At 45.9% G+C, this 142,575-nt stretch overlaps 3 protein-coding genes and 1 long non-coding RNA gene across 25 annotated transcripts; 2 read left to right on the top strand and 2 right to left on the bottom strand.

The window, feature by feature from the left end:
* Positions 1-14,861: 14,861 nt before the first annotated feature.
* Positions 14,862-40,036, bottom strand: LOC123576959. Of its 2 annotated transcripts, none has more exons than XR_006701651.1 (3): positions 23,665-40,036; positions 22,646-22,747; positions 14,862-15,039 (listed from the first exon to the last, which is right to left on the bottom strand). It is a non-coding gene; the product is annotated as an uncharacterized LOC123576959 (long non-coding RNA). The 2 variants fall into 2 exon arrangements; XR_006701652.1 differs by having other exon boundaries at positions 23,669-40,036.
* A 21,382-nt stretch (positions 40,037-61,418) lies between these two features.
* On the bottom strand, positions 61,419-95,750 carry HIF1AN (hypoxia inducible factor 1 subunit alpha inhibitor). 2 transcript variants are annotated; one of them, XM_045438593.1, is made up of 9 exons: positions 95,523-95,748; positions 90,947-91,179; positions 90,414-90,664; positions 86,803-86,951; positions 84,252-84,397; positions 83,294-83,400; positions 82,810-82,873; positions 82,466-82,576; positions 61,419-81,657 (listed from the first exon to the last, which is right to left on the bottom strand). In XM_045438593.1, the coding sequence occupies exons 2-9, from the start codon at positions 91,121-91,123 to the stop codon at positions 81,613-81,615; spliced, it is 1,050 nt and encodes a 349-aa protein (XP_045294549.1). In that variant the 5' UTR covers positions 91,124-91,179; positions 95,523-95,748; the 3' UTR covers positions 61,419-81,612. The 2 variants fall into 2 exon arrangements, with proteins under 2 accessions (XP_045294549.1, XP_045294550.1); XM_045438594.1 differs by lacking the exons at positions 61,419-81,657; positions 82,466-82,576; positions 82,810-82,873 and adding an exon at positions 82,899-83,180 and having other exon boundaries at positions 95,523-95,750.
* Positions 95,751-95,819: 69 nt separating this feature from the next.
* Positions 95,820-100,999, top strand: NDUFB8 (NADH:ubiquinone oxidoreductase subunit B8). Its single transcript, XM_045438595.1, has 5 exons — positions 95,820-95,953; positions 96,209-96,335; positions 97,837-97,936; positions 98,375-98,530; positions 100,817-100,999. The coding sequence occupies exons 1-5, from the start codon at positions 95,869-95,871 to the stop codon at positions 100,907-100,909; spliced, it is 561 nt and encodes a 186-aa protein (XP_045294551.1). The 5' UTR covers positions 95,820-95,868; the 3' UTR covers positions 100,910-100,999.
* A 2,700-nt stretch (positions 101,000-103,699) lies between these two features.
* SEC31B (SEC31 homolog B, COPII coat complex component) lies at positions 103,700-140,892 on the top strand. Of its 20 annotated transcripts, XM_045438584.1 has the most exons (28): positions 104,161-104,177; positions 106,564-106,650; positions 113,377-113,527; positions 113,984-114,027; positions 114,163-114,358; positions 114,572-114,667; positions 115,173-115,181; positions 115,601-115,744; positions 116,062-116,204; positions 117,275-117,374; positions 117,479-117,640; positions 118,148-118,282; positions 125,931-126,161; positions 128,083-128,157; positions 128,420-128,515; positions 128,872-128,971; positions 129,500-129,678; positions 129,942-130,068; positions 130,688-130,833; positions 131,539-131,712; positions 132,215-132,376; positions 136,864-137,032; positions 137,497-137,811; positions 138,072-138,130; positions 138,429-138,575; positions 138,868-138,987; positions 139,443-139,514; positions 139,738-140,892. In XM_045438584.1, the coding sequence occupies exons 5-28, from the start codon at positions 114,245-114,247 to the stop codon at positions 139,915-139,917; spliced, it is 3,255 nt and encodes a 1,084-aa protein (XP_045294540.1). In that variant the 5' UTR covers positions 104,161-104,177; positions 106,564-106,650; positions 113,377-113,527; positions 113,984-114,027; positions 114,163-114,244; the 3' UTR covers positions 139,918-140,892. The 20 variants fall into 20 exon arrangements, 19 of the variants coding, with proteins under 19 accessions (XP_045294544.1, XP_045294536.1, XP_045294530.1 ...); XM_045438574.1 differs by lacking the exons at positions 113,377-113,527; positions 113,984-114,027 and adding an exon at positions 107,003-107,126 and having other exon boundaries at positions 103,722-104,177; positions 115,604-115,744; XM_045438577.1 differs by lacking the exons at positions 113,377-113,527; positions 113,984-114,027 and adding an exon at positions 107,003-107,126 and having other exon boundaries at positions 103,722-104,177; positions 118,193-118,282.
* The last annotated feature ends 1,683 nt before the right edge of the window (positions 140,893-142,575 follow it).

Raw genomic sequence — 142,575 nt, 5'->3', positions numbered from 1 at the left:
TGAAGAACAAAAAAGGCAATCATATTGCCTAGTGCCACAACAGGTCACCTTGCCATGGGGGCTGGGGGTTGAGACATTGACCTCTGAGAGGATCAAGCTGTATCAGGAGCCTTGGTCCGATGAGTGGCCAGCACTTTTTGGTCACTCCCATTTCACAGAAGGAGACATTGAGGACAAGTGGTCAGCAAGGTCGTGCTGTGTGTGGATAGGGGAGAGGGAACACTAGAGCTGGAGAGGGGATATCAGGGGGAAGGTGGAGGTTTTTGACCTGTCCACCCTTTTCCATCCATGATGTGGCACCCGGGCCACAGCTGCCTTCCTCTCCCCCAGTCCCAAGTCTCAGCCCACCCCCATCCTCCTCCCTCTCTTAGCTCCTCCCCACTTTCTCCCTTGCATGCTCTCTCTCTCTTCTCTCTTCTCTCTCTCTCTCTCCAACGGGCACATGTCAGAGAACATTATGTGCACCGAGGATTTGCATAATTCAAGAAGCATCAAATTAAATTTGCATAATTCCTTTGATTACACTTGTTATTAAATGTAAGTGACATTGATTTACAAAATGGCCCAATATAAGGTTAATAGCAAATGTCACCTTCCAACAGGGTGAGTGTGTGTGAGGGTGTGTGTGAGTGTGTGTGTGGCGGGGCAGGGGGATTGCAGGATGGACATGAGTCCTAACGTTTCTTTCCTGCCGGGCTCAGCCCCGCCCTGCCTCCTCCTCCCTATCCCTCCCCTCAGCTGCCCCAGGCCCCCAGGCTCCCCTCCCCAGGTTCTGCGTCCTGACAGGGGAACTGGCCTCTGAGTCCCTCTCTCCTTCCCCTTTCTTCCAGGGCAGGATCCAGTGAAGTTAGATTGGGGGGCAGAAGCTGAAAGTCACAGGGGAGAGGGTCAAAGTTGCGGGCTTAATGGTTAGGGTGGTTAGGGATCAGAAGCTACGAAGTGTGGAATTTGCCCCCAGAGACATTTATGTCATAGGGCCAGTCACTACATGGGTATGGGGTAGCTTCCGATCTGAGTGGGACTGGGGTTGAGGACCCAGAACAGGATGGGAAGAGGGCCTCCTCTGACAACTGAAGGGCAGAGACAGAAGTACACATGGCAGGATGCAGGTGCTCCCATCCACACACACACATCTGTGTGTGCACATCCACACCCACACCCACATGACACAGATGTACTGCCTGTGGGTACCGGTGTGGGCATGCACATAGTCATGGGCATATACAGCCACATATGAACATGGAGGGACACCAGGAACCACATATGCTTATGCATTGTTACACGTTTGGCTACATAGATGACCAGTCACCAAAGCACAGGAAGGTGGCAACTCCCAAAGACACGGGAACATACCTACACCATACCTACTTTCCAGTCATGAGAAAGAGAATCATAAGGAAGAGAAGGAGAATCATAAGGAAAGGTCCTTCCAAGATCCCTGCAGAGCTTCTCTGGAGCTGTCCTCCCCCAGATCTCCTTGCTGAAGGGTCCCTTCCCTCATCCTTAATCTGCCACAGAATGGGTGTGTGTGTGTGTGTGTGTGTGTGTGTGAGAGAGAGAGAGAGAGAGGGGCGGGGGCAGCCTCAACATTCATCCTCTCCCTGGGTGAGAATATCGACAAGGCAGTAACTAATCATTAAACCCACTGGCCCCTTTAAACAAGAAAGGAGAATTATGGGCAGAACCGTGGGGGACAGAGACCCCCCATGGGCCCTCTGAAGGGGGAACCGGGCCCAGGACTGAGCTCTGAACACACCCGAGAGCTAAATCCAACCATTACTGCCTCAAGCAGAAACAAACTGGAAGCTCAAACCTGGGGGTGGGATGTACTCACAAAACCACAAGAACACACAACTGAATACAGGCATCCCCTTCACACAGGGACACGCGCATGCACAAGGACCCACCAATGCATGCACCTGTGGACACCACAAGTACACGCAGAATAGCACAGAACACAGACACAGGTTACCTCCATCACAGACTCATACGTTCCTGCAGTGTGATAATCATCATGGTCAAGAGTGAGAGTCCCGGGGTCACACAGATTTGGGCTCAAGTCCTGCTCCTACCATTTCCTAGTGGAAATGGATAATAACAGTTCCTACCTGTGAGGTATTATGAGTATCAAATGAGGTAAATGCCATGCAGAGTGCCTGGCACACAGTAGGTGCTTCACTGATCTTTGTTCGCGGTCCTTGTTATTCCCAACCACAAGTATTTACTGAGCCCCTGTGTATGTGCCAGACATGAATTCAGGCCTTAGCGATACTGTGATAAATGAGACCGGGAGTAGTAGGACTCCATATGGACTAAGGGACTGAGGACAAGGCCCCGGTCCCCACCCCCCACCGAAGGGCAGGTGCCACAGAAACCTCAACCAACAAGCCGCCTCAGGGATCTGAGGGCTGGGCTGGGCTGGGCGTTGTTTTCTCATCTGCCTGGGCCGTCCTTGTCCTCAACCCTCACAGAAGATTCTCCTGGCAAGGATTACTCTCCCTTTTCCCGGGGCCATCTCTCTTCTACCCCGTATCGAGTCATCTCCCCACTTGTGAACCCTGACGTGCCAACCTCTCCCCCAGCTTTTTGGCTTTGTTGTTGTTATTGTTGCTGTTCTTTGTTTGTTTAAAGATTTTATTTTTAAGTAATCTCTACACCCAACGTGGGGCTCGAACTCACAACTCTGAGCTAAAAAGTTGCCTGCTCCGCCTCCTGAGCCAGCCAGGCGCCCCGTTTTTGTTTTTATTCTGTCTCTTGGAGCCGGACCAGGTCCACACAGCTGTGAGGAGTGCAAGAGCATATGCACACACGCACACACGCACACACGTACACACGTGCACCGACTCCTTCCCTTCTTAGGTTCTTTGCCCCCGAGTAGGCTCCCCTCACCTCCTGCCCTAACCAGGTGGGGACACTGCTGCTAGTCTCTTAATTAGCAAATCCACAGGCTCCTCTCAGTATTTCTTCTCTGCGACCTCTGCGTTTGGCAGAAGTTCCACCCCTCCTCCTTGAAACAGTCTCCTTTCTTGATTTCCATGACATTGCACCTTCCCACTGCCCCTCCTCCATCCCTGAACTTCCTTTGCTGGCCTCCTACCAGCTCCTCTGCCTTCTCGCATCCCCTAAGTGTGACAGGGCCCCACGGATTCAGCCCTCCCACCCCTTCTCTCCCCTCTCTGCATTTTCATAGGCTCTATCAATTGCAACTTGACCCGTAATCGGTCTGGAAATAGATGCCCAATTTCTAACCCCCAAATTCCACCTACCGAATGACCAGCTTGAATTTCCACCTGCCTGCGTCAACTGGTATGTCGAATTCACCACGTGCAAAACTGAACACATCCATTTCTTTCACAAGCATTCTGCAAGCACTGAGTATGCCCAGACTCTGTGCCAGGCACTGAGGACACGAAGTGGAGGACACATTTCCTGCCCTCCAAGAGTTTACAGTTTACTGGACCACCCACCCCCCCGCCCCCGGCTCATGCCTTCATCCTTCCACTGGTAGAGCCTTTTCTCTCCACTTCCTCATCCCTCCCCACCCCAGCAATGTCAGGTCCTAGAAAATCTTCATCCCCCATTGTCACTGGCCCAAATCAGATCGCCTTATTTCCTGTTTCCCGAGCAGTCTCCTCGCCACCTGTCTAGGATGTAGTTTGTGCTGGTCACCTCTATAAAAGCAGCCTATCCAAAGCACAGCTCTGACTGTGTCTGTTATGGGTTGATCGCTGTCCCTCCCCTCCAAGAAAAAAATGTGTCCAAATAAATCCTAACCCCTTGTACATGTGAATGTGATCTTATTGGGACGTAACGCCATCTGGCCCATCTCTGACCGCCCCACACAGCTTAGCACACTGCCTGGCATACAGCTGGCCTGCCAGAAATATATTTCACATTGATGTGCTGTGTGCCATTTCCTTTCTTCAAGAAAATCAGCATTATACCTGTCAAGGGCATGGGTTTTTGGAGTCAAACAGACTTGGCTTTGGATCTGGGTTCTAGGCTAACCAGTCTGTGTCCCAAGTCTCAATTTACTCACCTGAAAAATGGGATGATAACAATTCTTACCTCACAGACTTGTGAAGATGAGAAGGACCCACCTACTGTAGTAGACATCCAGTACCAATGGCCAAGCTCCACTGAGCATGGTGGTTCTCTTCTTCTGGAAACCAACGTGTAGTCTCAGGGTCTTCTGACCCTATCCTATCCCTGGCCAGCGTCACCTGGTCCTAGACTATACACTTGACCTGTGGGGACCAATCAGGTCCCTCTTTGGGATCCTTCGCCCTGGAAGAGAGGAGAGCTGATCCTCCCCTTGTGGTGGGAGCTGCAGGTGAGAGTTCAGACACAGAGCATCCTGGTGTCCATCCAGGTCCCCTTCTGAGGGTTCCTGAGGTTCTGTACCAACTCCGCCCTTCCGGCTCTTTGATTATTTGAACCTTGCTTTTATTACCTGGGGTGTCCACATCACTTCCCGTACATTCCCCTCTTCGCCTACACTGGTTCAAACTGGGTTTCTATCACCTGCAGCCCAGCAGGTCCTGACTGACACAGCACATGAAGGGTCTGACACAGAGTAAGAACACAATCATTGCTAGTTCCCTCCTCCAGGGAACAGACTAGTGTAATTCCGAGTCCCAGAGAGCGTGTCCCAGAAAGGAACGGAACCTTCGTTCAATTTTCAGATTTTCACATCTGGGAGATGAGGGGGCAGCCTGGCTGGGGCCCCATGCTGAAAACGCTTCAGCCCTCAGCTGAGTGTGGAATTCTAAAAATTTCATTCCTACCTCCTGATTACGAGCACAAATAATTCATGAGCAAAAAACAAACAAGCTGAATGAAAACTTAAAGACAGGGAGACACAAAACTAAGGAGGGAGCTTGGCGTTCATAAAGACAGAAGATTTTTAAAATTCTCGAGAGACGGTAAAGTTGGGTAGCAGCAGAACCACTCCAGATGATTTACAGCCGGGGATCGCGGGCAGGCAGGCCTGTGTGCGCATCATCTTGTCCCTGCCGCCCTCCACGCCCTCCACGGGGCTCTGCTCCAAGGGGGACCCCGCTTGAGGAGAATGTGACCGGGCCACAGACTCACCCGGATTTACACCAGAAAGTGGCCTTTGCCTGAAGGCACGTATTCCAAATAATTGCTTCTGAAGAAGGAAGTCAGCGGGGTTGCAGGCTACAGGGGAGTTTCACCTTTTACTCCGCACACTTCTGTATTGTTTACTCTTTCAATTTGGGCCCGGATTAACGGTTTACTTCACAAGTATTTAGGAAAGGGGGAACCTGGTTGCCGTGAGTGCTGTGCGCTCCTGGCTCCCCGTCCTCCTGCAGAGTCCTCCGTGGGGCTCTTGCTGAACCGAGAGTTTCCCTCCTTCTCCTTTTCCTGCCGCAGCCCCGTGGGCTCATCTTCCTTGGGCACAAACTACCCAGGCCCCGACATTTAGCTGAGAGGCTGCCTGCCGCTGCCGAGGCCCCAGGACCGAGGGGGGCGGGGCGGCTCCGTCTGCTTCCCATATGGGGACTTTGTCTGTCCCTGCCTGAGGGCCGCCCCCCTCCTGCCTCACATTGTCCCCTTGCTGTCGCCTGCTGGCCCAAGCCCTGGCCTGCCTCTTCCCTTTTCATTAGCCTCCTAGTGGCAGCCCCGGGCAGGACACAGGGGGCTGGGAGGGGGGCTGGGTTTGGCTTGTTCTTCTCCAGCCTTGGAGCCCCTGGCCAGCTCACCCTGGACTCTTCCCAGCGCAGAGTCTCAGCCTCGAGTGCGCACATGGGGGTCGTGGAAGGAGCGCCAGGCCGCCAGGCCTCCTAATGTGCTGGTGACTCTGCTGGCGGCCCTGGCTCGGGCCCCGGAAGAGAAGCGGGGAGAAGGCCACAGCTGCCCCCCCATCTCCCTTGCAAAACACCCCCTCACTTTATGATTCCTGGCCCAATGGGAGTGAGGCTGGGAGCCCCCGCAGCCATTCAGGTCTGGAGCTGTCACACTGGGGGCAAATCTAGGGAGTGAGGTAAGGGGAGGGAATACTTCAGCAATGCTCTGACTCTGTGGGAGAAGGGTCACTGGGGTTTGTCTATAGCGGATAAATTCTCACAAAGCCTCTTTCTAGGTATTCAAGACAGATCACATAACTGGGTGTAGCATCTAGGAGAGACCAAAAGACACACACCCAATGGCTTCAGCCTTAGCCCCCAGCACCCTCAACCTGAAACCCTCACTCCAACAAGCCACACTCCACCCCTTCTCTCCCCAGATGGTGTTCGTCCAGACCTCTTCAGAGTTTTCTCCTCTATCCATCATTTGAGGCCCAGGTTGAGGTTCTTTTCTTCCAGAAGCTTCCCCTGGCCCTCCTCACCTCCTTTCCCGCACCCCCCCCCATGTGATTCAGTTGTCGAAGGGGGTCTGAGAATTTGCATGGCCAAGAAGCTCCCGGATGATGCTGATGCTGTAGGTACAGGAGAACAGCTGACTTGAATCATTCCCTAGGCATGGGACTCTTACGGGGGGAGATGGGAAGGGTGAAGAGGGTTGAGAAGCCCGATACAAAGGCAGAGAAAGCCTCTTCGGTAAACACACTCACACACACACTCACGGCGTGTTGCTTAGTACAAAGATCACGGAACTTAAAGCCGAGAGACTTGGATTACCCACCACCTGCCCGTTCGCAGGCTGCCAGGCTTTGTATAAACCTCTTGTAGCCTCAGTTTCCTCCTCTGTAAATAAGGATGATAATAATCTTGACTGCGAGTTTATTGGGTGGATCTAATAAGATTATTATGCCTGTGAAAGCGCTTTGTAAACTCTAGGAGCTAGGCAGGTATTAGCTTGCGAGGTTGTGAGATTTATTGTGTTTATCAGACCCGCAGTGTTTACTATGTGTCACACAGTGTTTTAAGTGCTTTATAAATATTAACTCATTTGTCCGTCACCATAATCCTATCAAGGAGGAACTTATTATTAGGATGATGATTCTCAGCTTATAAATGTGAAAACCGAGGTTGAGTAACTTGCTCCAAATCACGCAGCCAGCAAACGGCCGAGCTTGGGTTCGAACTGTGGCTCCTGAGTGTACTGCTCACTCCCACTCTGTGCCACCTCTGCGTGTCGGCCTATATTTCTGTCAGTGTGTGCGCCTTTGCCTGCGTGTGTGTTATCTGAGTTTGCAAGAGGTGCTGCTTCCCATGAGTGGTTACGTGTGTGCGCCAAGTGTGTGCAACGTGATGATAAGAGTGACAGTGATGAGTTATTGCGCATTTACTCCTCTCTGCTGGGCACTGTGCTGACCAAAGCTATCGCCGAGTTCCTACCGCCCCACATGGTAGACCCTACTATTACTCCCATCTTTTGTTGAGGCATGCTGAGTGAGGTCAACTAACTTATCCAAGGTCACACGCCTCAAGACGAGCGGGGCAGGTAGATTTAAATGGACGCCTTCAGAGCCTTTACTCTTAACTCCTATGCTGCACTGAATGTGTCTCTATGATTGGTGTGGGGATGTGTATGTCAGGGTGTGTTTGCATGTACGTGTCTGTCTTTCTGTCCATCATTTGTCTGCCTCTTCTGCTGCCAATCCATCCATCCATCCACCCATCCATCCCTACTTATCTGTTATTGCCACCTGGGGTTATTGCCCAGGATGGAATTTTCTGGAAACCAATGTATGGAGGCCTAGAGGAGAGGTAAGAGAGAAAGCTGTGGTCTCTTTCAGCTGGCTCAAAAAATACCCAGGTTCCTGTCATGCGTTCCCTTGACTCTAGAGTCCCTCTAAGGGACAAAGCCCTGCCGAGGTTTGCAGGGGGAGAGGTCTTACCTAAAAGGGTGGGTGCACCCCTTTTCTCATCGCCATCACCCCAGGCCAGTGGGCAGGCATTAGGCGGGCACAGAGGGGCCCTTATCACACTCTCCGAAGGCAAATAGGGACTGACCGTACATCTGTCTGTGTCAGTGCTCATTCAAGGGACCAGAATCTGTGCATTGGGTCCAAACTAGTTTGTCTCTTCAAGGGCGATTTGCTTCATGTTTCTCCTTAACATTTACTAACTTGGGGGAGGAGGTGCTAAATCTGGTTTTAAACAGAGAGAAAGCTGAAAGGCAGAACTGAGGTAATGCTTCCAGGAAAGTGGGATTGGTGGACAAAAGAATAGAAAGATTTGGGAGACGAGAAGGGAATAGACCAGTGTGACCAATAAGTTTTCTTGGTGGGGTGGGGACCACATTACCTGGATGTGATGGGGTAAGTATTATTTTCTATTTTGAAGAAAAATGTGTGAGGTTTATACTGTCTCAGAACAAATAGGCCTGTGACTGATGGATAGTTTACCATTCATGTGGCTGGTTTCATGTACTTTTGACAGCTCAATCAGGATTCCAACGGTTACAAAAAATGATTTTCTTCTAAGAAGTCGTAGGAGGGGAGCACGTACCCCTCGCCCCCGCCCTGTGCCCGCTCAGCGCCATAGTGCGGAATGAGGAGAGATGTGGATGTATAGAGGAGCATGGGCATGGGCAGAGGCCCCCAGAGTCTTCCTGGGTTGGGCACGTGGTGTCTCACTTCTTGGGGCTACCTTGAGACTCCGGTCGAACTGACGCCTGGAGGGCCATTCAGGAAGGTCCGTGAGCCTTCACTGTCTCCAGGACTGAGATTGGGAAGGGGCCGTGGAACGTGGAGGAAGAGAGAAGCCCTTCAGAAGCCCAGGAGAGTCAGACCCAGATAAAGACGGGCCTTGAGGCCACGGGGAAGATTTGTGGCTCCTCCAACCTGAATGCAGCCTGTGACCAAACCACTGTCTCAGCTGTCTCACTCCCTGGGCAAGAAGGGGACCATGAGGACAAGGAGAAGAGCTGTGGTGGTTCTCCTGGCCTCCAAGTGGTGGTGGCAAATGTGGCAGTGGCCAAAGCAGGAAGGTGGAAGGTAGAAGGCAGTATTTGGCCACGTGCATGTGCCCAGGGCCATTTTGGGTTTGGGTTCACCCACTTTACACATATTTCAAAATTGAGCAGTCCAGACTGGCACCAGAGATCAGTTAGAGGCAGAGGAGGTGGCGAAGCTGAAAGCACAGAAAAACTCTAGCCGGGCGACAGGTCTGAGAGCCACCCAGAGCCAGCATCACTCATTTACCTGCCGCAGACCCGCCACCAGAGATGACTCCAAGCCTCTGGCCTACAGCTTGGAGGGGATTAGTGGGAGCTTCAAGGTGACTTCCAAGGAGGCAGTCTCCAGGCGTACCCGGTTCTGCCCCAAGCACACATGGGTCCCCCCGAAGAGCAAGGCTGTTCCTGAAATTTTTTTTTTTTCAACATCACTCATAACGCAAGCAGGCTCTGGAGTCTGGCTACTTGGGTTCAAATCCCTTCTTCTCCATTTACCAGCTATGTGACCTTGGGCAAGCCACTTAACTTCTCGGGGTCCAGCTTCATCATTTGCAAATGGGTGTATATTAGAATAATCTCAAAGGCTGGCTGAGAGGATTCAATTCACTCACTAAGTGATCATGTTACTGCACCTCTCTCTTTCTCATACTTACCTTGCCATTAATATCAACGATGTGTGAGGGATAACTTAACATAACTCTACTTTAAAATGTATACCAAGCACTGTAGTAGGTGTTGAGGATCCAGTAGAGGGTGACGAGTATGCTATTAGCTAGCATTTACCAAGCGCCTACCCTATGCCAAAGTTCTAAATACGCGACATATGTTACTTCACTCACAAATGTTATTGTCTTCATGAAGCTAACAATTAAAAAAATTGTCTTAATTTTATTTATTTATTTATTTATTTATTTTGAGGGAGAGGGTGCGTGTGCATGCACATGTACACATGAGCAGAGGAGGGGCAGAGAGAGAGAAAGGGGGGGGGGAGAGAGAATCCTAAGCAGTCTCCACGTAGTCAGCACAGAGCCTGATGCAAGGCTCGATCTCACAGACCAAATTGTGAGGTCATGACCTGAGCCAAAATCAAGAGTTGGACGCTTAACCGACTGAGCCACACAAGCGCCCCACGATTGAAACGTTTTTGAACTTTAAAAAAAAAAAATGTATTAAAGTAATCACGACACCCAACATGGGGCTCAAACTCACAACCCCAAGATCAAGAGTTTCGTGCTCTTCCAACTGAGCCAGCTAGGTGCCCCCATGAAGCTACCAATTTCCGTAATGATAAAATTGTATATTAACAACTTTACATGTGATACATAATGTCACCCTCACAAGAACCCCATGAGGGAGATGTTGCTCTAGTTCCACGGATGAGGAGATCAAGATTGAGAAAGGTCTAGCGGATTGGAAACAACGGGACTTCGATTCAAATCCTGCTCTATGGCTCAAAGCCCATGGAGTCCCTACCACGCCATGCCACTACCTCTGCATTGCCAAATATTCCCAAATGCATTGTCGTGCCTGTAGAAATGCAGGTCTTCTGTCCAGAGTATGTGCTCCCGTGTGGCTGGATGTCCGGGCCTGGAGGCAGTTCTACGGATGCTTATGATAATAAGTAGAGGGGGTCTGTGTAACTCTATTTCTGCTTCTTCTACCCGAAGGAAGACCATTTATGTGACATTGAGGATTGTGCAGTTAAGCGCAGCCGTGGTCTGATGATGGCTCAGTGAAACCATGCGTGTGGGTATGGCGGTACATCTGCTCAGCTGATTGTGGGTCCGTGTGGTTTGGTTTGTATCGGTTTGAGGGGCTCTTCTGATTCCCTCCTAAGAGGAAGGGAAAGAGATGCTAGGAGCCGGGAGCTGGTAGCCTGGCCCCGTCCGGTTGGGGGCATCTACTGTGCCTGGGCCTTGCCTGCCGGCTCGGGTGCCTGGTGCTGGGTTTCAGGCCAAAAGATGGAGAAGCTCATTTCCCCTTAAACACCGCAGATTAAAGGCCCGCAGTGGGCACGGGCGGGAGGGCGCCGTGTCGCTCACGTTACAAATCAATTCATTACCGGCACTCGCAGTCGCCTCCGATCTTCAAGGATCGGGGGTTTGATGAAGAGGGTTCATTTCAAGAAATAAACCTTTTAAATTAACCACGAGATGAGGGAAATTTCTTTATTTAAAAAATGCTCAGGCCCTGCTGGCTTTGTTTTCTCTCTCTTATTAGCGCCGTTATTAATAATCCCACCCTTTCTCTCCAGGGGATGGTCCACCCTGCCTGCGGAGGCAGAGTGAGCCAGTCAGACGTGGGGACAGGCCCCCAGCCCTGGGCTCCTCCGGCCAAGCCTGTCTGCTCCATCAGGCCTCCAAGGTCCAACAATGGACCCCACCCAGGCTCCTACACCCCAGATAGATTCTCAGGCAGATGGCCATGAACCTGCTGTGTGACCTTGGGCATGTCACCCGACCTCTTTTTTCTCAACAGCAAAACGAACATAGAATCACCACTTTCTACAACTGCACCTTAAAGTCAGGAGTTCAGGCCTCGCATGTTGTCAGTGAGAAATCGGACCCCGAGAGGCAAAATGAGTCATCCAAAGGCACACAAGATCTTCACAGCAGAGGTGGTTTTGACATCAGCCTAACTCTTGGTCTAGTTTTCTACCTGGAAACATGCGTTGGGATCTGGGATCTAAAAATCACAAAGCCCCTTGGTACACATGATCTCCCTGGATGTGTACTAGTAATTTGTCAGCTGTATCTCGCCATCCCTGTTTTACAGATGAGGAGGTTGAGGGGCTCTGGGAATGTCCCAACCAGAGTTTCAACGGGAAACATAAGAAGTATACTCTGTTGGTTCATCTGAGGAGAGTTTAATAAAACAACTATTTACAAAAGTAGGGGCGAGGATTAGAAAAAGTGGAAGTAGTGATGCAGTGTCACAGGGCCGGTAACAGCGGGAAGCCATGACCAACCCGGGTGACCAGAACCAGGAGGGAGGGCTGCAGGGAGAGGCAGCAGCAGCCAGCACAGAAGGGATTCGAGGAGTAAACTCCAACTCCCTCTCATCTCTCGCTGGCGCCCCCTTTTGGTCAAACCCAAGGGAGCCTGCAGATGCAGATTGCAGGCCAGCCTCCCAAGCCCACAACAGAGTGGAGAAGGGTGGACACCCAGCATGGGGGCGGGAGAGGGGACTCGCCAGTAAATGGCAGAGGAGATGACCTCAGGTCTTCTTAGTCCAAAGCCACAGTCTTTTCCGCCACCCTGCTCTGCCCCAGCGATACCCGGCCCCTGTCTCAAAGTTGTTTGGCACAACCCAAAGGAAATGCTGGGCCTGGCGGTATAGCCAAGCATGAGGAATGGCTGTCCCTTCCTGTGGCCACTCTAGGAAGAACCAAATACTGGCATCATGTGATGGCAGGTGATACCGTCTTGTCTCCCGTGGAGCTTGTTTGCATCGGAACAAGGGCCTTCCGGAAACCAAAGGCTTTCACCTAGCAGGGAAGCCCATGGGAAGATCTTGGGCTCCCTTCCACGGAACCACACTGCAAAGGTCTGCCCTAAGAGTCTGCGCACCACAGAGCTTGCACAGGGGTCAGTAGAGTAGATGCCATACACGCACATGTACACACACGAACACACACTGGCCAAGAGAAAATTGGGGCCCATGTATGACATCACCCACCACTTCTTTTGGGGCTTACTCCCCACTGATGTAGGATGTGTTAGGGCATCCCAGGGAAACCCAGATTAGAGCCCCCGCTTTCCTTGCCACTTCGGAAAAATGAAAGCGAGGCTGACTGATTAAGGTTGTAGGGAAAATCGAGACAATGGGACCTGGAGGGATGTAGAGCTCAGAGCTCTGGAGCACTGAGTGACTGGAGGACACCAGGGAATCTGGGAGGAGGGAGAGGGGGCTGGATAAGGTGGGGCACAACCACACTGTTTAACCCCTACTTTCCAGGTCCCATCCAACTGGTATTTACAGAGCCATTTCTACGGTGGGGCTCTGTCTTTCTCCTTAGAATGGGGGCTTCCCAAGGCCAAGATCATGTTTTTCATGACTAGGCATGTTCGGGGGTGGGGCTTAACTCATCCTCTGTGTGGCCTCCTAAATGCAGCCCAGAGCTCCAATCTTAGGTGGGAGTTTCAGCTCAGCAAGACCTCCCCATCGAGAAATACAAACCCAGGCACACTCACCCTTTCCCAGCCCCCTGCCACCTGCACCCCTGCGGACTGGGAGAAGGAAGGAGAGGAGGAGAAAAAGGCCTTCCCAGTCTAGGCGTTAGACCTGCCCAGGTGTGTGGGGGGGACCAGCTCACCATCTCATTAATGTGGAATTGTTTTTAGGTTAATAATCTTGCGTTAATTTTCCCTTAAAATATTGTCTTTGACCGTTAAATGCTCACACTGTTATAAAAAGAACGTAATAAATGATCTTGAAGCAAATTCTCCTGCCAAATGTCATAATTTATTTGCATAATTAGCTCTTAATTTTAATTCAATATGCAAATCCATGCTTCCTTTCCATTGCAGCCGCCTGTTTCCCAGCCGGGCGGCCATGAATTTACTGTGTAGCTCTCTCCACGGCTGTCAGAGGCGGGGGTGGGGAGGCAGGCGCCTTCTGGGGCTGGTGCCTGCGGGAGGGGTTCAGACACACAGACTCAGATGGACAGGCCCATGGGCCCCTGCCACATAGGTGCAAATGCCCACAGATGGACCTGTGTGGACGCCAGCATACCAACATGTGGATGGACATGTGTACAGATGCACTGACACATTAACACATATCACAGGCAGAGCCCCAGAGGTGAAGGCATACGAGCCCAGACTCGTAGGCTGACACATTAAGAAATCCACGGGCGCCCACTGAGACACATTACACAGGTAGAAACACTGCCATGCAAGAACACATGAACACAGACTCCCATGAAGTCCCCTGGCTTCGTGGGCCCAGACGCATGCGCTGACATTCAGAGACTTGGGCGCAACCTGATATATACCTGCAAATGCAAACACCCCGAGACCCGGTGCGCCAGCGAGCAGAAGTTCATGGGCACAGACAACGCTCACAATCGAGAGACCCACGGGCCTACACGCAGATGTGCAGAGGCATGCTTGGTGAGGCCCACACAGTTGTGAGACCACAAATCTTGATGTGCACACGCATAACAAGTCGCACTCTCAGAGACAGAAATTTGAAAACCCCACAGAAAAGCTGAGATGTGATGTGGACACCCCTGCACATATAGGATTTGGCCTTCGAGTCTCCATGGCAAGATTTTTGAGACACTGTAGGGCTCGTGGAAAGAGCACCGAGCTTAGGGTCAAGAGACCACATTCTAGTACCAGTGCCACCTCCCAGTTGCTGGGAGACCCTAAGCAAGTCATGTTACTTTTTAAAAATAACAGCTTTATCAAGATATAATTCGCATATCATGCAATTCATCTCTCTAAAGCGTTCAAGTCAATGGCTTTTAGTAGATCTACAGGGTCGTGCAACCATCACCGTAAGCCATTTAAGATTTTTTGGAAAATGTTTCTTTATTTTTGAGACAGAGACAGAGAGAGAGAGAGTGGAGGGGCAAAGAGAGAGGGAGACAGGATCTGAAGCAGCAGAGCCCAACGTGGGGCTGAAACCCACAAAACCACGAGATTGTGACCCGAGCCGAAGTGAGACGCTTAATCAAATCAGCACCCCTCACTGTGAGACATTTTAGGACATTTGAACCATCTCCCCCCAACCCCATACCCATTGGCAGTCTCTCCTCTTCCCCCAATACTCCCCACCCCCAGATCTAAGCAACTCTTAATCTATTTTCTTTTTCTGTATATTTGCTGACTCTGGACACGTTGTGTAAAGGAACTAAAAGAATGCATGGTGTTTGGTTTTTTTTGGTGATTGGCTTCTTTTACTTAACATAGAGTCTTCAATATTCACCCATGTTGTAACATGAATCAGTACTTCGTTACTTTTCATGACCAAATAATATCCCATTGTATGGATATACTACATTTTATTTACGTATTCACCAGTTGATGGACATTTGGGTTCTTTCCACTTTTGAGCCATTATGAAAAATACTGCCCCAACCATTGTTGTACAAGTTTTTGTGTAGACCCACGTTTTCATTTCTCTTGAGGAGAACTTCATCTTCCCAGAGTTTGGCTCTCCCACCTATAAAATGAGAGGGAATTCATTCCATTAGAATCGCAAGGCTGTCCAGGTGTACTTGTTTATGATTAATACGGAGTTCTCCAGCTGAGCCTATGGTTCTCCTCATGTAACCAGACCCACACACACTCACACACACAATTACCAACACAGCCATCAGACACATAACATAGCCACAGAGGCACAGGTGCACCCAAGGCAGCCTAGACCCCCTCAGGGACTTGGTCCTGGGTTTGGGGCCTAGAGAAAAAAACAGAAATGCAGTCAGAGAGATTGTGATAGCCACAGGGAACATTGTCCTGACTCAGGGAGGGTCCTTTCATGGTGAAGGGGGTAAAGTATGGCACTGGGGAGGAAGGGGTTTAGCCAACATGATGGGCCAAAAGGCAGGGTGAAAGGGTGAGGTTAGCGATGGGTGACTGAGTGAGGATCCACTCTGAAGACCAGGACACTTGGGTGCCACTTCCCCAGCTGTTTCTGCCTTCTCCTTTCCCCACCCATGTTACCCTTTGTCTCCTTGTTCCTTCTCCCAGAGGTAACATGACTCTTCCCCCCTCCCCAACAAGCTAAGGAGACAAAGGGGATCCTTTTCCAGCATAATTAAGCTTCAAAGTCAGCAGCTCCTCCCAGGAAACTGATCAGGTTTGCCCTGAGAGAGCCCTTTAGTGCGGGAGGGATGGTGAAGGGAGGGGAGACAGGGACAGACAGACAAGACCAGGAGACAGGAAAGTGAACTCGGACACCACTGAGCTGACACTGATTCTTATGACCTTGCACTGTCTGTCAGGAAAGTTTGATCTTTAATTCTCCTTCTTAGGAGAGGGATTTATGGAGTTGTGACCCGATTAGCTACAGACCCCAAAACACTGTCTCCCCACAATCACAGAAGTCCTGGGTATGGATGAGTGAAAATGTCTGAGTGTGCGTGTATCCATGTGTGGATGCCCACCGATATTATGGATGTGTGTTTATGGAGCTGTTGTGTATCAGTGTGTAAGTGTGTGAGCGCCTGTCTGTCCCCAACCCTCTCGGCCCCCACCCCCACCCATGCCCCCTGCAGAAGGCTCACTGTGCGGCCTCAGCGGAGTTTCTAACCTGGAGTGATCGCTTTCCTGATTTGCCACTTTAGTACTCTTGTTAATGAATTTTTAATCTTCTTAATGACATTAAACACGGAAAGTAATTAAGGAAAACAAGTTTGAAACTGCTGACTTCAACCCTTTATTCACAACTATTTAATGTAGAATTAATTTGATTTTGTCCATTATTCAAATGAACGCGCTACCTTCTCCTCGGCCCCAGGCCTGTCCCCTTGCCCCCTCCCCACATGCCCAGGGACCCCCTCTCCTGCCGCCACCCAGTTATCACTGACCCTCCCTAGTGGGTGATGGTTTCCGTGTGACATGTCTGTGCTTGGGGCCTGGGTGTGAGGCCTGAGCCCAACTCCTGGAGGGTAAGGATCAAAGAACGGCCTTTCTGGGTTGGGAGACAGCACAAGGAAGGTGGGGGTGGGGCTGAAGATCTGAGGCTGGAATGATGCAGACTCTTCCATCTCAGATTTCCCACCTAGACGCTCATCATCAGCCCTAGGTCCCAGCTATGCACTCAAATACTTGGTTGTTGGGGACATTCAGATCACAGGGATTTGGTATTAGACTATTTAAATCTACAGACCTCAAGATAGTCAGGTATCTGGAGGCTCAAACACTGAGGTCCCATGAAGTCCAATTTCAGACCATTTTTCAAAATTTCACTTTTATAATTTCGGAGAAAGAAGCTTCTCTCCCTAAACCCTGAGCCTTGGGCCACTATCTGGGTAAGACTAAAATGGGCAGGTCATAGCTGTTTGAAACTGGTCCTGGGTGGAGAAACCAGGCCCCAAGCAGTCAGCCAGTCCAAGCCTAAGTGGGTTTTGGCCTCCACCTTCTGGAAGGGGTCTTTTCTTTCTTTCTTTTATTTTTTTAAAATGTTTATTTATTTTTTGAGAAGTGGGGGGAGGGGCAGAGAAAGAGGGAGACACAGAATCCAAAGCAGGCTCCAGGTTCCAAGCTGTCAGCACAGAGCCCGATGCGGGGCTTGAACTCACGAACTGTGAGATCATGACCTGAGCCGAAGTCAGCCAACTGAGCCACCCAGGCGCCCCCTGGAAGGGATCTTTAAGGGGACTCTGACCCTTGGATGAGAGGAAAGACAGGGTCCATGTGAGCCCTGGGGGCACTCAGGTCCTGGGCTTCAATGTCCTCACAGCTGGGGGTAGCTGGGCTAAGGCTATAGTAGGTCACCCCCAGCCTCCTGACTCCTGCCCCCAAAAGGCCACCTCCTTTACCCTTGGGTCCCAGATATTGTTTTGTGTGTGTGTCATACCTGTATAGTGGTGAGAAAGAAAGGTTTGGGGTGGACATGACCCTAGGAGGCAGCTGAGGGAGGGGGAAATCTCAGCATGTGCCCTCAGGCAGATATGCCATAAATCCTGGCTCTGGACCTCCTCTGGACTTTGGATAAGCTCTGACCTCTCCTCTCCTCCTCTCTGAAGCAGGGAGACCGACTCTTACCGCAAGTTGTTACAAAGATTAAGTGAGATGTCATGGTGACCTTACCATTAGCTCCTGGCAGTTCCAAAAACATGCCAGAGAAGGAAAACTGAGGGGTTCAGGGGCTAGGGACCAAAAGAGGGTCTTAGGAAGCCATGGATTTGCCCAGATATACTGAGGGTAGAGAGGGGAGCTAGCATCTGGGAGCTTCCTCCCTTTTATCCCTTCAACAACACTGGAATTTTTCCTTGGCTTCATTCCCCTGAGTTATATATCACCAAGAGGGGTTTTCTCTCTTCCCCCCTCTCCCTTACCCCTTCCTCTTGCCTCTTCTCTCCAAACAAGCCTCCCCCAAGCCACTCCACTCATCTCAGCTCCTGGGAGCAACCAGTCCTCCCACCCCCACCCACCCCCCCGCCCCCCATCACTGCACTGAGCCATGACTGGGCCTGAGCTGAGGCGGGAGTCTCGCGCCCCTTCCTCCCATTCCAGGGACTTTATGGGCTGAGACGCTGCCGGCTTGCTCACTTCTCCCTCTCTCCTGCGTCTCTCTCCATCATTCTCCATGTTTCTTTCCCCCTCTTTCTTTCCTCCCTTGCCGTGGCCGGCCTTTCTCTCATCTGTCTATCTCTCCCTATCTCTGTGTGTTCCCACCTCTCTCAGTTCTCTTTCTTCAGAGACCAGGGATTCTAGAACATTTCCAGCTACAACTGTCCAGGGCACACTCTCAAGAAAGGAAAGCTGACAGCGGGTACTGGGAGGACCCCACCTCGAGTGTGCCCCACTTCCCCTTCTTGCTGACATCCTACGAAGGACCAGGAGGAAGAGGACCCGGTCAATGTAGCACACTCACACCACCCTCCCACACCTCCTCCCCACCCCGACCCTCTCACACTCAAAACCCTCTCACAAAGACCCACACACTCTCTCACACCCACCCGACAAACTTGCACCTCACTCACACACAGACACAAGTGTGAGCAGGCACAGATACACACGGACGCAGATGCACACTCGCACACAGAGCCCCCCCCCCCCCACAGATGCGTATGCGCACACACACATACACACGCAGAGATCCCACAGGCGCCCAAAAGCACAGGGCAATGATTAATGTCCCCTCAGAAAAAGAAATTATATCGAATAAATTAAACTACTGTGGCAGCAAATTGAAAAATAAGGATGTAAATGAGGTTTGAATACTTAATATCGAAGACAGGGGGGGGGAACAAAAAGGGATCGCTGGGTCCCCTGAGAGGGGAGAGGATGTTCCCTCCTGCTCCCCGGTTCAAATCTGGCTCCTGTCCAGAGACCTCAGAGCTGGGGGCTGGGGTAGTATGGGGCTTCAGTCAGCACTGGGGACCCTCTCTTTGGTGGCCATGGCAGAGAGTCCCAGAGCCCCTAGAAAGACTCAGAGAGGGAGGATGAGGAAGAGGTGGTAGCATGTCGTATCTCACCCCTGACAGACCCCAACACACAAGTGGGTACTTGCTTCCAGACCCAACACATGCTCCTTTGAAGGCCCACCCTGGCTTACTTGAGCTCACGACTCATCTCCCCCCAGAACCCCACACACCTCAAGACACCCAAACACATTTGATCACATATGCTTGCTCAGCCCTCAACTCAACGTCAAAGCTGCACGCATTCTCTGAACTCGCCTGCCTCGTCGCCACCCCCAATATGTCCTAAACCCGCTTCACACCCTGACTACACCACAGGCATTCTTCCCCCCCAAAAGCCCAGTGCCCACTGGGCACAGTCCTACCCACACCAAACACCCCAAACACACATCTGCACATACATGGGTTCACACACACAAACATAAACTCTTTCCTTGGAGCACATCGTGACATACTCCTGTCTCACACACACACACACACACACACACACACACCTCTCTCTCTCTCTCTCTCTCTCACACACACACACACACACACCTCTCTCTCTCTCTCACACACACACACACACACATACACACACACGGATGGTAATACCATCCCTGAGCCCCAACCCCTCAGGAATTGTGGGAAGGAGAGAGGCAGGGTTGGAAGAGCCTTCTCTTTCTCCCTAGGCTTTAAGGGAGTCCTCCGTATACACACACACACACACACACACACACACACACACACCCCGGAGCACTTCCAGCCAGCCTCCATCTTTCCATTTCTCTCTGCCTCCCTCTCTGGCGCTGTCTCAGTTTCCCTCACTTTGCCTGTCAAGTGCTTTTTCCCTGTCGCCTTTGTCTCGGACACCCCAATATGTCCTGCCCCCCTCCTCCCCGTCGGTCGCCAGGCCCTGAGCCGCCACCCGCACCCCCACCCTGCGGCACCCCCGCCCCTCCCCCTCCTCCGCGGCCCTCGCTGTCGTCTCTGTTCATATATATTTAGTATTTATTTACAAGGCTGGGTTTTTTCCCTGGGCGGGAAGCCAGCCGTGCACAGAAATCCTTAAGATGCTATAAAGCTGGTGAGGTATAAAATGGAAAGTGGTTAGTGCGCTGTTTGGAGATATCTCACCGGCGGCCGGGGGCCCGCGCCGCCCAGCCGCCCGCTGTAAATCTCCCGGAGTTTAGCGCGCTTGTTTGTATCAGGCCGCGAGGGGAGGGACCGGCCGCCAGGGCGGGGGGCCGGCGGGAGGGGGCGCCCCCCAGCGCCGGGGACCCCTCGGGAGAGGGCGCTCCCTCTTGCAATGGAGGTGGGTGAAGGGGGGCTGGGAAGCCGCCTTTTGGGAAACAGAGGCTCCTCGGCTGTGCCTCTTCTGAACTGCGCCTAATCTCCCAGGGGGACGGAGAGAAAACGTGGGGCCCAGAGCTCCCCCCACCCCGCCCCAACCCCCGCGCGCGCGGGACGGAGACCCCACAATACCCCCCACCACTTGTGAGCCTCCTCCCCAGGAGCTTCACTTCCCCGCCCCTTCGCCGAGGGCCTGTGGTCTGTGGTGTGGGGAGGGAGCAGATGACACCCCCCTCCCCGCCCCCCCCCCCCCCCCCGCCCCTTCCCAGGCAGAGTTTGGGGCAGGGGACCAAGTTCCTCCCTGCAGAGCTAGGGCCTCTCACACTTTATTTCACTCCCCTGAGCAGCAGTTGCCTCTCCCTTGCAGGGTCCTGATAGCTCCTACCCCAAGGGCTGAAGGGAAGATGAAATGAGTCAATGCAGCTGAAGGATTTAGCACCGTGCCTGGTACATAGTAGATGCTCAGTGAATGCCGACTGTGTGATTTGTGCCAATCTGCCCAGTACTTTGTTCATCCGTGTGTTTAGCTAGTTGCTCATTTACTCATTTATTTTGTCAACTATTCACAGCACCCATCCACCCATCCATTCAGCAGCTTCAAGCTGTGTGGTTCTGGCCTCTGTGGTGGAGAATTCTGCAGAAGGCAACAGACCTCCCAGGGAAGCTCCAGTTGGGATGGGGCACTAAGATCTACACCAAGAGGGTAAAAGAGCCACTTCTGGATTAAGTAGCATTTCAGGGCAGCTTGGAGGAAAGGGCTCACCCCACCCATCATGACATCCCTGTCCGCAGTCCCTGGTGGAGCCCTTTGACTTCCTGTGGCCTGAAAGTCCCAGGAGGAGTGAAGGAGCAACTAGACTGTGAACCTCCAGAGGGCAGGCCTCATCCCCCACCCGTCCCGCCCCCAACCCCAGCAGAGCCTGGAGCCAGCTCTCAAGAGCTGTCAGTAAGTGCCCTTTGATTGATGAGTTGGGAAGGCTGAACTCTGCCACACTCCTCTCTCTCTTTAGAGCGGTGACACACCTGTCATATAACCTGCACACGCATGTCCCAGCTCACCTGGACACATGTCAGGAGGGCCAGGAGTAATGACAGGGAAATTTTAGGTGGTCACTGCCCAGAAATGGAGGCTCAGAAGAGCCAAGTCTGTGTCACACAGTCATGTCCAAGCCAGTCTTTCTGTATTGGTTCATTCATTCCATCATTCATTCACTCATTCATTTATTTATTCAACAGGCGTTTACTGAGCCTCCTGGGCCAGGGGCTGAGGACGATTCAAATGAACGTTACTTAGCCCTGGCTCTCAAGAGGTTTACAGTCCAGGACAGCTGTAGGGCAAACATTCTAGTAATGGCTATTGGGAAAATAAGAGCCAAGAAAGCTGTAGAGGACTAGAAATTTCACAGGGAAGAGAAACCACTGCTGCTGGTGGTGGTGAACAACAACAACAACAACAACAACAAAACCAGCAGGCACCTTGCTAAGCAATTTATAGGGAGTATTCAGAAGATGGCTTTACTTGAATCAGGTCTTGCAGAAAATTAGGATATTGATGGGCAGAGATAAGCTGGGTGTTGGGCAGTGATACCATCCCAGAAGGACAGCATCGCAGGCAGAAGAGGAGAATGGACCAGCCCACAGAGGTGGGAAGTTGCTGGGTGGGGAGTGTGCAAGGGAACCACTCAGAGTCCAATTTGGCTGGCAAGTATGAGCATGAAGGAGAGTAATGGGAAGTCTTGGAGAGAGGGGGAGGAAGGGGCCAGGTCACAAGGGGCCATGAATATAGGAGTCAGGAGTTTGTACTTTATTTAGTATGCAGTGGGGAACCATTGAAGGTTTTTGAGCAGGAGAGTGGCACGATCAGAGCTGTGCTTTAGGAAAATGAATCTGGCAGCAGTGTGTAGAACAATCGGAGACATGGAACTCAGAGGCAGAGAGCCCCGCTGGGAGAAAGAAGCCACACTTGGAGACTTGGTGCATGGCTTGCACTCAACAGGGTTTGTTGGTTGAAGTGAAGAGGCTTGGGAGAGCTGTGATAAGGACCTTCCTGGAGACAGTGGTGATGGCGAGGCAAAGATGGGTACCAAAGAAATAAGGAAGCATCTCTGAATTTGTACCCTAATTGAAAGTAGAGATGAGGACAGCAGAGGACTAGGGGCTCCAAGGCTTCTATGAGGGTAAGTGGGTGGGCAACAGGGCTACCAACAAAGTGGGAGTCACATGCTGTTGCTGGCTTTAGGAGAGGCATGCAGGCTGCTTTTTGAGTATGAGCCTTGCGCTGCCTGGGTTGTGGGCTCGGATCTCAAGAGAAGCTTGGGGGTTAGAGATCAGTGCTCCCATTACCTGCTCAGGGGTGACAGCTGCAAGTTCCCAAGTGACTGAGATCTCCCGAGAGACTGGAGAGAACAGTGGAGAGCTTTGCACTGTGGCTACATTTGGGAGAGACTGTAGGGGAAGAAAGAGACAGAGAAGGAGGGTTAGAGACGCGGGGGGAGAATGCAGTGGACAAGGCAGCCAGGAGATGGGTAGTTCTCCTCGAGTGACTGGTATTCCAAGGCTTCCCAGGGGATGGGGCCTGAGAATCAGAATTGGGGCCTGGTGGTCAAGAGGTTGGACGGGAGGCCGGGAGCAACCTTGTCGGGGGAGAAGTGAGGCTGGAGGGTGCTCCTGGGAGCAAGGGCTACTCCGGGGCACAGCATGCTGGGTAGTCTATCACCTGCCCACTGCTCACACCAAGCCCCCAGATTTGAGGTTTCACCAGAGGCCCTCTTGTCCCTCTCCTGGATGGAGCAAAGGTGGGAGTCAATGGGCAGGAAAGTGGGAGCCACTGGGACCGAATGCCCCCTGACTTGGGATTCCTGAGACCCTTAGATCTCAGCATACTCAGGGGTTTCTAAGGTTCATGCTGTTTACTTGGCTACAAACCACACAGCCATGCTCTTCTTTTTGATGTAGGTAACACCCTCGTCGGGTCATCCCCTGGACAGGGTTGACCACCCTCTTCCTTGGCACTAGAGCGCACTCTGTTCCACAGCTGGCTACCTCTATCTTGGGCCATACCCCAGCACCTGGGCCAGCGATGCCCAGGTCCCCCAGCATCCCCGGAACCGTGGGGTTTAGGAAGTAGAGGGGACAGGACCCAGAACCTCATTCCCATTTAGGAGGAGCAAAGCATGGGAGGTGGTGTGGGCCCCCACCCTCCCGGAGGGGACCCGCAGTCCTAAATGCCCCCGCGCCTTCTCCATATTGTGGGAAAAGCTGCTGCATCCATCACTGTCAGGCACCGAGTTTGAATAAATTTGAATGCACTGAGCCGTGGGCTGCAGTTTCTATAATATCACTTTCCAGTTTGAATATTTCACTTACTTTTTTTTTTTTGAATTTCTTTTTATCCAACAGTTTCTCCTCCTTTTCATCTCCCCCCACTGCAGCCGAGCTCTGGATGTAGAGAGAGGACAGTGCCTTGAGGGTGTCTGAGATGGGAAGAGACTAGGCCTTTAGTAGCTTTGGCATCTCTGTCCTCCCGCCCGCCACCCTCACCCAACACATGTGCTCCCTGGGCCAGGAGCTCCATCTCCCCACTATTTGTATAGATGGAGAAACAGTAGTTGTAGCATGAGCCACCCTTGAACTCCCACCCTTCTCTATGGGCAGACCAAGTGTGCCAGCGTTCTGCTTCTTCCCTATAGGGACCGTAACCCCTCACCTACTGACCCTCCATCATATGCGGGTGTGTGTGTGTGTGTGTGCGCGCGCGCGCGTGCGCGCACGCACACACACACACACACACACACACTCCCTCAGATATATTAACTTGTACCTAAACGCTAATGGCAGCTTGCAATTTCCCACTAGGAAGCTTGCTCCTAAGTCCCTCCGGCCACCGTCGTGCCTTCCCCTATAAATGAGGACCCCTGGCTATGGATTCCTTCTCCATCTCCCTGTATCTCTTCACTCTCCATCCATCAGTGTGGTGTCAGTACAGCCATGCCTCCGGATAGGGGCTGCTGGGAGGGAGAAAGGAATAGAGTCCTGGCAATGTATTCCAGAGAACCGTCTCCCAACAAGCCCCATGATTTCCTGGACTATGGTTAGTGCCATCCCCACTCCTTGCCCACAGCTCAGGGACCAGGAAGAACTGAGGTGCAAGGAGGGAAAGAGACCATCCTCAAATAAAATGAGTCAGGATTGCATTCAAGCTTGGGTCCAGATAGGGATGGGGAAGTGAGCAGATTGAGAAGGGTACTCTGGGGACCCTCTGAGTCTGTATTTTTCTATGGCAGCATCTGGTCACACTGCCCCTTGGACCATACATAAGGTACCCTGGCTACATAGATAATCTCAAGAGGGCAGTGACCATCCAGGAGGCCCAGTGATACTGACATCAATGAGGACATTCTGCTTTATGGGGCACACTAAGTGGCTAGAGGGCCACTGAGTGCCCCAACCATCTAAAAAGGACCCACATTGGCCATCTCCCATGGAAACATTATTCATAGAGCACATGCTCCTCTTTCCTGCCAGAAATGGCACTTCATTTGGCTACTAATAGTCCCCCAACTATGCCTACATCTGTCACATAGTAGGTATGTATTGGGGGTTATGTATGAGGGGAAGCAGGAAGCAGAAAGCTTCCGTGAATCTCTGACTTCTGGAGGCAATACACAGCTCCCCACTCTGTGCCTGGTCCTGTGTGCTTATAGTTAGTGGAAAAGGCAGGATACAGGGAAGAAATGGTCAGACTTTGGGAGCACAAGATGTGATTGGGGAGGTGAAATTATCATTCAGAGTAATATTTATTTCTACTTTACATTTTGCTATGCTCAAAAAGGGTTTGAGCAGATTTAGGACACACACACACACACACACACACACACACACACACACACACACACCAAAACAGTTTAGAAAAAGAGAGAGGACAACTGGAAATCATCTGAAGGCAGGAGAAAGATAAATGGAGCGGGGTCTTGTGGGAGGAGTGTCGGCAGTCAGCGCGGCCATCGCCAGATGGGGGCCTGTGTTGTAACTGTCCACCTCTCGAGCTCACCTGTGTGGGTTCAGGTAGTCAGGGAAGGCTTTCTGGAGGAGGTGGAACCAGTCTAGGGACTCGACAGATGGCAGAACAAGCCGGATTGGTGGTCCAGCGGCAGGACTGGAGGGAGGAAAGTCGGAGACCAGGAGCTGAATGTGTGGCAAGTGTTGGTCAGGGAGGGGTTGGCAATGGGAGCAGTGAGTTTGAGGGACAGTGAGCAGGTGGCAGAGATACAATATGTCCAGGGGACAGTAAAGAGAGGAGAGTCGCTGTGAGCCATTGATAGGAGGTGGGGTGGCCAGTGTACTGAGAGCATTTAGGAGGTGCCCCAGACTAGCTTGGCCTCACCTCAATATTTCCTAATTCTAATACAGGCCTCTCAGGCCCCTCTTCCTGCAGCCCCTCTCTCCACCCCCATGAGCTGAAACTCAGCACCCAGCAAAGACAGCCCTCACCAATGGAGGGTTGGCTATACCAAACAGCCCCCCCTCCCCAGAAGGAGGCACAGATCCCTACGAGGGCAGGGCGGAAGCCTGAGCCTCCCCTCCCCCAGTGTGCCTGGGCTGGCCCCGTGGCGGGAGGGGTGCGGTGTGAAGGGAGAGGCTCTCCTGCCGCACCATGACAGATGATTGACTCGAAACAATATCTAAGGCGATCAGGATAAAGTGCTGGCCATTTCAAGGCTCAGCAGAATTCAGATTCTAATTAGACTTCTCACCACATTCCAAATAAAAATGGTTCCCCTGGTATCCTCTTTGCCTATCAGGTGTCTCTCCCTGATCGCTGGAACAAAACGCATAAAGAAAGTGATTAAAGCCATAACAAAGGCATAAAATTGGAATTATCGCTGCCACCACATCTGGGAGCATGGAGTGTCACCACACCGCCCCCTCCTCCCCAAACCTGCACACACACAGAGATGCTGTCCCACCCCGGCTCCTGGCTGGGCACCCTGCAATGATAGCCATCAGATAGGTGAGGAGCTGGGGGGAGGAGTGTTCAGGGGAAGGGGTGGAACTGGGAGGCGGGGGGGGGGGGGTCCAAGGAGCCAGAGACTGGAGATTAGGAGGGAGTAAAGTGGGCAAATGAAGGGCTCCAGGCCTGGGGAGCAAGGAGTGAGTGGTCCAAGGAGTGAGGGATGGGCAGACAATGGTCACTGTTTCAAGTGTCTAAATATTTGCCAGTAGAGAGGGCCCTTGGGGCTCTTGCCTTGATGACCTCACCACCCCCAGGACATATACGCTCATGTGCACACATTGTAATCAGGGCTCACAATGTGCTATCAATTGTTTCATGCCTTGCACGTGTTGTCCATCTCTGTTGGGAGATACCTCAAGTCCCCCAGCTGACCCACTGCCCAAGCCACTGGACCCAGTGCTGGTTTCCAGTTCTCTTTCCCCACCTGCGTCCAACAGAGGGCACCCACCTATAGAGACTACTAAGTCCCCATTGGTCCCTAGCATGTGTGCGCACAACCAGCATGCAATCCAGAGACCCCAGTCCCCTGCACTGCACATTTGCACACATGCACACATGCACACGTGTACCATGACTATAACAATACCCTCACACAGTACACCACATTCTGGGAATTTAGCAAAGGCCCCCATCTCTTTGGGGCCCTGGCCTCCCTAGCTCTTCTGCCTCCCCTCCTGCAGCCCCTGTCTGCCCCTCACAGCTAGCCTGGTACCTGGTATGGGGCAGCCTTGTTCCCTGCGTGGGGTGGGTAGGCAGGCGGGAGGTCCAGAGGAGGGTGAGGGAGTGGGAGCGGGGCTCTGAGCGGGGACGATATAAAATTAAAAGGTAAAAAGCAGGAACGCAAATGGAGGGTGCTTTCAGCTTTCACATTATTAATGACTCTTCAAAAAATCGGCGAGTTTTCCAATCTTCTCTGAGAAGCGCTTGAAGGAGCTCACAGATGAAACTGACCTTCAAAATGTTCTTTGGTCTTTAGTTAAGAAATTCGCTCGCCATTATGGCATCATTAGGGAAACAAGGATAAAATTACTCCATGGTTAATGACCTATAGTATCTCCCCACCAAAATTTGTTTCAGATCTAATAAAACTGTGCTTAACACACTCGGATGAGTTATGAGGACTGTTCTGCAGGGTATTAAAATGTGGAAAATAGATTTTCCGAAGCTGGGGGGACTGGACTTTTTGAATCAGATAGCAGAATGGAATTTTCTGGGCAATAAATTCTTCCATGTCTCAATTTCATCTCGCGCTCTCTCTCTCCTGCCTGCCTCTGCCCCTCTCTCTCTCCCTCACTCTCTCTCTCCCCCACTCTCTCTCTGTCTCCCTCTCTCTGTCTTTCATCTTTTCCTAAAATACTGAAGCAACACAGAAACCTTTCCAATTTGAAGCCTACATAAACTTTGAAAAAAGCAGAGTGACAAAGGCCGTCTGTGTGTGGTCGTGGGAGCCTGCGTATGCATGCACACGTATCTTTGTGGCTCCTGCGTGCCGCACAAGAGTGGAAGCAACTCTCTCCATCACTTCACCCAGTGGCTCTCTATACACCCAAGGTGGGACTGACACCCCCCATTTCTCTATTGCCAGCCAAGCTGCCAGATCTCGCCCTCTGCACCGAAATCACAGGGCACGCCCAAGCTAATAACCCTTCCTAGTATCTCCCCCATCCGCCCCCGCCCAGGGCCACCATACACACCAATGCCAGGAGTCAGCCTATGAGAACACACCTGCCCTGTCTACCCCAAACTTCTCGTGGATGGGAGGGGGGCCACACTGGCCTTGCAGAGCTGCCCTGTTTTGCACACGTGCGTGCACATCAGCACATGCTAGCCTTCTTGGTGAGGCACACCCAGATGCCCCAGCCAGCCAGGCTGGAGGCTGAGACCGGAGCCCCGGCCCAAGCACTGGCCGAAGGTTTTCGGGGGCTGGAGACTGCCGCGGAGAGAGGTGGCTGGCGAGGTAATGGCATTTTGCTCTCTTTAAACTTTAATCTTTCCTATTAATTCCCTGCAACTGGAGAATGTGTGAGAGTTAATGTTCCGTGAACGTGTTTCGCACTCGGCAGTCTCTTCGAGCTAATTACCTTCAGGTGCTAAATGGAGGGAAATTGCAATCCATTTGGATGTGAAAAAATTTCGCCTTCCCGTCCCCTGTGAGACATCCTTTTTCCTGAGTGCTGCAGAAAGAATGCTCTCTGGGTGGGAGTTTTTTTCCTAATGTTTTTTTTCTTCGGCCCCTTCCCCCGCCCCCTTTCTCCAAGAGTCTGGATTTTGCAGGACGGTGGTGGTTGGAGACTGGAGGAGACCTGGGCCTTGGCACAAGGTCCAAGTCTGGGGTGGAGGCCAGGTGGGGAGGGACTTACAAGCAGGGGAGATGCCCAGCCTGAGAATCCAGCCCTTGCCCCTTAGAGGCCTTGGAGTGGAAGTGTATTTACACGCTTAATAACACGCTTATTACCAGTGTTTCTCAGCTGCTAGGTTTTGAATACAGATATAATAGAATTTTACAAGCCACATAAAAGCTGTCCTTCTCCTGGACCCTGAACTGGGGTGTCTGGCAGGGCGGAGGACAGGGAATGGCAAATGGAGATGAGGAAGGGGCTTGAGGAAGGAGAGAATGGAAATGGATCAGAGAACTGGACAGAGAGGAGAATGGTGTGGGAGGGAGATGGGCAGGGGGGTTGAGGGGGAGATGGGTAGGAGCTCTGTCTCCATCCCAGAGAACTGGCACCAAGGAGAAAGGCATGAAGGCCAGGAAGGTCAGCTCCCGAAGCCTCTTAGGTCTTGGCACAGCACACTCACCTTAGTGACACGCCCATCCCTCCAGCCCCATCCTTGACCTCTGATCTCAGACCTCAACCTCATCCAAGCCTCACAAAAAGAGACATCTAATTTTACCTCCTCCCTCTGCCTTGGATCCAACCTACTAGTCTTTACAAATCCCATTTCTTAACCTAGGTTGGGGCAGGGAGCTGTCCAGGTGTAATATGTTGCTTCCACCCAACAGGGAACAGTCTGGTTTAAGACACACAAGACAGAGCCCCTCACCCCCTAAGTAAATAGCACTCCATTTGAAAGAGGGTTTGGCCCCCCATGATGGCCTGGGGTTTTACCCTCCACTTGGAATTCTTTCTCTGGTCTCAACCTGTGTACTACTTGTGAGGGAACAACCATTCTAACACTGAAGAGCCTTCTTTGGGAGAATATACTGGGAAAATATTGGAGTGGCTTGGGTTTACTTATTTGTTAAAAGTTTATTCCGAAGGGTTTCAAATATAAATATACATAGATACATAGATAGATAGGTAGATAGATAGATTTAAATGTTTATTCATTTATTTAGAGAGAAAGCATGGTGCACGGGCGGGGGAGGGGCAGAGAGAGAGAGAGAGAGAGAGAGAATCCCTCTGCTATCAGCGCAGAGCCTGATGTGGAGTTCAAACTCAGGAACCATGAGATCATGACCTGAGGCAAAATCAAGAGTGAGATGCTCACCCAGTTGAGCCACCCAGACGTCCCTTAAAAGATCTTTCTACCTATCAACTAGTTTCAATAATTATCAACATAGGGCCAATCTTATTTCTTCTATCTGCCAGGACTATTTGGACACAGACATCAAATCACCTCACCCGTCGATGATTTAACATGCATTTCTAAAAGTTAAGGACACTTTTAGCATTACCTCAATAGCATTATCTCACTTAAATAAAAATTAACTATAATTCCTTACTCTCATCAAATATCTATTAAGTTCTATACGCTACACTTTCTTTTTAAATTTTTGAAAATTTCTTTTAAAAAATTTATTAATGTTTATTTTGTTTTTGAAAGAGGTGGGGGAGGGGCAGAGAGAGAGGACAGACAGAATCCCAAGCAGCCTCTGCACTATCAGCACAGAGCCTGTCACGGGTGAGATCATGACCTAAGCAGAGATCAAGAGCTTGATACTCAACCATCTGAGCCACGCAGGCACTCCTAGGCTATACTTTCTTTCCTCTTCTTGCAACTTATTTATTGAAGAAACTGTGGACCATTTGTCCTATGGAATTTCCTTCATTCTGGATTTTGCTGATAGCACCCCTGTGGTATCATTTAACATGTTTCTCTGTCCCTTTAAAATGGTAGATTCCAGAGTTGCTTGGCTTCAGATTTGATTTTTTGGCTAGAATATTTTACAGTTGGTGTGAACTTCCTATTGCATCACGTCAGGACCACATAATTCCTCGTCGTTTTTCTTTTTAAATATCAAGATTAATCAGTGGGCTCAGTTGCTGTCAGCTGGATCTATCCATTATAAAGTTCACGTTCAGCTTTTTTCCCTCCATCAGCTTTTCACTTAATGGTTTTAACAGCCATTTACTATCATTGACTAGATCCATTCTTTCATTAGGTGTTGTTGTATTTGTTTTGAAACTGCTTCTATTCTTCCAGCTTTTTATTTTGACAAATTTAAAACTGTACAGCAAAGTTCACTGTTGCAATGAATGCTCATATACTCTGATACAGATGAACAATTTGTAACTATTTCCACATTTGGTTTAACTCTCCCTTTCTTGTTCTAAAACACTTGTGTGTTAGTTGCTGACATAAATGACACTTCATCCCTAAATACTTCAGATATCTTTTAAGAACAAGGACATTCGTCTGTACTGCACAGTGTAATGATCATTTTCAGGAAATTTAACATTTGCCTGATAGATGAGTTCATATTCAAAACCCTTCTATTCTCCCAGTAATGTTCTTTATAACTCCCCCTCCCTCATCCCAATGTAAGATCTTTCATTGTATTTATTTTGTCTTTTTAATCTCCTTTATTCTGGAATAGTTCTCCAAGGTTTTTTTGTTTTTGTTTTTGTTTTTTGTCTTTTATGAGTTTTGAAAAGTCCAGGCAGCAGATTGTCTCTCAATTTGGATTTATCTAATGGTTTCCTCATGGTTAAATTCAGGCTAAACATTTTGGGCAGGAATACCATGTAGGTGATGTTTCCTTCTCAGTGCATCATATCAACAGGCATATGATATCAGTTTCTCTCATTATTTGTGATGATACGTTTGATCATTTTTAAGGTAGCATCATTCAAGATTCTCCATTGTAAAGGTGTCCTTTGCCCTCTCTGAGTAATACATTATGATGTGGGTAGGGGCAGGATTTGAGACTGTGAATATCCTGTCCTCTAAATATTTTTGATCCAGGGATTTTAGCATCCATTGATTATCTGGCTCGAATCAATTAATTATACCTATAGTAGTTATAAGATGGTGAATTTTCTTTTTTAAAAATTTTTTAAATAATTTTTTTAAAGTTTATTTATTGAGAGAGAGAGAGACAGAGACAGAGCGCAAGCAGGCTCTACACTGTCTATGCAGAGCCCTACGAGGGGACTGAACACATGAACCGCGAGATCATGACCTGAGCCAAAGTTAAGAGTCAGATGCTTAACTGACTAAGCCACCCAGGCTCCCCTGGGTTCTAAGTTGACAGTTATTTTCCTTCAGAATTTTGAGGCTATAATTTTTTATCTTCTGGTTTCCATTGCTCCTAATAAGAAGCCTGTTGCCTGATTGTCATTATGCTGCTAGCTTGTAAGATTTTTCTCTTAGATGCTCTGCAGAGTCACTAACGGTTTTAGGTGTAAATCTCTTTTTATTTATTCTGCTTGGGAATCCAGTTGTGTTCCTTCTTACTGAGAACTTTTTTTTTGCATTCAATACCCGTCAATTTGCCACCAATGAATCTTTATATTTCTTCTCTCTCTTTTCTCTCTGTTCTCTTCTTCTGGAATTTCTAATATCTCTATTGTACCTTCTCATTTTATTTCTCATGTCTTAACTTCTTCATATTTTCCATGACCGTAACTCTGTGAGAGGCATTTTGGGTACTTTCCAATTCGCTTTCCAATTTACTAATTCCTTCTTCAGCAGTGTTATCAACTGCTTAACCACTCCATTGAGTTGTTTTTATTTCAATATTTTATTTCTAGAAATTATTTTTTAATGTTTATTTATTTTGAGAGAGAGAGAGTGCAAGCAGGGGAGGAGCAGAGAGAGAGGGAGGAGAGAGAAACCAAAGCAGGCTCTGTGCTGTGAGCATGGAGCCCTATGTGGGGCTCAATCTAATGACCATGAAATCATGACCAAAGCCAAAACCAAGAGTTGGAGGCTTAACTGACTGAAGCACCAAGGCACCCCTGCTATGAGCATTTAAAGTATACAGCCAGTCTGTTCAGCTTTTCCCATTGTTCATCTGAATTTTGTTATTCGTGGATAACATATTCTTCAATCACCTTCAAGGATTAGTCATCATCTATAAGACCTATGTTGCTCAAAATGCAGGTTGCAATCCATTAGTGGGTCATGAAATAAATTTAATGAAATAAAATAGAAAATAAAATACCAAGGTACATCACATATGTAAGTATAGGTACTGCTTACTGAAATTTTGTTTCAGACGGATGTGTGTACGTGTATATGCTGGGTCATCATGCAAAATATATTTCAGCCCGTGATTCAGGGTAGACATGTTTGAAGGTCACTGATTTAGACCTTTCTCTGAGACCCTACTCAACCTACTACCCACTTTTGGTAGGCCCACCTTCAAGAGCAAAGATTAATTGCAAGAAGATAAGCCTTAGGAAAACTCAAGGCCTATCTTCTCCATATAAAGTACTTAGAGTACAACATCATACCCTAGGGAGGAGGGCAGATCTCACAAGTTTCTATACTGCCCTGAATTAGAAGCCCCACAAATGGTCAAGGATACCCAGTGAATCACAGATATTCCCTGTGCTCCAGGACTCTGTACTTCAGCCTAATATCAACTCTCTGGGAAGGCCTTTCAGCTGATGTTTAGCAGGACTTTGAGACTCTTAAGTGCTGTTTCTCCAGGGTCTTGACCCCTAGACAGCTGCTTGAATGTGGCTCTCAAGGCCACCATAAAATAGCCACCTGGGAGAACACCTAGGCAATTACTCCCCTGCACTTAGCTCCCAGGGGAATTATCATCTGCGGAAGTCCCCTACACAGTATAGAAAGTAGAAGTGCCAGCTGTAAAGTCTTTACTTTGAGCATCAGCATTGTTATTGAGAAAGGCCCCAGCACTTCTTCCTCCGCTGTACCATCCTGAATGTCTGAAAATCACACAAGGATTCAACCCATTTCATTTACAATGAACCCTGGTATGAAGGGATTTTAGCCTCATTTAGCTTCCACATTCAGTATATCCCAAGGTTCCAAAATAAAAGAAAGAGTCATCTCTAAAAAATCAAACTGATATCCATTGAGCTCCTACTAAGTGTCAGACATTTACACCTTTTGAATGATCTCATTTAATCTTTATAGTAACTCTATGAGGTTACCCAAATAACTTTAGGGTCAGAGAGGTTAAGTAACTTGCTAGTGGTCACCTAGCTAGTAAATGGTTGCTGCAGTGGAATTTGAACTTCAGTTTGGCAGGCTCTTGACCACTATTCCCACTCTACAGCCCTTCAGTAAAAGGCCTCTCTGCCAACAAGGACATAGATTCTAAGGCAAACTCATGCAGAGCCAGTACTTTCTCTGCATGACTGGCCTAAGAAGTAAAGTGACCAGGATGTGGATGCCTTCTCCCTGGCTAGCTCCCTGGACAAGTTGCTTACATCTCTGAGCCTCAGATTCCATCCACGCTAATACGTGGACTATCTCTGTCAGGAGGCTGCTACAAGGAAGACATAAAATAATGACATGAAAGCATTTTGTAAAGCATAATATTCTATGCCAACGAAATACTCTAAAAAGCCATACAATTAATTAGCTGAAAGTGTCTGCATTTTCCCTGTTGGATTGGGAGCCCTTTCATTGGCTCCCATTGCTCTTAGAATAAAACCCAAAATGCTTACTTGACCAGCGAGGCCTGTACAATATAGCCCTTTGTTTCCTCCCCCTTTCTCAAGTGTTCCAAATTTACTGACTTCTCTGTTCCTATCTCAGGGCCTTTGAACATGCTATTTTCTCTGCCTGATATATTTCTCACCTTTACCCACAACCTCTACTCCCCACCCCCACTTTGCCTAACTAACTGTTCATCCTGTTAAATGGCAGATAAATTTCCTTGGGGCAGCCTTACATGACTAGGCAAGGTCGTTCTATTACACACTCTCATTGCATACCCTGTGCCTTTCTTCCACAGCACTTTGGAACACATTTACTTTACGTGCATAGTGAGGGTGGCCATTAGTGATTGAATATGTGTCTTTCCCATTGGAAGGGAAGCTTGATGAGAGCAAAGACCATATACATTTCACAAGTCCTGTATCCCCAGCACCTGGAAGAGCACTACACTTGGCACAAAGTAAAGCCTCCACAGATATTTGAACACATTTTAAATATCAATAAATGCGAGCAGAGACTGCTTTACTCATTTTATCACTGATTAGATGTCCACAGAAATCTGTTATGCTTCAACTCCTTTAGACTGGCGTTTCTGAACATGGGGTTGTCCATAGGATAGAAATAGGTGTTATACAACAGAAAGGATTTTAGGGTCAAATAATTTGAGAAACAGGTTAAACAGGTTAAAAGGATTTTAACTTTTTTTTCCTAACTATAAGACTTCTTAGATCCATGCTTGGGTCCTTGAGAGATGCCAGTGCAAAGCAGAGCCCTCAGCCCAACCATGATCCACACACGGTATGAAGGAGAAATAAACCTTCCTTGCCTTAAACCACTGGATGGGGGTTGTTACAGCCACAAACTTAGTCTACCTTGACTAAGAATACATTGTCCATATATAGTATTTTTGATATTGGAAAATCTATAGATAGGAGGCCAGAAGGTTTCTGGGAACCTAGATGGGTCCACTGAGGAGGTGGGTGACCAGGTGACCTCATTTACTAGAGTCATTCTGCCCCATACATGACCAGGGAGACAAAACTATCATCATACAGCAGATGAAAGTTGATTGGTAGTAGGTCAGGCTTTCAAACCAGAAGGCATTTAATCATTGATTGATTAATAAGCTAAATAAACAACATTCATTGGGCACCTACCACATGACAAATACTGTTAAGTGCTAGTACACACCAGTGAACAAGATATAGGTTCTCAGGGCTCAGAGCCCAGGGTGGAAGACATACAAATAAACAGTCAATTCCAGTATGGTGTTTTAAGAGCTAAAAAGGCACCCAACACAGAGAGAAGGCTCCCAAAGCAGATGTGGGATTGGAGGAGCTTCTTGGAGGAGATGACATCTAAGCTATGATCCAGAGGATAATTTTAAAAGTAGCCACATAAGAAAGGATAGAAGAGCATTCCAAGCAGAGAGAACAAGTTGCTGGAGGTGAAGAATCTGCTCCAGGTTATGGAAGGGACCCAGCAGGAGACAGTGAAGCACCAGGGAGCATAGTGCCTTCTCTAAGGTACGAGGTAGAGGAGAGACCAGACCCAGATATCAGCTGGGAACCTGAGTGAGGAAGAAAAGTAGCGTAAATCTCAGCCAGTAGGTATGATTCAGGTAACAGGATTTAACAGGGCAGGGGCAAATGGGGCCGAGAATGGGAGCAGGGCCTCTTCTTCTAAGGATAAGAGTCACCCAGGAAGCAGGAGAATTGGGGATGGATAGGAGCAAGGAGGGAGGAGGGACTGAAATCCAACATAGGGGGAGCCAGACCTTGACTGTTTTCCTTACCAGGAGACCAGGACCCCTGCAGTTAGGCAGCTCTGAGGCACAGAGGTGTACAGCTGGTCAGAGGACAGATGATCAGAGAGGGTGGCTAAGAAGGAGGTTTGGGGAAGACCTGAGGCCCCCCAGCTCCCGCCATGGTGCTGCCTGAGTCCATCATGCTCCACTCAGGACTGAGGTGAGAAATTGAAATGGGGAGGTATTTGGCCCATGAGCCTTGGCAGCCAAGCTGGTCTGTGGTTCAGCTGCTAGTATGTTTGGGGTCATGAGTTCAGGCACTGAGAGTGTAGCTTTGTTGTTTTCCTTTCATTTTATAATTAAGTTTAAAGATTCCAGCCAGATTCAACTGAAAGAAAAGGAGCCAGGATTGAATTAAAGGGAGGTCAATGTTAATGGTGTTCAGAAGTCTGGAACAGATACAGGAAACAGGACCTACATGTTCCAGTACCAGGTCTAGGTTTCCCCCATCACTCTCTGTGGGCCTCCTCCCCACTACCAACCCCTCTAAGAACATCCAACCCTCTCCTTAGGAACCTCTCTCACCTCAGAAAATGCCAAGAATGAGCCATTTCCTCTTCAAGGGACATTTTCTCAACTGTAGGAAAATGTCTCCCAACTCTCAGCCTTTCCCTGTCCCCTGCATACTTGCCTGCATTCCTTTGTTCATCCACAAGACAAATACTAGAAATAACATAGTACAGTGTATAAAGGCATGGATTTTGGAATTGGACAGAAACGCAGCTCTACTACCTAATTGCTATGAGAACTTGGAAGAACTTCATTGAGCTTCAGTTTCCTTATCTATAAAATGGGGATGATAATACTTTCTTCAGGTAATGATTAATTGAGATATGTATAGAAGCATTTAGTGCGATGCCTGGCACTTATTACGCACTCAGTAAGTGTTAGTTATTATTACTGATACTATTAAAATAGAACTTTAAACAACCTGTACTTACCTGGCTCACTGGCTTAAGTGACACCATCAATTCTTTTGTAAAACATACTGACTTATACTCATGGCTCATCAAACCTTCATGGCTAGGATGCAGTGCACTTGCGATCCCCCATTTGGTTGAATTGCATGCTTACCAAGAGTCATTTGTTTTTAACTCAGCCTGTTTATGCCAGCTGTGCATATTATTCTTATTATATAATTTAACTAAATGTTACATAAACCAATAAAATATGAGTACTAAACTAATGTTGCTGTTTAGAAAGATTCTGTAACAGCAAGTTGCTTAAAAATTTTATCAAATTATGTATTAGTGAGACAACTGAAAAAGAAGGGGAAAATCATTAAAAAATCTAGCATTCTGCATTCAGATAGCTTCTCAAATACTTTCCGGTTTCCAACCCATGTTAAAGAAATCAAAACTGAAAAAGGCAATCAGTGCATTCTGGGTGCTCATGCAAGAGAGATGCTGGTGATATGCCAATCAGTACACCCCCACACAAAAGAAGGTCTTGGCCCTACAGCTAAAAATTAGAGTAGATAGTCTTTTATTTGTTTTAATCTAAAAACAAAACATTTAGGGTATGGAGAGGCAAGTTGAGAGGTGATCTCAGCCCTCAAGAAATATACAGTATAGAGAGGGAAGACAGAAAAGTAAGTTGTTGATCACAGTAGATTATAATGAAGGTTAATGGAGCAGAGGGAGGGGATACCTAACTTGGACAACAGTGCAGAGGCTACCTGGAGGAGGTGGCTCTTGAGCTTGCTCTGTCCTTCCTCACATCTGTCCCTCAACTCCTTTCAAATCTTTCTGCAACATAAAAAGTTGGGACTTGCCCTCCAGCTTTGCCTGATGGCTCCCTTATTCAGGTCCCAGTATTGACAGAATCACAAAGAATGTTAGAGGGGACATGGCTACCCTCCCTGACAATAAGAACCCCAAGGATCTTAGGGATTTGTCATACGTGCATTTATTAAGACCTTCTGTGTTCTGTATATATTTTCAGCTATGCTCCATCTCCCAGGGTGAGGTCTATAAAGAGCTTGTACAAAACTCTTTTAAAAAAGTAACGTTTTTATTTTAAGATAATTCACATGCAATTGTAGGAAATAATAGAATACTCTTTACCCAGTTCTGACCAATGATAATATCTTACAAAACTATAGCACAGTATCACAACCAGGATATTGGCATTGATATAGGGAAGCTATAAGACATTTCTATCACCACAGGGATCTTTCATGTTGCCCTTTTATGGCCATACCCATTTCCCTCCAGCCCCTCACTCCTTCCTTAACCCCTGGCAACCACCAATCTTTTCTCCAATTAAATGATCTCATTATTTCAAGAATATATAAATGGAATCATAGAGTATATATGGGGATTTGGGGATTGGCTTTTTTTTTTTTTTTTTTAACTCAACATAATTCTCTGGAGAGTTATCCAGGTTGTGGTGTATATCAGTAGCTCACTCCTTTTTATTGCTAAGTATTATTCTATAGTGTGTATGTACCACAATTATTTCCCCATTGAAGAGCATTCTCCCATTGAAGGGCATCTGGGTTTGTTTCCAGTTTGGGGTTATTGTGAATAGAGCTGCTATGAACAATGGTGTACAGGTATTGTGTGGATATAAGTTATCATTTCTCTGGGATATATGCCTACATGTACAATTGCGGCAGGTCATATGAAAAGTGTATATTTAGTTTTTTTAAGTAACTGCCAAACTATTTTCTAGAGTGACTATACCATTTTACATTTCCACCAGCTATGTATCATTTCTCTGCACTTTGCCAGCATTTGGTATTGCTTTTTTTTTAAAAGCCATTTTGAGACATATATAATGATCTCTCATTTTGGTTTTGTTTTTGCATTACTTTTTTTTTTTCAAGTAGGCGTCATGCCCAGTGTGGAGCTCAACACAGAGCCTAATGCAGGCCTTGAACTCATGATTGTGAGATCAAGACCTGAGCTGAGATCAAGAGTTGGACACTTCACCAACTGAGCCACCCAGGTGCCCCTGGTTTTGCATTACTTTGAATATATTTTCATGTGATTATTTGCCATATGTATATCTTCTTCAGTGAAATGTCTCTCTTCATGTTTTTAGCCCCATTGTCTAATTGAATTGCTTGTTTGTTTTTACTGTTGAGTTTTAAGAGTTCCTTATATGTTCTATAAACTAATCATTTGTTGGGTATGTGGTTTGCAAATATTTTACCCCAGTTTGTAGTTTGTCTTTTCATCTTCTTAACAGAGTCTTTCACAGAGCTAAAATCTTAAATTTTTATAGAGTCCAATTTATCAATTTTTCCTTGTATGGATCATACTTTTGGTGTCAAGTCTAAGAACTCTTTGCTTAGTCCTAGATCCTGACAATTTCCTCCTATGTTCTTTTCTAAATGTTTTATAATTTTATATTTTACACTTGAGTCTATAATTCATTTTGAATTAATCTTTGTATAAGGTGTGAGACTTAGTTCAAGGTTCTTTTTTTGTTTTTGTTTTTATTCTTTAACGTATGGATACCCACTTGCTCTACCATCATTTGTTGAAAAGACTATCTTTCCAGTGTGCCTGGGTGGTTCAGTCGGTTAAACATCTGACTCTTGATTTCAGCTCAGGTCATGATCTCATGGTTATGAGATCTAGTCCCATGTCAGGCTCTGCACTGAGCCTGGGGCCTGCTTAGGATTCTCTCTCTCCCTCTCTCTCTGCGCACCCCCCCCCCACTCTTTCTCTCTCTCAAAATAAACATTTTTTAGAAAGAATATCTTTCCTTCATTGAATTGTTTTTGCACCATAAGTTGGGCATATTTGTGTGGTCTACTTCTGGATTCTTTATTCTGTTCCATTGATCTATGTGTCCATACCTCTATCAATACCATATAGTTTTGGTTATTCTTTTAATATAATTTATTGTCAAGTTAGCTAACACACCGTGTGCTCTTGGCTTAAGGAGTAGATTCCCATGATTCATCGCTTACATACAACACCTAGTGCTCATCCTAAGTGCTCTCCTCAATGCCCACCACACATTTTCCCCTACCCCCTATCCCAACCCCCCCAGTAACCCTCAGTTTGTTCTCTGTATTTAAGAGTCTCTTATGGTTTGCCTCCCTCTCTGTTTGAAACTATTTTTCCCTTTCCCTTCCTCCGTGGTCTTCTGTTAAGTGTGGAGGTTCCTCAAAAAATTAAAAATAGAATTACCCTACAACCCAGCAATAGCACTACTAGGAATTTATCCAAAGGATACAGGATGCTGATTTATAGGGGCACATGTACCCCAATGTTTATAGCAACACTGTCAACAATAGCCAAATTATGGAAAAAGCCAAAATGTCCATCTACTGATGAGTGGATAAAGAAGATGTGGTTCATATATACAATGGACTACTACTTGGCAATGAGAAGGAATGAAATATTGCCATTTGCAACAAGATGGATGGAATTGGAGGGTATTATGCTAAGTAAAGTAAGTCAGTCAGAGAAAGACAGATTTCATATGTTTTCATTCATATGTGGAAGTTGACAAACTTAATAGTTTTGGTTATTGTAGCTACATAATAAAACTTGAAATTCCACAGATGCACTCCTCCCACTTTATTCTTCTTTTTCAAAATGTTTTAGCTATTTTAGCTCCTCTGCCTATTCATACAACTTTAGAATAATCTTGCCTATACTTACCAAAACCAAAACCAAAACCAAAAACCACCATCTTGCCGGGATTTTCATAAGAATTGTGTTAAACCTATATATCAATTTGAGAACTGACATCTTTAGTCTTCCAACTTGTGAATATGGTTTGTCTCTCCATTAAAAAATATTTTTAAATTTCTTTCATCAGCACTTTGTAGTTTCAGGATACCATTCCTGCCCACATTTTGTTAGATTTATACCTGAGTATTTCATTTTATTTTTGAGCAATTATAAATGGTATTTTAGGGGCACCTGCGTGGCTCAGTCAGTTGAGCATCTGACTCTTGATTTTGGCTTAGGTCATGATCCTAGGATCATGGAATCATGCTCCCATCGGGCTCCATGCTGAGCGTGGGACCTGCTGAAGGTTCTCTCTCTCACTCTCCCTCCCCCCGCCCCCCTCTCTCTCTCTCTCAGCACCTAGGTGGCTCAGTCAGTTAAGTGTCTAACTTTGGCTCAGGTCATGATCTCGCAGTTTGAGCTCCACATCAGGCTCTGTGTTGACAGCTCAGAGCTGGAGCCTGTTTCAGTTTCTGTGTGTGTCTCTCTCTGTGGCCCTCCCCTGCTTGTGATCTTTCTCTCAAAAATAAATAAAAAAACATTAAAAATTTTTTATTTTAAATAAAAAAAGATACTCTCTCTCCCTCTGCCCCTCTCCCCCGCTCTAAGTACTAAATAAGTAAATGAATAAATTTTTATTTTTAATTTCAGTGTCCATATATGCATTGCTAGTATATAGAAATACAATTGATTTTTGTAGAATTTATCTTGTATTCTTCAACTTTGGTAAACTCATGCATTAGTACTAAAAGGTTTTTGTTTTTTGTTTTTTTGTGAGGTCGTTTGCTTTTTTTGTTTTTTAACATTTCTTTGGATTTCCTAAGTAGACAGCAATGTCTTCCTTTCTGATATGTATAGCTCTTATTTCCTTTTCTTGCCTTATTGCCGTAGCTAGAACTTCACGCACTACACTGAATTGGTGGCGAGAGTGAACATCTTTGTCTTGTTCCTGGTCTTAGGGTAAAACATTCAGTCTTTCACCACTTATTGTAATTTTACCTCTAGAATTTTTAAGAATGCTCTTTATCAAATTGAGAAAGTTCCCCTCTATTCCTATTTTTCAGAGTTGTTTTTTTTTTTTTTTTTGGTTCCCCTCCCTCTCTCCTCCTATTTTTCAGAGTTTTTATCATGAATGGGTGTTGAATTTTGTCAAATATTTTTTCTGCATCAACCAATATGTTCATGTAATTGTCCTTTAGCCTGTGCATAGAGTAGAATGCATTGATTAGTTTTTAATTAATTGAACCAGACTTTCATGACTAGAATAAACACCAGTTGGTCATAGTGTATAATTCTTTTCACATATTGCTGGGTTTAGTTTGCTAGTATTTTCTTAAGGATTTTTGCATCTATATTCATGAGGAATATTGGTGTGTAGTTTTCTCTTTTTGGTACTGTCTTTGTCTAGTGATATCCAAGTAATATTAGCTTCATAAAATTAATTGGGAAGTGTTACTTCCTTTCCCATTTGCTGGAAGAGAATGTGTAGCTCTGCTCTTTTTTCTTTAAATATTTGGTAGAATTCTCTAGTAAAACTGTCTGGGCCTGGATATATCCTTTATAGGAATTTAAAAATGATTAATTCCACTTCCTTGTTAGAAAATTATTAAAATGACCAATTTCATATTGTGTGAGTTGTGGTAGTTTGTGTTTTTCAGTGTGTTTAAGGTTGTTCATACTATTCACTTATCCAGTTGATGTTTGCAGGGCCTGTAGTGATATTGCCTGTTTCACTCCTGAAATTGGTAATTTGTATCTTCTTTTTCCTTTGTTGGTCTTGCTAAAGGCTTATCAATTGTATTGATACTTTCAAAGAACCAAATCTTTGTTTCATGGATTTTCTCTATTTTTGTTTAAAAATTATTGATTTCTTCTTTTCTCTTTATTATTTTCTTCTTCTGCATGCTTTGTGTTTATTTTGCTTTTCTTTTTCTAAATACCTGATGTAGGAGTTTGTAATGTCAAGACTTTTCCTATTTTCTGATGCAAGACTTTAGTGGATACATTTTCCTGTCAGCACTGCTTTAACTGTGGCCCACAAACTTTAATATGTTGTATTTTCATTCAGTTCAATTTATTTTTAAAAATTTCCCTTGAGACTCCCTTTGACTCATGGATTATTTACAAGTGTGTTGTTTTGCTTCCGAGTGCCTGAAGAGTTTATTGTTATTTTTATGTTACAAATTCTTTTAAAAAATTGTAGTCAATGAATGTACCATGTATTATTTCAGTTCTTTTAAATTTGTTGAGGTTTGTCTTATGGCTCAGGACATGGTCTATCTTGGTGTATGTCCCATGTACACTTGAAAATAATATGCATTCTGCTGTTGTTGGAGTGTTATGTACATGTCAATCAGATCCTGTTGGTTGATGGTGGTATTTAGTTCTATCTAGTTATCCTATCAGTTATTGAGAGGGGTGTTGAAATCTTCAACTATAATTGTGTATTTGTCTGTTTCTCCTTTCAGTTCTATCAGGTTTTGATTTACATATTTTGCAGTTCTGTTGCTTGGTGCTACAGTGCTACACAAGTAGAACTGTATATCTTCTTGATGAGTTGATCTTTTAATCATTATATCATATCCCTCTCTGTCTCTAGTAATTTTATTTACTCTGAAGTCTGCTTTATCTGCTACTAATATGGCATATGGACTGATACACATATGGAATTCTTCTGTTTTAATGTTTTCATGATATATCTTTTTCCATCTTTTGCTTTCTCCACCCCTCCACACATTCTCACTTGCTCTCTCTTTCTCTATATGTATTTGTGTGTGTGTGTGTGTATATATATGTATATACACACACACATATACATATATACATATGTATATACATATACATATACACACATAGGTATTTAGGTCATGATTTTTAATCATTCTGCCAATGTGTCTTCTAATTTGTGTATTTATACCATTTATAGTTAATGTAATTATTGATCTATTAGAGTCTGATCTCTTATTTTTTGTTTTCTATTTGTTCTGTTTTTCATTTCCATTTTCTTTTCCCTGCCTTTTTGTGGTTACTGGAACACTTTTTAGAATTCTGCTTTAAATTTGTTTTAATGTTTATTTATTTATTTTTGAGAGATAGAGAAACACAAGTGAGGGAAAGGGCAGAGATAGAGGGAAACACAGAATCCAAAGCAGGGTCTGAGAGCTCAGAGCCTGACATGGGTCTTGAACCCACAAACTATGAGATCATGACCTGAGCCAAAGTCAGATGCCCAACTGACTGAGCCACCCATGCACCCTTTGGATTCTGCTTTTAGACTTTTGATCTTGGGGTCATGAGTTCAAGTCCCACACTAAATGTAGAGCTTTAAAAAGAAAGGAATTGTTTTTATTTCTCTATAGTGTTTTTGAGTGTAACTCTTTTTTTAAATGGCATCTTTAGGTATTACATTAAATATGCAAAACTATCACAGTCTACAAGTGTCATCATTTTACTAGTTTCAGTGAAGTGTAGACCTTTTATCTCATTTTACATCCCTTTATCTTCGCCCATTTATAATATAATCATGTAAAACTTTCCGTTCTATGCATATGTAATTTTTGTTTCAACAGTCAAACATAAGTTACAAAACTCAAGAAGAGAAGGAAAATCTACTGTGTTTATGTATATTTTTGCTTGACATGTTTTTTATTCCTTTCTGGTGTTTCAAGGTTTCTTCTTTTATCAATTCCTTTGTGTTTAGAGAATTTTCTTTAGCCATTCTTTTAGGGTAAGTCTGCTAGTAACACATTCTCTTAGTTTTCCTTTATCTGCTGATGTCTTGCTTTTCCTTTCATTTCTGAAGGATATTTCCACTGGATACTCTGGATTCAGAGTTCTTTTCTTTTAGCACTTGAAAAAGTTGTGCCACTTCTTTCTTGTCTTCGTGGTTTCTGATGAAAAACCCACTGCATTTGAATTGGGTTCTTCTTCAGGTAAGGTGTCATTTCTCTCATTACTTTCAAGAGTTTTCTTTGTCTTCAGTGTTTAGAATTTTGACTATAATGTGTCTTGGTGTGAGCTTTTTTAGGTTTATCCTGTTTGGAATTCACTCAACTACTTGAATCTGTATGTTTACATCTTTTGCCAAATTCTGGAGAGTTTCTGCCATCTTTGAATGCTTGTTCAGTCCTACTCTCTACTCTCCTTCTGAGACTCCGATGACAAAAATGTTAGATCTTTTGTTATAGTCCTACAGTTTATTTATTTATTTATTTTTTCTCTTTGTTGTTCAGATTGGGTAACTTCTACTGTTTTATCTTCCTCTGTTTTTCTCTATTCTGCTTTCAAGCCCATTCATTGAGGTCTTTAGTTCTGTTACGATATTTTAGAATTCTAAAATTTCTTTTGGTTCTTTATATTTCTATTTCTTTGATAAAACTTTCTATTTCTGCTAAGACTTTCTATATCTTTGCTAAGACTTTTTGTTTTTTCATTTGTGTCAAGTGTGTTCATAATTGTTCATTAAAGCATTTTTTGTGATGTTGTTTTAAAATCTTGTTCTGATAGGGGCGCCTGGGTGGCGCAGTCGGTTGAGCGTCCGACTTCAGCCAGGTCACGATCTCGCGGTCCGTGAGTTCGAGCCCCGCGTCAGGCTCTGGGCTGATGGCTCAGAGCCTGGAGCCTGTTTCCGATTCTGTGTCTCCCTCTCTCTCTGCCCCTCCCCCGTTCATGCTCTGTCTCTCTCTGTCCCAAAAATAAATAAACGTTGAAAAAAAAAATTTTAAAAAATCTTGTTCTGATAATTCTAACATTTGTGACAACTCAGTGTTGGCATCTATTAATTTCTTTTTTTTTTTTTTTTTCATTCAGTTTGAGATCTTCCTTGTTCTTGGTATAAGTGATTTTTTTATTGAAACTGGGAATTTGGGGTATTATAAGACTCTTGATTTTATTTAAACCTCTGTTTTAGCTGGCTTCCACTGGCACTCCTCTAGCAGAGGTATAGGGAGAACATTTCATTGTTAGTGCAAGGTTGGGTAGAAATCCAGGTTCCCCACTTGGCCTTTCTCCTTATTACTGCTGGGTGGAGGTAAAATCTCCACCTCTCCACTAGGCCTTCTCTGATACCTCCCTGGCTGAGAGGGGTTAGGAGTGCTTTGTTACTGCTATCTACATAGCTTTCATTGACACCATGGAAGGAATGAAAGTCCTTAAACTGTACTAGGCCTCCTCCAACACCACTCCAAAGTAAAGGAGGGTCACCTCATAACTGCTGGGTGGCGGTTGAAGTCCAGGATCCTCATGTGGTCTCCACTGACACGTGGGGTGGGGTGGGGAGCTTGTTATCTCTGGCAAGTACAAGTGTTCACACTCTCTACTTGGCCTTCTCTGACACCATCCTGCCAGTGGTTGGAATGCCTCATTACAGCCTACTTAGAAGTCTAGGCTCAGCACTCATCTTTGCTGGCATGGGTGAGAGTGGGGCCACAGATTTTTTTCTGTGGAATTTGGCTGAAGTAGATCAGTTATTGTCTAAAAGCTGTCTCACTTAGTTGCCCTTTTCCTGATTGTTTGACTAGAGAGAGCAGCTTTCATTAGGATTTTTTTGGTATGTGTGTGCTTATTGGTGTTTCTGGGTTGCCAGCTTCCTCAGCTCCACGTCTAAGATAGATGAGGTGGGACAAAAAGAAAACTCAGAGAACTTAATATGTTGCTCCTTGGATTCCAAGGTCCCTAGCTGATCTGCCTTCTTCTCTCTACCTTTCAGACTCTTATGTTTGCTTTATGTATAACACCCAAGAATTTTAGTTGTGCTTATTGGAAAGAATAAAGGAAAGTATGTCTATTCCACCTATTCTATGCTATTTTTCTAGGATAGAACTTCTTTGATGATTTTGAAACCAACCCACTTGCTGGGTCTTCAGGACCCAGGTACTGTGTAGGCACTTCAGGGGGAGCGTAATATATAGATTATAGCTCCTGTATACCAGGACCTCACCATTTGGTGAGACAGACAGCCACGTCTCATATAGTCTGGCTCATTGTTAACAGCCTGGCTTAGAATCAGGACTGAGTCCCAATTCCAGCTCTGCTACATCCAAGCTCTGTGACCCTGGGTAAGTGAATTAACCTCTCTGATATGGTCTTTTCACTTGTAAAACAGGGGAAAGGGGTGCCTGAGGGGCTCAGTCAGTTGAGTGTCCAACTCTTGATATCAACTCAGGTCTTGTTCTCAGTGTTATGAGTTCAAGCCCCACATTAGGGTTCAAGCCACATTAGGCTTTTTTTTTAAAAAAAAAAAAGAAAGAAAGAAAAAAGAAAACAAAAACAGAGGAAATACTAGCACCAATATCATAGGCTGTTGATGGATTAAATTAAATAAAATAGTGCATGTATATCATTTTGCAGGATGTCATCACATAGCAAATGCTTAGTAAATATTAGTTGTTGCTGCTGCTCTTGTTGTTGTTACAAGGCAGTCTGGGCTAGGTATAATAATTTGTTATTATAGCCTAGTCCTTAGCCTTAGTCCTTTCCAGACAGAGCAGGTCTTTTGGCTTACTCTGTGCCCACTGCCTCTTTCTTCTTATCAACTGTGGGAATCTTTTTAACTTCATGTGGTCTCTTTGAAAGTGTTGAGATGGATGTTGCACATGATGAGGGGGGAGCAGATGTTTACTATTTGTTTTCACTCATTCATTCCCTTATTTATTCATGAATTCCTGCAGCAAATCTTTGTTGAACAATAACCCTGTGGTTGGCAACATGAAGGAACTTACAATCCAGCACGAGAGGCATCTAAGTAATGATAATTTGGGGCAGACTCTATGTGCCAAGAAAGATATGATCAGAATACTCTGAGAGCTCGGAAGACAGAGAAATCATATTTGGATAGAAGAACAGGGAGGAATTCATAAGAAAAGTGCATCTGAACTTGACTCCAATAGGTAAACATGGAGGAAGTGCATGAGATGAGCACAGGAAAAGAGAAAAGAAGGTACAAGTTGTCCTTAGAAAACAGAAAATAGTATGGTTTGGCTAGAACATAATGTATTTGTGTGTGGGGGGGGGGCGGTGGATAGAGTCAGAGGTGGCTAATTATTTGGAGAGCTTTGAATATCGGGTGTATCAGTCAGGGTTAGGGTTGACTGCAAGCACCCAAATTACATTAGCTTAAACACATAAAGGTTTATTTTTCTCTAACTAAAATAACTTCAGAGTTTGGTGATCTGGGGTTGGTTTGGCAGCTCTACTGTCATCAGAGACCCAGGCTCCTTATATCCTACTAAGTGCTTCCATCTTTCAAGTTGTGTCATGGTCCAAGATTGCTGCTGGAGCTCCTGCATTCCAGACATGGAGAGAAAGGAAGGGAAGAGAGGCAATCTACCCAGCTATCTGCCTTCTTTATGGAATCTTTATGGAACCTTCAGGAAGTGGCACCCAACAACCTGTATTAATATCTTATTGGCCTGAACTTAGTCACATGGCCATTTATCTGTGAGAGAAAAACATACCATTTATCTGCTGAGAAAAATAAACTGAAACCTCTGGGCAGATTGCTCCCCTGGATAAGATATAAGTTCTATTACTAAAGATGAAAGTATACAAAGTAGACAACTGGAAGTCTCTTACTAAACCCTTACATCAGAGTAAAGAGTTTAGATGTAATTAATCTGGCAGTGAGAGCCCCGTGGGGGATTGTTTAACAGGAGACTGGCACAATCCAAGCTGCTGACCAGAAAGATTAGCCTGGAACTGTGAAGACTATATTGTAGTAGAAAGAAACTAGAAGCAGAGAGATTAGTAAGTAGGTGATTTCACTGGTCAAGCAGGAAAGGGATGAAGATATGAGATGGAAAGTGAAGGGGACAGAGGGGAGACATATTTCAGGAGTATATTATTAGAGTGGCGGCTGATTGGATGTGATTCTGTGGATTGATTTTGCAATGGGAAACTCAGTCACTTGACCAATAGACATGGAATTGGATGATGGGGCCATTTTTGGAAAGAGGAAAATCTGAGGAAGAGTTTATTTGGGTCCAGGTGATGATTTTAGTTTGAAACAAGAGATTTAGGCAGAACACTTATGCCAGTGGTTCTCAAAATGTGTGCCCCAAACAGCATAGGCATCACCTGGGAACTTATTAGAAATGCAAATTCTGGGACCACATGCCAGACCTACAGAATTACAAACCGTAGGGTTGGGGCCTAACTATCTGTTAGTACAGTAACACATACGGTATTTTTATATACTAGCAATAAACTATAGGAAATAACATTTTAAAACATGCCATTTACAACAACATCAAAAAATATTAAACACTTGTTGAGATTAATTTGACCAAAGATATGCAAGACTCATACTCTGAAAACTAAACAACACTGCTGAGAGAAATTAAAGAAAACCCAAGTAAACAAAGAAATATTATGCCCATGCATTGGAAAATGCAATATTGTTAAGATGTCAATACTCCCCAAATTGATCTATAGATTAAATGCAATCTCAAAATCCCAGCAGGCTGTTTATTTTTAGACACTGACAAATGAATTCTAAAATGCATATGGAAATACAATAGAATAGCCAAAACAATTTTGAAAAAGAACAAAGTTGAAAGGCTTACACTACCTGATTTTAAGACTTATAAAGATGCAGCAATATAGCATGGTGCTGGTATAAATATAGACAACAGTTCAGTGGAGCAGAATACAGAGTCCAGAAATAAACCCATGCATAAATGATCAATTGATTTTTGAAAAAAGTACCATGGCAATTCAATGGGGAAAGGAGAATCTTTTCAACGAATGATGCTGGAATATTTGAATGGCCATATGCAAGAAGAAAAAAAAAAGAACCTCAATTCTTACCTCACACCATATACAAAACTTAACTTGAAAAGGATCATAGACCTAATACGAGAGCTAAAACCATAAAACTTCTATAAGAACACACAGAGAAAATCTTAGTGACCTTGGGTTTGGCAAAGATTTCTAAATATGACCGTAAAAGTGCAAAGTATTTAAAAAAAAAAAAAAAATCAAGGGGCGCCTGGCTGGCTGAGTCTGAAGAGTATGCAACTCTTGATCTCAGGGTCATTAAGTTCAAGTCCCACGTTGAGTGTAGAGATTACTTTAAGTAAGTAAGTAAGTAAATAAATAAATAAATAAGTAAAATAACAAATTTGACTTCATCAAGTTAAAAATGTTTGCCTTCAAAAGATATTGTTTAACAAATGAAAAAGTAAGTCATATACTGGGAGAAATTATTTGCAAAGCAAATATCCAACAAAGCACATCTGTCCTAGAATAAATAAAGAACACTTACAGCTCAATAGTAAAAAGACAACCATCTCATCTTCAAAATAAGCAAAAGATTTGAACAAACACTAAACCCGAGAAGATATTTGGATAGCAAATAAGCACCCTGAAAAGCTGCTCAACATCATGTTACTAAGGAAATACAAATTAAAACCACTACATTACATACCCTCGACATACCCACATACCCACTGGAATGGCTAAGATTTTTTTTAATAAGATTTTTTAAATGTTTATTTATTTTTGAGAGAGAGAGAGAGAGAGAGAGAGAGAGAGAGTGTGAGTGGGGGAGGGGCAGAGAGAGAGGGAGACAGAATCTGAAGCAGGCTCCAGGCTCTGAGCTGTCAGCACCGAGCACAATGTGGGGCTTGAACTCACGAACCGGGAGATCATGACCTGAGCTGAAGTTGGATGCTTAATGGACTGAGCCACCCAGATGCCCCTGGAATGGCTAAGATTAAAAAGGCTGGGGGGAGACTGATCATACCAGATACTGGCAAAGATATAGAGCAATTGGAATTCTCATACACTGCTGGTGGCTGTGTATAATAGTACAACCAATCTGAAAAACTATCTGGCAGTTCCTTAAAAAGTTAAATATACATTTACCATATGACCTAGCCATTCTACTTTCAAGAGAAATAAGAGCACAAAGATTTTTATGCAAATGTTCTTGGTACCTTTATTTGTAATAGCCCCAAACTGGAAACTCAAATGTCCATTAACTAGTGAATGGAGAAACAAACTATTGTATATTTATATGATGGACTACTACTCAGTAATAAAAAGGAATGAGCTATTGATACATGCAACAACATGGATGAATCTCAAAATAATTATGCTAAGTGAAACAAGCCAGAAACAATAGAGTACATTTTTGTGATTCCATTTACATAAAATTCTAGGAAATGCAAACTAATCTGTAGTGACACAAACAAGTTAAAGTTTACCTGGGGGTGGGAGAGGAGGTTGAGGGGAGGGAAAGAGGGATTATGAAAGAAACAAGGAGACTTTGGGGGGTAGGATATGTTCATTATCTTGACTGCGGTGGTTTCATGATTGTATTCATGTCAAAACTTATCAAATTATTCACTTTAAATATGTGCAGTGTATTATATGTCAATTATACCTTGTATAATGCTGTAAAAAATATTCTTTGGCTCCACCCCAAGCCTACTGAATCTGAAACTATGCAAGTGGGGCCCAGCAACCCATTTTTAAACAAATACTCCAGGTGATTCCGATGCACAACAAAATCTGAGACCACTGATTTAGGTGACAAACTCCCAGCAGGTGGTTGAAATAAGGCTTTGGACTGCTGTACAGATTTCAGAGTGACCTGCTTAGAGGTCAGAGCTGAAGTTATAACATGAGGGGGTTTAGAGAAGAAAGAAACAGAAAGCAAGAGGTGAGACTAGAGAATACCTACCCCCAGGAGACAGAGGAAAAAGAGGAGCAGGTGACAGAAGCAAGGAAAAAGGGATCTGAGGTTCAGGGGAGGAACATAACAGATGCCAAGGAAGACATTTTAAGATATGAGGTGATCAACAATGCTGATACTAATGTGGCATTTCCATAAATGGTGTCCAGTTTCCAAATCCTTGTCATGCATGTTAGTGTGTTAACCGTGCCAGGGCTGGGCAGAGACATTGATGATGTTATACCTGGTCAGCAGCACTGTCTACGGGAGAGAGCCCAGGATTTGGACCTGGACAAACCTGGACAGAATCTAGCTCCTTTGCCTACTCGTGTGTACATTTGGTCAAATTTCTTGAACTGCATTTCCATTTTCCTATTTTCAAAATGGGATAATTCTACCCACTAAGAAGGTAGAATATTTGTGGTATTTTGACTTACAAAGTTGTGTGTTTCTTTATACTTTTCACCTTCACCTCATAACTCCTCACCTTACAGACAAAGAAACTGAGGTCCAGAGTGGGTACATGATGTACTCCAGGTCACAGGGCTGGTAAATATTCCATTCTGGAAGCACATTCTTGACTTGTAACCCACGGACCACTGGCCAGGTGTGTAGATGGGCCTCAGGAGCCTGTGAAACTGCCGAAATCATGTGCAGACTGGATAGGAGTTCCTGACATGTATTTTTCCTGGAGCAAGTGTTCATTATTTACGTTGGCATCTCTATGGGGTCCAGGATCAAAAATGGTTAAGAACTTCTGCTCAAAGGTCAGTTGTATTTAGGGACACCTGGCTGACTCAGTCAGTAGTGCATGTGACTCTTGATCTTGGAGTGATGAGTTCAAGCCCCACACTGGGAGTAGAGTTCACTTAGATTTTAAAAAGTCAGTTGTATTTATTTTTCCCTAAGTGCCTTGATTCACACCCCATAGTTCTCAGCCATCCCTTCTCCCACCACATATCTTCTTCCAGAACATAGTTTCGCTACTTCCTTGCTAACTGACCAGTCTGCAAACCAGGAAACTTGCATGGTCTCATCTCAGATCGTTTATTCATAAGCACTTGCTGATCACCTGCAGATCCAATTGGCACCATCTCTGGTTCCGGGAAGGACCCAAACATGGATGAGGATCCCAGCACGAAGGAGCTTACAATCTGGTAGGGGAGGCAGGCAGGGATAGGGAGAACTACGATACCTACAGACAGTCTGTGATGAGAAACATGAGAGAAGGGGCACAAGCAAAGGTCTGGAAAGATTGCATTTGGACTGGCTCGGCCCTGACCCCTGGCAATCTCTCTATCTACATGTTTGTCCATTCAGAGTTGTACAACCCTCAGCTTCATCTTTATGCTTCAAGCCGTCACAACTTGCCTTCCACCCACCACTTTGATGAAATGCTGTCCTCAAGTTCAACAACCAGAAACCCCTTGTCCTCTTCAATAGACTCTGCCACTTTTATCTTTGTTGCTGTCTCTGTGACACTGAGCTGTGTTGGCTGAGGCCCTTTTGGGTCTCCTTCCTCCTGGGCTTTCATGACAGCAGCATCTCCTTGTCCTCGCCCCACCCTGTTTCTCTGGGATCTCCTTTATCTTCCATCTCACACTCGTCAGTTCCACCTGCAGCCAACTCTTCCCTTTATTTACTCACTAGGTGGCTTAATCCAGGCCCATGGGTCCACTGACCTTTACACAAACGATCCCCACACATTTTTTCCCATCCAGCCTTTCTCAGAGCTCAGTTCTGAATAACTGACTAGCACTTCCAGCTGGATTCCTCAAGAATCTTAATTTCAACACCTCCCCCACACCAAATCCGTTTGTGTGCTCCCAGAAGTAGTCACCCAAACCAGAAGCCTGGGAGTCACTGTGAATGCCATCTTTTTCACCACCTCTTTCATCCACACCATCACTAAATCCTGTGAATTTGGCCTCTTAAAAGCTTTTATATATTTATATTTTTTAATTTAATTTTGTTTTTTAGAAAGAGAGAGAATGCAAGCAGGGGAGAGGAGCAGACAGGGAGGGAGAGGGAGAAGAGACAGTGAAAGAGAGAGAGAGAGAGAGAGAGAGAGAGAGAGAGAGAGAGAGAATGAATGAATCGCAAGCAGGCTCCACACTCCGTGCAGAGCCCATACGGGGCTTGATCCCACGATCCTGGGATCATGACCGGAGCCAAAATCAAGAGTCTGATGTTCAATCAACTGAGCTACCCAGGCGCCCCGCCTCTTAAAAACTTTTAAACTGGCCTCTTCTTTCCCACCTCTGCTGCATCTGTCTTAGCTATGCCCTCACCATAGGTTTCTTGAATACCTGCAGAAGCTGTCATAATGCAGCTTCCACTGGTCTCCACCCAGCCCAGGCTGGCCTGTAGTTCATCTTCCCCGAGGCTTGCCACATGCCAGCCTCACCCCCACCGTCTCACATCATCCTTACAACTCTAACCAGCAGGCACAATTATTATCCCCATCTTACAGACAAGGGACTTGAGGCACAGAGAAGTTAAGTCACTTGTTAGTAACACAGCTAGTAAAGGACAGTGCCAAGATTATTCTAAAATGCAAACAAATCTTAATTAGAATCACACATTGCCCTAAAATCCTTAAGGGTTCCCCATCCTCTTAATACAAAAACTCAAATTCTTTAGCATAGCAATGCAGACCTTCAGATCTGAGCTCTGCCTACTTCTACATCAGCATTGCCTTTGGGTTTTAGCAATACTATTCTATATACCAGAAACTCCCCTTTTCCCTACACACCCCTTCCTAGTGTTTTCCCCCTACTTATTCTCCTAAAGGCTCGTGTATTGTCTCATACAGGAAGGCTTTCTTGAGTGCCTCACCCTTCCCAGTTGGGTAGGCACCCATGATGGACAGTGTCATGCACCATCCAGATCCCCTTCAATGAGGAACTTACCCTAGTTGCTGGGAGTGCTATCAGACAGTCCCGTTAGCTCCTGCTGGAGAATGGCCTCAGCTGAAGACAGCTGCCTAGCCCAAGGTCATGACTGCTTCTTAGGGCTACCCACCCTCTGACTATCAATGTGGGGGCATAAGAGCTGAGCCCTCTGGCCTCAAGTTTGGAAAAAGTTGAAGGGCCATTCCAGTTTGAGTGCCACAAAAGGTCAGCTCTGTCTAATCCTGATTCCTTCCTCTTCTCCCACGGGTTTCGATCCCTAGAGCTTCCTGACAGCACCTTGCACATTAATCTTGATTTCAGAATCTGCTTCTTGGAGAAGCTTTTAGTGCTTATGACTCAACTAGGCTCTGAGCTCCCTGAGGATTCAGTGATCTGAGGCTGGGGCACTACAGGAGAAAGGCAGCAGTCCCCATGAACCTCAGCCCCAGTGGTGCAGCTCTTTGCGGGGCAGTAAGTGACAAACCCTCTGTCTCCATTGATCCACCTGGTCATGGCTTCTTAACCAGATAATTCATTTCCAGGTAGCCCTGGACTTCCTGGCCCCAGGTGGGCCATTAATTTGGTGACTCCTGCTGTCCTCCAGCACTCCCCTGACCACTGCCCCCCAGAAACCCCCAAACCATACTGTGAAGCCCGAGCATTGATTTCAGAAGGCACAAAGCGGGGATATACGGCAACAAGGGTATAGTACTCTGTCATATACTGTGACCACTATGAAAATGGATTACTTGTACTTAAATTGCTCCCAGCCAAGATAATGTAGACCCTCACAGCACCAGCACTCTCAGACCTCACATCCTTGAGTACAAACTTCAATTCCTAGTCTGATCCTCAAAGCAAAGAAACAGCATGGTGTTTTGGGAAAGGCACAGCTTTGGAGTCAAGTAAATCTGAATTCAACTCCTGAATCTTCTCTGTGTTGGTGGTGAGACCTTGGGCAAGTCACATCAGCTACCTAAAGCTTCATTTTCCTGTCCATGGAACAGATGCAGTGATGACCCCTTCTAAAAAGGATTTGTTTTGTTTTGTTTTGTTTTTTAATTGAGATGCCACATATAAGACCCTCTGCACACAGGGGCCACTCAGTACCCAACAGTTCTCTTCCTCTAAACTTGATAATCCGGAATCCTCAGAGCCAAAGCATAACAGAATAATAACTATTACATCTATAGTACTGACTATATGCTAGGCACTATTCTAAGCACCCTACTATACCAACTCAATTCTTTCAACAATTCTGTGAGGTGGGTACCATTATTAACCTCATTTTGCAGATGAGGAAATGAGACAGAGAAGATAAGTAATTTGCCTGAGATCATACAGCTAGGAAGAGGTGGAGCCAGAATTAGAACCCAGGTAGCCTGGCTCCAGATCTGTGCCCTGGGGGTGGGAGGAGCATACTCAGCACATAGTAAGTCCTCAAGGAAGCTTGTTGATGTTAAGGAAGAAGTAGGGAGGTAGGACAGCAAGGGGGAGGAAGAAAGAATCACTGTCTGGGCAAAGTAATGAGGAAGGGTGAGGAAACAGGTAACCCAAAGGATATACCAGGGCCTGCTTGGACAGAGTGGAACCGAGAATATGAAAGGTCTTGGGGATGACCTGTTCATAAGCCTGGAGGAGCCTGGGCTCTGACCAGAGCCCAGGTAGAAAGCACAAGATAGGACAGTGGAACTTCTTGGTGTTTGTGTCAACATTTGTAGTTGGAGGTCAGTGTGTACATAAACAAGGGCATATTTGGTGCAAGTGGGTCTGAGTTGGGAAGGGGAAACCAGGGAAGGTTTCCTGGAACAGATAACATCTAAGTACAGCTTTAAAAGTAGTGGAATGCAGGGACACCTGGGTAGCCCAATCAGTTAAGCGTCTGACTTAGGCTCGGGTCATAATGTCACTACATCGGGCTCTGTGCTGACAGAGCCCCTCTCTCTCTGCCCCTCCCCTCTTCTCTCTCTCAAAATAAATAAATAAATGAACTTAAAAAAAAAAAAAAAAGAAGTGGAATGTGGTTTGTAGAGAAGCAGGAAACTGCAGGCCTGTCAAGGAAGGTGACCCATCTTAAAAGACCTGTAGGGGTGGGAGTGGAGTTGCAAGGGGTAAGTTGGGGCCTATAGTGGAGAACTCTGAATGCCATGCTGAGTCATCTTCAACAATGGGCATTTGCTCAGAGTAATGCTTCCGAAAGAATAACTAGGCAGCAGGAGATGAAGGGCAACAATGAGGGGGGAGGCTCTAACAGTCAGGAGGAATACCCCAAGGGCCACCAACTGCCTGCATCTGTGTGAAGTCATCTCTACCACTCCCCTGGTCCCCTGACGGACTAGTTATCCCTTCTTTTCTTTCTTCCTTTCTCCCTCCCTCCCTCTCCTCCCTTCCTTCCATCCACCCCCCCCCCCCCCATCTACAGCTGTTCATTCAGTCATTCATTTGATAAATAAATTGCTATTGAGCACTTACTGTATGCTTAGCTCTGTGCTAGTCTGGGGATATTAAAGGCGGCTAAGATGTGATTCCTATCCTCAAGGAACTTGTGACCTGCAACTTACCATGAAGAGTGATAAGGAAACCAATTTCACCATACAGTGGGTGAGGGCTGATATGGTATTCTATACACATGGCCATGGGAACACCCAATCAGAGTGGGTCAGGGAAGACTTTCTGGAGGTGTCTGTGGTCTGTTTGTCTACATAATGTCTCTGCCAGTCCTCCCATTTATCCCACCATGCTCCAGTCCATATTTCATTTGTCTAATTCACCTCTGTCCATTTGTCTATTTACTTCATACCCACCTACAAACCATCTTGCCTATCTCTGTGTCAGTTTGAAGAATCTGTTTATTGTCTAACTGTTGGTCTCTTGGTCATCTAGCTGTATGTCTTTCTATTGGTTAGTCTCTCCACTTAGGTATCTCTTCAATTCTCCAGTATTTGTCTCATTTGTCAGTTGATTTGTGTAGCAATTAAGATGCATTTGGCTGCAAGTAACAGATGGCCCTACCAAAAGCGGCTTAAATGATAAGAAAAATATTATCTCGCATAACAAGAAGTTTGGGCGCAGGGAGGTTCCTAAATTAATGTAACTCAGTGGTATCACTGAACACCCAGATTCTTTTCACATCTCTGCCATCCTTGTCATGTCAGCTTTTGATTCTGGAGGAACCTCAAGGTTTTAAAAAAGGCTGCAGCTGCTCAGCACGTTGCATTTTAATACAGTGAATTCCAAGATCCAAGAGGAGAAAAGAGGACATTTCTCTTCCCTGGACCCTTTTATAAGTGAGATAAAATTTCTCCAAAGTCTCCTTAAGAGACCTCTTCCCACATTTCAGTGTTTCAGAATTATAACATGTCATTCCTAAATCAATCCCCAGCAAGTTGAAAGGAATTACCATGATTTTCCTGGACTGAGATTCACCTCTGGGACAAGGGAGGGGTTCAACCCCTCCCCTGCAAAGCACTTGGTCTCTAAACACCAAACAAAAGCATGGGTTCTATTAGCAAGGAAGGAAGATGGGATATGGGGCATGGCTACAGGCCCATTCTGTATTCTGAGCTATACATCCATCTTCTCTGTGCAATCAGCTGTCCATCTATCTGTCTATTGATTGGTCTGCCTGTCTGTTGGTCTGTCAGTCACTCCTAGAGATCGTCTGCCTGCCTGACTATTCACGTCAGTCTGTGTGCCTACCTGTACATCTATTTATCCGTGTCTCTATTTGTCTTTTGGTCTGTCTGTAAATAAATCTATTAATCAGTTTGTGAGTTCAGTCAGTATGTCTATCTGTCTCTGTTCATCCATCCATCTTGAGTTTCTGCCCACTATTGCCGTTCTATCCCTCACCTGTCCCATATTTAACAAACGGATAGCTCGTTTCCTTTTTTCACCATGGAATGGTCTGAAACTCTTGAAATCGTCATTCAGAACAAAGCACACACCTCAGGACCACAGTTTTTCACCCTACCACCCCATGGTGCACAATATCCCCTCTTCCCAGGTCCTTCCCAGAGGCTGGATTGTTCATGACGTCTACCACTGGTAGTCAGGCCCTCCCTAAGCTATCTGAGCTCCCAGAGTGATTCTGTTCATTCATCATTCTTGAATGAATATATACTGGGTACTTACTACATGCCGAGCCCTTTCTTAGGTGATGGGCATACAAGGGGGATACATAGTTCCTGCCCCTACTGGGCTTACAGTCTATGCATAGACATGTCCACACAGCCTCACTTACATAGGCTTATATACCACAATAGATGCTCCCATGTGTGTGTACACATAGTTCTCAAATATACATTTACAGACATACACAGCCACATTCCGGCTCTGTCAGCCTCTGCAAACATTTGTTGAGCCTAATACATGTATGGCACTTAAATTGGTACTGTTGAAAAGCATATCTTTCTTTCAAAGGCACACACGTACACACACTTACAGAGTTTACCGCCTTGGGACCCCAATAGCAGGGCACAGGAAAGTGACACAGGTTCTTATTTCCAATCCCTCACCTAGTCTGGACTCCCGGCATGACCTTGAGTCATCACTTCTTGACCATATGGTGTCCCTGTGCACAAAAGGGGCGATGCCTGGCCCAGAGACGACCAAACCCCTCTCGTTCTCTGAACTGCTCTACTCATGCTCCTCTGTGGCATAAAAGTTGCTTCCAGTCTCTCACTGGAAATACGTCTCTGTCCTTCCCCCTCTTTCAGTCTGTCTGGCTCTCTGTCTCCAGAGGGTCACCCTGACAGTGCTCCTGCTTTTGTGTTTCCCTTTAGAGTGCGACAGTGTCTGGGGATGGGTCTCTGTCTTTGTGTGATGTTTGTGTACTAGGGTGTTCAAGTTCATGTCTGAGTATACATTTGAACTGCTGTGTATTCCTATGTGTGTCTGCTGTGGGTCTCTGTGTGTTTTTATCCAAGTGTGTATGTGTGTACACACTCACATACATACACACACAGGCGCGCACTTGGCTCCCCTAATATGCTGAACGGGCCATTACGCCTCTTGCATGTGGGGCTGGGGGTGGATCGGGAGGGGGGACAGAGGGAGGCAGCAGGATTCTGTAAGAACATTAAATCCCAAATAAAGTAGAAAATATTTTTTAAAATTACCGACTTCCCGTTTTCTCCGAAATGGAGTGAAACGAGGCTGGTCCCGAGGCGGGGGCTCCGCGGGGCCAGCCACTGGAAAGGGGCAGCGCTTTATTTTTTATTTTTGTAATAAGAGGAACTGAATTAGAAAAAACGGGGAAGGAAGAGCAGAGTCAGATTGTTAAAGGATTCAATGAGCTGTGGCCAATGTATTCGAAAGGTGCTTAAGGCAGCAGAGCCGCTCACCAAACACACACTCGCATGCACGCACACACACACACACACACACACCAAGGCACCACATACCGCCATCACACTCACACGACCAAGACAAAGGCACATTCAACCACATTCACATTGGGACACACACTCAGAGACGCACACAGGGTGCACAGACCCACTAAACCCACCCCACATATCCCCCCCACATAGCCAGCACACTCTCCAAGACACAAACATCTATCTCAGGTGCCAGGGCAACTCAGATACACCTCGAGACACAAAATCAGACACACACAACGATACAGACGCCCACAGACAAACACATGCATTCATGGTCACACAAAGACACTGACCACTCTTGGATCCACACAGATATTTTCACACATTTTGCTTATAAGGACCAAACATGCATCTAACACCTGTGTATTCACTCTTGCAACAAACTCATCATAAACAGAGTTCACGCTTACTCCTCTCACCCAGACACCCACTATAACTGATACACACAGACATCCAGGCCCCTAGACACACCCACACCATCACACACAGTCACCCAACACGCCCCACATGCAATTATTAACAATGATACCACACGTTTATAAAGAGATTTACAGTTGGCCATTTATTTCAGTCCATTTAAGCCCAACAATCATCCTGTGGAACAGGTACCCTCATCCCTACTTCAGAGATGAAGGGACGAAGCTCAGGGAGGATAAATGACCTATCCAAAGCCACACACCAGCAACAGGCCACACCAGGAAGCAAGCCTCCTGTTTTAAGATTTCAATTCCCATAAGCAGAGCGCTGAACACACACACACACACACACACACACACACACACACACACACACACAGAGTCCTGCTCACATACTCTCATGACCTCAGCCTTCCTCTCATCTGTTTAGGCAGGTTCGCATGCTTACTCTGACAGTACAGTCACCTACGTGCGGGCGCACAGTCTCAGTCACCCCTTTCATTCCCTCTCTGTTTTCTGCTTCTCTATTTGCTTCCTAGTCCTGCCTCCCTGGATAGTTGGAGGTCAGGCACACTGAGGGGACAGAGGAGGCATGGGACTCTTGCTCTCAGCTACACCTAGAACCGCATTCCTCCCACCCCACCTCCTGGCTGCCCCAGCCCCTCCTCCAGGGCCTGGGAAAGGTGAGCTCCAGCTTCCCTCGCCCCACTCCTCCCACACGTTCTAACTGAGGGGACATTAAAAAGTGCTGACAGGGCAGGGGAGAGGCCACCTGCCTGCCCGCCAGTCGGACCACTTTCATCTCAGCCGCCTCCTGCCAAAACCACCCGCCCTGGCCTGCCCTCTCCCAAGTCCTGCTTTATTAATCTGGCCCTGTCTGGCCAGCCAGGCCTGCCCAGGCGCCCTCCTCTCCCCTCTGCCTCCAGCTGCAGCCAGCGGGGGAGGCTCCACTCCCTGCACCAATCATCCCAGAGGCTGTGGAGAGCGCCTCCAACAGTCTCAGGAAGCTTGTTCTCCGCTAGATTTACTGCAGGAGACAAGGTCTCCCAAGCTGCACTCCCAGACACACAGACACACCACAGTCCTACATTCACATCACACAGCCACACACAGAACCATCCACAACGTCAGCCACACCTGCTGTTATTACATCAAGTTAGACAAAACACCCAAAATGATAGGCACACATAATGACACCTAGAGGAGCCTTACATGGTTACCCACGGTGGCCGACATTTTGAGCATATGGCCAACACATTTACACACAGCCCTCATGCGTAATGACACAATGCACCAACATCACACGCAAAGACACACTATCACACATCATGTTGGTTGCCCATAGTGACAAGTGAACAGTACCTGCCTCATAGCAGCACTTAATAACTTCATATTTATTGAATGAATAAATGATACAGTAGCAACACACTCACACACCAAATGCACATGTACACCTTACAAGCTGAAAGGCATATGCCACAAAAAGTGGAAACTAGACCTGCTGAGAACACCCCAAGCGGCATGTGACTGAAGTCAGAAAAACAGACAGGAGATGCAATGAAAGGAAGTCAGTTGAGACAGGGTTGGGGACAGGGCATTCAGTTACCTTTTACAACTGGAGACATCTTTTCGAAACAATCTAATCCTTGAATAAAGCCCCAGCACTCTTTAACAGCCCTTGTTGGTATACGGAGCCGGCCGCCTGTCTGCCCACATTCCCGCCTCCCACACTACGCTCTAGCCTCGCTTGTTCCCCCACCAACTTCGCTCCCTCCGGCCACAGGGCTTTGCATATGCTGCTCCCTCCACCTGGAACACTTCGGTTCTCTATTCTCCCAGTTTACTTTTAGCTCTGGCCTCCAGGTTACTTTCCAACTAGGTTAAATCTCACATGCTACTACAGACTGAATGTCTGTGTCCCCCCCAAATTCATATGTTGAAACCTAATCCCCAATGTCGTAGTATTTGGAGGTGGGGCCTTTGAGAAGTGATTAGGTCATGAAGGTAGAGCCCTCATGAATGGGATTAGTGTCCCTATAAAAGGGACTCGAGAGCTCCTCTCTCCTTTCACCAAGTGAGGACACAGTGAGAATGATCATCCCATGATCCAGGAATTGCGTCCTCACTACACATCAAGTCTGCTAGTACCTTGATCTTAGATTTCCCAGCCTCCGGAACCGAGAGAAATAAATTTCTGTTGTTTATGAGCCACCCAGTCTATGGTATATTTGTTCGAGCAGCTCAAATGGACTGGTAACCACTTACAAGTCCTCCTTTTCACACTGTTGATCTTCTTCGTGGTACTTGCCACAGATGTAGTTTTTCTACCCCTGGCACTAGACCGAAAGCCCTATGAGGGCAGACAGTGACTGCTTTTGCTTCCATTCACTACCAGGACTGGTATCTAATAGTCCAGAGGGCCTGTGTACTCAGTGCACAGTTGGTGCTCAATAAACATCTGCTAAGTAAATGAATGATCAACACAGAACATAAAAGAACACTAGAGAGACAGCTCAGCTAGAAGTTAACAAGTCCTAGAATGCTAGAACTGGGAGGGATCTGAGAAAATCCTGAGTTTTTGTTCTTGTTGTGTGACCTTGGGCAAGTCCCTTCATCTCTTTGGGCCGTTTTTTCACCTATAAATTAAGGCATCAGACTTTCAAAATGTGTTCTGTGGGACTCTAGGGGTTCTCAGGAGCATCCAAAGCTGCTGTGGGCAAAGGCTGGGGCAACGGTGAGCAAGTTTGCTGATAAAAGCCACTTCTACTTTTAGCTGTGTGTATGTTTTTTCAGAATTGAAGAATCTGAAGTTTAAAATATTCTTTGAGGGGCGCCTGGGTGGCTCAGTCGGTTGAGTGTCTCACTTGGTTTCGACTCAGGTCATGATCTCACAGTCCGTGAGTTCGAGCCCTGTGTTGGGCTCTGCACTGACAGTGTGAAGTCTGACTGGAATTCTCTCTCTCCCTCTCTCTCTGCCTCTCCTCCATTTACTCTGTCAATATAAACAAATAAGCTTTAAAAAATATATTCTTTAAAATTTCTGTACTAGGTGATCTCTAGCTCCATTCTAGAATATCACAATGCAACAGAAGCAAAATGGTTCCAAAACAGTAAGATACCAGAGCACATGCTGCAAAGTTACCTAAGTGGAACCCCACCTGCAGAATCAACAGAGGAAAAGACCAATAAGAATTGAATGAGCCCAATTGGAGGAGGAATCCTAGAGAAGAGAGTTTTCAACATTTTGTGCTGATTTCTAACTCTGGTGACAGACACCAGAGAGCTGATGAGGGAGGGATCAGGGCACCACTTCCCAGAAGGACAGGTGATCAACTTGACCAGTCAATAAAGGGCAAGTCTGGCCTGAATGGGAGTAGCAGAAGATTATGGGGGAAGGGGGAGCAGAGTGCAGGGTGGTCTACAAGCTTCCTGAAAAGCCCACACGCGTTGGGGTTTTCCAAATAGGAAAAAACTCTATGGTCAGGTCACCTAATGGGAGCAAACTGTATCCTGGGGAAGGGAAGACTGAAGGCGCAGGAAATCACTGAGCCTGGAGGGCTGGGTAGGAAAGTCAGATGAATCAGAATAGTTACGGGACATGGGCTCCCTGTTTTCTTCTGTGTTTCTTGAGAAAGAACAGAGGAAATAGCCTAAACTGGGGGTTGGGGAGTATGCAGAGAAAGGCCAGAGGATTGAGTCTGGAAAAATCCATTACTTTGTACCTAAGTTGAGGATAGTTACTTGGGAACCCCTTAGGTCATAGAGGAACCTCCTTTCTGGTTTCTTCCCCTCCATCAGCCTCACCACTGCGTCTCTCAAATACACCCTCTTAACCTGCCTTCAGAACCCCAGTTCTGCCCCTCTCTTCTTGAACTCCAAAACCTCCAACTCACCAGCCACCTTCACCTACCACCCCCTTTCCTCAGTGGCTCCATTGCCTGACTCTGCCCTCCACCCTGCTGCTGTCTTGAAGTCACTTGCTCTGAAAGCAGTCAGACCCTGGGCCTTTTCTCTGTGGAGCCTGGCACTAGTGAGGCCTCCAGGAAGCTCTTGGCCTCCTAGTGTCCTGGCGTCTCTCCCAGCAGTTCTTCCTCCCTTATGTGCAGAAAGGGCCAGGCCATCTGAAGATTGTAGCACTTCACATCCTCTCCCATGACCAATGTATCCGCAAGTAGGACTTCAAATTCAACCAGCAACCCCACAGGAACGGCCCTCAATAGACGTGGATTACTGACTCCCAAATCTGTACTTCAGTCCTGACTTCGAACAGTGTCTCTGGCTCCTCACATCTCTCTCCTGACTTATCATCACCTTAAATCCACCATAATCACCATGTCCCAAACACCAGATGTGGGTCCCAAACCAGCCCACCTCTCCCAGAATTCCCTCCCAGATCAGTGCCTGCCAGATCCAGCCCCAGCCACTCTCCATTTATGCATCTTCATGCTGGGAGTTTCCTTAGTGTTTCCACTTACTCCAACCCCAAACTCCGTCCAGCTCATGGCTGTTTCTTGCCAATGTTTGGCCTCAATCCCCTAACGAGTCTCCAGACTCTCCCTAACCTCTTCCCTGGCTGCACGAGTATCTTCCTAAATATAACCTGCCTCTCACCCAGAACCCCACAGCTCTCCACCTCTCCGGCTCGGTGTCCAGATCTCTTAGCCTGGCTGTAAGGGGTTTGGCCCCAGCCTACCTTTGCAGACCTCTCCACCTTCCCCTCTGGGGAGCCTTGCTTCCGCCAGGGTCTGATCCTTCCCAGGCCCCTACATATCTCTAAGTTCATTCCAAACGTCCGGCACTTGCTCAAGCTGCTCCAATCTCTGGCACTGCTACTCTTCTGAGTTAAACCTCAAAGCATCCTTCCCAGATGGGTTTCTCCTGAATGTTCTCAAGTGGGGTGTGACTGCCCACTGTTAACACTCCTGGGTCCTGCTTACCAAAACACCAAAACCCAATAGCTCCTCCAGGCCACTCTGATAACAAAAATGTCCCTGGTTGAGAACCACTGGCTGGATCCTATTCTTTTAGCTTCCCCCCACTACCTGACCCTCTCCAAATGACCTGTGCCCCAAGACCTTCCTTCACTTTCCTCAAAGTCTTCAGTTTCTGTTGAGAAGCAGTAAGGGACAAAGACAATAATAAAATAATACCAATTAATGGCATCCCCTTAAGTAGCACTCTCTATGAGGAAAGTGAGGAGAGAAATCAAGTAACTTATCCAAGGTCACCTACCTGGTAAGCAGCTAATAAAAAGGCATAGCAGAAAATAGACACTCGAGTCAGAAAAAAATCTTTCAAATACTAATTCTGCCACCAACCGGCTATGTGACCTTGGCCAAGCTACTTTCCCTCTCTGAACTTCATTTGTGAAGTGGTAATAATAATAGCACCTAATTCATGGGTGGGGGGGTGGGGGGTGGGGTGTGTGCTTGTGAGGATTATATTCACTTATATAGAACAGTGTTTAGTACAAAGCAATGCTCCCTTTATGCATCTCCTTACATTTTTCTCTCCACTCAGAATCCATCTCAGACACTTACAAGGAGTAACAGTAACTCCTCACATTTGAATCCAGGCCCTTGACCCCCACATTGTATGGCTGCCGCTGTTCCATCAAGCCCCCGTAGGTCAGGATCTGACAGCTGTCCCTCTGTTCCCCTAGCAAGGTCCCTCACTGCCCTCACGGTGTCCTGGCCTCTAGGGTCCTGACACAGTTGTAATATGGTTACACTGTGACTGGCTTGCTCCCTCCTGCTCCCAAAGGCACAGCCTCAGACCCTGTCCAAGACAAACCCCAGCCCAGCTCCACTGTGTCCTGGCACCAATGGGCAGTATGTTAGACGTTAGACTACTCCTTTGATTCCACCATTGCCTTCTTCTATGTTCCTCCAGCCCAGCCCCACCCCAGGAACCTTTACTTGAATAAGCTGACCTCAATCATGACTATTTTTAGATCAAAGCCTGGGTCCAAGTGGAGTTCCTCACCTCACCCCTTCCCATCTGAGGCTTTGACCTTTTAGGCTGTTTCCATGTCTTTCCTTTCCCTTCTATAACTGGTTCTTCCTGGTGTCGTCTTTCTAGTGACGCCAGCCTCTTCCTCTCCAATGGCTTCTTCTCCTCTGTCCACAAATCTGTTTCTCTACCTCTAACAAAGCTTCACTGTAGCTTTTCAAAGGATAGCCTATATAATCTACCTTGCTGCCCGTATCTCTTCTCCACCAACTCACTTTGGCCCCTACCATTCTGCTGACTTCTTAATCACCGACTCTAATGACCTTCCTTACCCCCACCTCCTATTCCAAACTCTTCAGAGTTCAAGCCTGTGATCACCCCATGTCTGCCTCTACTCTCTTGGTTAAATTTTTGATGCCCTGGGAAGTGCTTCTTTGGCATGTTCACACCTGTCCCTGTAGCCCTCTTCTATCTCCTTGGGTACTCTCATTTGATTCTTTAGACTCGATCCTCAGTGTCCCTACAATGAGCCCAATCCAGTTCCTTTCCTCTGGCCTCCAGCCTCATACCTCCTGCTGCACCCAGACCTTCCTGCCCTTCTCACTCTGCCCAGCAGTGATCAGTAACCTCTAACCATGTGGCCTCTTTATTGTCCCCCAAACCTTAGATGGATCTAGGCCTCTGTAGCTTTGCTCCTCTGTGGCAGAACATGTCCCACCCTCTAATCCAGTATTTTTTTTTCATAAAATTATAGAAGAAAAATAACTAAAAATAAATCCTACCCATTTTAAAGTGCGGCCTAGCCACCCTGCTCTAGGGAACCTTCTTTTGTAGGTGTTCATCCCCCTCTGACCTAGGTGTTTACTGGCAGAACCCACAACCCTACTCTACTGAGTCTCCCTTTTCACTGTGAGTCTCATCTCCCACGTCAGCTTCTGGGGTCCCCAGCAGCTTAGAAAGCAGAGTATCCGCAACAGGTGTCTATCCCTCAGGACCAAGCTGAGGGAGACTGCATCAGATGGTATCTAAGTTCTCTTCCAGCTCCAGTGTTCAAGGATTTGAATTTGAGGATTCTTTCTAGAATGTTCCTCTGGGAAGGTCTTCAGAGTTTCCGGAAGGTGTTTTCAGTTGGCAGACATCCACATGCTCGCGAGCTGCTGACAAGAGTGCCCCCTTTTGGGGAGTTGAGCCCCAAGAGAAATTACACAGGTCAAATGTTATTGTGTGTGTAGGTAGAGGAGATGAGTGTGTCCTGGGGACTGACTCCTTTCAAGTCAGTCATGAAATCCAGAAAGGAACTTTTGAAAAATCTCATTACATAAGCTAACCTCCTCCTACACACACACACACACACACACACACACACACACACACACACACACACCCGTATGCCCTCTGGGGGCAAGAAAGTTCCCCCAGAAGCTCTTAAGGAGCATCCTCCTCCCCTCTTACTCCAAAAAAAAAAAGTTAGAAGGCTGAGCTCAATGCCTCATCACAAATCACAAAGCATGGCTGCCCCCACGGGGCTTCACTGAGCATCGCAGTCTCCATCATTATGTCTTCTTGGCCCCATCATGATAGAACAAACCTCAATCTCCAGTCCTCCAAGAAAACGTCAATGTACTCCACCTCAACCTCTCAGCTTCTTCCCCTCCCAGTACACTCTAACCCCATTCCCTTCAACACATTACACCCAGTGCTCCAATACACCAACACCCCATCAAGTGGCCCCCAGCCCTAGTGCCAGCACTCCAATTCCTCTATAGCCCTCAGTATACCCAATCTTCTCAGTTCTCAAACATCCATTTTGAGCTTTAATATCATATCCCCATCTCCAGACCCATCTTCCTTCTCCATCAAGGCTACAGTTATCTGGAGAGCAAGCCTGTGTACTCTTGTGAGCCCAGCCCGATGATCCCCATTGTCCCTCCTACAGGCTCCAAGAACTAATGCATATTAACTAGGTCACCTTCTGTGTCCTAGGTCAATTTCTCAAAATGTGGTCAGAGAACCATGAACATCAGAATCACCTGGGAACTGGCTAGAAAAACAGGTTCCTGGGCTCCATCCAGAACTACTAAATGACTGGTGGTGGGGTCAGAAATCACATTTACAATCTTGTCTGATGATTCCTACACCAGTTCAGAATCATTGCCCCAGATGCCTCATTCAATCTTAACAACTCCTTGAACTTGGCATTGTTATTCTACTTCAGTTAAGGAACCCAAGACATATAAAGCTTAGGTAAGTTGGTGACAGTAACACAGCCAGTCACTATGGGGGATTTGGGTTCACCCCTGATCCCACTGTGATGGAGTCCTTGGTGTCCCAGGAACCCTCCTGCCATAGAAGCAGCCCTCTGCAGCTTGTGCTCCGTGCCAGGGCAGACAAGAGGTCATGTGCGGAGTAGCTCACGTTGCAGTATGTGGCCGTAATAGGAGCCACATCTGGATCCCACACGTTTGTGCCACGGGCAAGCTTTTCCTCACCTCAGTCGTCTTCTTGGCCACACAGAAGTCCCAAGTCAAACACGACTAAGCTGAGTGCCCCCCGTGGGCTCCCCATAGTGGGGAGTGCGGAAAGTGCAGGTGCAGCTGCAGCCAGGCCACCCGCTCCGCTCTCGCCATTGGCTCAGGATCCATGTGGAGCGAGGGCGCCACGTTGTGACCAAAATGGGGACTGCACATCCCGGGGGAGAACGATGAAAGGAGGTGCTGGAGATGCAAATGTGCAGCTTCCTTCCCACTTCACTACTCCATTTCCTACTTACTCCCATGCTGATCCCCATTCTAGACCCCATCGAAGTAACCCTTAGTCCTCCGACTAAGAAAGGCCTGTGATGAGACTCACAGGCCAGTGTCTGTGGGTACCCACAGGATGGGAGGAAAGCAGACTCCCAGATTTTTTCCCAACCTCCAGAGAAGTGCTCGAGATACACTTTGTATCTTTGTTTGGGTTCTGATACACCCCTGCTCTTCATCCCTGAAGCTCAGCACCTGAGTTTCTAGAAAGTTTCTGGCAGTAGTCAGGCCCATGGCCATGCTGGCTGCTTGTCAAAATATTCTCATTTGTCACTGACCTCCTTTAGAAAAGAGGACCCAGTATTCCAGAGGTGGCCTGACAATCTGAGAAAGCAGTGGAGTGATGGCCTTCCTTGATCTGGCTGCTTTTTGGTTAATGCAATTCGTGACTGTATTAGAGGTTTTAGCAGTCACATCACATGGTTGACTCCTATTGAGTTTGCAGTCAACTAACCGCCCCCCCCCCCCACCAGGTCTTTTTTCATGAACTGCTGTCAAGCTGGGCCCGCCCCCTGCCCAGTACTTATGTCATTGATTTTGTTTTAACCTAAGTGCAGGACTCTACATTTATCCCTGTTAAATTTAATCTTGTTGGTTCCAGCCCAGTGTTCCAGCCTGTTGAAATCATTTTGAATCCTGACTCTCTCATGCAAAGTATTAGCTGCCCCTCCCAGCTCTATCACCTGCAAACTTGATGAACCTGCTGCCTTGGTCAGTTGTCAATAAAAATGTCAGACAGGACACAGGCCCAGACTGATCCCTACAGCATGCTGCTGGAGACTTCCCTCTGGCCTAGGAGGACATGGATCCATTAATCAGCCCTCACTGGGTCCGGCTCTTCACCAAGCAACATGACCATTTGGTTCAGATGTTTCTGCTATGTCTACAGATACTGTGAGAGGCTATCAGCTGCATTGGTGGAAATTTCTCTTGCCCCAGGCTGTGACCCCAATATCATGACTATGCCCTCTTTCCAAAGTATATAGTGCTATTTATTTAATTGTAACATTAGGAGATTACAGGCCCCCAGTGGTGCTCCCTCCTGTATCTCTTGTGTCTGCAGATATTTCTGAGCTTCAGGATCTCCCTGAGTTTAAGCAACTATTGCCATTTCCTATCTTATCACCCTGTGCCTTCTGAGACCCTATCCTCACACCTAAGTTCTCTCCTGTCTTCTCTTCTGCCTTCACATATATGCAGTAGCCTCCCTCCTCTAAAAAGTTACTAGTTGCCTCCCTAAACTATGGTTGGCCTCTGCCTCTTTCTCTTGAAAATCCAAAACTCACCTCTCATGTCTCCTGAACTGTCAGTAATCTTCCATACCTCAGGCTAGAGAGAGCAGGTATAATCTAAAGCAGAGAACCCGGGTTGGGCGGGGGGGGGGGGGGGGGGGGGGGGGGGGGGGGGAGGAACCCTCACTCACCAAACCAAAGTGAGGCTGTGGTCAAATTATAAAGGTGATCAGGAAATTCACAAGAACTGAGACATGATTTAAGTGCCTAGGCAAAACGTCTGGGCAAGAAAAGACCTGGAACTGGTCTGGTCATAGAAAAGAGCAGCAAAACAGGGAAGTCTGAGCCTGGAAATTTCTCACATATTTCCTAGAGGGGCTGAATCCCGTCCTGGGACCAATCCAGGTGGGAAGACAGCCTAGCTGGAGTGCAGACAAGAACAGAGAGGAGGTTGGGGCCTGCACTCTTCCTGAGCCCTTACCCAAGGCTATGAACCAGATGTTGGAAACCTCAGAACCTCTAGTTCAGGGGTCACACGCTTAAAAATCTATGGGGCCAGACAGGTCACAGAAATGAGACAAACTAGGGATAAACCAGACAAACCAGAGACACAGTGACTATAGCAAACTGGAAGGAACACCCCCAAAAGAGTGGTGGCTACTCGGCTCCAGCCAATTGTCCTATAAATTTTATTGTCAGATCTTTTGATTTTCCAGACAGGCCAAAATCTGGCTTTTTAGATGGAAATTGATTTTAAATGCTAATTAAAAAAACTTTAAAAAAACATGTCTGGATTTCTGATTTGACCCATGTTGGCCATATTAACTGCTGCCAGTTACCTGGTACTTGGAGAGGCTAAAGACTTGGCTTTGTGGTAATACTACATTCCCTGAGTTTTCTGATATCCATGTGGGTGACTTTTGTGTAGAGAATATTAGTTTTAAGATGTTAGTTTTAAAAGGTATATTCAACTTTCAGAGTTACATAAACCTTAGTTCTGCTTATAAAACAAAGGAGTTTGGTTTAATGGAAGGCTAATGTATTTGATTTCCTCAAGTACTTCATTTATCTGACTGAAATAAACCTTCCCAAATACTTATTATGTCTCCAATAAATTAAGTTTATAAATATAGCAAATCTTAAATCATTTAAAATGTTCCAAAACTATATAGAAACTTAGCAAGATTTCAACATAAGATTCAAGCCTAAATAAATTACTCAACAGTCTTTAATACAAATGGCACAGGGGTACCTCTGTAGCTCAGTCGTTAAGCGTCTGACTATAGATTTCGGCTCAGGTCACAATCTTGCGATTGTGAGATGGAGCCCTGCAACAGGCTCTGTGCCGAATGCTCGGAGGCTGCTTGTGATTCTTTCTCTCCCACTCTCTTTGCCCCTCCCCTGCTGGCCTGCTCTCTCTCAAAATAAATAAACTTAAAAAAAAAAAAAAAGTATAGATTCCTTAAAAGCAAATGTAGTAATGCTGTGGCTTTGATGTTCTTAATTAAACACTACTATCCTTCATTCTAAGTCCTCCAGTGCTAAAAGATGCGTGCCTACCTATCAAAGAGGCAACTGATGCTGCCCCATATAGTTTTGAGGTCACCTTCTCAGATGGCTGAACGTGTAAACCAGAAACTCTGGTTGGACCAGTGACTGAATTGTAAGATGGGACCCAGAAAGTCCTACTTGTAGCCTCTGGAAAGCCCTACCAAAGAACCTCCATTATTTAAAGAGGTGGCCACTCAAATCATCCCTGAGTTCTATGCTCTTCAGTACGTAACTGCATTTTCTCATAGAAGACCAGAACCCCAACTGGGCTACCATATACCCTGGTTGGGGTAATGCATATCCTTGGCTCTAAAAACATCTAGAAGTCTTTCCATCTTGAGGCAGCTGGCTGGTTCACTCAGTAGAGCATGTGACTCTTGATCTCAGGGTTGTGAGTTCAAGCCCCACGTTGGTCATAAAGATTACTTAAAAAACAACATGTCTTTCCATCTTGAGGATAACTGCTTTCTTTTTATATTCTTCCTTTCTGAGAGGACCACAACTCTTACAGGTATTAAAATGATAGCTGGTTGAAGGCAAGACATCTTCATAACTTTGACTTTTAGTCACTATTCCTAAGATTCTCCTGGCAGAACTCTGGTCTTCTCACCCTTGGTTCACTCTGTCCTCCACTCCATACAGCCTCTGCTCGAATGGCTTTCCCTCTAGCAGTCAGCACCCACCTTTTTTTTTTTTTTTTAATATGTTTTAATATTTATTTTGAGGGAGAGAGAGACAGAGTGTGAGCAGGGAGGGGCAGAAAGAGAGGGAGACACAGAATCCGAAGAAGGCTCCAGGCTCCCAGCTATCAGCACAGAGCCTGATGCGGGGATCGAACTCACAAACTGCAAGATCATGACCTGAGCCGAAGTCAGACACTTAACCGACTGAGCCAACCAAGCGCCCCAGCACCCACCTTCTTTCTTGAAATTCTCACCTCTCAACGTCACCCTTTGTTCACCCACCCCTGTACTAACTCAATAATGAGAGTCCCTGTACTGCACCCCCAACACTGTGGGATTGTGCCCCCTTCTCCACAATTCTTCCCTTGCCTTTTTCTTGCCTTAAAGGGCAACTGATCTCACCCTAGAAATCTGGTATTACTTGTTCCTATTAAGGTATGGATAACTGAGACCCTTTTATGCTGGGTAAACTGAAGCTTTCTTGTCTAAGGGGAAAAGAAGTGAAAGAAAGGGAACAAACATTTACTGGGCACTTACTAGATAGGCACTAGGCAGTGAGGCAGCTCATTCATTCCCAACAGCCACATGAAGAGGCCTGTTAAGAAACCAAAACTCAGAGATGGTAAGTTATCTGACCATCTCAATGCTGGGAATGGTAAAACCAAGATTCAAACTGAGTCCATGCCAACTCCAAAACTGCCCTTTCTCACCACACTGCTTTTTCTTCTTTAATCAAAATCCTTCCTAGTCAAACATTGGCAGGATGAAAGAACAGTGTACTGGTGGGAAACGCTGCTTTACTACTTCCTCCTGAAAACGTGGGAGGCTCTAATCTGTGAACTGTTGCAATTCTGTAACTCATCCATTCTGGAAACGTTCTCCTAGACCCTCACCCCAACAACCACCCAACAACAAACACATAGTACTCTGTTTAGACCGCATTTTCATGTAAACTGTCCCATCTATACTGTAAGCAAGGTAGTAGCAGTATTAGCCAATTTTAAATATGAAGACTGAAGCATAGACACAAACATGCCCAAAGTCAACCAGCCTGTGAAAAGTACATCTACATGTAGGTTCACTGCCCTTGAATCTTGTTTTCTTTTCACTCAGCCAGTGTCCTCCACAGACACTCTCCTGTCCCATTTCCTCTCTCCTTCTGGGAATTAGGTGGTAAACTAGAGCTTAGGTCTCTGCTTCTGTTCCCCAAGACCCCATCCTGGCAAAACCACCTTTGTCCCCAGCCCTTCCTCTCACAGACATTCAGGCTCTTCCAAAGCTTTATGATCTTTTCCATTTTGCTCTTCCACCAAGCCATCTCCTGTGAGATTCTGCTTCAGGCGTGGTATCCTGAGTCAGTAGGATCCAAAAGGCCCTGCTGCCGGCAGTTTCCTTCTCTCCAAATACTAACTGAACACTGTTCAAAGACACTCGGGTCTTCATAATAAACCACTTCCTAAGTGCCTACACTGAACTGGGTATTTTTACAACATTCCCACGTACTCGTGTAACAATATTGCAAGCCATGTGCTATTTCCCAGCCCTCACAGGTGAAGCAGCCAAGACCCAGAACCCTCAACTCACCTAAGGATGGAAGCGGGAAGCAGCAAATAGGGATTTCAAACCCGGGAGGCACATCTAATGCCTCTATTCTTATTAAGACATCACACAAACCCTTGTGAGATCAAGGACCACACACTGACTATAAAGTGGGTAGGATGTTGCTCAAACACCACTGTCAAAAGCTATTTGAAAACTTAAAGGGAACCTTAAGTCCATGGTCCTGCTGCCTTTCAACTAGTATGGTGGCCTCTGCACCAATCTCCTTGCCTCAAAGTCCCTGCCTGTTATGCCTCCAGCTTGCACACACCTTCAGTGCCTCTTACCCCTTGGCAGCAGTTCTGATGTTTTCTGCTGTCACTGCCATTGTTTTAATATTATAGAAGAGAGATTCTGGAAGACCATTTCCCAGTGATGGTGGTGTGATAGGGTCCTGTGAATCAGGTCACCGAGAAGGGGCAGGGACTCATAACATAAGCAGGAAAGTTCATATCTCTGCTCTGCTCATGAGTTGACAACTAGACTTACCCTGAGACTGGAAGCAGGACCTGTTGGAAAGCTAGATGAGGAAGAGGTGAAGCCTTTGAAAGACAGAAGGGCTGAGGCTTGCTATCAAATAGTCACTCTGCTAAGCCTTTCTTTACAAACCGTATTTCATACAGCCTTGACAACGTAGTAGTTATCCCCATATATATGAAGGAGTTACAAGCAGTCTGTCATTTTGCCCAAGGTCATATAGAATGACAGATCTAGGATTCAAAGTCAGGTATGCAGAGCCCTCATTCTCAATCACTACCCTATGTTGCATTATACACTTTATATTGGAGAGGTAATAAAAACCTAGCCCAGATATAGCTTACATTTTGGGTTAAGGAGTAGAGCTGCCCTTAAGGACCAAAGAGAAGGCTTTCAGGGCCCGGAGCCAAAGAAATCTAGAAGTGAAGAGGTGAATGCAAAGCGACTACAGAATGGCCTATAGTCCAGGAATGACTTGGCACAAGCTAGAGAGTGGTCTTCTTCACCCATGGGGCTGGGGACCAAGGTTAGAGGCAAGAGGTTGTGTATGGCTACAGAGGGGGCACTACAGAGAGGCTCAGCTCATAGCGGGGAGGAAGGGAGTGGCTCAAAGTGGGAGACAAAACCTAAGAAATCAGGAGGATGTCAGTGTGGAAGAAGCTGAGAATTCCAGGCAGCCAGAATATACCTCGGGCTGACTTCTGAGTATCCAGCATCTCTTCCAAGTAGGGTGGCAGAGTGGCTCCAGAGGCCAGAATGCAGACAGATTTCTGAGAAAGAGGACAGTGGAAAGGTTACAAGGGAGCAAGTCCAATCCATCTGTACTCCAGGACAAACTTGGGCCAGCCACCAAAATGATTTCCAAAGATTTCTGTGGCTAACCAAAAGGTTTCTTCTTTTAGGGTCCATCACCTGGCTCCTTTCTAGGTGTTATTAACAGAACCCTTAAACATGGAGGAGCAGCAGAGGGTTTGTTTGGGAACTGGGAGAGAAGCCAGAGAAGAAAAGTATGCCTTTCGCTACTCCCTAACCTCTGGTTAACTTCTAGATATCGGCTTAGCCTATATGTTACTTCCTGCAGGAAGCCTGCTGTGAACACCTAGCTTCTCCTTTGCACATCTGTAATGTTAACTGCCTGGTTCGTGCCCCCACTGAACTGAGAGCACACAGGCACAAACTAGCACCGGGTCTGGAACAGAAATGCTCCAGGGCACTCCACAAATGGTAGCTGTTAAGATTCTAGTCTGATATTTTTCTGGATTCTCTTCTAAAAGCCACTCTACCCCAGAGCTATCTTAATACACATATAATTTAAATACAGTGAAGGGCATGGAATAAAACTGAACCAAGGAGGTCGGACTTGACTACCTTGGTGTCTCACAGTAGGAAACTGGCAAGAGCTTCTACAGGGGTGATGGAAACTCTTTCAGATGCCCTCACTCCTCACATAGCGTAAGGAGAGCTCATACCTGATGACTTCTCACCCTGGCCTTGGGCTGATGTTGAGAGTGGTAAAGTCTGGCTGTCTAGACAGAAGGCATCAGGCATTTCCCTGTTTCCCTCCTTCTAGGACAGGTTTGGGTACCAAAGCCCTTCTGTCTGCCTGCGACTCGATGTGGGTGTCTCCAGGGCATGTTCCTTGTTCTTTCCTATGGTTTTCTTGAGAGAGAAAAAAAAAAAAAAATCACTGGAAATCTGCTCACAAATCACTGAAATAAAGTTTCTGAATAAGTCACATAATAAACGTAACCACCACCACCACAGCCATTTATTAAGCGCTTGCCAGGTATGTGCTAAAGCTTTACAAACATCATTTCAGTTAATCCAACAACCCTGAGGTAGATATTTTCAACACTCCCCCTCGCCCCCCACACATATTATTGTAATTGAGGAAACGGAGGCTCAGAGAGGTAGTCAATCAACAAGGTCAAACCTGGCTGATAAGTGGCAAAGCTAGAAATCTGAACCAGAACCAAACACATCTGACTCCAAAATCCATGCTTTAAAACACTATGCTAGGTTGTTTCTATTGGAAGGTAGGGACACATGCCCCTTCCCAAAATACTACCTAAAACCCAGACTTCGGGTGGGGAAGAAGGCAAGGCCTAGTTTTTTTCACTTCTTTAATCAGTTTTTGTGCCTAAACACTTGGAGGAGTGGAAAGACAATCTGGGTAAGCTGACCACTGGTCCCTCACCTGCTATCCCAGCTTCCGTGGCTTGTCTCATCTAAGACCTTCGCTCCAGACACAAAACTACTCAACATGCTGTTTCCGTCCCAGCAAGTGCTGAAATGCGGAGATCAGCCAAACTTGGTGACTCAGAGCATCGCCAAAGACACCACAGACCAGGAGACATCCACAAGATGACCACAATCCCTGAACTGCTTGCTGGACCGTAAGGCACACAGATGCATTCAGAGGGAAACACAAAACTCTGCTTCTTCCACCCTGGCTTGCCAGGCCTGGCCCCACTCCTGGGGATCCTCCTACCCAATCCCTCCTCATGATTCTCCGTTATCCAAGACTCTGGGTACCCTCCCCTCACCCATCTTTGGGGGCACCACTGGCCATAGATCCTCAGGCCTCACGGTTGCTAGTGTCTAAGGCCTCGTCCCCTAAAAACGCACCAAAAGTGCTCAGTCTCCACTAAGGACCCCAAGACCTGTGAGGATTAAACAGACGGCTGAAGACTAGCAGAAGAGCCACCAGAGTTAGAAAAGCTAAACAGGCTACACAGAACAAACAAAGGAATGCTACGTGGGCAGAGTAGGCACAGAACAAACAGACTAACTGCAGGTCAGAAGAGAAGATGACTCAAACATGCTCAGGGCTGATCCCAGGGAGAGGGATCCTAGAGAAACTCTATCCCAACACTTGCAGCCATGGACGTGGCTTTTGAAGAGAGGGCAACGCCCGTTCAAGAAAAAGGCCCTTGGTGGAGACTGGACAGAGGGAGGCTGAGTAGGAGAAACTGGAGGAGCCCTGAAAAGGGAAACTGGAACATCTCTTCAATGCAGGAAGCTTGAGAGGACACCAGAGAAGTCAGCAGGGACTGGAGAACGAGCACCGAAGGTCCCAGGGAAGGACAAGAACAGGCTTGAAAGGCCAGGGCCCCTGGAACCCCATGAGCCACTTCTCAGTGCACCCCGGCATCCATCCTATTTGGGTAAAACCAGTCACTGAGGGCCATTCCCTGCAGCCCTACTAAACTCTGCATCCGATCTGGAAGGGTAGAAGCCACAGAGGTAGGGAACTTATCAAGGAAGAGAAACAGTCCTGTCTGCGAAGTTCACATTCTGACAGGAGACAAGGAACCACCCTTTTCCCCAATCTTTGAGGGAGCTTCTAATCTAAGGAACCCACCACATACAAGTCACAAAACTGAGGAACAAATACCAACTAGTGCAAATTAATACAGTCCCTGAAGTTTGAAGACAGAGGAAGAATGAACACAGGTACCACAGAGACCTGGGAAGATCCAGGTTGGGACTCTCCACACCTTACAACTCAGCCCATTGGAGGTGATCTCATTACCTGTTCACGTATCTGGGTGGGGCCTCAGTGCCCTCCACGCAACTACTATGGCTGAACTGACTGGGAAGAATCAACATTACTCCCTGGGGAGCCCAGAGGTTTGCTCTCTACTGATCTTCCTCATCTCTCAACAATCTCTCATCTTGTCCTCACAGGGCGCACGATTCATGGCTTCATAACCGCTGGTTGTTTCATGTGGTTTCCCCTCCAACTAAGTAGAAGCTCCTGCAGGATAAAAACTAGGTTTCCTCCACACCCTGTAGTGTTAGAATATAACAAATACTTGTCACAAGACGGGTATCTGGGGTGTTGAATTAAAAAATTTTTCCACAAACAGCAAGCATGTCACAACTATTCTGTCGTTATCCTTTGCCCTATCACTTGCAATTGACACCCATCTCTCTCTCTCTGATGGCTCGTGCCTATACGTGTCCATTCCTGTATCCACCTCAGGCTGGGGACTGGGCCCACCTAGCCTGTCAAGAAATATCAGCTCAGTCGGCTTGTGGGAACAACGAAAGGGTACGTGGCCCAAGAGTCTCTGGTGGGGGCAGAGGGAGGGCCTCCCCACACTGGGCTGGCCCACCGATAAGGATCCTTCCCCTCTCTGTCTCCTAACAGATTCAGATTAATGATCGCTCATTCCTAATTGTCAAATTTCTTTTCCTTCATCCTGTGTCTAATCACCAGTGACAGAAACCATTACGCAAATGAGAGCAGACGACTTCCCCCAACTGTTCGCGTTGGTAAAAACCTTGTAATTTAGAGCTCTGATTTGTACGGGAAGCTGGTCTCCCCCAGGCATCCTGGGCATCTGCTCAACTGATGCCCAGAACAGCCCCCCTCCCTCCCCCGAACTCCAACCCCCCAACAAATATTTGACTTCACAAAAGAGTAGTTTCCTGTGTACCTGCTGGTATAAAAATGGGAGCCTGCAATATGGCTGACCTCCATTCAGGCCCAAAGGCCCACCTTCCCTTGGCGTGTCTGCCTCTACACTGCTGGCCAGCACAGGAGTAAGCAACAGAGCAGGTAAGTTTCCTCAGCTGCGAGTAGAATTTGAGCCCGAACAGCCCTAATCTAGGTAAGTGAGGGAAGGAGCCTAGATCTCTTCCTTGGGGGAAAGGGAAGCAGCAGAACATGAATCAATGTTCTTAGTTATTATCTAGAACTGAATCTTCAATCTCATAGGTGCAGACGTGTGCTGGGAGAAATTATGGGGCCCATTCAAGGACACACAAATAATGCACTAGGGTCTAGAACTCCATTTCCCCACAGCTCCTCCCAGCACTCTGCACTCAGAACAGGGCTTCCCAGTAGTTTTCCCAAGAGGTCTTTAGCTGGAGCCCAGAAGAGCTCTTACCCTGAGCTGTATCTCATGCATCCTCTTGGGCACTGCACAGCGGGGTGAGATCCGAGGATGGCTTGTAGTGCAGAGGAGGAGGAAAGGTAGGAGAACCAACAATTTGGTGGAAAGGGAGCAGGGGGTTTGCAGCCAAATAGCACTAGGTTTAAATCCTTACTGCCATTAATCACTGAAACTGCTCTGAACCCATCTCTTTAGCTGTGAAATGAGAATACCCACCTTGCAGGATAGTGAGAAACAAGATAAGAGCACTAAGCAGGTGTCTAACTATCAGAGTCACGATTATATTATCCATGGATCAGGACCAATCCTATAAAGGATCCTCCCCCTTGGTAGCCTTAGGTCAGACCTGTGTCAGCACAGCACCCAGCAAGGACCAGCTGAGGGGCACATGCCTCCTGCCGTACGTCACCCTCATCTTTGAGGGCTGAGCCAGGAATGCAGCAGACCTGCTAAGGAGAATGAAAATAATCTTTCAAAGTTTGACTGTGGTCAAGTTTATCATCTGTCTGCCTTATTTTCTTTGCTGCGCTCCTCTTTCCCAAAAGAGACAGAGGGATGGAGATCACTGCAATCATATTTTCCAGCATTGGCTATATTTGAAAGAACTACACTTGAGAAGGTACCGTGTTTGCGCACCCACGCTGCATCAGAGAACCCCAGAATGGGGCACTACACATAGACGCCCCTCCCCAAAATACATACACAGATGCACACACACATACACACACCCTCTCAGTCCATCAGTGCGCTGTAACTGTAAACTGAGCTTCGGGACTTAGAGCCACAGCTCAGACACTGAAAGTAAACCTTTGGCAAAAAAAAAAGGGGGGGGGGGGATAAAATCAGTTTTCCAACTCCAGCTCCTCTTTCCTTCCAGGAAGAAGGGGCATGGAGATGGGACTGGAGGTGAGAAGACACAGGGCCACCACACTGCCCAATTCCAGGGGCCCCAGTTCCACTGAGTCATGTGACTGATGGCCCTTCAAGTGGTGCAGTGCCCAGCTATAAGCTGCAGCCCTGACAGGGGTTCCCACAAGTAACAATGAACAGGAAAAAAAAAAAAAAATTCCACTTCTGTGCTCCATCGGTTGCCCTGACTTTCAAGAGTGTTTGTGGAACATTACAGTGGGGTCTGGCAGAGGCGCTGGCTTTAAGAGGCAAGGCTACATTTTTGTCCTTGCCCTGAGGTGGATGACAGTGGCAAGTTAACTGCCTAAGCTTGACCCCATTTCATCTACTCAGCCAGGAAGGACTGCAGAAGAGGACGTGGCCTGGGGAGTGAGGGTCACAGGGCCTGGATGCTCTAGCCAGTCAGCCTCAGGCAGTTTGCAGTGAGACCCGAAGAGTGTCCAATGGCTAAAACTAAGTGTAAAACCTTTAGGCTAGGTCAGGCGGTACTTCCCTGGGGCTCACACTGTCTGTCCCACTGGACAAGGTTAAGCAGTGGAGAAATCTGGTAAGCAGAGAGGCAGGCCAGTGTGGACACACACACGCATGCACACACACACCACACACACATCCACAGAGGCTTATACCCCTAGAACCTAGAGAAGCCACTACAGGAGGACTCCCTTGGTACTCAGCACAGGGAGCCAAGAGCTGGTGCTGAAAGAGAGAAGCTGTATGTGTCTGCAATTTGGAACTTATACATAATCCTTGGTTCTCGTATCCCAAGGCTGTTTTCTATGTATGGCTTGAGCTTAAAGGTCCGAGTCAGAACCTTGTCTAATTCTCTCACAGGAAGCCTACCTAGGCTCATAGAGGCAAACCTCCCTCTCACTTTCCCCACGAAGAGTCCCAGTGGCCATTCCCACCCAGCCTAGAGCCTAACTCTGTGAAAACTGGAAGGAGGCAGACTGCCCTGATGGTCAGGAGAGCTCTGGCCCTGCAGCCCAGGTGTGGTGGGCGTCCAAGACCATCTCCTCTCTCTCAGGCTGAGGCACTGAGGTTGCAGGAGACAGGGCTGAGAGCCAGCAGCGCCATCCTGACCCAGGAGAAAGCAAGAAACAGATACATACATGCGTGTGCATGCACACACACGCACACACATCCTGAGGGTGACAGACTGACACACACAGATGTGATGACAACCAGAAGCTGGGACTCCACACACTGAATGCAGGACCTTAGGGGGCAGAGAGGGAAGATGCTGGGGCACAGAGGCAAGGGTAAGAAGTCCCTCCAAATGGGAGTGGAGTGCCAACCACCCTGCCTTGCCCCAAACACCTGCCTCCAGGGCCATGGCAAGAGTCCAGTCCATTAAGTGCAGCGTGCAATACTAGCGCCTGGAGTCTCCTGTCCTCATCAATGAAGCGGTGTGGACGGGCTAGCAGTCACCTGGCAGGAGGCCTCGACTCCTGGCAGGCTAGTTGTATCGACCCTTGATCATTGTGTTCAACAAGGGCCCCACCTGTGAAGAGACATGAGGAGCCAGTCAGAACTGCCTGTCCCCTGGCCCTGGAACCAGACGTGGTGTGTCTGGAGGCATTCGATGTCCAGCCAAGGGCAGGGACAAGGCTTTCAATCTTTAAAACCCTCTAACCTACTCTCTTCCTGGAAAATATTCCAGGACATGGTCCCCTCCTCTGGGTCCATCTTGTAATACTTTCCCTCTCACAATACCTTATAAGCAGCACCAAACTGACAGTTCAGAGGAGCCACCCAAGAGTGCCTGCATGTTTCTTAAATGTGATTTAAGAAGGTTAAATGCCTCTGTATCCTGAAACGGTCACCTGCAATTGGGGCTGGTGCCACCTCCCAATCCCACAGGTCCTCTACATGCTGAGGCTATCCACAGGAAGAAGGCAAGAGCATTACAAATACCTCCCCTGGGTACCCAATGGGCCACTGGCACACCTGTGTGGGAAGCAGGTCTCAACATTACCTAGAGCAGCCTTGGCACAGCTGGGAGAATGTGAGGAGATGCTTTACTGCTCGCTTTCCGTTCCAGAAGAATCCCCTCAGGGGTCCCCAGCTGGCACACAAGCCCCACGGGGAACATTACCACTAGCATGGAACAGATTATAATTGATCCACCAGTCAAGCCCAGCTCTCACCAGAAAACAAAGATTTTCTGAACACACCCATAACCTCTATGGAGAGAAAGGACACCAGACACTGAAACAGAGGAGCTATGGAGAACGTGACACCAATCCTGACTTTTCTTGGTCACTCTGCCCACTGGGCCACAGGAGTGCCACCTTGGGGCAGCCACATACCTCTTGTGGGTTCCCCAAGGCCTCTCCAAGCATCTTCTCAATGTTTCTCATTATGGCCACTTTCTGATGGGCTTTGAGAGGATATTCAATTCTCTTAGGGGTGGGGGCCCCCTGCAAAGGAAGCAGCAGCTCAGGAAATGCCTTTAGCAGCAGGCTTCAGTGCAACCCACCGTTCTAGAAGCTTCTTCCCTTTTAAGAAGCCCAGTTCAATCCCATCCCTCTTCATCTCCCCAAAGACCTGGGAGTCACTTGCAGAGATAGCGAACCTCCCCACCCTGCCCCCAAATCATTTATTACACCTACCTCACCCCAATCCCATCTAGGGGGAAAAAACCCATATTCACCTTATACCAGAAGTTCACAGTGATGGTAATCCCCCCATTTAGTAATGACTCTATGTGATGCCACCTGCAAGAAAATAAACATGCTCCTGTTTGCCACCAATATTCTTTAGAGAGAGGAATGGAAAAAAGTGGTAAATTCCAGCTAGGGCAAATAACAAGGACGTTATCGTTACACTTATTCTGTGAAACACACCCGGGACCAGAGGCAGTGGTGTTCAGTCTCCAAATACAAAAGAGCCAAGAACAGTTTCTCCAGCCTCAAGCCTCTGGGATCTCTTTTGACCTGAGGAATTGTCATCTCGTCCTAGAGACAGGGAGGGTTGTCATTTCCTCCATGTTCAGTACGCTCACATCTGGATATGCCAACCTTCCTGTAGATCAAAGAAGACCAATCCTGCCACAACTCAGAAGGGACAAGATACAGTTTTCCAGGGAATGGGAAAGAAAGCTCCCAAGAAGCCCCCAGTCCTAGCCCCCTCCTCACCAGTACATTGGGATGTAAAGAACATCACCAGGGCCAACCACTGTTTCATAACCAACCACGTTCTGGAAATTGGGGAACCTCTCGTAGTCAGGATTGTCAAAGTCCACCTGAGAGGTTCAAGAGAAAGAAAAAAAAAATCAGTCAATCACCAAATCTTTATTATTAACTATGATGTACTAGTTTGGTAGTCAAAAAAAAAAAAAAAAAAAAAAAAAAAAAAAGATGGCTTTAAGAAAAAAAGATGTGTTTAGAATTCATACCTGACGGAAGATATCATACAAACATTAAACACATTCTCTCTCTCTCTCTCTCTCTCCCTCTCTCTCAAAAAACAATGTTATGACAGGCCATGCTCAAAGATTAAGTGATAAAGAATCCTGGGCCTCAGTGCTCCTGAGATCAGAAGCCAATCACCACAGTTTGCAAGTCAGAAAACCTACTCATGGCCTGCCAATATGAGGAATTAAGGATGCATCCTTCAACCAGACCTTCTGAAACTTTCTCCCACACACACGTTCTAGCCAGCAAAAACTCCTACATTAAGTGGCTAGGCAGTTTTCTCAAGAAAGGAGAGGACCTCTCTGGTTGGCCATAAAATCAACCATATACTTCTTTTAGATGCAGGAAAGACAGTAAGTGATATATCTCAATTCTATTCACCCTTCTCCTTATCAAAAAGAACAAGCATCCACGACAACAGAAAACAATTATTAAACCCAGTAGAGACATACACATTCAAACAGGGTAACCAGAGTCCATAGCATCAGTGATGGAGTTTGCCCTCCAGAATCGCAACAGGACTGTTTATCCTTATATACATTTGGGATCACCACAGGGGCCTGGATGATGTGAACTATACTGTAAAATTATCTTGAGTTTATCCATGGGGAAGGGGAAAAACATGCCAACCTTGTATCCCAAAGGAGTCCTATACCCTCCTCAGACCACACAAGCTCACCTGGCTCTGTCTGTCACATGGGTGATGAACAGGATATGGGTACAGGCATTCAAACTGATCCGGAGGGAATAAAATGCATCGCTTGTAGCCTTTTATCTGGGCAAAGAAGTTCTGCTGCTCATCATAGTGAGCAGGTGTCACATTTCCTGTGGGAGGAAAGACAGGTCTTATTCAGAGCATTGGCTCTACTGCATAGGCTGAAACACAAGGCCCAATGCTGGAGAAACCCAGTCTGCCCTCTCAGCTAAGGGTTCCCAATCAAAATTTCAAGCAGAATCAGGGAGACTGCAATTACAACTCTCAGCAAATTAGGTGTTGCACTTTCAGTGGGTAGTCAGTTGTTTAGAAACCATCACTGGCTAAGAGTTCACCATAAATTGGAGCAAAGCAAACTTTCATAAATGATGCTTCTGTCCTTACTAGAAGCAGCAGCTCATCAAGATAATACAGACAAGCCTGGCAAAGTAATATACTGTGCATACTAGTACCTTTCTTGACTATGGTAAGAATTCAAGAGTAGCAAACTAAGAGTTAGAAACAACCGAAATGACTGGCATCAACAACACACACATAACTTCTTTGATGGGATTAACCGGTCATTCCAAGTTGTAGGAGTATGTATTTGCCTGGAGTAGCTCTTCTGGAGCTCAAAGATTCTCAATCTTTGCTCCCACTTCAACACATCTACGGGATGCAACACTTCTTAGAGCAACAGTGGGGCTGTTAATTCTCATGAAGGAATCGGGAGAGTATATCGGATCCCTGAAGAGTGTTGTATAATTTTTATAAGGCTAATAACTTTATTTTATTTTATTTTTTATACTTACTTTGGAGAAACAGAGTGAGACAAAGTGTGAGTAGGGGAGGGACAGAGAGGAGAAACAGAGAGGAGACACAGAATCTCAAACAGGCTCCAGGCTCTGAGCAAGCAGTCAGCACAGAGCCTGCTGCGGGGTTCGAACCCACAAACTGTGAGATCATGACCTGAGCCGAAGTCAGACGCTCAACCGACTGAGCCACCCAGGCGCCCCTAAGGCTAATAATTTTAAATGCCAACTTGTGGCACTGGGTGGCTCAGTTGGTTGAGTGTCCAACTTCAGCTCAGGTCACGATCTCACATTTTTTGGGTTTGAGCCCCACATCGGGCTCTGCGCTGACAGCTCAGAGCCTGGAGCCTGTTTCAGATTCTGTGTCTCCCTCTCTCTCTGTTCCTCCCTCACTTGTGCGCGCGTGCTCTCTCTCTCTCTCTCAAAAAATAAAAATAAAAAATAATAAAATAAAATAAAATAAAATAAAATAAAATGCCACCTTGAATTACTTCTGCCTTAGTGTATATATGCTCCATCTACTCTTTTGTAACTGGGACCTCATCTGTTGTTTATTCTTTGCACAATCCTTGGGAGCTGAGGGGTCCTCTGCAGAGCATGAAGGTTAGAAAACACTCCCCAGGTCAGCCTGGGTGGGCCAAGACAGTCGCCCTCTGACATGCTGAGAGTTCATGTGCATCGTCAAAGATTTGCTCTCTCATCTCTACCTGAGGGATCCGCTTCTGTGCACTCTACCAAAGGACAAGAAGGCAGCAGCAAAACTCCTAGTTAAGTAAATTACAACTGGCTCCTGCCAGGTCAGTCAAGAGTTGCTTTCAAAGGGGCAGGTTAAGGATACAATCCATAAGCTGCAATGCTAGAAATCTTCATTAATACTGGCAGCAAAGAATCCAAAACTGAAAAAAGGACAATCAAAGGAGGAGAAGAGACTTCAGAGCCCAGTGGTGAAGGACAACAAATAATTACTTCCTTGTTCAATACAAATTATTCACCATTTACTAAATACCTACTATGGGCCTGGCCTTCAGCTAGTGCCAGAAATAAAAATGAGACAATGACCCCAGCCAGTAAGCAGCTCTCCTTCTTCTGACTGGAGTTCAAAGGCTTCTCCTTTTATTCAAATGAGTAAGAAAATAAAAGAACGTATTCACGTATTTGCTTGTGTATGCATAAAATCCGCTAGCAGGATACACAAGCAACTAATAACATGCAGATGTCTCCAGGGAGCGACACAAGAGGCTGGGAAACAGGAGTGGAATAGAAATTTATCATTACACACCCGTTTATACCTTTTGAATTTAATTCCATAAATATATTAACATTCAAAAGATAAGGTTCAATTTATATTGAAAAAATAAGCTTGCCTCTTCTACTGGGATAAAAATCTTCTGAATATAGACAGATCAGATAGAGAACAGCAACCTTTTCAGGAAGATCCCTAATATCTGAATGTACACACTCGTGAAGCAACTGAGGAAGGGAAAAGAACTCATTTTCTTTTTCCAGTGCATGAAACAAGCTTACTTGCTTAACATACATCATCTCATTGAATCTTTAGAGTTATTTATAAAATATTATCATGTTCCTTTTACAGGTAAGAAGGCTGAAGTTTAAGAAAGTTAAGTGACGCGTTCAAAGTCATAAAGCAAATGACTGGTGAAGACAGGCCTTGAAATCAGGTTTGTACGACTCTAAGCTATGCTGCTTTCTGAAAGATTTCTTACCTTCCATGCCAATGAGCAGCAGGTTGGATGTCAGCTGTCCCCAGCCACGCTTTCCCTGTTGTTTATTAATCCAGTTCCAGTTAAAACCCAAGAAGTCCATGACAATCTTCCTGCCCACGGTGTCATTGAGCGTTTGCTGCAGATACAACCTATGTTCCCCGAGAAGAAGGTCCCATTAGTGCCCGTACACAGTCCCTTTGGCATGGCCTCTCCACACCTGGAAATCCAAATCCACACCTGCACCTCCCACAGAACAGCTGCAGTCATGCAAACCTTAACCAAGACAGATTCTCTGAAAACTGAATCCTTGCCTATCCTTCTCTGACCTCTGTTCAACACCAAACTTATATTTCAAAGAAGTGATTCTTTTTTTTAAAATAAGCTCTATGCCCAATGTGAGGCTTGAATTCACAAGAGTTGCGTGCTCTACCAACTGAGCCAGCCAGGAGCCCTTAAGTGATTCTCAACCTTTGGTGGGTCACAGCATAAATCTAAGAATCTAAGGAAGGTTTCCATAAAAATGCACATACACACAGAATTGCATAGATTCCTCAAAGCCTACTCATAGAGTCTAGAATGATTAATCAGCCTTGTTCCACAGATCTCTGGGCCTGAGACATCCTCTTTGGCCCTGGATGGCCATTATGGTAAATCGTATTACTCTTCACCAAGAGCTAGTTCCCTCCCTGTGGGAGAGTTAATTCTTCTGTACCCCTCTTGAAGCCAAGCTTGCTTATTTAACTTACTCTGACCAACTAAATGTCGGCAAAAATGACTTGTGTTGCTTCCAAACTGTAATCTGAAGAACGAGCATACACTACCACCACATCCCTTTCTCTCTGCTAAACAACTACAAGGTTTCAGATAGTAGCTGCTGGGGCAATCTGGGTCCCAAACTGAAAAAAAAGACATAAGAGCAGAACCTCGACATGAAGTGTGGATGGAAATGCAGCATGACTATTGTTGTTATAAAGCTAAATAAACCTTTGCTGTTTCAAGTCATTGACTCTGGCTTGAACCCTAGTTTACCTTAACTAACTGAGCCACCTCTCTGTAGTAGCCTTCTACAGCTGAAGGCCTCATCAGGTTTTCTGCAGACCCAGGGCTCCTAATACACTGTGGAAGATCAGAAGTTACTTAAGGGATACGAAAACCCAGACACACTTGATCAAGCCCCACAAGAAATATTAATAAAGGGGCAAACATGAAGACAAAATGCAAAAGCCCCATCCTAGTCCTGAGACCATTACTTCAAAAGGCACATTGGGTGCCTGGGTGGCTCAGTGGATTAAGCGTCCAACTCGGTTTTGGCTTAGGACATGAGCTACATGTCGGGCTCTGTGCTGCTTAGGATTCTCACTCCTCCTCTCTCACTGCCCCTCCCCCCGCCACTCTCTGTCTCTGTCTCTCAAAATAAATAAATTAACTTAAAAAAAAAAAAAAGGCTCAAAGGTTTCTCAGTGCCTAGAACCAGGATGTTTAAGACAATATTAACTAGAAATCTTGACAAGTTGTAAACACTAGCGATCTTTTGGGGGACAAGGAACCCTCAAGACTCTAATGTAACCTTCAGACTCTCTCCAGAGATTATAAAGTATATATTCATATAAAAATTTTGCCAAGTAACTTTGAAAGAGGCAGAACACTCACCAAATGTGAATCCAAGCAATTCCTATTATAGCTGAACAGTAAATGGTCAAAAGAGCTCAAAGAGGAATCTCAGAATTCCTAGAACCTTAACAACCCGTACAATTACACAATGGTGTTGATTGGTGATAAAGTCAGCTGGTATGGCAGAACTTGCACAAAGAAAGAAATTTTCCTTGAATCACCCATAAAGTACAGACTACACTCATAGCTTATACTTAGGCAAACTGCTCCCCCTAAGGGAAGTGAGAAACTTAAAGTGTCTAATTTTAAAATTTTGAATTAGGGGCACCTAGGTGGCTCAGTCGGTTATAAGCACCTGACTCTTGGTTTCGGCTCAGGTCACGATCTCACGGTTCCTCCGTATGAGCCCCGCGCTGGGCTCTGCACTGAGAGCAAGGAGCCTGCTTGGGATTCTCACTCTCTCTCTGCCCCTCCCCAGTATGTGTGCACATGTGTCTAATTTCAAGCTCCTTCCAGTACAAATGTTCATTTAGTGGAATTACACTCCAGCACCACTTAAACGCCCTCTCTCCAAACGTTGGGGTATGTGTGGATGTATGCACACACATGCACACACTATGTTAAATCTGAAGTAACTAATGTACAAGATGATTCAGCTACAGCAGCCTTTGTAAGACATAAAGAACAGATCAATCATGGTTGAGATCTTGGAAACTCTTTTTGGTTAAAGTTCTATCATTAAGATAACTGCAAAGTATCAGGAAGCCAAAAAAAAAAAAAAAAAAAAAAGATATTTTGAATCCATTCACTCAGCCATATGCTGCTAACAAAGAGTCAGGAAAAGAATTGAGGCAGGAGACTAAAGAGAAACCCAGAGCTGGATACCAAGTGTGCGACAGAGATGATCATTCACCATGACATACTCAGTGACAACAATTCCTAGAAACAATGTTACAGCATGGAACTGAATTCTGTCTGGGACCTACCTCAGAGACTGTCTTCGTTTCGTATATCAGAACAAGAGGAGAAAGAGTCACTTCTGTGTGTGTCTTGTGTTTGCTATCTCTAGTACAATAAGAAAATCTGTATCAACCCCTCCCCCACTGAATCTGATCTTCCCTAATCTACTGGGTCCTGGTGTCCTTCACCCCAGAATCATGAAAATCTATAAAACGTTCCAGTTTCAATAGTTCCCAGCCAGCCCAATATTTTAGGACACAGAATACAAACTGGCAATCTCAGGGCTAAATCCAATTGAGTGGTTTTTGCTTGTCCCAACCCCCCTTCCCCCCCCCCTCCCCCCCCCCCTCCGCCCCGCAGCATTTTTAATAATTTGAATTAGGGGCACCTAGGTGGCTCAGTCAGTTATAAGCACCTGACTCTTGGTTTTGGCTCAGGTCATGATCTCACGGTTCCTGCATTTGAGCCCTGCGCTGGGCTCTGCACTGACAGCACGGAGCCTGCTTGGGATTCTCTCACTCTCTCTCTGCCCATCCCCAGCATGTGTGCACACACACTCTTTCTCTCCAAAAATAAACTTAATAAAAAAAATTTAACATAAAAACATATACAAAAAACAAAAATGTGAATTAGTTGCCCACATTTAAAAGTCAAAAAAAAAAAAAAAACATTTAAGTAAAAATCTTGATTTCTAGCTTTTCTTGAAAAATGAGAGTATCTGGCAAACCCTGAAACTGCACTCCCAAATAGAAACAAGAGTCAAGTAATGACTTCTCACTATGAACAGGGCATATGCATTCAACTTCACTGTAGTTTTCATCTAAACAATTTCACTCGCTTTGTTCACCTATCTGACCCTTCCAGGCAACTCTCCCACTTGTAAAGACGACGAAGAACTTCAGAGTTCCAATTCAAATCTAATAAATTCTCTCATCTCTCAAGCTAGAGAACTCGTCCAACTCCTCTATATGCTCAAGCAGCTACAAGAAAGGAAAATGGATGCCCCAGATTCAGTGGGAAATCATGATCTGGGAACTTACCTCTCTTCCCCTCCTTGCTGCTGTATATCCTGCAGTTTCTCAACAAACTCATGAAATTTCATTTCCTCCCTGTTGGACTTGGGCTTAAAGTTCTGGAAATTAGCCATCTTCTTCTCATCGTAGTACAAAAACTTGTGGGTGCTGGCACTGTACACAGAGAAGTCTCCGTTTCCAATGTTCTCCTGCAGATATTCAAGGTCCCATTTCAGAGCAGGATACACAAGATTTGTGTCTGTCAGCACCACAGGCTCCTAAGTGGAAAAACCAAGTGAAAAAGAACAAATGAAGTCATCCCAAGGATTTGTTGCATTGTTGTCTCGTGACTCCAAAAACTTTCCCACTTCAAAATAATTTCTACTGTGAACAAGCGCGAACCCCTTAAGGCCCATGTCTCCTCGCCTCCCTCTCCATCTTCCCTTAGGTCCTAGGCGACAGCCCAGCCAGTCCCCCACATCCATCACCATTCACCTTTGACCTCTCTTCTCAACCTGGTCCATTCCCCCTCCCCCTTCGGGCGGGGCCCCGCCCCCTACCTCATTCTCGATAAGTTCCTCCGCCCGGGGGTCGCTCTGACTCAGACGCGGGATGGGCCGGGTCGGGAAGGTATAATTGCGCAGTTGGGACTCATCCCAGGCTGGGCCGGGGGCTTCAGCTTCTTCCCGGGGTTCTCCAGAGCCCGAGGCCACGGCCTCCGCTGCTGTCGCCGCCATCTCCTTCGCTACAGACTGCCCCACCGGAACCGGAAGCTCCGCCTATTCCGGATAAACTACAACGGAAACCATAGAGATGACTTCGAGAGAGAGCGGTCCGGAGACACAAAGGAAGCGGAACCGGGGCCTGGGGAGAGCTCCTCCTAATGGTGACCTACAGCTCTACACACTAAGCTCCGCCCCTGAAGACTTGGGGCCCAGAGGTTAGACCTACTGAATAGGGGTGATCACCTGGTTACCCAATCCACAGAATATTATTTCTGCTTCAGTGTGCCCAAGTCTACACAAGAAGCAGAGAAGGAGGCCAATTTAATGGGGCTTTAAACTTTACAGTCATGGATGGGGAGAGAAGCCAACCCTTGACCTAAGGAAGTCAGAAGGGAAAGGCAGATTGATAGATGTTGGGCAAAGTTTGCTCTGCAGGCCTAAACAAAAGATATATGGCAAGTTGAGAGACAGCCCAAGCAGGGGAGGGGCAGAGAGGAAGGGGGACAGAGGATCTGAAGCGGGTTCTGTGCTGAGAGCAAAGAGCCTCATGCAGGGCTCGAACTCATGAACCATGAGATCATGACCTGAGCCAAAACCAAGAGTTGGACGCTTAACTGACTGAGCCACCCAGGTGCCCATTTATTTATTTTTAAGAGAGAAAAAGAGAGAACAGGGGAGAGGCAGAGAGAGAATCCCAAGCAGGTTCTGCACTTACAATGTGGAGCCTGACGTGGGGCTCAATTTCACAATAGTGATATCATGACCTGAGCTAAAATCGAGTTGAACGCTTAACCAGCTGAGCCACCCAGGTGCCCCATTGAAAGATGTTTCTGCCACGGAACCAAGATTATTACTAATGGCCAACCATGAGCGTCTCACATTTTCCAACAATTTGTATTGGTTATAAAAGGCCTTCTCAATGACTTCTATTGCTTATTTAGACAGTTTTTATGGCCAGTTCTGGGAGGCCAAATTCTAAGATGGATCCAAAGATTTCTATCCCATCGTGTACGTGCCCTATACGTTTTATAAGAGCAGATCTTATGAATATGGTAGGGTATCATTCCTTCAATGAGGTTATGTTATATAGCAAAAATGTAATTAAGGTTCCTAATCAGTTCACTGTGAGTTCATCAAAAGGGAGATTGACCCTGGGTGGGCCTGACCCAATAACTCTAACTCTTCCAATCTGGGTCTAGAGGGCAGTGACAGAAGCTGGAAAGATTTGAAGCCAAAGAAGTTCTCTCCTGTTGGATTTGAAGGAGTAAACTCCTTGTGGCAGAGAATGGCAGGGAGGCTCTAGAAGCTGAAAAAGTCTCCTGGTTGACAGCCAGCAAGACGGCAGGGACCTTAGTCCTGCAACTGTAAGGAACTGAATTCTGCCAACAACCACTGAGCTTGGAAAAAAACACAAAGCTTCAGATGAGGACAACAGCCCCCACAAATACCTTAAGTTCAACTTGGTGAGACCCTGAGCTGAGACCCAGCTAAACTGTGTCTGGACTTCTGACTCATAGAAAATGTGACATAATTAATTGGTGTTGTTTAGGGCTGCAACTAAATTTATGGTAATTTGTTATGCAGCAATAAAAAACTAATACACTAGCTTAACTATGTAATTATGCTGCATGTAACTATGCTACACCAAACTGATAATGGGGTTACCTCTGTGGAGGGTTTGGGGTTGTGGGTGCCAACCAAGACCCTAGTTTTATCTGCATATTTGTATTTTTACAAGAGTATATTAAATATGTAAACTTGGGAATTAAAAATAAATTAGAATAAGAAGATTCAAATTACTAAAATCAAGAATGAAAGAAGGGTCATTACTACTGACTTCACAAAAATTAAAAAGAGTGCAAGGGAATACTATATACAATTGTATGCCAAAAAATTAGATAACCTATGTGAAATAGACAAATTCATAGAAAGGCACATACTATCATAACTGATTTAAGAAGAAATAAAAAATCTGAATAGACTTACAACAAGTAAAGAGATTAAAATAGGAATAAAAAACATTCCACAAAGAAAAGCCCAGGACTAAATGGATTCATTGATAAATCCTACCAAACATTTTAAAAAGTATTAACACTACTCTTTCACAAACTCTTCCAAAAAATAGGGGAACACTCCCCAACTATGAGGAAAGTATTATCCTGATACCTAAATGAGGCAAAGATATCACAAGAAGAAAGAACTATAGACCAATATCCCTTATGAATATAGATGCAAAAATCCCCAACAAAACACTAGGAAGCCAAATCCAGCATTATATCAAAAAGGATTAAATACCATGACCAAGTAGGATTTATTCCAGGGATGCAATGTTGGTTCAACATCTGAAAATTAACTGTATTAATAGAAGAAAAAAAATCACATGATCATTTCAATAGACAGAGAAAGCTTTTGACAAATTCCAACACCTTCCAGGATAAAAAAAAAAAAAAAAAAAAAAAAAAAAAAAGGTCTGAAAGGACACCATCAAGAAAGTAGAAAGACAATGCATAGAATGGGAGAAAATATTTACAAATCATATAGCTGATAAGTGACTTGTCTCTAGAATTCGTAGAGAATTCTTACAACTTAGCAATAAAAAGTCAACCCAATTAAGAAATGGATGAAAGACTTGAATAGACACGTCTCCAAAGATATACTATGGCCCAATAAGCACATGAAAAGGTGCTCAATATCTGTAGTCATCAGGGGAATGCAAATCAAAACCACAATGAAATACCATTCCTGGCCACTAGAATGGCTATAATAAAAAAGACAGTAACAAATGTTGGTGAGAATGTGGAAAAATTGGAACCCTTACATGCTGCTAGTGGGAATGTAAAGTGGTACAGCTTCTTTGAAAAAGAGTTTTGCAGTTCTGCAGAAAGCTAAACAGAGTTATCCTATGATCCAGAAATTCTTTTTTTTTTTTTTTTTTTTTTTTTAATCCAGCCATTCTACTGCTAGGTATATAGCAAAGAGAATTGAAAACATACATCCACACAAAAACTTGTACAGGAGCAAGTTCACAGCAGCATAATTCACAATAATCTCAAAGTGAAAATAACCCCAATGTTTATCAATTGACCACTCTATAAACAAAAGGTTGTGTATCCATATGTTATTTGGCCATAAAAAGGAATGGAGAACTGACACATGCTACAACATGGACAAACCTTGAAAACATTAAGCTATGTGAAGTAAGTCAGACACAAAAGGTTACATATTGCATGATACCATTTATATGAAATGTACAGAATAGGCAAATCCATCCAGACAGACAGTAGATTAGTGTTGCCAGAGGGTGGGGGAATACACTATCAGGGACAGGGTTTCTCTTGGGGGTAATGAAAATGATTTAGAATTAGTGCTGATGATTGCTCAACTTTGTAAATATACCAAAAATCACTTTATTGTTACACTCTAAAACAATTTTTTTTTAACATTCATTTATTATTGAGAGACAGAGTGTGAGCAGGGGAGGGGCAGAGAGAGAGGGAGACACAGAATCCGAAGCAGTCTCCAGGCTCTGAGCTGTCAGCATACAGAGCCCGACGCAGGGTGTCATGAGATCATGACCTGAGCCAAAGTCAGACGCTTAACCGACTGAGCCAGGCAGGCGCCCCTATTGTACACTTCAAAGGGATGACTTTTATGTTATATGAATTATATCATGATAAAAATAATTAAATAAATCAGAACAGCTCTGTTTCTGGACCCAATTAGATCAGGGCTTGCTTTGAATGAATGCAGGAATTGTACAATTATTTTGAACATCAACTAGAGATGCTCATTTACAAGAGGGCAAGTTGCTATGAAGTAGTCCTCCCCCAATTTTATATGTCAAATAGTTCATATAATTTTTATTGCTGTAATATATATTTGAGAATGTCTATAATAATGGATTCTGCTCCCAAACAGTGATCATACCAGAAGTTGCTGGAGATATGTGCACATTTATATTGCGTAAATTATGCAAATCCCACTTATGTGAAAGTGAAAATATATTCACGTGCAAACATGATAATATCCCCCATTCTTCTGTTAAGCGAGTGTTTGTAACTGTGGTCCGTCCTGCTTGAAATCTATTTAATACAAGTCCTAGCCGATCTGAGGTTTTAGCCAGTCTGGGAAGAGCTGTTGATGGTGCTAGGATTCGTTTTACATTTGTTGGATTGAGGTGACTGGGACATTCAAGTGTAAACACGAAGTAAAACTGAGGAGCGAATTTGGGGCCGATTTGTGTGTTGCACCATGCCTGTACGTGAAGATCGAACAATTTGCAGAACAGAACAAGAACAAGGAAGACCAAGGGCTGAATTTGAGGAATAATCACTTTTGGGGATGAAAGGAGGACGTGTCAGTGAAGGAGAGGAAAAGGGCAAGCAAAGAAATTAAGGCGGACTCATCTTACTCGTACTACTCCTGGAGGGGCGGGGCGGGTAGGTTAGCTGTCCACATGAGATGCTCGGGTTGAGTTCCCATTATCCTTGTAAGCGTCTGAGTCCCCTGACGGAGAAAGGGACACAATAATATGAAATATCAAAGTAGTGACTTAATTCATTTTCCCTCCTTCTAGCTTTCTGTCTCTATCCATTCGGTCATCTTCCCTGTGGCTTCCCAACACAGTTTAAGCCCCGCCCTTGTTGAACCCTTAAGACTTTCCTTCACTGCAGGCTTCCCTCGTCGCGTTTGACCCGGCTCAGCCGCCGTGACAAAGCCTTTGCGCATGTGCAGAGTGAAACTGGAGGAAGGTGAAGATGGCGGCGGCCAGGGCGCGGGTCCTGGGAGTCCGATGGCTGCAAAGGGCAGCCCGGACCGTGGTGCCGTTGGGTGCACGGACAGGTTCGCCAAAACGGGCGAGGCCTCAATGTGGGAAGGGGATGCCTGAGGTTTGGTGTGTCGAGGGTTGGGGGGGTGGGTATCGCGGATACTGCAGTGGCCGTGTCCGGCGAGGGGGCGGAGGTATATCCACAGAGAAAGGGGTCAAGTCTCACCTGGTCCTTTGAAGCCCGGGCCGCCGCAGCCTCCGCAGCTTGAAGCCTTCGGGGCGGCAGGAGGGACCAGGTCTTTTCTGACCTGCCCCTTTCTACTCTCCAGCTTCGCACATTACCAAGGACATGCTCCCGGGGCCCTATCCCAAGACCCCAGAAGAACGGGCCGCCGCCGCCAAGAAGTATAATATGCGAGTAGAAGACTACCAACCGTACCCTGATGATGGCATGGGGTGAGATGCAGAGTCTGCTGGCAGCCGGGTAGTGATGGGAGATGGCCAGCTCCGTTGCTTGGCTCCACTCTGACCATTTTCCCTGAACCTTCTCGTGATCCCTCAGTCAGTGGTGTGGGTGCTTTTCTCGGTGGAGGGAGGTGGGAGGTGATGGGTGAGCAGCTGCAGCCTAGAGGACTTCAATTTTCTCCTTGGCTCAGGCTGTTTCCTCAAATGAGGAAGCCGGGATTTTAATAGCTCCCTCGAGGACCCCTGAATAGCAGGAACTTTCCTTGGCTTCATCCAGAGCGCAAGGTTTCATTTAGATTGAGCATCTGCTGGGCTCAGGTGCTGTCATGCAGACACGTGATCAGGCTGGAGCTGGACTCCTGTCTTGAGAGCCGTATTTGTAGATGGAGTACTCTATATTCGTGTGTATATCTTTCTTGTAAAAAATACCTTTGCTCTTAGGGCTGTGGAAATTGTAGTCACTGTCAAGCGGATTAAGCAGCCAACCCCCCTAGCCAATCCACCCCCGCCCCCTTTAAATAACATCCCCATGGTTAATTATCTGGAGCGATTACCATCACCCTCATTTTCTTTCCTAGCATCGCTCTTTCAATAGTGGTTTTAGCAGCTCCTATTCTTCTTCTTGTTTTCCAATCATTTTCTGTGACACATGACTAGTTGTCATCATTTCCTATGCCTCTTATTTTGTTGCAGAAAAGAGTAGCATTGGTAGCAGTCTGTATAAGCTGAAACTGGATTTGTTGGGGGAAAACCCAGCTTAGCAGGAAATCCCATGAGGTGTTTGAGACATGGAGATGTATGCTAACTTGGTGGTTGGGAGCACAGTTGCCATGAAGAGAAAGCTTTTCTAATCTGAACCCCTTTTGTTTGTATTCCAATTAGCTGGGTGACCTTGGGTTCAGACTAAACTACAGTTTTATTTTCTGTCTAATGAGGGAATCAGAGTGATTGATTGCTAAATTCCCTTCCAGCTCTGACATTATAACATTGCATGACTTTTTGTTGTTTTTGAAAGAGGGGGACAAGCATATATGTTATAATGTTGCAGAGTTTGACATAGGGGTGTCTGGGTGGCTCAGTCGTTGAGTCTGACTCTTGGTTTCTGCTCAGATCATGATCTCACGGTTTGTGGGTTCGAGCCCACACTGGGATGGGGGAGGAGGGGGAATTTGGCTTGGGATATTCTCTCTCTCTCTCTCTCTCTCTCTCTCTGCCTCTCCTTCACTTGTGCACTCTCAAATAAATAAACTTTAAAAAGGTAAAATAAAAACCAGAGTTTGACATGAAGTTTTACTTACACTTTGGACTTTTGTGGTTAGTTCTGTGCTTAGTGACTATAAATTGAGATACTGATTTGAAAGTGGTTTCCTCTGTCCTTAGGTGAAGCAATTTTTTTCTGTCACTTGGGTTCTTATCTCTAACATGAGGGGACTTTGAGTTTTCTGAGTGAGGCTGCTCAGAGCCCCTTCCAGAAGTTTTTCTGTCTCTCCAGATATGGGGACTACCCAAAGCTCCCTGACCGCTCACAGCAGGAGAGGGATCCATGGTATGACTGGGACCACCAAGACCTGAGGTTGAACTGGGGTGAGCCGGTGAGAAATCCATATCCCATTTGACCTTCCTTCCTTCTCCCTAAATCTTCCTGAGGATTCTTTCTTTAGTCTAAATGGCACTTTGCTGTCTAAATAACATTAAGGCTGCTTTCTGCCCAAGGAAGCAAGGTCCAGTGATCTGAGATCTGAGGTTCCATGTGTGGTACATGGAATGGGACTTCTGGAAATAATCAGAACTATGTACTTTGAAAATTGTGAACTTCCATGATTGAGCTGTCTTTAGTCAGCAGAACCTAGAGCTAAGCCAGCACCTAGTCCTATATGCTAGAGTAGCTCACACTTGATTCTCAGAGTATTGTCCTGAGGCAATAGAATGCTTTTATTGAACTTTATATCAGGCTCTGATCACCCTTTTGCAGACTGCCTGACATTTACAGGAAGAGCAGTATGTGGTATTTATCTGCTTTTCTGCCTCAGATGCACTGGGACCTTGACATGTATATCAGGAACCGTGTGGACACATCCCCTACACCTGTTTCCTGGAATCTCATGTGTAAGCACCTCTTCGGCTTCGTGGCCTTCATGCTGTTCATGTTTTGGGTTGGGGAGACTTACCCCACCTACCAGCCTGTGGTGAGTATCTGAGAAGTGTCCCCATAGGCACATTTGCTTAGCCCTGTTTCCTGAGGGAGTGAAGTCTGTAGAGTAGGGATCCAGCCAAGACCAAGCCTGTCTTCCTGGTAAGGCCTGTGGAGGGCCTGACTCATTGGCCTGGCACCAGAGTCAGAGCACTGCTCCATGCACACATCTTGGATCAGCCTAAGAGAGAAGAAACGGTTTAGGACTAGGTGAGGAATGAGAATGTGGAAGTCAACTCGTCTTCTATAAATGTTCATTTTGAGAGAGCAACAAATAAATTTCTTTATTTATATTGAGGGAGGGATAGAGAGAGAGGAGGGAGGGAATCCCAAGCAGGCTCTGTGCTGCCCGACCGACGCAGGGCTCGATCTCACAAACCATGAGATCACGACCTGAGCCAAAACCAAGAGTCAGACACTCAATTGACTGAGCCACCCAGGCGCCTCTCAACTAGTCTTCTAGAGTTGCCATTTGGGGGCTGTACTCACTAATTATGTTTTAGCAAGTGATCTTTCAAGGTAGAGCCAAGGAATCTAGAGCTGAAACCTATCCTCTGCTGGAGGCATGAAGGGCAGTTCCCTTAGGGTACTAGAAGCAATTAAATATTTACTACAAGCATGGACCATTTTATTTTGGAGAGTGTAAAGGACACAGAAAATATGCTGTCTAGCTTTATGGGAGCTAGACATAATTTAATGTCCATTTGCTTAATTTGGATAAGCAAATGGTGAGCAACATTTGAACAGAGATATAGGAATTTGGCAGTTTTAGTGTATATATGTAAATAGTGAATGTGTGTGTTAAGACGTGTGAGATGCTGTTAAAAAGAAGGATGGTGCTAAATACTAAAAATATGTACAGACTTTGGACGGTGGGGAGAAGTTGGAGAGAACATTTGGGGCAGGACAAAATAGAATGAAGAGGAGAGTGAGTTAGCTGGAATGGAATAGGCATATAAAATATTCCTAGAATAACCAGCTGTATTGGTTACCTAGAGAGCTGCTAAAAATTCAGATTCCTGGAGAGCCTAATTCAGTAGCTCCATGGTGGGGTTCTAAAATCAATATTTAACAAGTTCCCAGGTTATTCTGATGATTTCAGAAATTAGGTATGGAAGTTGCCATGTTAAAAAAATATCGTGAGGCGAGCTGATCAGTTAGGTTGGGATGCTTTTATTGCATGGCTAGGGATTTGGGCTTCGGGCTTCGTGGCATAGTAAGACATTAATTCAACAAATACTTATGAAGACCCTACTATGTTCCACGTACAGATTGGGCTAGGGGTTGGGGACCCAGTGATGACCTGGACTTCCTCTAGTCAGTACCGAACTGTGTTGGGTTTTTGAACAGAAAAATGACATAATCTAATGAAGGCTAGGAGTTTAGGATGATTGATCTGGGAGTAGTCTACAGGGTAGATTGTCCGGGAAGGAACTGAAAGCAGGAAGACTGTCGTGTTTGCAGTTGGCTGCTCGGTGCTACCTCTGCAGAGATCATCGATGTCCTGATGGTAGCTGGCGTGTCTGTGTGCACTGACACGAGCCTTCCTACCAAGCCCCAGGGGCTCCAGGCTGGAGAGTGCACGTAGGGCTGGTGTGAGCACTAACTTCTCTTCAGGAGAGCAAGAAACACAGTGTGGCTCTTCCATTTTTCAGTTCTGTAAGCACATCACCCTTTTCTCCTCCCCTTGAGCTGTGTTCCCTGACAGCTGTTTGTTGGTAAAGCCAGCAGCCCCTAAAGCACGTCCCAGCCGTGTCTCCTCTGTGCTTTCCCCCACCGCTGCTCCTGCACGCCTCATTTGCTAGGCCACTTTAGTGGTGGAACCATTAGAGGCTGAGTGACTTAAAGGAGATTGAGTCTGTCTCGACCCCAGGAGAGAGTGGGATGGATGGATGCATCGTCTCATTTAGAAAGTGCTCTCCCTTCCTCCCTCCTTCCTTTCCTCTCTCTCCCTCTCTCTCCCTCTCTCCCCCGACACTCTCTCTCTCTCTCTCTCTCTCTCTCTCTCTCTCTCTCTCTCACACACACACACACACACACACACACACACACACACACACACACACACAGTGTAGGCACCACCTCTTTTACAATCTAGGCTTTCTGTCTGCCTTGGGCTGAGTAGGGAAGAGGAGCAGTGTTCCTGCTGTTCTAGCCCAGCTGGGTCCGACCAGAGGCCACCTCATACCCATTTACCATGTGTGATTGTTAACTCAGAGTGGGGTGTAGCCAGGTATTGGCTGGATGTATGCTATCTTGCTGACCTGTGTTTTTTCCTCAGGGGCCAAAGCAGTATCCTTATAACAATCTGTACCTGGAAAGAGGCGGCGATCCCACCAAAGAGCCTGAGCCGGTGGTTCATTATGAGATCTGAGACGGCTTCATCGGCTTTGTGTCCCCTGACTTCCTCATTTCTAGAGACTTAACCTTAATGAAATCCCTAATAAAACGAAGTGCTGTGGTATCTGTGCCTCATTTCCCCAGGAATAGCCACTGCCGTGAGGACCTCATCCTTTTCCTTTCCTTTTTTTTCTGCCTGCTATCTGTTCCCACCCCCTACCCACTCTGAGATTAGAAAGATGGGAGGGTAGGGGGAGTTGAGCACAAGAAAATAGTACTTTGTTAATTTTGCTTGGGCTGTGAAGGTATTTGAGGGTTTCAGTTGTGCAGTAGGTGGTAAGGGTAGCTTCTTTGCCCATTTACAGGGTTGAAGAAAAAGGGAGATATGTTCCTGACTTCCCAAGTTGGAACAAGATATATTTTCCATAAGAAACCTTTTTATAACGGTTAGGGTTTTTGTTTTGTTTTTGGTTTTGGTTTTTTTTTTTTTGGAAAAAGTGCACTTAAAAAAAATTTTTTTTAAGCCTATTTATTTATTTTGAGAGAGACAGAGACAGCATGAGTGGGGGAAGGGCAGCTAGAGAGGGAGAGAGAGAATCCCAAGCAGGCTCTGTGCTGCTAGCACAGAGCCCGATGTGGGGCTCAAACCCACGAAGCCATGAGATCATGACCTGAGTCAAAACCAAGACTGAGCCACCCAGGCGCCCCTAAAAAGTACACTTTAACATGTTTCAAGTGTGTTATAGGATAAATAGGCGTTTTTGAACTCACCTGAGGCTGTGACTGTCTCTAATGTCATTTCTGTTGTAAGAGTACACACAAAGTATTCCTTGTTCCAAAGCAACTTGTGAATCCTACATTTATGAATTAGAGGGTTATTAGTGAGTTATTCTGAACCTATGCATGGCTTTTGCGATGGTTTTTGAGGGTCTATCTCGATGCATCTGTTATGTGAAACAACTCATTTTCTTTTTGTCCCTTTGGAGACGTTTTCTTAAAATTACACTGCCTGAAAACCTGTCCCATAGGAAAAAAAAAAAAAAAAAGCACACTTTCAATATGACCTATGAAAGCAAGTCCATCCAAGTTACCAGACCTTTAGTGGTTGTCCAGGAAGTGAAAGAGGGATTTGTTTTTAATAATTTTTTTTTAATGTTTATTTTTGAGAGAGAGCAGAAGCAGGGGAGGAGCAGAGAGAGGGAGACTACATTCGAAGCAGGTACCAGGCTCTGAGCTGTCTGTGCAGAGCCCAACACGGGGTTTGAACTCCCGAACCTCAAGATCATGACCTGAGCCGAAGTTGGATGCTTAACTGACGGAGCCACCCAGGCACCCCTAAAGAGACTTTTATGAGACCAGAGGATGGGTACTTATAATAAAATGCCACTACTTGAGGGTTTCCACTGGCTTTTTATCTGTCTTCATTCTCTGTCCTCTGTTGCCTTTGGTAATATATGTAACAAACATCTGTGTGTCTAATATATATATCAGACATTGATAGGCCCTGGGGCTATAAAATTGAACAGGACAAAAATAGTTGCCTTCAAGTTTAGAAGCTAAGACTGGGAGTTACAAAACAAAGTGAAAAGAATTAACAGCTAAGTTGAGAGAAAAGAGTGCACCTTTTTTTTTTTTTTTTTTAATTCTGACCTGCTTGCAGCTGTGACCTGCTTTTGGTTAAAATTTTTCGGAGTGCCCCCATCAGTGACGCTTTTGCCTCATTTCCTTAGTTCGAGGTGTTGTCTAAGGTTCAGTTTTCTGCCCTGTTTACTTGCCCTCGGGTTTCATCCACTGTTGAGGTGCCTAACATGTTCAAGAAATACTTAGTACGCACAAAGAGTGGGCAGGCACAGACAATACCCTAAATTGTCTTAACATCTGGACTTCAAAAGCCTCTAATCCCCACAAAAAGGAAATCTAGACTCGTATCACAGTGACTTGAGGCTCCATTGTAAAATAATGGAACTGACTCACCATCTTTGGAGGCAAAAATACAGTGGAGTTTCTGCATTAAGCCAAAGTTTTGAACCAAATAACTTAGGTCTAAGATCTTCAACTGCTGGTAGGATATTTTTATTTGGAAATGCCATAATTCCCTCAGTCAACATAAAAAATCCATCTGATTTTTTCACCTCCCTCTTCAGCTCTTTAACTTCATCACTCACAAGAGCCTGTCCAGTTTTCCTTTACAATCATTGCTACTATATTAATCCAGGCTTTCATCACCTGGTACCTGGACTGTTCTATTAGTCTTCTAATTTGAGTCCCTGCCTTCAACTCTGGTCTCTCTCTAAAGGGATCCATATTGCTTGTCTTAAAATACAATTTTCAGGGGCACCTCGGTGGCTCAGTCCGTTAGGCGGGGACTTCAGCTCAGGTCATGATGTCGCGGTCCATGGATTTGAGCCCCGTGTCCACTCTGGGCTGGCAGCTCAGAGCCTGGAGCCTGCTTCGGATTCTGTGTCTCCCTCTGTCTCTGCCCCTCCCCTGCTTGCTGTCTCTTTCTCACATAATAAACATTAAAAAAAAAAAAAAAACAACAAAACAATATTCATCTTATTGCATCCCTACCCATAATTTTAACTAACCCCCAATTACCTGCAAAGTTGAATTGGTATTCCTAATCTATTTCCCGCCTCTTTCATTCATGGTGTGGGAAATGCCAGGGTGCCTACTAGCCAGTTGGGCCCTTCCTCCTTTCTGAGACACCACCTATCTTGCCGCTGCAAGGTATGACACCCGTCTTGCGTCCCTGAGATACTCCAGGAAGCCCCTGGTCTACAGTACCTAGGCCTCTGCATGCCTATAGCCCTTAATTCGTTCAGCCAACAGCTTTTCGGCATCAGTTGTTGGTGGGCTGTAGTGCGTCACCGCTGTTTATGGCCTCGATTGCTATTTACCTTTTCAATTAGGATTCCACTGAGAGCTTCTGGAACTAGTTAGTACCAGGTCTCCACCATCATAACAAATCATGAATTAGTATCTTCCCTTTTCAGGGGCTGTTCCCCGAGCCTGGCTCTAACTGAATAGGCCAGAACTTAGCGGTCGCAGGATCTGACCCTCTGCGGCAGAACCGCGCAATCACGGCGCAGGTGAGGGAGCCGGCAGAGCCAGAATCCTATTCCATCCTCTCCGCTGCTCCGCCGGCGCTTCGCGGCGCGTGCGGGCGGCAGTGCTCGGCCTCCAGGACTACTTTTGGCCCTCGGCAGCCGCCGTCCGCAGCGCCCAGCTGAGCCCACAGGCCCTCGGAGGACACCTGCCGTGGCTGCGCCGCGCTGCCGTGACCCGCGCTCTCCGCGCAGGTGGGTTTTCCCCGCCTCTCTGGGGCCCGGGGCGCCGCTCCACCGTAGGGAGAGCGCCGGAGGGACCTCGTCCCCCGCGGAGACCCCGGCCCGCGTCTCTCGCGCGCCACCGCGCTCGCCCTCGGATTGGACCCGGCTCCGCTCTCCCGGCCCCGCCGGGGTGCTGCGGCCCCACGAGGGTCTGTCTCCCTTCAGCGCTGCCCTCGCACCTTCTCCCGTGCTCCCCGGACCCCGGCTTAGCCTAGCCTGGCGGGAAGCTGAGCTCACCGCCCCCGCAGGGCCTCGGCTGCGGAGGGTCGCTGGCGCCCTCCATCACCGCGGGAGTCTGTTCGGCTCTTGGTTGAATGTAGATTAACAAACAGCCCATCTCCCAGTTTCTAGGCCGTCGGGGATTTAACACCTCATCTGGAGTTGAGTTTGAACTAATATCATGGTTAAAAGCACTGAGCTATGGAGGCTCAGTGGGGTTCATATCTCGGCCCCAGCCAGTTTTCTTCCCGGTGAAATGTATATAATAATAGTACCTGTTGCACAGAACCGTTATGAGAAGTGAGATTTGCCCGTCAAATGCGCAGGACTAAACGCAGTTTCTACTTCTGTCAAGGGCTTTCCCCACAAACGGGAAAACGGCTTTGACCAGCAGGTGGCAGTGGTGACTGTATAATATGATGTGCAGCGAGTCCGAAGTTACCTGGTGTTGCCTCAAGCGTTTAGAGGCCCCCTCTAAAGAGGGTCTTGGCTGAGAATCTTGGCTGAATTGGCAGCTTTAAACTCTCTTCAGGCTGGAAAGTACATTAGAGATTGAGGAATACTACCTACTATTTTTGTAGGTTGCGACTAACCTGACGGTGATTTCCTTAAGCAGTTTACAATGGGTCCCAAGTTTCTTCCCTCAAGTTCAGTGTTACATTAAAAACAATACAAAACAAAACCAAAAACTTTTCTGCCACTTTGCTAGCCTGTTGGGATGGCACTTTGAATATGTGTTAGAATTGTATTGGAAACCACAGAATTAACATGGATGTCTACGTTCATTAAACATATTATCAAGCACTTTACTCTATGCCAGACATTGTTCTGGCACTAGTTAGTTATAACATGGTGAACAAAGCAGACACAGTACAAGCTCTCCTGGAGTTTACTTATTGGTGGTTGAGACCAACAATGTAAATGTAAATAAACACATAACAATAAGTTACCAAGGAGAAAAAAAATTGAGACTGATTTTGGTTGGGTGGCTCACCTCCCTGAGGGGGTGAGACACTTAGCCCAGAAAGATGTGAAAAGGAGCCAGTCATGCAGAGAATGAAAGGGAGAACATTTAAAGTATCGGAAACAGAGTTTAAAAAAGCTCTGAGGTAATAAAAAGCCAGGAAATGAAAGAAAGGAAAAAAAAATGTGGCTGCAGCGTAATGAATAAAGGGGGAAAGTAGCAAGAGACGAAGTTGAAGTGGAAGGATGAGCCGTTAAGCAGGATCATAAAGGGTTTGAGTGCAATTTTGTTTTGAGTGCAATAGAAGTCATTGGAAGATTTGAAGCATGGAATGCCAAAATTCTATATTTTTTTTATTTTAAAAGTTCACTTCTGCTGCTATGTAAAGAGTTAATTGGGTGATGGTAGAATAAAGAGAAACATTTGGAAGATTGTCGCAGTAATGCAGGTGAGAGATGACGGTGTCTTCAGATAGAATGGTGGTGGTGGAGCTAGAGAAAAGTAAACAGGTTAAGAGACATTTTTGGGGTGAAATCAGGAAGCCTTAATGATGAATTAGAAGGGAATAAGGGACAAGAAGGAATTGAGGGTGACTTTCAGGTTCCCAGGTTGAGCAGTTGGGGGGATAGTGATACCATATACTGAGATGAAGAAAAATGGAGAAGGAACAGATTTAGGGGAAGGAGGTGGTAGAATGGAGAATTCCGCTTTAGACAGACTGACTTAGGTATCTTTGCTATATCCAAATAGAAATGTTTGATGAGCAGTTACATATAAGAACTTGGCGCTCAGAGTTGAGAAATTTGTGTTGGTGGTATGAATTTAGGGGTCATCAGCGTACGGATGAAAAGCCAAGGGAATGGATGAGGTCACTGAGAGGTTATCCAATTTGATGGTTATCATCACCATTGGGCCTGTGGCAACCAGTGTGTTTAAATATCTTTTTGGGGTTAAAGCATTAGATTTTAGTAATTGGGTAAGTGAACTGTCCTTGCAGATCTACAGATGGTCATGCATGTGTCACCCTGTATTGCCCTGAAATGCCCCCATTCCAGGGTGGGGAGAGAGAAACAAGAACTCGTGTCCACAGGTGCTTCCTAGATCTGGCCCTTAAGCTTGCTGATTTCTATTTTTAGTAAGCTGAGGGTTATGTCAGTTTTCTGCCACCTACAGGACGGACCATGAAGCTAAAGGAGCTTGAACGGCCTGCTGTCCAAGTGTGGAGCCCAGCCAGCCAGTGCCCTGTGTATCTCGCCACAGGTATGATGATACTGTGGACTAGGATCCACTGGAAGTACATAGGTCAAAGGGAAACTTAATATTCAGAATTCTTTATTGAGCTTCAGAGAAAGATTTAGAGTCATGAAAAGGTGGGGTTCGCTTGCAGGATAAGCAAGGGGACATTAGGTGTTTGGGGTACCTGGGGGCAGCCTTGAATTATGGTTCAAGCTTGAGCACCTCCTGTTTTCTTGCTTTCTTTGGAGTTACCACTTGAAAAAGGATATACCCAGTCCTCTCCTGTTCCTCTGCCTCTCCCTAACCATTTATACCCCAAATCCATGCATGTATTTTTGCTTATATGCTGCCTCTTCCTAACTTTTCTTGTGCCTAGGAACATCTGCCCAGCAGTTAGATGCCTCCTTTAGCACAAATGGCACCTTGGAAATCTTTGAGGTTGATTTCAGGGACCCCTCCTTGGAGTTGAAATGCAAGGGAGTCCTTTCTGCCTCAAGCAGGTACCATGTCTGAATTGTTGATGTGTGTGCAGGGCAGCTCCTGATGTAGACTGAGAATTCTGGGAGCAAGGTGTGCTTCTCAAGGCTCATAAGGATATCTATTAGGTGAAGGACCTTCACCAAGTTGGGGAGAAGTTAACTCTGGGTTTATTTTACCAAAGGATTTTAAAAATACCCACTCTCACTTTTTTGGTCAGCAGCGGCATCAGGCAGAGTCGTGTGTTAGAGACTCCTCACCCAAGCCTGGACCCATACGTGCCTGATCTCTCTCTGAGCCCAGAGATGTTGGCTTCTTCCTCCCTTGGCTCTTGTGAAGATAACCTTACACAATATCTCCTTTTCTGCCAATGGGAAGAGAATGAATGAGCCTCTCCTCATTGTGGTTAGGCACTGATTGGGTACTCTTGGATTTCATGGCTCTGGCAGGCTTACAGGCCTGAGTACAGGCATTCACAGAGCACATGTATACAGGTCAGGCACTATGCGAGGGACTCTGTATATCTTATTCATTCCTCAAAATGAGCCTGAGCAATAAAATACCATTATTCCCATTTTGCATAGGAGGGAACCGAAACTCTGGGAAGCTAGGATTTACACATAGGTCTGATTCCAAAATCTACCTTCTTTCGATTATTCAACTTCTCTTTTATAGGTTTTTTAAAGATGTGGCTTACAGTCTGAAGCAGTGGTCTCCAAATTTTCATACCACTGGGGAAAATGTGAATATTCACTATACTCAAGTTATAGAGGCAATATAAATAATATACATGCATTACTCTACTATTAAAAAGTGCCATTTCCATAATTTTATAGATTAAAAATATAAGTCTTTTTCCTACAGAGAATTATCTTGTCCATCCCTCTTTAGAGATTACTGGTCAAAATGCAACTTTGCATTCTCTTATGAATGTTTTGGTCCATCTGAGAGATAAATTAAGATATTTAGATAGAAGTACCCTCTTTTTTCTTTACATGGGTTAGCCCAATAATGAAAGGTTAGTTATCGTTCTCCCTTTCTTGAGCCCCTATATCACTTTCTGACAGTATCCTTTATTTTACAGTTTTTTTATATCTTTGTATTTCCAGTATCTTTCCCTTTGAAGAGCAGCCACTAGAGGGTTTACCAATAATGATGAGATATTCTTAGCCTCTAAGCAAGCATTTCAGAAAGGGCTCCTGAAAGAGGGGAGCTAATTCAATAACATTTATGCTCCTGGACTTAAGAAGAGGGGCAATGGGTAAGAGCTCCTATCCTCAGCCAGCCAAGCAACAGCTTTAGCACAGTAGTGGCTCCTTAGGGCTAATAGTTCCTAAGAAAGAAACAATATAGTTGCTTAAGAAACCTTGAAATTGAATCCTAAGATCCCTGTGGGCAGAGATTTTTGTCTGTTTCATTCACTGCTGTATCTCTAACTCCTAAAACATCACCTGGCATTTGATGCTTAAGGATTATCTGTTAAATGAATGAGCGATGCTAGAAATGTCTGGATTACCAAACTGAGCACTCATATCCACCATTTCAGTTAGTTAAAGTTATTCTTCAGTTAATGTTAGTGCCCTGAGAGCTTTTCAAAGGTGACGATCGGTTTGTTTTGCAGCCAACTAGGCTGAAGGGACCCTTTTTGAAATGTTGGTACTCAAATCAGGAATTGTAAACTTCACTTCATACCCTGTTTGATCCTGCAGAGATTGGGAGCTATACCCAAAATAAATAGTGCAGCTAACACTATTGATAGTGTGTCATCTCTATTTTCTTTTCTACCTCTATAATTGTGTGCAAAGATTGAGTTGCATTTCCAAAGACCTAAGGAACTATCTTTGACATAGATCTATAGGGTGTTGTTGAAGAAATCATCTTAGACACCCGAGGGCCTAAGGCACCCACTTCTTTCTGTTCCAGCCTGGGTTCAGTCACTTACTCAGAAATCCACATCTCAAACTATTGACCAAGATGATCGAGGTAGAGAGAGGGCTGCCTGTTCTTTGCTTTATACTTTCCTCTTTCTTTTCTGTGCCATCTTTTGCGTGGTTTAGTGGAAAGCACAGTTGTATTGGGTTGCATCCTTGGCTAGAGATAGGTGACTTTGTGCAAATGGAGGTCGTAGGTTTCCTCACTTACATATAAAGAAGAGGTTGTACAAGAAGACTAAGAACCTACTGAGCTCTAAATTCAGGTATTATGTTCAGTGTTTCCTTCTCTTCCTTTTTTGTATCATAATCTCTTTTCTTTTTCCTTTCCTTTTTTTTTTTTTTTTTTTTTTTTTTTTTAAAGAAAGCTTCCTTGGGTCTCACCATTATTACCTAACACATACTTTTCAAAATCTTCCCCCATCCTTTGCCTGCCCTTTTCACCAGACGCATGCCTCAACCACATTTGAATCCTGAAGATCCCCTTATATCAATTCATGAGGCATCAGAAAATATTATGTATTTAGAAATATCTGACAGAAAGAGAAGTCCTCTGAAACACTGGTGTGGGGGTGGATAAGGGACCACCTCAAGCTGTAAATAGACTGAAGAGAGGGAATGGATTAAAGCCAGTGGATGCATCAGAATCAATATGGATTAGCACATGCATTGAAGCAAGTGATGTTTGGTTTGTTAGATGAATCTCACTCAAGAATAAAGGTTTTTGGGAGAATAATACGTTATTTATGAATTGTCTTAATGAAACGAGGACTTAGCTGCTGTGGCTGAATGAGGTCAGAGACCAGTGTGTGATGTGCAATACTCCACCCTCTGTCTGCACTGAGGGTCTAGATCTTTTTGTGGCCTCTGTACCTCTGTATGACCTATTCTCTAGTAACGTGAAGACAGTAGGTGATCTATCTTCCAGCACCTTTATAGTAGTTCTGGCTACTTGGGGAACCCTATGGCCTCTCTTTGGGTGCCTGTGTAAGGAACAACACCAAGCAGAAAAAGATCACTTTGTGTACTTTTCTTAGTTTTTTTTAAAAAAAAATTTTTTTTCAACGTTTTTTATTTATTTCTGGGACAGAGAGAGACAGAGCATGAACGGGGGAGGGGCAGAGAGAGAGGGAGACACAGAGTCGGAAACAGGCTCCAGGCTCCGAGCCATCAGCCCAGAGCCCAACGCGGGGCTCGAACTCCCGGACCGCGAGATCGTGACCTGGCTGAAGTCGGACGCTTAACCGACTGCGCCACCCAGGCGCCCCAGCTTTTCTTAGTTTTCCCATTTCCAAGGTTTGCCTTCCTTAGAGATTACATCAAGATCACAGAGTGGAGAGAACGTGGGCTTTGTTGTTGGATAGGCCTGGGTTCAGATCCCAACGCTGCCATCTAATATCCTCTTGGGCACATTGTTTAACTTCTCTGGCCCTGTTTTTCTCTGCTGTAAATTTGGGATACATGGGCACGTATTAGCTGGTGCATATTAGGCTTCAGAAAAGAAGTTCTCTCAGACAGCCACTGCTTCACTTCACTGTCTTCATTCTCCAACTTGAGCCCTGCCCTCACTGCTCTTTTTTTTTTAATGTGTGTGTGTGTGTGTGTGTGTGTGTGTGTATGTGTGTGTTGAGAAAGACAGAGCATGAGCAGAGGAGGGGCAGAGAGAGAGGGAGACACAGAATCCAAAGGAGGCTCCAGGCTCTGAGCTGTCAGCACAGAGCCCGATGTGGGGCTCAAACTCACCGACTGTGAGATCATAACTGGAGCCGAAGTCAGACACTTAACTAACTGAGCCACCTAGGTGTCCCTTCACTGCTCTGACTTTTAAGGAAACTTGGATTCCCTCAGCTAGTTTGGCTTGTTTTCACTTTAGTTCAGTAACATGAGGTTGGAATTTTTTTAATGTTTATTTTATTTATTTTGATAGCAAGCGATCAGAGGAGGGGCAGAGAGAGAATCCCAGGCAGCCTCTGCACTGTCAGGGCAGAGCCCAATGTGGGGCTTAAACTCACAAACTGTGAGATCATGACCTGAGCCAAAATCAGGAGTCAGTTGCCTAACTGAGTCACCCAGACCCCCTCTGAGGTGGTTATTTTTAAAAAGGAACCTTACTAAGCAAATAAAAGCAAAATCCCAAACAAAGAAGTACATAAATTATGGAAGAAAGAATTTACACAACACATGTTCCTAGTTATAAATTAGCTAAAGCTTGGCCTCAGCTGAGCTTAGCTAGGATGGCCTTTTGATCTCTCAGGCCTCAATTTATTCTCTTTAACCTTGTCTTTTTCTCTCCGCCAGGAGCATAGCCATGAGCTGGTCGTGGGGCTGGTTCTGTCTTCATGAATTTCAGTGTCTTCCCCTACTGGTCTAGGCTGGTATCAATCTGATGTATCCAACACAGGGGTTCTCAACCCTGTTTGCTTGTTACAATCACCTGGGGGCTCTTGTTAAAAATGTAGATTCTGGGGGCGCCTGGGTGGCTCAGTAGGTTAAGCGTCTGACTTCGGTTCAGGTCATGATCTTGCGGTTTGTGAGTTTGAGCCCCGTGTTGGGCTCTGTGCAGACAGCTCAGAGCCTGGAGCCTGCTTCAGATTCTGTGTCTCCCCTCTCTCTGCCCCTCCTATGCTCATGCTCTGTCTCTCTCTGTCTCTCAATAATAAGTAAATGTTAAAAAAATTTTTTAAAAATGTAGATTCTGAGGGCCTGTCTCTGGAAATTCTGCTTTGCAAGGTCTAAGTAGGAAAGTAAAGAATCTGTTTTTTTCTTTTTCTTTTTTTATTTTAGAGAGAAAGAGAGAGTGCAAGTGAGGGAGAGGGGCAGAGGGGGAGACAGTCTTAAGCATGCTTCCTGTTCAGTGTGGAGCCCGATGCAGGGCTCGATCCCATGACCTTCAGATCATGACCTGAGCCAAAATCGAGAGTCGGACAGTCAACCCCCTGAGCCACCCAGGTGCCCCAAGAATCTGTACTTCTTTGATGCTGTATACTGCCCCTTATCACCATCTCCGTGGGAACCTCTTCAGCAGAGAATTGCACCTGTATTCTCATGTTTTGAAAGTTCCCATCATTCCATGCAAACTCTTCCTATACCATCTCTTTAAATCTCTTCTAATCTCTGGAAATCCTATTTTCAAGCCAAAGGCCATCTTGTTTTTTAACTTTTAAACTATTCAAACATAGAAAGTTGTAGAATAGTACAATGAACAATTGTATACTTTTACCTAGATTTATCAGTAGTTAATATTTTGTTGCATTTGCCTGCATTCCGTGCACTCTTTTTCTGCGTGCACATGTGTGCGTACACACACACACACACACACACACACACACACACTGTTCCCTGACCATTTGAAGAGCAGAGATGATTGACATTCCTTGAGTCCGTTGAATGATCATGTCCTGGTCCTTGCTTAACTTGTCCTAGCCGTTCTCACTCTCCTAGATGTTCTCTTTCATGTCCTATTTGGGCTCTAGGCTCACTCTCACTGGTGAAATGGTTAACCATAGGACTGTACTTTCTACATGCTTACAGAAAGAAAATCATTTTGTCACACTCTGTGTTCTGCATTTTGGTCACTCTAACTAGGCTTGTTCTCTAACTCTTTGGTGACTCCCCCTTGAGGTCTCAGGTGCCTTTGTCTTTGGTCTGTATGCCAGGTGCTGTGATCATACTGACGTTCCTGTGACATCTACCACCCCCATGTGAGTTTTTCACTGGCCATATTCTCCTCTGGTTCCTGTGAGACTTATTATGGGTTTCTTTAGTTATTTTGTTGACTTGCCCTCAGCCCACACTGACCTCTAGCCCCAGGGTGACATGGCAGCCTCTTGAACCAATGTGGCACACGTTCTTCTGCCCTATTGAGATCAGTGCAATGTTAGAACACATGGCCTTTTGGACAGTACCTTTAGAGCCACTGTTTGTGTCAGCTCTGCTCTGACCTGGTCTCAAATGGTGTTCAACTCTTCACTTCTAACAGGTTGGTGCTGCCTAATGACTGGTCAAACAGGTTCCTGCCTGGTCACCCCACTCAGTTTCTTGGCTGATGTTTCCCAGGGTGTGGGAACATTTCATTCCAGTTAGGGATCTTATGACATCATTCAATGTGAAATCTGGCTTCCCCGAAGGGCTGTGGAAATACCCTTGGCTAGCAGCTGTGAAATGGAGGACAAGACTACCTTTAAGGCTTTGGGGATTTTACATGGCTTCCCTAGGGGCTTTGTAGAGGACCTAACTTTGCAGGGGCCCAGGATCCATCTTTTCCTTTTGTGTAAATGCAGGCCAGAAAGCCAGAAGTGTTTCCCAAGAGATGTGTTTATTCTTTTTGCTTCTGTGTTTCTAGGGCTGGCCGGCTACAGCCATAGAGCAGATCCAGTGGGCTAGTCACATGGGAGAGACACAAGGTGGAATGATCCTTGGGTCCCTTCTCACTTACAGCTTGAGAGGGAAGAGAGGACAACAGTTGTTGGTGTAGGGAACCTGCTTCTAGTCAGGTACAGAAGAGTTTGGATCTTCCTGTAAACAGAATACAGTCTTTTATGATGGTTAAGGGATCAGACTCTAAAATAAATGGGCCAGACTTTATACCTTGATTCCACCACTTCCTAGGTGTCAAATAGGGATAAAACTACTAACTGTATATACAGAAATTCATATATTTTCTGTGTCTCAGTTTCCTCAATTGAAAATGGAGTTAGTAATAATACCTTATAGAGTTATTGAATATTAAATCAGTGAATACATGTGAAGCACTTAAAACAATGCTTCATACGTAGGAACTGTTTAATAAGTGTTAGTTGTTACTGTTATTTGAGTTGTGAGGATTAAGTGAAGTAATTTATTTGAAATATGTATCACTGGCCCTATATAACCCTAATAATGTTAATTTAGGGGGAAAAAAAAGCCTGGCCTCCTCACTTCTAGTGTAACAAAGATGGAATATTTTTCAGAGAAAGGGCAGGACCAAAGTGAGGACACCTCTGTTGTGTGTCTGGTAAGTGAGGGAGAAAGGCAGGCCTGTCTTGGGGTGGGGATGCCTGCATAATGGCAGAGGCTGACAGAGATGCCTGCTCTCTGCCTATTAACATGGTTCTGAGTTGGTGCTAATGCCAGTTTCTCCTCTTTGTAGGTTTTACAAGCTGATCTGGGGGAGCTTTGGCAATGGGCTTCTGGAAGCCTCCGGGGTTATTGCAGGCGGAGGGAACAATGGCATGCTTACTCTATACAATGTGACCCACATCCTGTCTTCGGAGAAGGAGCCTGTGATTGCCCAGAGGCAGAAGCACACGGGGGCTGTCAGAGCCCTTGACTTTAATCCTTTCCAGGTACTGCATTTCAGTTGGTCAGACATGGCCAAGCCATGGAGTAACAATTCTGTATGGAAACATTCACTTGTGGCCTCCAGTCTGTAACTCTGAGCCCTTCCCAGACTGTTAGGGGAGAGGCTTTGGAAACCCCACATGTGGGTCTCTTTCCCCCTTTCCTGCTCTCACTTCTTCCTGGGGTGGTGTTTCTCCAAAGACCTGTTCTTCATACAGGGCCACCTCCTGGCCACAGGGGCCAGTGATTCTGAAATCTTCATTTGGGATTTGAATAACCTAAATGTGCCAATGACCCCAGGATCCAAGTCACAGGTAAGGAGGCTCCTAGGGCAGCTGATTTTCCCAGGGAGAGTCTTGAATCCTGGAGGCAGCCAGAGCACAGGAGGTTTTGGACTTTACCACTGGAGGGCAATAAAGCTCCGCAAACGAACACATTTTACCAGCCAGCCATTAGCAGCAATGGAGGGGAGGGTGTGCGCGTGGTGGGGTGGTTTGTGGTCATTAACTGTCCTAGGGTTTCTGGAAGGAAGATGAAGAAGGGCAGTGGGAGGCATTGAGAAAAGAAGTGTGAGTACGATTTATCATAGTAGAGCTCAGGCAGGGTAGAGTAGGACCCTAAGCTCAGGAAGTAGGGCTAAGAGTAGGACACCCAGATATACTCTTGTCCTTTTTGTGAGGTGGGTCAGCTTTGCCTCTGTATCTAGTTCTCCATGCAGTTGGGGTCCTGTGCATATCTGTCTCTGAGTGTACCTACCTGTCAGTCTATAACTGGGTCTGTCTTTTTGCTTCCTGGCTCTTCTCTGTCTTATGCTTACAGTATTGTGAGGTAAGTTAAGTATAAATTTGATAGTACCCTGTGCCCTAAAAATAGCAATGGCTGTTCTTTCTGCCTCATTTTCTCTGAGGGTCTTATGTGTCTGTGTTTCCCTTTCTTCCTCCTCCTCTCCCTCTCTCTCTGTCATAGATAAGAGGCCTGTTTTAAATCTTGACTTTATTCTCTCAGGAGCAACTTGGGATAGGAGTAAAATCCAAGTGTGCCTGCCCTTCTCTCAATTTCTACACCAGTACCCCCAAAGGATCCTCTCTAGAAAATTTAACCCCCGGCTCCCTGATACTATCTGGGTTTGGGAAGCTCATGTCTGCTCTTGGGCTTTCTGTGGGTGGTTGGGAGCAGTGGAACAGCAAATGTCTCTTGGTCCAGGGGATGACAAGTTGTTCTCCACCCCTCCCCCCATCCTGCCACAGCAGCCTCCAGAAGACATCAAAGCACTCGCTTGGAACCGGCAGGTTCAACACATTCTGGCTTCTGCTCACCCCAGCGGCAAGGCAGTTGTGTGGGATCTCAGAAAGAATGAACCTATCATCAGAGTCAGCGATCATAGCAACAGGGTGAGTTCTGGAGGCAGAATGCAGGGTTGGGCTCTGGCTTCTCCCTCATGCCTGGGCTTTGGAGCTGTTCTTCCCCAGGCCAGGGTTCTGCTTTCAGCTGCTACACTTGCAGACTTAGCCTCTTATCAGATTTCCTGTTGAGAGTGAATGCTTAGGGAAGCTAAACAGAGCTGATCTGGAGGCTTCTAATATTCATTACTTACTCATGGTCATCACACAGAAGAGACACAAAACCTGCCCTATTCCAACTGGGCAGAAAAGGTTCATAATCAGAAGAGTCAGGTTACATCACCCTTTGGGGTCTGCTTTGTTCACAGATGCACAGCTCAGGCCTGGCCTGGCACCCAGAGATAGCCACCCAATTGGTGCTCTGCTCAGAAGATGATCGTCTTCCAGTGATTCAGCTGTGGGATTTGCGCTTTGCCTCCTCTCCCCTGAAGGTGCTGGAGAGCCACAGCAGGTAATATCTCAAACTCTGTCTACTTTTTTGGCAGACGGTATGGCATAACTGACCTGGGTAGGAGGCAGTGAATGCCTCACTTTAGTTACCAAACATCCTCCCTGCCTTCAAAGCCATTCCCAGTGAACAGTTTCCCAATCCTAGCTCTAGCCCCAACAAAGAGGAGTTTCTTGAGATGGTAAGGTTATGGAGAAGAACCTGAGATTTGATTTAACTTCCAGAAATTGGAGTGTGGATGGGGTCATGACAAATATTTGGAGCCAATGTTTAGTCCTCCTGGGAGAGTCCAGGATAATGTTAATCTCTTTAGGTGGTGGGTGAGGTTATCTCCTCCAAGACGTCTCCTTTTTTTTTTTTTTTTTTTTTTTTAGTTTCTTTATTTTGAGAGAGAGAAGGGGAGAGAGAGAGGGAGACAGAGAATCCCAAGAAAGCTCCACACTGTCAGCACAGAGCCTGACATGGGGCTTGATCTCACAAACCACAAGATTATGACCTGAGCCAAAACCGAGAGTCAGATGCTTAACTGACTAAGCCACCCAGTCACCCCTTTTCAGTAAGACTTTTCAGTAAGAAAACCTTGGCTCCTGTTTATCCTCCGAACAGGCCTGCCCCTGAAGCTGTAACTCTTAGGCCCCTAGCAGAGAAAACAACCCCACACTGTTCGTTCTTACTAAAGGTCTATGTTGCTTTTATGCCTTCTTGGGGACTTTTAAGAGTTAGATCCTCACTCCTCACATGGGCTAAAAAGCACACATAGGGATGGGTGCTTGAGTGACTCATGCTGATTCACAGTCGCTACTCTACAGTCAGGGAAGAGAAGCGGGCCATCCTGCAGGGAACTGTGAGAGGCAGAATGATACAGTGCATAGTGCCCAGGCTCTGGGGTTTGACGTGTCCTGGCTGTATGGCTGCTGAAGGTTCCTTAATTTTTCAAAGCCTCCTTTTCCTCATTTGTAAAATGAAATCAGGCCACTCATTTTATAGGGATGAGATATATCCAAGATATGTATGACACTCTACTCCTAGTGGGCATTCAACAAATGTTAGTTCCTCTTTCCCTTCCTTTTTAGGGGGATCTTGTCAGTGTCGTGGAGCCAGGCTGACCCTGAGCTGCTGCTCAGTAGTGCCAAGGACAACCAGATCTTGTGCTGGAACCTGGGGAGTGGTGAGGTAGGCCGGCCTTTCTGTGGGCATGCTGGGAGAGGAGATGAGCTGTGTGTTCTGCATTGTTTTACCTAAGTCAAGGTTTCCCTAATGGTTGGGTTTCTTCACAGGTAGTATATAAGCTACCCACACAGAGTAGCTGGTGCTTTGATGTGCAGTGGTGCCCTCGGGACCCTCCAGTGTTCTCTGCTGCCTCCTTCGACGGCTGGATCAGTTTGTACTCCGTGATGGGTAGGAGCTGGGAAGTCCAGCAGATCAGACAGGCTGACAAGGTTTGAAGGGCTTGGTGGAGAATGCTGGAGGGAATGCTGTCTCTATGTTGGGGGAGAGAGAAGGACGAATGGCCTGGGAAGAAGTGGGGACTATTGGAGACTGGGAAGCCAGGGGCCTGGGTTGGGAGGGCTGCACCTTTGCTCTAGTGCCCATCTTCCTGGGAGGATGTCAATTTCTGCCACAATACAAAAGAGGTCTTCACCTTGACGCTTGCTCTTGGATGTTCTCTGTAGTATTTCAGGGACACTGGACCTCTATGGTGGAATCGTTATTTTGGAAGTGCCTTATCTCCCTTTCTCCTATAGATCTGTTCTGTGTCTACACTCCACTGTAGACCTTGGATACAGTAGGCTTTCCAAGAGCCTACTGCATGGGAGTTTTACTCTCACTACCAGTTCCCTAGAAAATGGGAGTCTAGCCTTTGTGGGCCAGATTGGATGTTTCACGGATTTCCCCCAAACTTGTAGATGCAGCACCACTTCAAGTTGGTGTCCTTTTGCCCTCAGATCTCTTCTTCCTTCAGCAAAGGCCAGCCTCTCCCACCATTGCAGGTGCCAGAGCAAGTGGCCCAAGCATCATCGATACCTCCTCTAAAAAAACCCCCCAAATGGATGAGAAGGCCAGCAGGTGTTTCATTTGCTGTAAGTGTAGTGTGTGTTGGGGGGGTGGGTAGTGCATGGTTGTATGTGTGTATGTGTTTGTGAAGCCTGTTGCGTGCCCAGCATGGAGCTGTGTTCTGTAGGAGATTCATTCCTACTGCCTGTGTCTCAGATCAGGTCCCACCTTCATGCTCAGGCAGAGTTACTGTAGCTTTCCTTTCTACCCCTTCGCCTAGCGTACTGTGCTGGTCCTGTCTAAAGGGAATTGAGCGCTTTAGACTGCTCGGTTATGGAGAACTGCTTGAGATTCCACCTGATCTTTCTCTAACTCTTACGTGTTTGGACTGGTAGTGAGTCCAGACATGTAAGGGTTAGAATACAAAGCAGGAAAGAAAAAAGTGTAGATTCCATCCTGTCCCTCCTCTGCTCAAAACCTTTGGCCCCCATTGTCTTATGGACTCAAGGCCAAATGTACACAGGGCCGCACTTACCTTTCCAGTTTTTATTCCCCCTTATTCTTATGTGTTTCATGTGCTCCAGTTATATATGACTTCTTTCTGTTCCACAAATAACTCCTCAGCTTTGCTGCTTTTGCCTGTACCCTGCCCTTCAACTGCTCTCCTGAGCCATTGAATCCTACCGTACCTTTTCATGTTCTTTTGCTTAAATACCACCCCCTCCATGATGTCCATCTTTAAACCCTTGTCAGACTTCACTTTGAGGATTTATCCTCCTATAATGATACACTTTACTTGGACTAAGGTTATTTACATACTCGGGTGGAGACCCTACTAAGTAATGGACTCCTGGAGGATAGGGACCACATTTTGTTCATTTTTATCCCTAAAGCAAGTGCTTCTCAAACTTTAATACACATACAGATCACCTGGAGATCTTACTAAAATTCGGATTCTGGTTCCTTTAGTCTAGGGTAGGACCCAAGATTCTGATTTCCAGTAAGTTCCCAGGTGATTCCCTTGCTGCTGGCCTGAGGAGAGGCAGGGCCCTAAAGCACTAGGTTAACCTAATGCTTTAAATATTAGGTGTCATTAGGGGCGCCTGGGTGGCTCAGTCGGTTAAGCGGCCGACTTCGGCTCAGGTCATGATCTCGCGGTCAGTGAGTTCAAGCCCCGCGTCAGGCTCTGTGCTGACAGCTCAGAGCCTGGAGCCTGTTTCAGATTCTGTGTCTCCCTCTCTCTGACCCTCCCCTGTTCATGCTCTGTCTCTCTCTGTCTCAAAAATAAATAAACGTTAAAAAAATTAAAAAAAAAAAAAGATAAATATTAGGTGTCATTTAAAAACAGATGTATCGAAGAAGTGATTCTTCTGTGCAGAGCCACCAGTTTTATTGTGGAGGCAAGGCCAACACACTCAAGAGGCAGGGAGGTGAAGAATTCTGATGTTGAAAGACCTACATTTCTTCGTTTGTTTTGTTTATTGATTTCAGGAGATAATTCTGTGTTTAATTGTTGAGGACTCACCATACCATTTTCCACAGCAGCTGCACAATTTAATATTTCCAACAATGCCTAGGAGTTTCATTTTCTCTGAATTAGCCCCAATACTTATTTAAAACCTTTTTTTTAAAGTTTTTATTTATTTATTTTGAGAGAGACAGAGAGAGAGAGAGAGAGTAGGGAAGGGACAGAGATAGGGGGAGAGAGAGAATCCCAAGCAGGCTCTGTGCCATCAGTTCAGAACCTAATGCGGGGCTTGAACTCATGAACTGTGAGATCATGACCTGAGCTGAGATCAAGAGTCGGACCCTTAACCACCTGAGCCACCCAGGCACCCCTCTGCCTTTTTTAATTGAAGTATAGCTGACACACAATGTTACATTAGTTTCAGGAGTACAACATAGCGATTCAGCAGATTTATACGTTCCGCTACATTCACAAGTGTAGCTACCATGGGTCACCATACAGTGCTATTATAGTACCATTGGCTGTATTTCCTATACTGTACCATGACTTATTCATTGCATAACTAGAAACAGGTACCTCCCACTCCCCTTCAACCATTTGCCTGGCCTCTCACCTAACCCTCCCCTTTGGCGGCCACTGGCTTGTTCTCTGTATTTCTGGGTCTGTCTGGAGAGGCCTGCATTCTTTTTTTTTTTTTTTAACTTGTTTTATTTTTTATTTTTTAAAATTTACACCCAAATTAGTTAGCATATAGTGCAACAATGATTTCAGGAGTAGATTCCTTAATGCCCCTGACCCATTGGGCCCATCCCCCCTCCCACACCCCCTCCAGTAACCCTCAGTTTGTTCTCCGTATTTATGAGTCTCTTCTGTTTTGTTGCCCTGCCTGTTTTTAGATTATTTTTGCTTCCCTTCCCTTGTGTTCATCTGTTTTGTCTCTTAAAGTCCTCATATGAGTGAAGTCATATGATTTTTGTCTTTCTCTGACTGACTAATTTCAGTTAGCATAATACCCTCCAGGTCCATCTACGTAGTTGTGAATGGCAAGATTTCATTCTTTTTGATTGCCAAGTAATACTCCAGTGTGTGTGTGTGTGTGTGTGTGTGTGTGTGTGTGTGTGTGTGTGTATACACACCACATCTTCTTTATCCATTCATCCATCAATGGACATTTGGGCTCTTTCCATACTTTGGCTATTGTTGATAGTGCTGCTGTAAACATGAGGGTGCATGTGTCCCTTCGAAACAGCACACCTGTATCCCTTGGATAAATCCCTTGGATAGTGCAATTGCTGGGTCGTAGGGTAGTTCTGTTTTTAGTTTTTTGAGGAACCTCCATACTGTTTTCCAGAGTGGCTGCACCAGCTTGCATTCCCATCAACAATGCAAAAGAGATCCTCTTTCTCGGCATCCTCACCAACATCTGTCGTTGCCTGAGTTGTTAATGTTAGCCATTCTGACAGGTGTGAGGTGGTATCTCACTGTGGTTTTGATTTGTATTTCCCTGATGATGAGTGATGTGGAGCATTTTTTCATGTGTCGGATGGCTATTTGGATGTCTTCTTTGGAGAAGTGTCTATTCATGTCTTTTGCCCATTTCTTCACTGGATTGTTTTTTGGGTGTTGAGTTTGATAAGTTCTTTGTAGATTTTGGATACTGACCCTTTATCTGATATGTCATTTGCAAATATCTTCTCCCATTCTGTCAGTTGCCTTTTAGTTTTGCTGATTATTTCCTTTGCTGTGCAGAAGCTTTTTATTTTGATGAGGTCCCAGTAGTTCATTTTTGCTTTTGTTTCCCTTGCCTCTGGAGACGTGTTAAGTAACAAGTTGCTGTGGCCAAGGTCAAAGAGGTTTTTGCCTGCTTTCTCCTCGAGGATTTTGATGGCTTCCTGTCTTACATTTAGGTCTTTCATCCATTTTGAGTTTATTTTTGTGTATGGTGTAAGAAAATGGTCCAGGTTCATTTTTCTTCATGTTGTTGTCCAGGTTTCCTAGCACCACTTGCTTTATTCCATTGGATATTCCACCAGACTGTCTTTATTCCATTGGATATTCTTTCCTGCTTTGTCAAAGATTAGTTGGCCATACGTTTGTGGGTCCATTTCTAGGTTCTCTATTCTGTTCCATTGATCTGAGTGTCTGTTCTTGTGCCAGTACCGTACTGTCTTGATGATTACAGCTTTGTAGTATAGCTTGAAGTCTGGGATTGTGATGCCTCCTGCTTTCGTTTTCTTTTTCACGATCACTTTGGCTATTCGGGGTCTTTTCTGGTTCCATACAAATTTTAGGGTTGTTTGTTCTAGCTCTGTGAAGAATGCTGGTGTTATTTTGATAAGGATTGCATTGAATATGTAGATTGTTTTGGGTAGTATCGACATTTTAACAATATTTGTTCTTCCTACCCAGGAGCATGGAATCTTTTTCCATTTCTTTGTGTCTTCTTCAATTTCTTTCATAAGCTTTCTATAGTTTTCAGTGTATAGATTTTTCGCCTCTTTGGTTAGATTTATTCCTAGGTATTTTATGTTTTTTTGTGCAACTGTAAATGGGATTGATCCCTTGATTTCTCTTTCTGTCGCTTCATTTTTGGTGTATAGGAATACAACCGATTTCTATGCATTGATTTTATATCCTGCAACTTTGCTGAATTCATGAATCAATTCTAGCAGTTTTTTTGGTGGAATCTTTTGGGTGTTCCATATAGAGTATCATGTCATCTGCGAAGAGTGAAAGTTTGACCTCCTCCTGGCCGATTTGGATGCCTTTTATTTCTTTGTGTTGTCTGATTGCAGAGGCTAAGACTTCCAATACTATGTTGAATAACAGTGGCAAGAGTGGACATCCCTGTCTTGTTTCTGACCTTAGGGGGAAAGCTCTCAGTTTTTCCCCATTGAGGATGATATTAGTGTTGGGTCATTCATATATGGCTTTTATGATCTCGAGGTATGCGTCTTCTATCCCTACTTTCTTGAGGGTTTTTATCAAGAAAGGATGCTGTATTTTGTCAAATGCTTTCTCTGCATCTATTGAGAGGATCATATGGTTCTTGTCCTTTCTTTTATTAATGTGATGAATCATGTTGATTGTTTTGTGGATATTGAACCAGCCCTGTATCCCTTGTATAAATCCCACTTGGTTGTGGTGAATAATTTTTTTTAATGTATTGTTAGATCCGGTTGGCTAATATCTTTTTGAGGATTTTTGCATCCATGTTCATCAGGGAAATTGGTCTATAGTTCTTTTTAGTGGGGTCTCTGTCTGGTTTTGGAATCAAGGTAATTCTGGCTTCATAGGAAGAGTTTGGAAGTGTTCCTTCCATTTCTATTTTTTGGAACACCTTCAAGAGAATAGGTGTTAACTCTTCCTTAAATGTTTGATAGAATTCCCCTGGAAAGCCATCTGGCCCTGGACGCTTGTTTTTTGGGAGATTTTTGATTACTAATTTGATTTCCTTACTGGTTATGGGTCTGTTCAAATTTTCTATTTCATCTTGTTTCACTTTTGGTAGTGTATATGTTTCTAGGAATTTGTCCATTTCTTCCAGATTGCCCATTTTATTGGCATATAATTGCTCATAATATTCTCTTATTATTGTTTTTATTTCTGCTGTGTTGGTTGTGATCTCTTTTCTTTCATTCTTGGTTTTATTTATTTGGCTCCTTTCCTTTTTCTTTTTGATCAAACTGGCTAGTGGTTTATCAATTTTGTTAATGCTTTCAAAGAACCAGCTTCTGGTTTCATTAATCTGTTCTACTTTTTTTTGGTTTCAATAGCATTAATTTCTGCTCTAATCTTTATTATTTCCTGTCTTCTGCTGGTTTTGGGTTTCGTTTGCTGTTCTTTTTCCTGCTCCTTAAGGCGTAAGGTTAGGTTGTATATCTGAGATCTTTCTTCCCTCTTTAAGAAGGCCTGGATTGCTATATACTTTCCTCTTACGACCACCTTTGCTGAGTCCCAGAGGTTTGGGGTTGTTGGTGTTATCATTTTCATTGGCTTCCATATACTTTTAATTTCCTCTTTAACTTCTTGGTTAGCCCATTCATTCTTTAGTAGGATGTTCTTCAGTCTCCAAGTATTTGTTACCTTTCCAAATTTTTTCTTGTGGTTGATTTCGAGTTTCATAGTGTTGTGGTCTGAAAATATACACGGTATGATCTCGATCTTTTTGTACTTACTTAGGGCTGATTTTTGTCCCAGTATATAGTCTGTTCTGGAGAACATTCCATGTGCACTGGAGAAGAATGTATATTCTGCTGCTTTAGGATGAAATGTTCTGAATGTATCTGTTAAGTCCATCTGGTCCAGTGTGTCATTCAAAGCCATTGTTTCCTTGTTGATTTTTTGATTAGATGATCTGTCCATTGCTGTCAGTGGGGTGTTGAAGTCTCCTACTATTATGGTATTACTATCAATGAGTTTCTTTATGTTTGTGATTAATTGATTTATATATTTGGGAGCTTCCACATTTGGCACATAAATGTTTACAATTGTTAGCTCTTCTCAGTGGATAGACCCCTTGAGTATGATATAATGCCCTTCTGCATCTCTTGATACAATCTTTATTTTAAAGTCTAGATTATCTGATATAAGTATGGCTACTCTGGCTTTCTTTTGTTGACCATTAGCATGATAGGTGGTTCTCCATCCCCTTATTTTCAATTTGAAGGTGTCTTTAGGTCTAAAGTGGGTCTCTTGTAAACAGCATATAGATGGATCTTGTTTTCTTATCCATTCTGTTACCCTATGTCTTTTGATTGGAGCATTGAGTTCATTGACGTTTAGAGTGAGTGTGTGTGTGTGTGTATACACACACACACACACACACACACACACACACACTCACTCTATATATATATACACACACACACACATACACAGAGTCCCCCTTAAAATTTCTTGCAGGGCTGGTTTAGTGGTCACAAATTCCTTTAATTTTTGTTTGTCTGGGAAACTTTTTATCTCTCCTTCTATTTTGAATGACAGCCTTGCTGGATAAAGAATTCTTGGCTGCATATTTTTCTGATTCAGCACATTGAATATATCCTGCCACTCCTTTCTGGCCTGCCAACTTTCTGTGGATCGGTCTGCTGCAAACCTGATCTGTCTTCCCTTGTAGGTTAGGGATTTTTTTTCCCTTGCTGCTTTCATGATTCTGGAGAGGCCTGCATTCTTATCATAGCTCGGTCACTTATTAGCTGGGTAACCTTGGGCAAGTCACTTAACTCAAGACTTCAGTATTCTCATTTGTACAACAGGGATAGTAATACCTGCTCAGCTATATGTTAGTGAATTGACATGAACCTCAAATAAGCATATATACAAGCACTTTGTAAAACTATCAAGTATTAACAAGTCAAAAGTTAAAATTGTTCTGTGTAGCACTAATCTATAGTGTAGGTTTGTGCTGTAGGAGAGTCAAGTGGAGAATTTTGGCCGGGAAAGTCCATTAAGGCAGGGGTCTTAGGAAAATAGTGAAGGGTTGGGGAGTAAGCAGTAGTTGTCAACCATGGCTGCAACCTGAAGAGCTTGAAAATATACTGATGCCTGGTCCCACCCCCTGGGATTCAGATTTTATTGTTGGGAGTACAACCTGATGATGACTCTGGATAGCTCCTCAAGTGGTTTTAATATGCAGCCAAGGTGGAGAACCGCTGGAGTAGAGGAACTTCACTGAGCTCTGCTTTGTGACAGGTGCTTTATGTAGGGTACCTAATTTGGTGAGAAGGATTCTCAGTTGGGGGTGTTTTGGTGGGTGAAGGCTCAGAAGCAGGAATAAACTGGGCCCTTTGGGGATGTGGAGCAATCACATCAATGAGGAGGGAGAGAGAGGCTAGAGTGTCTGGCCCTGATCTTGGAGGATTTTGTATGCTATGGGCAGAGGTACTTAAGCCCTCGTCTGAGGCCTTGTGAAACCGTAACAAGCCCCTAAGTAGCAGTAGGTAGAGGCCAGTAGTCTAAGGCTTGGGTTGAGGAGGAAAAACCCAGAGGCTAGCAACCAATTCCATTCATCTAGATGTGCTAGCACTGGGAGTGGGATGGAGGGGACCTGCATGGGAGACATTGAGCAAGAGGTAAGACTGCTGTTGCTTGGCTGTGGTGGGTATAAAGACCGTGATTAAGCCAAGGTGTTTAGTGCAGGTGACTGGGAGAATGGTGCTCCCCGCATTATTACTGATTTTCTGTCCTAGGGTTGACCAATAGATAGCCTTCTCTGTGATGTAGACTTGGTGTTAATTTTTACCATTCTTGTTTTTCCTCACCAGTTTGGGGGAAAGCTGGTTACCTTTGGCCTCCCCAGCACCCCTGCCCATCAGGTGCCACAGCCTTGCCTCCGCCTAGTCTTCGTCAGTCAAGTCACCACAGAATCTGAATTCCTGAGGCGGTCAGCTGAGCTGCAGGAGTCCCTGGGGTCAGGAAATCTCCTGAATTATTGTCAGAACAAGATCGAACTAACGTCACTACAAAGTGAAAAGATGCTCTGGCAGTTCCTGAAGGTAGGAAGCCCAAAGGCTGGCTGCTCCAAAGTGTTTCCCTAAAGTGGGAAATTCCAGGAGATGCACAATCACACTGGGACCTAGATTACAAAGGCTCTGACCTCTCAGCCTTTTTCCTAATGCCACACCCACCCTCTGGAAATCTTCACCTTTTGCCAGTGGCTCAGAGATCCTTTGCAGCCAAGGAAGCCAAAGGGTACAAAAACATTTGCCTTTTTTGCTACTATTGCTGATGTCCTGGAGACTTTACCAGGGCCAAGGTGAAGGCTTTCATGCCATGCCAAAGGGCAGTTAAGGTGATGGGAAGAGAGAAGAAGAGAAGGAAAAGGAAGGGAAGAGGATTGGCTGGAAGTGGGGAACGCATCATGAGAAGGCTTTGAGTTTATTTCCGTTAACCCAAGGCAAGTTGTTGTGGTGAGACTCAGGGATCAAGTCCCAATTTACTCTGGAGCATGGATCGAGTTCCAGTGCTAATGAAATTTCAAGCTGCTTATGACACCAGGAGTGCTCTACCTGTGAAAGGAAGTGAGCAGATGAGAGGAGAGAGGTAAAACAAGAAAAAGAAGTAACCGACTGGGCAGGCAGCGAGAGGATTATTCAAAGCTTTGGGGCCGTAGCAAAGATTGCAAAAAAACAGGACAGACCCCAGCCCGGGGTTCTGAGCAAGGCTTGGGTCTGTGCTTCAGACACAGAAGAACTTTGTGATGGTAGACACCAGGTATCTGGGAAGGAGACAGGATTTGAGAAAGATCATCTATAGAGTGAAGCTAGAAAAAGATATGGGGAGAAAAGAGTAAGAAATGCTGCTTTTGTTGTAAGCAGAATGCAGGCAACAGCTCCAGGAATGAATGGTGGAGTGAGAAAGAGAATAGAAGGCACCATCAGTAGTTGAACCTTTACTCTTCCAAACAAAAGAGGCAGCAGTGCCCAAGGACAGAGGGGAGTCTGCTTGAAAAGCTATCCAAGAGCTGTCTGTGATGATGGCCCTGAAACCGAATGTGGCTGGACATTTCTAAAGGACAAGCGTGGTAGAAAGAGGGAGCCCTGAGACACTGTGAGGAAGATATTAGTCAGAATTCACAGTTCTGTGTAGGGGAAATGAAGGGCCCAACCATCTAACCCAGGTTAGGGTAGGGCTTCAGGAAGGCTTGGCCCTCAGTATCTGGCTTTTACTGTGTCTATGCAGCTTCCACTAGGAACTGTGTTTTCAACTGGATGTTTAGACACGCACAAGGCTCTCTGGGTTCTCTTGGCATCAGTCTCAGAGAGCTGTGGGACAGGACCCACAGCTTGTCAGCCGGGCAGCAGGTTGTGGCTGTCTTCTGTGGGAGCCCTTGTGGCAGGCCATGCAGCACTTCAGAGCTCTCCTCTTCACCTCCCCAGAAGACAGCTCAGGTGTAAGGAGATTAGATAAAAAATTAGGCAGTTGTGGAGGTGGCTCTGCCTTAGAAGCCTAACTCCCACAAGAGCCAATGTCTCTTGTACCCACACCAAAAATGTAGTCTCTAGAGTCCCTGCAAGAGATCTCTTCAGTTACAAGAGCCCTTGCAATCAGGGCAGACTAGAGCATGGTGTCCACAGAGATTATTTATAGTTTATAGTTCCAGTCCAATTTATCAGTCACAAGCAATGTTGCCTAGAAACATAGCTGACGTTTTACTCTTATCAGGTAACCAGGCCAACAGATCTAGTAAGTCAACTGAAGGTCTCATTCTCATGCAGAAATGGAAGAGGGTTTTGTTAACACCATGCCACCAGCCCAGCGGGATCAAATCTGGGGAGAAAAAGAGGAGAGATGGTGCCGGCCTTAGTAGGGCACCTCTGGTAGGACGAAGAACTGTATTAGAGGGTACGCTGGCTTAGGCAGGAGAGGGTCATTCACATTGGTTTAATGGAGACTTGTGTATTCTGTGGTTCCTAGGTGACCTTAGAACAAGACTCCAGAGTGAAGTTTCTAAAACTATTAGGATACAGTAAAGATGAACTTCAGAAGAAGGTAAGGTGCTCACACATCAGAAGCATGTACTTGAGGCAGAGAAGAAGAAAATGCTGTCAATGGAAACTGTCTTGAGTGACCTCTTTGTGGGCTTCGTTAATGCATATACAAAAATATTACCTCCTGGAGGTCGGCTTTTCCCCAGGTGAAAAGCCCCAGGATCTTAGAGAGTCCAGGCAGTAGGGTGTGGAGGTGGGAAGAAAGCATAATGCATGTCTGATCTTGTGCCGGGAAGAGGGCGCTCATAGGTCTCTCCCTGCAGGTGGCCACGTGGCTGAAGAGTGACTTGGGGCTGGGTGAGAGCCCTCAGTCCAAGGGAGATGATCACAGTAACAGACAGCAGGTCTTCTGCAGCCAGGTGTGGTAGGAGCCCAGGCAGCCAGACCTAGGGTAGCACGGGAGACTTGCCTGTACAGCATCTGCCTCTTCCTGGCCCTTTGCTTTGCTCTCATGAAATGCTCAGCTTCTGTAGAAGTCTTCAGACTCCTCATTTTTTTTAGAACCACAGTGAGATACAGAGTGCATAAGCTTTTGCGCTGGGAGACAAGCTATGTTTTAACCATGGATTAGAGCCCTTCCCAAACCTTACCTGATTATTCTTTTAGCTTTACCCATTAAGGGCCAAATAGTAGAGCTTCCAGAGTCACTAAGGCATCTCTCCGTCTGTTTTGGGATTCATTTCCTAAGTACCCACCTCTGTCCTTCCTTGTACAGGCCTCAAAACACATCACAGAGGAAGCTTCTGCCTCCTCAACCTTCTTTGATGAGCTGGTCCCTCAGAGTATGACTCCATGGGAGATCCCCATCACAGAAGGTACCCCGATCCTGAGGGAGAGAAACCCTCTGTGTGGGAGTAGGTGGGCTCAGAGTTCTGGGACTTGAGAATATTTTCTTCTTGTCCCCTGCCTCCTATCTCCTGCCTCCTTCCCACCACACAAAAGCTGGGCAGTTCTGTTACTGGTTAGAGTTCTCTCTGGATTTTCATGGCTGCACCTTTCCTCTGGAAGGCCTTTTAGCAAGATATTTCTTTCTATCCTTCTGTTTCCTTGCTTAAAAGACTGTACCCTGTCCTTGCCGAGTGAGCGCACAGTATACCTCTGATGCTGCCACATGAAGCCCTCCTTCCTCTTGAGCCCTATCCTTAGAGTTACCTACCACCAGACCTGGCACTCTAGGACAGCCCACTACATTTTATTGTTGAGGAATGAAACTTGGGAGTTTTGTTTGGGGCAAGGGAGGCTGAGTGATACAGAGGTGGAAGGGGTGCACTGTGGGCCCTGCAGGGGACAGGAAGCTAGGGTCTGAGGGCAGACTCACATGGAGGGGATGCCTCTGCCTGCAGACACTGATGGACTCCTGAGCCAGGCTCTCCTGCTTGGAGAACTGGGCCCTGCTGTGGAGCTGTGTCTAAAGGAAGAGCGCTTTGCTGATGCCATCATCCTGGCCCAGGCTGGGGGTGCAGATCTGCTAAAGCAAACACAGGAGTGCTACTGGGCCAAGAAGAAAAGCAGAATCTCCTCGGTAACTGCCCACTGTGAAGGAGGGGAGGGGAGGGGATTACCTGGACTTTGTCAGGTGGATGCCCACACCTTGGCATTCAGAAGATCTGCCGGGATCCCTCTCTTCCAACTGCAACCACCCCTACCTCACCCCCAGCCCCTAGTCAGTGGTCTAAGAGGAAACCTGCTTGCGAGTGGCCTTTCTTAGCATGTCCCTGTGTGTGACTCCTGCTGCCTGTGCTAGATGGATGGCTGATGGCCTCCTTCGCTCTCTGCCCACTACAGCTTCTAGCCTGTGTTGTACGGAAGAATTGGAAGGATATGGTGTGTACCTGTAGCCTGCAGAACTGGAGAGAGGCACTGGCCTTGCTACTGACATACTCAGGGCCAGAGAAATTCCCTGAGCTCTGTGGTAGGTAGCCCTAGGCTTCGGGATGGAGTGGTGTCACTCCAACATGGAGTTAATGGACACACTGAGGGAGAAGGCAGAGGAGCAGCCTGAGCTCTGGGAGGCTAGGCCATGTTGTCAAGGCCAAGGTCTGGTTCAGCCAGGAGGCAAGGACTACAGTGCATCTTCCTACTTGCAGTAGGGATCATTAGTTGTTCTGTTTTACTTTTTCTCATCACATCGTGATGCAAGAGTTCTGCCCTTTATTGTAGAGCCAGGTTGGCCTCAGTATTGTCCAAAGCCACTGTGGTCACTTGTCCCACAGCTCATGGTCCTCCACCCATTTCCAAACAGGAGAATGAGGAGAAGCACAGGGAAGCTGTGCCATTAAAGAAATTTCCATCTTGGGGCACCTGGGTGGCTCAGTCGGTTAAGCATCCGACTTCGGCTCAGGTCATGATCTCGCGGTCCGTGAGTTCGAGCCCCGCGTCAGGCTCTGTGCTGACGCTCAGAGCCTGAAGCCTGTTTCAGATTCTATGTCTCCCTCTCTCTCTGACCCTCCCCCATTCATGCTGTCTCTCCCTGTCTCAAAAATAAACGTTAAAAAAAAAAAATTAAAAAAAAAATTTCCATCTCTCTGCAGACATGCTGGGTATGCGCATGGAACAGGAGGGTGGCAGAGCACTGACCTCTGAAGCCAGACTCTGTTATGTGTGCTCAGGGAATGTGGAGCAGCTGGTGGAGTGTTGGGCAAGATGCCACCAGGCTTCATCCCCCCTGGCTCTACAGGTACTCCTTCTCTACAGGGCACTGGTCACTCCATACCAGGATCTTGGGAGAGGCTAGTGGCAGGGATGTGTAGGGACATCAGAGGCGAGTCTTCTGTGTACCCCAGGCTGGAATCAGGGATATTAGGGAGGAGAAAAGGGCCCTTCTCCCAGGGATGAGCCAGCACCTCCCTCCCCCCTTCTCAGTCAGGGGAGACTGAGCAATAACTAGCTGCTTCGGTATTAACCTTCCTAATTTTTTCCCACTTCAGGTTTGGTTAATACAAGTTTATTCTCTATCTGAGTAATTGTGAGCCTGGGCCTTCTCTTAGCTGCTCTGAAAAGTTCTGTGGATTTAAATTATACCAGACACCTTGCAGGTAACCAGAGAAGGTGGGAGTCACAGATTCATAGGAAGACAAAGTCACAGATGAAACAGTAGTATACCAGAGCCTGAAATTGATGATGTACTAGCAGAGTAAAGAGTAAAGAGAGCAAACAAAGAGGCAGAGATGTACAAGAGTCTAAGACCCAGATAGACCCAGTTGAAGTTAGTGCTAACACCAATGGCCCTTCTCTAACTAGATGTATCGTCATCTACTATCTGTAGCTGGCTATGGCCAAGTACCCTCATACCCATAATGGGAAGTCCCTGGGTGAACTGCCTAGGCTTAGAGAGCAGGATGCGCTTTGAAGAGGCCTGACTGTCTTGTCTTTGTTCCTATAGGACCTGATGGAGAAGGTGATGGTCCTGAATAGGAGCTTGGAGCTACTGCGGGGTCCTGATGGGGTGAGCTCAGGCCCTGCCACAACCTACAGGGTCACTCAGTATGCCAACCTCCTGGCAGCCCAGGGCAGCCTGGCCACTGCCATGAGCTACCTACCCAGGGACTGTACTCAGGTGAGTGGGGCCATGTAGAGAGAGCAAGCCATTTCAGTCATCTACCACTGGCTGAGCACTTCCACGTTCCAGGCACTATGCAAAACATGGACGTTCTGGGATAGATAATACCTAGTCCCTCAGGAAGCTCACAGTTGCTTGGGGGAAATCAGTTGTCAGTAACTTACAGTGTCACAACAGAAGCTTATACTAAGTGCTGTGGGACTCCAGGAAAGGGGCTGGTTTTGCCCAGAGTAATCAAGGAAGGCTTTCCAGTGGTTAAAACAGTTGAGCTGGACCTTCAAAGGGAAGTAGCTTACCAGCAGATGTAGAGCATTCTAGGCAGAAGGAACAGAAAGGAAGGAGGCTTGGCAGGGATTGGGAACCTTTGAATTATCTAAGGTGGCTGAAGTGTAGAAATAAACTGAAGTTTGAATGCTATATGGGGCCAGCCTTGTAAGAGAGGACATTTGCTTGTTTTAATTTTAATTAACACAGTTCTTCATTGTCATAACTTTTATAGCCACCAATTCAGCAGCTGAGAGATCGGCTTTTTCATGCCCAGGGGTCTGGTGTCATGGGCCAACAGTGTCCTCCTTTTCCCTTCCCCCGGGTTGTTGTGGGGGCTACCCCCCACTCTAAAGAGACATCATCTTACAGATTGGGATTCCAGTTTTCTCACCAGGTAAGACCTGGTTTGTTCATTCATTCAAAAATATTTATCAAGTGTCTACCAAGTACCAGGCATGGTTCTAGGCAGTTAGAATATATTAGGGAACAAAAATGATGAAATTTCCCAACTAGAGCATAGATTGAGTTATTTTTTCTAATAACTGCTTATTGAACAACTATTAGGTTCTTAGAACAGAAAGGTGGCCAAACTATGATTCATGCCCCTAATTAGCTCCTAATCATAAATGTCATAATTGCGGTATGATAAGGTGCCATGGGATCCCACAGAAGAAAGCAACTTTTGGGGGGAGCAGGGGAAGTTTAGGGAATGTTTCAGAATGAGTATGATGTTTGATCTGAATCTTGAAGATTAAAAGTTATTTAGGCAAGGGGGGGCGCCTGGGTGGCTCAGCCAGTTAAGCATCTCAGGTCATGATCTCACAGTTTGTGAGTTCAAGCCCTGTGTTGGGCTCTGTGCTGACAGCTCAGAGCCTGGAGCCCACTTTGGATTCTGTGTCTCCCTCTCTCTGTTCCTCCCCCATTCACACTCTGTCTCTCTCTCTCTCAAAAATAAATAAAGATTTAAAAAAAATTTTTTAAGTTATTTAGGCAAAGGAAGGGGTCAGTGAAAACTCTTTTTTTTTAAGTTTTTTTTTTCTTCATTTTGAGAGAGAGAGCGAGAGCGAGCATACAAGCAGGAAGAGAGACAGAGACAGAGGGAGAGAGAGAATCCCAAGAAGGCTCTGTGCTGTCAGGACAGAGCTTGACCTGGGGGTCGATGTCACAAATGGTGAGATCGTGACCTGACATGAAATCAAGAGTCAGACGCTTAACCTACTGAGCCACCCAGGTGCCCTGGTGAAGGCTATTTCAAGCAGTGGGAACAGCATGTATGAAAGCATTGAAGGGAGAGTAAGCAAAGCCCAGTTGAGGAATTACTAATATTTTAATGAAACTGCAAAATAGTTGTTTGTGGCAGAGGAGTGAGGTTAGGTGAAGTTTGAGTAACAGGTAGGCGATAAATCAGGAAGGGCATGGAATTCTGTGCTAAAGATCTTAGACCTGACCCTGAAATTGATAGCAGTCAGGAGCTATTGAATGGTCTTATGCAGGGCAATGACTAGCCATGAGTTTAGAAAGGAGGCATCTAGGAGGCAATAGCAAGAAATGATGAGGAAATGAAATGATCTAAAGCTGGAGAGTGAGGTTAGCTTTAAAATATTTAATAGGTAGAATTGGCAGAAATTAGTGATGGTTTAGAGGAGTCCGTGAAGTTGGGGAACTAACTCCCAGGTTCCTGGCCACTGTGCCCAGATGGTTTGGGTGCTGTTAACTTATACCAGGAGCCTACTGGAAGGGCTGGGGAACAAAATCCAGCAAGATTGCAAATAGAGGTATTAGGCAGAAGCTCTGATGATTCATCCTGTCCCACCTTCAATTCTCACCCTAATTTTCTTTCTTCCTTCCCCCTTCTTTCCCCTCTGTCCTCTTCCTTCTCCTACTCTGTCTCTCTTTCTCTGTCTCTCCCCCTCTTCCACTCTCCTTTCTATTTTGAAATAATTGTAGATTCACAGGAAGTTGCAAAGAAATGTACTGGGAAGTTTCATGTAGCACATCCCCACCCCACATCATGCTAGTCACACATGACTATAGCACAATATCAAAACTAAGAAACTTATATTAATACAATCCATAGATTCAGATTTCACCGATTTTATATGTACTCGTGTGTGTGTGTGTGTGTGTGTGTGTGTGTGTGTAACTATGTAAGAATTTGTCTTTTCATTTTTTAAACAGGGTCCTTCACAGAGCAAAAATTTTTAATTTTATAAGGTCCAGTTTATAGTTTTCCTTCTATGGATCATGACCTTTGTGTCAAGTCTGAGAACTCTTTGCCAGTCCAAGGTCCTCTAAAGTTTTCCTGTGTTCTTTCTAAAAGTTTTAGTTTTATGTTTTACATTTAAGTCCATGTTCCATTTGGAATTAATTTTTGCATGTGGCATGAAGTATAGTCAAGCTTTTTTTTTTTTTTTTTTTTTTGCCAATGGATATCCATAATCATTTATTGAGAAGGCTGTCTCTACTCCATTGAATTGACTTTGCTCCTTTGCCAAAAATTAACTGGCGAGTGCCTGGGTGGGCTCAGTTGGTTAAGCGTCCAACTCTTGGTTTCAGCTCAGGTCATGATCTCATGGTTTCGTGAGTTTGAGCCCCACATCGGGCTCCATGCTGGCAGTGTGAAGCCTACTTGGGATTTTCTCTCTCTCCCTCTCTCTGTCCCTCCCTTGCTTATCCTGGGAGACTTAAAATAAATAGACTTAAAAATAATTAACTGGGCATATTTATATGGATTTCCTTCTCAGATCTCAATTCTGTTCTATTGATCTATGTGTCTTTCCCTCTGACAGTGCCCCTCTGTCTTGAATACTATCTCTGTATAAGTCTTGGCATGAGGAAGAGTAATTCCTCCCACTTTGTTTCTCTTTTTCAAAATTACTTTGGGTATTCTAGGACCTTACCCTTTCCACCTAAGTTTTAGAATAAGCTTGTCTGTGTCTACAAAGAAACTTGCTGAAATGTTGACAGGAATTCTAGATTAAGGTAGGGAGAATTGGTATCTTTACTGTGTTGAATCTTCTCACCTGTGAACGTGGTATATCTCTCTAATGCTATCTCCATCAGCATTTTATCATTTTCATCATACAGATCCTGACATGTTTTGTTCATTTAAAACCTAAGTATTTCATTTCTCTTGAGCAATTTGAAATCAAATGGTAATTGTATTTTTAATTTTGATTGCCCTTTGTTCATTGTGGGTATAGAGAAATATAGTTCATATTTTTGTGTTAATCTTGTATCTTGTGACGTTTCAATGTTCAGAAGTGAGTTTCCCGAGCTCATTTCTTAGTTCTAGGAGTTTTTTGTGTATCCCTTGAGATTTTCTACGTAGACAGTCATGTTGTCTGCAGATAGAGATAGATTTTTTTCTAGTCTGTATGCTTTAATTTCTTTCTCTCGCCTTATTGTAGTACTAAACTTAGAAAAGCAAGAGTGAACATCCTTGATTTTTTCCAACCTTAAAGGGAAAATATTCAGTCTTTCACCATTAAGTATGATGTTAGCTGTAGGTTTTTTTGTAGATGCTCTTTATGAGTCTGTGCAAGTTTCCTTCTATTCCTAGTGTGCTGAGTCATGAATGATTGTTGAATTTTGTCAGATATTTTCCTGTTATCATTTTAAACAATTTTCCTTTGTTAGCCTGTTGTTATGGTGGATTGTGGTGGATTTAAATATACTGAACCAGCCTTATATCATCTGGAATAAATTCCATTTGGTTGTGGTATGTTACTGTTTTTTATATTCATTGTTTGGGGTGCCTGGATGGCTCAGTTGGTTGAGCATCCAACTATTAATTTCTGCTCGGGTCATAGTCCCAAGGTTGTGGGACTGAGCCTTGCATTGGGCTCTGTGCTGAGTGTGGAGCCTACTTGGGATATTCTCTCTCTCTCTCTCTCTCTCTCTCTCTTTCTCTTCCTCTCCCTCCCTCCCTCCCTCCCTCTGCCCTTCTCCCCTGCTTGCACGCTGTTACTTTCTTTAAAATAAAATAAAATAAAATAAAATAAAATAGTTCATTGTTAGATTCAATTTGTACAAATTTTGCTGAGGATTTTTGTGCCTAAGTTCATGAGAAATATTGGCCTATAGTTTTATTTTGTGCTTTGTCTGGCATTGGTTTCAGGGTAATACCTCATAAAATGAGTTAGGAAATGTTCCTTCTTCTGTTTTCTGGAAGAGACTGTATAAACTTTGTGTTAATTCTTTGAATGTTTGGTAAAATTCTCCAGTAAAATTATCTAGGCCTAAGGATTTATTTGGGGGAGGGCTTTTCAATGACAAATTAAATTCCTTTAATTGTTTTAGGACTATTCAAGTAATCTATTTAATTTTGGCTGAGTGTGGTTCTTGAGGAATTGGTTCATTTCTTCTAAGTTGTCAAATTTATTAACATAAAGTTACTTGTAACTTTGTTATTTGTATTCCTCTATTATCTTTTTAGCAGCTGTAGGGACTGTTGTATTATTCCCTGTGTCATCCCTGAGCTTGATAAAATTGTCTTATTTCATCTTTGTCATTTTTTTTTTAATGTTTTTATTTAGTTTTGAGACAGAGACAGAACATGAGCAGGGGAGGGGCAGAGAGAGAGGGAGACACAGGATCTGAAGCAGGCTCCAAGCTCTGAGCTGTCAGCACAGAGCCCGATGTGGGGCTAAAACTCACGGACTGTGAGATCATGACCCGAGCCGAAGTCGGACACTTAACCCACTGAGCCACCAGGCGCCCCCCCCTCCATCTTTGTCACTTTTTATATAGACTTACCAGTTCTGTTGATTTTCATTTTAAAAGCCAGCTTTTTGTTTCACATTCTCTATTGTTTTTCTATTTTCAATTATTTACCTTTTTTTTTTCCTTTCCAAGTGATGACCCTTTTTCTCTTCACAGGTTCCAACTCCATCTCTAAGGCCAAGGATTTTCACACCTCTAGTGACACCCTTGACACCTTCCCATTCTAGCCCTTATCAAAGCTCCAGAATGCATAATATAAGTGACTACGGGTCACCTGGGCCCCAGGCAGCCCAGCCTTTGCCCTTGGGCCCTGGGGTAAGGCCTGGTGAGTAAGTGAGTGAGTGAGTGAGTGAGTGAGTGAGTGAGTAAAGGTTTGTCTGGGGAGAGCACAAAGGAAGACATTTGGCATGGCCAGCATGGATTTTGGGGGCATAATGCCTAATATATAGTGAGAGGAGCTTGGAATTTGAAGTCTGAATCCCCAGTACTATTGCTTACTGGCTTTGTATCTATGGGCAACAGACTTAGCCACTCTATTTCTTCTGAAAAATGATAGTAGATGTTATGTTGGTCATTTCAACCCTACAGAATTATTTTTAGGATCAATTGAGGAATAGTTAAAAGTACTTTGTAAATGACAGTTCTCCATACACACATACTAATGTTTTATTATTATCATTATTAGGTTTGTTTGTTCATTTTATTGCTGCCTTATTCTTCCCTGATATGATCTGAATCTCTCCCAAATTGAAGTTTGATGGCAAATGACCTGTTTCTGTTCCTTTTCAGCTTTATTTGAGCCACCACTGTTAAGAGAGCAAAAGGCACAAGTTCCTAACCCCACGGGGTTCCCTGGAACATGGCCTCCTCCTGGTCCACCTCCACCCATGGCACCCCCAGACACCATACAGCCTGGCTCTGCCTCCCTGGCTGAGACTGCTCAACAGCTCCCTCTGCTTCCTGTGAGACTCCCAGATCTCAGCCCTATGAGCTTCCAGTCCCCAGCCCCTCCTGTCAGCTTCCCTGTGACGCACCCTCCAGGAGGGCCTGGTGCTCCATGCTCTAATGCCCTCCCAACCACTGGCCTCTCGACTGTTCCCCCAGGTCAGTCTTCCTTCCACGGCTTCCCTTTTCTGGATCATTGCCTCCTTCTCCTCCCCTCGCCACTACCACCTTATTAGGAGTCTTTCCTCAGGCCAGTAAACTGGGGGCCATTGGGTTGGAGAATGTCAGCTGAGAGTACGGCTGGTCTGCAGAGGGATGTGTGGTAGTCTCCAACTGAAATAATTTTGCTGGCCTTTAGGCTAAAAATTAACAACGTTCCTGACCATGCCCCTAAATACCTCTATCTTTGTGCTATGCAGGACCTCAAGATTCCTTGAAAAATGCCCCAGTGCCCAGGACAAACCTTCAGAGGAAAAAGGTCAATGCATCTCTTGCCACTTATCCCTCATACATTCACCAATGACCTACATTCTTGTTGAATTCAGCCCAGTCCCCTTCTTCGTCACACACTCTGTCCTGTCTCTTTCCCCACTCATTATTCTCCCCTCACCTGTCTCCTCTTTCCTTCTTGCGTACAGATACCAGTCTCCCTATTTCCTGGTTCCCTACTCACTATTCTGTTCCCTTGCTCACTCATAAGTCCAGTCAGTCTCTCAAACCAGGGCCTAGGAAGTCTCTCAGCTTAGACTCATATGCCTTTCTTTCTCTGTCTCTAGTTGCCAGAGACATTTATGCCCCCAGCACCGATTACCACTCCAGTTATGAGCCTCACCTCTGAGCCACGAGGAGTCCTTTCCTCCCAGCCTTCTGTCCCTGGTGTGGGCCATGCTCCCCCAGGAGCACCAGGAGAACTCAGCCTGCAGGTGACAGGAGCAGCACGTTCCCCTCTGCTTTCCAACTCTTCTTGGGTATAGAAAAGCAGGGAACATGGAAGATGGGCCTCTTTCCTCAAGAGGGAGGCAGATTCTGCGCTGGGGAACTGGCGCAGGCAGGTACCAAATGTCCTTACCGCAGAGAAGAGGGGGTGTCCTTCTCCCCGACTCTGTTCTGCTCCAGCGGGAGAAGTGTGACACTGAGTCACTGAGGACTAGTCTGTAGGGCAGCTGTGAGAAGGAAATCTTGCCCATCTATCCTGTCTCCCTGCTCCTTCCTCAGCAGCTTCAGCAGCGGCCACCTGAGAAGGTGGAAAGGAAGGAGCTGCCCCCAGAGCATCGGTCCTTGAAGATTAGCTTTGACAAGCTTCTACGACGCTGCTCCCTGTCTGCCGCTGATTTAGTAAGTCTGAGCCTTCCCCACGATGTTCTCCTCACACCACTAGCTAGTCCCAGGATTTCTGAGCTGTTCATCAGTTCCTTGTGTGACTTTTTTCTCATGGTCCCTGGGCCCCTGTGTCTTGTACTTATTTGATATCCATGCGGGGACATGGGGCTCGTCTGGTCTGAGTCCAGCTTCTTGGTAGCAGGGCCCAGAGGCATTGAGGCTTAATTCTTGGAAAGGCAGCCTGGGGCACTGGAGGGTAGATGAAAGCTAGGAGTAGGAGACCTGCCATTCATTCACCGACCGTGTCCGCCTGAGCAAGTCACTTACCGTCTTTGGGCCTTCATTTCCTCTCCTGTGAAATGAAAGCAGTAGCATTAAGCCATTCCAGCTCTAATATACTGTGATTCTTTATAGTCCTGTGTAGTGTTAGTCTTAGGGGCTGGAGTCAGAATCCATTTCCCTCCCTGCAGAAGACAAAACGGAAGCTGGATGAGGCAGCCCAACGTCTAGAATGTCTATATGAGAAGCTCTGCCAGGGGACAGTAAGTACGCTTCGTGGTGCACCTCTGCCCCCTGCCCTCCATCACCCATGGCCAAAGGGAGCCCAGTGTCCTCTCCCATAGGTCTCACAGACCTGGGTTCCCCCACACAATACATACATCTTGCCCGGACTGGGCTCCAGAACTTAATCCTCTCTTACCCTTCCGTCCTGCCAGGGTAGGGGCTGGGTTGGGCTCCCTGACCTAAGGGTCGATCCCTCCACAGCTCTCGCCTCATGTCCTGGCTGGGCTCCGTGAGGTTGCCCGATGTGTGGACGCAGGAAGCTTTGAGCAGGGCCTTGCAGTGCATGCCCAGGTGGTGGGCTGCAGCAGCTTCAGCGAGGTCTCCAGCTTCATGCCTGTCCTGAAGGCCGTCCTCACCATTGCTCATAAGCTGCACACGTAAACCAGGCAGCCTCTCTTGCCAGGAGGCTACTTCTGCTGTTACTTACCTCCTCCCTGTGGAAAAGGGGGAATTTCGGAAGAGATTCTGTTTGTTTTTCCCTACCCTCTTCCCTTGCTGCCAGGTATATGATGCTGTGGGCTTGCCTCTAAAGTTAGCAGGGTGCTTTTCACCCTTTTATGCCTGGCCTTGTAGAATCCACCCAAGGCTCTCGCAGCGTCAGAGGCAGAGCATATAGCTGGTTCTTCACCTTCCCTGACTCTGTACTCTGACAGGACCTGGGGCAGGGCCTCTTTAAGAACCCCAGAGATATTCTGTTTAAGTGGCTTCTGAGGGGGTGAACAGGATCATTACCTCCAAGTCTACCTCTGCTGTACCCATCTTGTGGGGCTTTTCTTTCTCCCCTTCCGTGAGTTAAGAGCCTTGCCTTACCTTCTCCTTGCCTCTGAGTTCCTATTTCCGGGTTCATTTTCCTCTGAGCCCCAGAGGCTGGGGTAGAGTTGACTATTGTTCATCTTCTGAACAAATCATGAATGTGAGGCATGGGTGCTGAGCAGAACCCAGAGAAGGAACTTATTAGATGCTTTTTACAAGGACCTTCTCTTCTGCCAGCATCATAAGGGTGGGCTAAGTCAGGTGGAAAGGAGAAGGGGTGCACTGCCTTTTGCTGGGAGCTGTCTTAGGCTATGAAATAGGAGCAGAGGGACCTCTGCCTGCAGGGAATGGTCCTGACTTGACCTGTCTGAGCCCTGGCCCAAGGTCCTTCCATTGTGTGATTATGAGCCCACTTCTTGAATAGGAGCCACATTAACAAGACTTTTCTGGCACTGTTCCTCAAGGGCTGGAGGCCCTTCTCCTCCTCAGCCCCCACACGTCTCAGGGCTGCCTCCTCTGGCTGCACTCTTCATGGTTGGACTTTGCATTTGAAGCACTGTTGTACTCAATGGGCAATAAAGCCGCTTCGATTTGGTTTCCTCAGTCATCTCCCAATGATTGTCTCCTCTGGGTCCTGTTTTGCCCTTATCTCTCTTTCTAGCCTCTTTGTTCTTGCTTCCCGCACCCCAGAAAGACAGGAGAGGGGCTTGGGGACAGATGGGGAGTCAAGAGAGTTGAAAAAGGAGGGTGGCACTGAATTAGGCTGCAAGGCTTTCTCCTCGCAGCATTTGTGGCCCTGTGTGTGTGTGTGTGTGTGTGTGTGTGTGTGTGTATCTCCATCCGTGCCTGACATGCAGCTCTCGGGGTTTTCCCCACACCACTTCAGGGCTGAGCTCAGCTGCACAAAGGGGCTGGGTGTGAAGCCAGGGGTACTATCTCTAATCCTGTTGTAGATCCCATCATGTCTGTGGGCTAGATGTGTATGTTTGGGAGGAAGGGATTGTTAGGCAGTATTTGTTTGTAAAGCCACTTGCTCTTCAGATAATACTTGCACTAACTTCTATTGATGAAGCAGTGTGAGCCCCAGCAAAGTCCTTTCCCAAAGTGTCTTTGAAGCCAAGAGCCCATTGAAGGGAAGAAAGGCCGGGAGAGGGGATTAGTTTGTTCAGCAGCTGTGAATTTCAGTGGGAGGTTGATGAACTCTGAAGTCTTTGTTTAAATTAAAGGGGGGGAGAAAAAAGCCGCTGCTGGAGCGAGGGCCCCACTTGGGGCCCTGAACTAACACAAGGAGAAGTCTGAGCTGCAGGGAGCTGTGTACTGACTGCGAAGACTTTTCCCAAACACTTTCAGGAAAGGTGTTGTGAGAAGAGAAGGGGCGGAGTGGGGGATTAGCATGTGAAATGAAGTTTTCATTGACTCCAGTGGGGGTAGAAGGCTATTTTAATGGCATTTTGTTCTCTTATTTTCTCTTCTTGAGCTCTTTAGAGATATTGTTTTGCTAAGGCAGGCTTTCTTCCCCCTTCTTTCCAGTCTGCGGATTGCCTCTATGGGAGCCAACATAAATATTTCTCCTCCAGGAATGCGGGTTAATTAAAAGGAAATGAATGAGTGGAAGCATCCAATCCAGACCCACAATAGGCGGGTGCCCTGGCCTGCCCTCCCCTCCCACCACCGCCAGCACCACCAGCACTGAGCACGACCCTAACCTGCTGCTAAGGCCAGTTGAGGCTGGGATTCTTTTCAAGAAAAGAAACCCCTGCCTGAGTGTAGGCTCAGAGGCCAGGGACAGGAAGGAGACAGTGTTTTGTACCACTCTCCCCACCCCCCACCCCCTGCACAAACCCATATCCTTGTCACTTCTCAGGATCCCCCTCTGCTTCTCTCCTCTGCTGGAGACAGATGGGCCTTAAAGAGTACACAAGAGAAGGGAAGAGACCAGGGTTCCAGTGTGCACCCCATGGCAACTTACTAGTTGGTTGAACAAGCCAGACATCTTTTTCAGCATCAGTTTTAATCTGTAAAACAAAAGCTTTGACTAGCTGACCTCCAAGGTGTCTTCCCAAGCAGCTGTTCTGGAGTTGTCCATGTTTGCAAAGGGGAACACAGCCCTGGTGGTTGAGTATAAGAGAGAACCTAAACTCCATGAATGCAGGGAGGTCACTGTGTTGTTCGCCACTGGGCTTGCACTCCAGCGTTTGTTGAATGACCAAATGAATGAATGGATAATGCAAAAAAGGAAAAAAAAGCAATGCAGATCTAAGGTAGCTCAGTAATGTTTTCTTTATA

Source organism: Leopardus geoffroyi, chromosome D2 (assembly GCF_018350155.1).
Source record: "Leopardus geoffroyi isolate Oge1 chromosome D2, O.geoffroyi_Oge1_pat1.0, whole genome shotgun sequence".
Taxonomy (NCBI): Eukaryota; Metazoa; Chordata; class Mammalia; order Carnivora; family Felidae; genus Leopardus; species Leopardus geoffroyi.
This window is presented reverse-complemented; position numbering and strand designations above follow the sequence as displayed.

What these genes read in the sequence shown, in the direction of transcription:
- HIF1AN (XM_045438593.1), bottom strand. Translation starts at nt 91,123, where the DNA reads ATGGCGGCGACAGCAGCGGAGGCCGTGGCCTCGGGCTCTGGAGAACCC. An exon ending in AGGAACTTATCGAGAATGAG is followed by an intron (nt 90,665 to 90,946) that starts GTAGGGGGCGGG and finishes TTTTCCACTTAG; the next exon opens with GAGCCTGTGGTGCTGACAGA. An exon ending in CAGCAAGGAGGGGAAGAGAG is followed by an intron (nt 86,952 to 90,413) that starts GTAAGTTCCCAG and finishes CGGGGAACATAG; the next exon opens with GTTGTATCTGCAGCAAACGC.
- NDUFB8 (XM_045438595.1), top strand. Translation starts at nt 95,869, where the DNA reads ATGGCGGCGGCCAGGGCGCGGGTCCTGGGAGTCCGATGGCTGCAAAGG. An exon ending in GCCGTTGGGTGCACGGACAG is followed by an intron (nt 95,954 to 96,208) that starts GTTCGCCAAAAC and finishes TCTACTCTCCAG; the next exon opens with CTTCGCACATTACCAAGGAC. An exon ending in ACCCCACCTACCAGCCTGTG is followed by an intron (nt 98,531 to 100,816) that starts GTGAGTATCTGA and finishes TTTTTTCCTCAG; the next exon opens with GGGCCAAAGCAGTATCCTTA.
- SEC31B (XM_045438573.1), top strand. Translation starts at nt 106,572, where the DNA reads ATGAAGCTAAAGGAGCTTGAACGGCCTGCTGTCCAAGTGTGGAGCCCA. An exon ending in GTGCTGGAGAGCCACAGCAG is followed by an intron (nt 116,205 to 117,274) that starts GTAATATCTCAA and finishes CTTCCTTTTTAG; the next exon opens with GGGGATCTTGTCAGTGTCGT. An exon ending in AGAAGCTCTGCCAGGGGACA is followed by an intron (nt 139,515 to 139,737) that starts GTAAGTACGCTT and finishes ATCCCTCCACAG; the next exon opens with CTCTCGCCTCATGTCCTGGC.